This window comes from Daucus carota, chromosome 3 (assembly GCF_001625215.2).
Source record: "Daucus carota subsp. sativus chromosome 3, DH1 v3.0, whole genome shotgun sequence".
NCBI classification, from domain to species: Eukaryota; Viridiplantae; Streptophyta; class Magnoliopsida; order Apiales; family Apiaceae; genus Daucus; species Daucus carota.
Window position 1 is genome coordinate 1006953 of NC_030383.2, and position 119942 is coordinate 1126894.

A 119942-nucleotide genomic window follows, 5' to 3' on the forward strand; every position below is an offset into this window, starting at 1 on the left:
GAGCGTATAAGAGCCATAAATCAACTTAAATATATAAATGGAAAAGAGAATATGAATAGTTATAATGAAAACATTGCCTTAAATTTTATTATATATATTTTTATTACTGCAAATATCAATTTTAAATATTGTATCAGATAAATACTTAAAAAACTTCCGGTCCTTATTTTCGAACGAACCATGCCTTATATCAGAACACAAATAAAAGATGCAGGTCGTGAAGAATAATTGTGTGCTGGGGGATAACGTGGCGCAAAGATACAGGGGTTGGTGACACGTGTCTGATCTTCCCGCGTAAAGTCTCGTTCATGCATGTTCACGTTATTTCTTCTTTTCAAGGAAAAGCAATAGATTCCTTTTGTAAAAGAATTGGGCTACAGCCTACAAGTAATATTGTTTGGACTGGATTGGGCTTTATATATAGTGATATAAAAGCCCATTTGTAAGTGTAATGCCACCTCCTCTCATCTTCCCCTCCTTTTAACCGAAAGTTCTGAATCACAGTTTATATTTTTGTAATACAATTATATCTTGATAAATTAATAATCTCAATTCTCATGCATCGTCGATAAATTTTATTAATTTATCGAGTTGGAATATATATTTTCTCTGATAAATTCATACATATAAAATTTATTATTTTAACATTATTAAATTATCGATATATTCAGATTCTAATCTAGACAGTAAGAATTCAAAACATATTAACTTATCTTATTTCAAAAATATAAGTCTTCGTACTTCCAATTTCCACGTCATGCTCACACCAAACTACTTTCCCTTATCCTTAGTCAAAATAATAACTCCCTCTGTTTTTTTTTTTCATTTTGAAGTTTTAATTTTCGACACACATCTAAAGATGGATTGACGGGATTGTAAAAATTATTATTTTTGATTACTTATTTTGTAAATTAAAATTCTAATTATATACTTTTATTTAGTGATTTTTTTTAAAAAGAATTAATATTTCTAACTACCCGCAAAATATTTAAAAATATGTGTCAAACGCGATAAAAAAAACTCCCTGAACTATAAGATTCGGGTGACAGTAGAAACTGTGAAGAATGATTACAGATAGGGAGCTACGAACCAATTGTGTATCTGTAAAATTGCGGGTCCGTAGAAGCATGCAAGGGTCTCTGTTATTGAAGTGGTCCGTGCCAGCACAGTGCGCTAGCCGCTACAAAATGAAAATCATGAAACTATTATTCATGGTCCATGCAGTTTCTTTATCCATGCCACAAATACAATTCCACGTTTCTAAATGGCACAAGGCGCCACAAGCTTTTAGTAAAAGGATTGCAATTATTAATGACTCTAGTCTCTCGGAGTAGTTCCCTTAAACTTATACTACTTCTTATTAAACCTTATAATTTGTTTTGAGAATCAATTTATCTAAAATTTTAGGATATTAGATAAAGATACAAATTGATATTATTTTCTATTACAACACTCCCTTTATCAAAATCTCATTTTTTTGTTTAAGAATAGATCACCTTCGTGTCATATTATAAGATTAGTGGAGGTGACTGATACTCTCAAGATTTTGATGATCACACTGCCAGCAAGCTAATAACATAAAACTGGTGCTTGTTAGCGAGATATCAATGATATATATGCATGTGCTAACAGCTTGATATGGTTCAGTATTATGTTCAACTGTCAGCAAGCTTACAGGTTGTTATTCAGACTTATCAGCAAGCTCACAGCGTGAACAGAATAACAAATGGATAAGAATCAAAGTCGAAAAGCAAGAAGATTTAATAGGAATCGATTTGTAAGGACTTTAATATTTATATATGACTTATATAAATATTAGAGCCCAGATTTAAATCAGAATTTCAAACAAAAACGATTTCCTAACTTATAGGAGTTTTTATCTCATACTCGATCTTATCTAAAACAACTCCTATATGATTTCAAATTATGGTTTTATACATAAACGTTTTACTGAGATATTTACAACGTCTCTGCACCTTTTACTCAGAAAAATATACATTGTTCAAACGTTCATTATTCTAGCAAATTAAACGTGAGGTTGTTAAGCCAAGAACGTTGGAAAATTTGTTGGATTATGACCGTTGGAATGGTTGTATAAATACTTGAGTGTGGTTTCCGTTTTCAAGAACAAGAACACACTTCAAGCTTCTGAAATACAACACACTTACATTGCAAAATCTTTACTTGAGCTCTAGTACTTATATTTGATTATATATCTATATTGAGTTCATAGTTTCGGTTGTATTACACTCATACATTGTATTGTTCAAAGTGTAAAGGTTTGTTGCTGTGTATCGAGCTTGTGAAACAAGGGAACAAGGGAACAAGGGGACTAGTTAGCTAGAAGAGTATACTTGGGAAGTATAGGTCTTGGAGAGCTTTTGGTTCGTGGTTCAGGGGTTTCAGCAAGCTGATAACAGGAACAAGGGTTAAAGGGAGTTATATTATTGAATCATTGTAATCGTTAACATTATTGATTAATAATATAATCTCTTACCAGTTGGTAGGGGACCAGGACGTAGACCATTAGGGTTAGGGGTCGAACCTGGCTAAAATTCTCTGTGTTGCTAGCTTACTGATTATATCTGTTTTGCATTGCATCTGCATTGTTAGCTAGCTGGCTGTTTACTCTGAAATTAACAGCAAGCTGTCTGTGACAGTTTAACTATTCGGTAACAATTAAATATCGGTCATATTAGCCATAACACCTATTCACCCCCCTTCTAGGTGTGTAATTTCAGTGACTAAAAATTAAAGTTAAAATCCCCGTCAAACATAATTTTAATATCATGTTTGAGAAAAACTCCACGCAAATCTTAGTGGGTGTTTGGCAATCCATTTTAAGTCGGATTTTTCGGTTTATAAGTTAGAAGCACTTATTCGTACTGTTTGGGTAAAAAGTCAAGAAGCACTTATAAAAAGCTAGGAATGCTAGCTTTTGTTTCAGGATTTCTACTTATTTCCCAAACACTTTAATCACTTATAAGTTTTATTTTGCTTCTAACTTCTACTCCACTTATATATTTTAAGCAATAAGCACTTATTTTAAGCTCACCGACTATTTCACTATTTCTCTGGCTCCGGCTCAGAGTTCGAGCCGTGCATTCCTTGAGGGTTCTGAGTTCTGACCAAGTTTGTCCCGACGGAATTAAAACTTTTATAAGATAAGTCAATAAGATAAGTCAAACGTGCCCGATATTATACCAGTAATGGGAAGTGCTTCAATATCTTTTAGCTGCCCTGTACCGACCTTGAGTGCAGGAACTAGCGGCAAGTTGTCCACTACTCCATCTATAAAGTTTTCTTCGTCCTTACTTTATCACGTTATGCATATCTCTACTCTATTAAACGATTTTTCACAGACTTACGGGTGACTCAAAGATTGGGTCATTTTAAGTGATTTCGCAGCAATGTTGGGATATCAAAATGCCCCCATTTTATATGTTTTAATTCGAGGAAATTATAGAGGCGTTGATAATATTCCGGGAAAAAAAAAGTTAAACTCTTTTAACTAGTAAATTTACAAACTTACAAATTATATTTATTTTGATAATAATTCTCGAGATGTGTCATTTTAACCGTATTATTAGTAGTAATTTTCTGAATAAACGAGTATCGAATTAGGGCTGATTATAATCTAAATTTAAAAATATATAGATATTTTTCGACTATTTATATCTTGATTCAGACAGCCTCGTACCGATAATATAGTCCCGTGGCAATCCGGACTTCTGGGATTGGGTGTAAAAAACCACTTGGTCAGGAATATCTAGAATAAACATTCTTATGGTGGAGGTAATATAGTCAGATATAAATAGATTGATAATTCGAAAATAAAATTTTTTATTTTATGTGCCTGATATTTCTGAAGAATCAGATGGGACTGTTCAAAATCGCTTGATCACAAATATGTGTGAATGTGCTTGTAGAATGAAGAAATGGGTGGTGCTAGTGCTCGTAGCATATATGTTTCATCATGCCTCGCTATCACTCCCGTCGTAGTTTTTTTAATATAATTTTTACCAAAATATTTTATACTAATAATTTTAAATTATATATAAATAGACATGATATTACACATCATTTCTTATTATATTAAATAGATATATTTTATTTTAAAATTATAGTCAATATAACCAATATCATTGAAACACAACATCTTCTGGATTCGACAAATTTTATATCATATATCGTATCCAGTTTAATCAACGATTATAACGTGCAGTCAGTGTTGTAAAAAGCGGGAATCGGACTTAATCGGTGAAATCACGGAACAATAATTAATCAGGGATTAATTGAATTGGTCAGAAATTAATCGGATTGCTCGGTGATTAATCGGAAATTTAATCAGTTCGATGAGTTATGGAACAAGGATTAATTGGTGATTAATCAACCGACTTTTAGAACACAGCGTGCAGATGATCTTACTATATATAAATGCTGCATACCAAATTTTATCATATCACCTTGCTCGTCAATATATACTATACCAAATACAATTACTCGTGTGGTACTTATTTACAAAGAGTTGTATTCATATCGATTCCTATTTTTCGAAGAATATACGGTATGTTGCTAAATAATTCATTATTGAAGATCCCCAGACAAAATATAGTAGTACACTTCTTTGGTTTGAAAAATTCTAGTCTTCAACTTTAGGGAAACTTTTGCCTAACGCAGGTAACGTAATCTCTCATTAGAGCAAGTCCAATGCAATTCCCTATTTTCAACCCCTAAAATATTATATAATAATGGTTACCTAAAATATAGGGGACCAAAAAGTTGTTTTGTTCCAATGGTATTCCCTATATTGATCCTCTATATTTCAAATTCACATATGCAATTGAAGTAGAGAGAGAAATTGCAGTGGTAAATGACAGAAAACAAGAGGATATATGAGCTGGTGATGACATGGAGAATACAGGGGTTTGCTTTTTCATCCCTCAAATAAGGGGTTGAACTTTCTCTCACCTAAAATAAATGAAGGATAGGGAGTTGCGTTGGAGTTGTGTTTTCTGTTCTCAATCCTCAAATATTGTCCATGTAGACTAAATATAGGTAAGGAGTGGGTGCATTGGAGTTGCTCTTATGCTGCGATGAGCGATCCTTCATGTTCTTCTAAATCTTTTTAAGGTATAGTATTTAGATAATTTCTATTTCTATTACATCGCATAATTAATGAGACCGGTAACAGTCATCTAAAACTAGAACAATTTCTTTGATACGCCAACTAATTAAGTCAATGATATTTGCTTTATTAGTGAGGGCAGAAAAAAGGTCATCATGGAATATATGGGAATTTAAGGCTAAAATTTAGGAAAATTAAAAAAAACCATCTATGTTCCACTATGTTTGTTTCAACTCTCATTTCCAATTTTCGTTTGAAATACGGTTAACGTTGTATATCCTGTTACAATGATGATCGAAATGTTTTAGTACTTGAGGTTATATAAAGTTGCACCCTTTTTTGAAGAAATTTCGTAACCCGGATAATTTTGAAAAAAATCCAAAAATATAGTGATATTTTTTACTTTTATAAATGAAAATATTAAACCCCCTTTATATATTAGTAAAATTGATATATGATATTAAATTTCTTTTGAAAAATAAATTGTTTTTATAGAGTAAATTATGTTGTTATTTTCACAAAAGCAAAAATTATGTCTTGAATTTTGTTTGAGAGTGCTGTTAAAAATTATTGTATACCTAGGAATAGAAATGCTCTCGGAGAAATTCTTTGAATATTTACATATTTTGTGTTATAATAATAAAAATATATATATTAATAAGATTTGATAGGATAAAAGTTTTAAAAAATTCAAAAATATGAGACCAGTTTTTAGTATAAACTGCGGTAATTTTTTAGTATTAGAACATCTACAATTATGAAGAGGCCCTAACTAAAAAATTTAGTTGTACTAAAAATAAAATTATAGAAAATCACATATTTGCTCCTTGTCTATAATTATAACTCAACTCTCATGAAAAGTTATATTTATCAATCTACTATCCAGAAGAAATCGATAAAAACATTACTCATCATTTATTACCATATTAAAATGATATATTTTTTTTTATAAAAAATTAAAATATTAAGCTTATCCTAATTCCCACCACCGTAAAAATGGTAAAGTATGCATAATGCATGTGGACGCTAAATTAGAAAACATGACAACAATCGCAAATAAACAATTTTGGCTCTCATCATCAAAGGCCCCCGAGAGGGAAGGTATAATTTGTCACCAAGTAATGAATCATCGACTTAAATAACACAAGGATTCTTCTTCGGACACTACTAAAAACACTCTCTCTGTTTCTTCCTCCTTCCCATTTTTACAATAATCCAACTCTCTTTCAACAGAAGTTTCGAGATAAATAAATATCGAGAAGTGTATTCAACTGGGATTTTAATAAGACTTTGATAAGACGGAGGTTTTTTTGTTTTACAGAGAGATATGTGGGATTTCCATAGAAGACGCTTGACTACAATTCTGATTCTGCTGCCATTGGTTTTGATTTCAGTGATTGCTTGTAAATTTTCGTTTTCTTCTCCGTTGGCTTCGGGGAAGAAATCTTCAGTTTCGAGTTTCTTTGATTCTGGCAAATATCAGAGTGAAAAGCCCTTGAATTTAGTTGAAGGAGTTGATGATTTTCATGCCCAAAATCCAGCTTCCTCTCCTAATTCTGTAAGTTAGATATAATAATTTTATATGCATGAGGGAAAATATTATTTTGTTTATAATTTTGGTTTATGCATGTGGAATTCTTTGAACAGCCTTTGGATTCTGCGTACATCTCACCCTCTCCCGAGCCCGTGAGTGAAATATTATACTGGGTATGTTTGGTTTGATTTGGCTTTCCGGTGTTTTCACTCTTTGTATTTGGAAAGCACTGATAGTCAAACTTTTTTTCTTCAACAGGATGACCAGCCTCAAGAAGAAAAAATTTTGCAAGGAAACAACAGTTTTGTGTACATCTCACCATCTCCAGAGCCTGCAAGTGATATCTACCGGGTATGTTTGGTTTGATTTGGGTTTACGGCGTTTTCTTTGCTTTTGGAAAGTACTGGTATTCCAACCTTTTTTTTAACAGGATGATCAGAATGGAAAGGAAGTTATTCTCCAATCAAACAGTAGTTCTATCCCTGTGAATGGAAGTATTGATTCTAATCATGAAACACAAACTATAAGGATATATAGTAGGCTAGAAAAGATCGAGGCCCGATTGGTGAAAGTTCGACAAGCCATAAAAGAAGCTGTTCCCAATCGAAATATGACCTCTTTACATGAAGATCCAGATTATGTGCCCCGTGGTCCTATGTACAGGAACGCCAATGCTTTTCATAGGTACTGGATTTTTATATGCACATATAAAACTTATCGTTGGTAATTAAGCATAATGACTATGATAGAAACGTATTTAGGTGATTATCCGAATTTCTGTAATTGTTGAGAAAAATTAAACATAAGTTCTATAAAAGTTATAACTTATAACGTGATGAGAATTGTCTTGTACACTGTTTTTTTCCCAGCACACAACGTAGTGGCATTTGTATGAGGTGGACATGCCGTCAGGCATGGGGCCAATTTGTGTTGTTTCTGACGGTGTTTTAGACCAGTCGGCTGTTCTGCAGTGGAGTCAATTTAAGTCAGTATATTCTTGCAGGCCGCAGTTGGTTACATGGGGTTGATTTTCTTGTAATATTGTTTAGTGTTAAATTTCAGTGTTGTGTCGTAGCTATAACCCCGGACCTTATTGGACTAAGGCATCCTTACTTTTCATTTGATCTGAGTCGTAGAGTTTGCTTGCCAGGCATATAAGTCAAAAAAGTTCTTCAAAATCTATGTGTACTATCTTTTCTTTTAACCTATAAATGGGCTGCAACTTGCAAATTGGTAAACCAGATCTTGACATTGTTTTTATTTATTCAGGAGCTATCTGGAAATGGAGAAATTATTTAAGATATATGTTTATAAGGAAGGTGACCGACCTCTGTTCCACAACGGGATCTGCAAAAGTATATACTCTACAGAGGGAAGATTGATTAGTGAACTTGAAAAAGGCACTTTGTACAAAACAGAGGATCCAGACGAAGCACTTGTATATTTTTTGCCATTTAGTGTGGTTATGCTGGTTGAATACCTCCATATACCTGGAGCAAGGGAAATACATGCCATTGGAAACACCGTCGCTGATTACATTAAAGTAATATCTCAGAAGCATCGTTTCTGGAACCGAAGCCAGGGTGCAGATCATTTCATGGCTTCTTGTCATGATTGGGTAAGTATATTTTGATAAATATACAAATCTGACTGTATTCGTCATTTACTGCTTTCTAGAAACTAATTTAAATTTAATAGATGGCTGGTTATACATTTCTCAGGCGCCTCGTACAACTTCTTACGTGCCCAACTTATTCAACAATGCCATACGGGTTCTATGTAATGCTAATACCTCAGAAGGATTTAATCCGTCAAAAGATGTATCGTTGCCAGAGATCAATCTGTTGACAGGTGAAATCACAGGCCTTGTTGGCGGTCCCTCTCCTTCAAAACGTCCAATTCTTGCTTTCTTTGCTGGTCGTCTACATGGACACATAAGGTACCTTCTCTTAGAGCAATGGAAAGAAAAGGACAGCGACGTCCAAGTTTATGAAAGTCTCCCAAAAGGAGTATCATATCAAACAATGCTTAGAAGAAGTAGATTTTGCTTGTGTCCAAGTGGATATGAGGTTGCTAGTCCGCGAGTAGTTGAGGCCATATATTCGGAATGCATTCCAGTTCTGATATCTGATGGGTACATTCCACCTTTAAGCGATGTTCTAAATTGGAAGACATTCTCTGTTCAAGTGGATGTCAAGGACATTGCTAATATCAAAACAATATTGATGAGCATATCTCAACGTCAGTACCTGAGAATGCATCGGAGAATAAAGCAAGTTCAAAGGCATTTTGTGATGAATCCAAGTCCAAAGAGATTCGATTTTTTTCATATGATGATTCATTCGATTTGGCTACGGAGGTTGAATGTTCGGATTGAGGACTGATCACAGTTTCGGTATGTATTTAATATAGGCTTGACCTCATTCTTTTTTATCAAAAATAGTCCAGATTAAAACATATTAGTTGTCAGGTTTTGGCTTAATCTCAATCTTTGTAAATCATATTGGATTCTTTAATGATTAAAACTTTATAGTACAATCTATAACAGTAGGGTTTATGTCAAAGACTGATACCTTCAGGCTTCAATGTCTGTTATTGGAGCATCTTCTTGGAAATTCTCTGTAATAGCAAGGTCTTGGAGCATCTTCTTCATTGTTTACAACATGGTTTCGAAAAATTGTATTTGTGTAGTTAATATTGGTAAAAATTGAGTCCGACTGTCGTCATAGCCTAATCAAAATACTTCTTTCATGATTGTAACTTGTTAAGAACTCGAGTCTAGTTTAATACACAAGCTTTCAAGAAATATATACTTCGGTGAGTCTGACATCTTTTATAACCAGCTTTCTGCTTCTTGGCAGACTGTTTAGATCATTAGATGATTCTGCATTGCAGACACTTTCAGCTTTCCTTTTATTTTCCTTCAGAGATTATTTGGCTTCTCTCGGCATCCTGAGCCCCTTGCACTTCTCTTCATTATTCCAGTCATTTTTTGGCTGATGCTATACTAAATCAACCGTTTGGCCTTACTCTTCAGTTGAGACATCGTATATAGGAGCATTTTCTTCATTGTTTCTGATATTGAAAAGAATCATCCCTGCTGTAGTCGTAGTCTAGTCCACAATCTATTTCAGTGGTTGTGACTTGTACAGAACTCGAGTCCAGTCGAATACATGAGCAGTTACAAATTTTTGATTCCAATGTGTTCGACATCTTTTAGTCAGTGTTTTGTGGGTGTGGAATACTGAGTAAACAGATTAATCACACAGTGATCATGGTGATGATAATATGTTTAAGAAGATAATTTGAAAAAAAAACAAGGATGTGAAGTGCTTAGCTGAATTAAGCTGCAGATTCATCCTATTATATACTTGATCTCAATAATCCTTGTTTTTAATTATATTTATGAAGGATTTGATTGCCAGATTGTATTAATCTTCCTCAAATGATAATCATCTCTTACATTCTGATATTGCCTATTGATGATTTTATTAATAATCATTTGCCAGACTGATCTCGTAAATCTTTCTCTTAATTAGCATATGAGAAATTTTTAATGCGAGTTCGACCCCAAATTCTAGCTAGTCGCCTCAAAAATATTCAGATCTACGCCTTTTTTTTCATCAATCAAGCCCTCTCCCTTCTCAAAATTCACTTTCATCTCTTTTTTTCCCCAATCTAATAATCAAAATTTTTATATTTCCTTCTATATTTATCCTTCTTTTGTGCAAAATTCAATTGTGATGCTATTGATTTCGGAGACGGTGTAGGTTGGATTTCTTGAAAGCATCGTAATGTTTTTCAGTTAAAAAAATATTTTTATTCTATATATTAAGCGATCCGGAAACAAAATAGCTATTTATTTATTTGTCAACCTGATTGTATTTCCAGTTTTGAGGATTGTCCGGATTAAATTTTTTCAATGAAATACATAATATTATGGCAAAAAAATAAATACGAAAATGTTACATATACAAAAAATTAATAGGAATATGAAAAAATTCTAAGTGCTCCAAAATTTGTTTCGAAATTTATTTTCTCAAATCCTTATTGGTAATAAATGACTAGTTCCACTTAAATAAATAATAATAAAACCTCTGTATTCACGGGAACCACCAAATTAAAATGAGTCATGTGATTGAAAAAATTTTGGAACAAAACAAGGACTCAAGCATAGGCACCTAATACAAAATCTGCAGCTCCATCTCAGCTTAAATGCTAACAAAAATTTCATGCACAATAAAAAAAAATCTCCACCTTCATTGCTGATCTTCTTGTGAATTCTCAGACAACTTATCACATGATCGAGCAAGGAGCGGAGTCACGTTGATCTACGCGGTCGTAACCATAAACAACAGGGTACTGATTATAGTTATAATAGTAAGGTTGTGATCCATAGGCCAAAGGAACAGCCAGGGATTCACTTGTTTTCTCTTCTTTTTTCTCCTCTTTCTTTTCTTCTTTAGCTGGTCCAACGCTTAACAGATCTGCACATCCTACTTTCTTCCTTAACGAATTCGTGAGCTCGACTGTATCGATTCCTTCTCCGACCACCACGATTTGGTCTCTGTCGTCTCCGGTCAGTGCTACTGACTCAACTCCTGCACCATTTCAGTTTCTTAATTAGCACACAATTAATCAAACAAATGATAGTTATGCGTTTTTCAATTACTTTTTCCTTTGGGGAATCCCGGTTGTTATTTGGACATGCATGCTAGAGGTGCAACGTGACACGATCAAACAACCTGACACGAATTTGACCATGGAAATACGGATATCTGTACGTACCAAAGGCGGTGGCTGCGATCTTCATGGCCTTCTTGCGAGACTTCTTTTGATCTTCCATGACCACTCTGATCACCACCTTTAGCTGTACACCAACAACAAATTCACATAAATCCTAGCATGTCGTAAGGTGATACAATAAAAAGGAAGACGGTCCTGATAAACGATTATATGCAACCATTTATCAATGGTTTTTAATAGACGGAAGACAAATCGGGTGATCAAAGTGAACATAACTCCTTTATTCACTTTAAAAATTTTGCCGATAAAAAAACAACTTAAAGATGATCACATAAATCGCTTGTGAGGCACCGATCTTGATAAGAAACATACCACTGTCATATTCTTGGTTTCGGGAGGATGGAATTGTGGAACTTGTTTATATGTTTGAAAAGATATAACTGAGTGAGTAATGTTATTAGTATTGAGAACGTATATATAGAAGAATTCCGAGTGAGAATACTCGTAAGGGTGTATTGGATTGAGATTTTAAAGATTTTTTTGCATTCATGAAATCCGAGGGTTTTCGATTGGGATGGTTTGAAATCTATTAAAATCTTGAGGTATTCAATTGGGATTTTAAATTATGCTACAAAATCTGGTAGCATTCAATTGAGATTTTAAATTATGCTTTAAAATCTGATGGTATTCAATTGAGATTATTTAAAATTTATTAAAATATGATGGTATTCAAATGCTGATGGATTTTTTTGGATTTCATAAAATAATAGATTTTGTTGCATTCTTCAGTGTATTTTAAGTTTTTTGAAATCCCACCAAACTCAATAAGATTTTGAAGCATTATACTTAAATCCTACCAACTATGCGACATTTTATCAAGATATCAAAATCACGTACAATCTATCAACTAAAAACAATCCATTAAAATTCCAATCAAATCCAGCCCGTCAGTTACATTCACTCACTCGCAATGAATTAGTCGCCAGAGAAGAAAGCGTCAATGCGCGGCAACGACAAAACCAAACTTTTCACCATCATAATTCATAATTACTTGACTTGTCACAACGCAGTCCTGCGCAGTACTCCTATGATTAACATTAGCTTTTATTTATAAAAATCGGCTCACTCTCCTCGGAGAAATTATACAGAAGAGCACTTGATCCTTAAAAATGAGTAATCAAAAACTCGTCCAGAGTCCTCAGATTTGTAATGCGTTGAACCGATTTTCGACTTTTCACATATTTAAGTAATTTTTTCTTAGGCCCCAATACTATTATTTTTAAAAAATGTAGGTTTAATTTGATTTAACATATGTATTTAGATTAAGAAATGTGGAAATTACAGTGAAGCTCACGTAGAACTTAGAAGACTTGGTGTGAAGTCATTAAAGAACGCGAAACTTGTATTATAGTGTCGTGCCGCGTGCGACTCAAATTTCACAGTAGATTTCAGTCTCACGCGTCAAGTGGGAAGCAAAATGCACCAATAAAACTCAAGTAGCAGCTCGCTTGCTGGTCAATCGTCAGCTTGACTTCTGACTTCTCAATATAATAATACACTCATTTCGTTCTCTACTTCTCTGATCGAAAACAATTATTTCTTCCGTTCGTTATTCTTTTTCTCCTCAAAATATCTTTTACTCGGCTATAATCAGTTGTAAAAAATGGGAATCGGACGTAATCGGTGAAGTCACGGAACATGAATTAATCGGTGATTAATTGAATTGATCGGAGATTAATCGGATTAATCAGTAATTAATCGGAGATTTAATCAGTTCGGCGAGCTACGGAACAAGGATTAATTGGTGACTAATCGTGATTAACCACCAACTTTTAGAACAGAGGCTATAATATATTTCCGTCAATTAAATCAATTAATTAACGATTTGAGGTCCTCACCATTTAGGAGACTCAAAACTAATATTTTCTATCGTAAAAATTATTAATGATAATAATTTTAGGGGAAAAATCTCAAATTGGTCACTGAAGTAAGGGTGTAGTATCAAAAATTTTATCAAACTTAACGGGGTCTCACTCATACCACTCTATTAACGAATAATGACAAAAATGTTAGTTTGACTTGTTGACCTAACAGAAAGTGACATGGCAAACAGAGTGACTGACAGAGCGGCTTACGTGGCTTGCGACTCGCATTACAACGGTGTGGGGATGAAAGATAAAAAAACAAATAAGATTAATTATTATAAAAGCTGTCACTGTATAATCCATCTACTCTTTGTTTAATTGTAAAAAGCATTTGTATGTACTATTCCCCGGCTTCAGCTGAATCGTGATCCATCCCACTTCTTTTTGTATTTTTTTCTATAATTTAACATATATTATAATTTTAATATATAATTTTATAATTTATTTCTAAAATTTTGTATTTTTTGAAAAAATTTAAATGTTAAATCTATTTTAAAAAGAAAATCTGAAAAATAAAATACATTTTCATAAAATATATTTTCATAAATGATTTTAATTTTTTTTTCAGAATAAAAATTTAATTATTAATTTTTTAATGTATTTGGAACCTTTGATAGTAATAAATTATCAAATATATAAAATTTATTAATTTAATAATAAAATATTATAAAATATTTTTTAAATTTATCAATTATATTTTTATAAAATCAAATTTCAAAAATAAAACATGTCACTAAAAAAGTTTTCAATAATAAAAAAGTTTTCAATAATTAAAACGTATAAATTTTTTACACAACAGTATAATAAGCTGATTTGAACGTATAAATCTTTGCATTGACTACGATCTATGAATCAAATGAGCAGAATTATTATTTTATTTTAAGTTCGAGTTAAACTTTCAAGGTTTTTCAAACGGTTTCCGCAGTGTAGGTACAGTTGATCAAGGAAGAAGTACTCGTAATTATTATAAAGTAAAAGAAGGTGCAATTGAAAGAATTAAGAAGCAGTTTTAAAGAAAATGACCTGAGGGAGAGGAGTGAAACCGGGATGGGGGTATTTGATTATTTTGTAATATTACAATCCACGCAGATGCAGACTGGGATGTTGTCAGCCACTGTGTCCAAGAAACGTTTGTCATGTCAGCTTTCCGTTTGGTTAAACAGTCAAACTAACGGATATGTCATTATCCGTTACTAAAGTGGTACGGATGAGACCCCGTTGAGTTCGATATAATTTTTGATATTACAGGCTCACTTCGGTGACCAATTTGAGATTTTCCCCATAATTTTAGTGTACAATAACTCAAAAAACTTTATATGTTTTTTACAGATCAGAAATAGTGTAGAATAAAAAAGATCCGTGGAAAATGTGTGAAAATTATATAAATATAAGTGTTGAATGAATTAAAAGAGGTCTTGATATAACTGTACCTACACGCCAGTTCCGGCTTCTTTCCGGCGACAAAGGAAACAAAATTAACGTGGGAATATTTAGCGAGATTGGATGAGTACTTGATCGCTGGAAATGAGTAATCAAATCGCAATTAATTTCCGATTAATTCTTATTCAGTGTATTCGTTGACATGTCCGATTCCCTTACCGAACTGGTTAAAAACTTAACCAACCCCACGTTTCTTTTAGTTGCTTAAAGGGCTAAACAATGCAGATCAAGTGCTAGACTATTACTAAATGATACGGCTGATTCATTACTGAACCATGCCAAAACAGTGTTGCCAAACACCGGATGAGGTTGCTACGAAGGAACTCAGCAAGCAGCCAAACAAGGTGTGTTGGTGTGGTGGTAGAGCTCTTGTACCCCCTTTGCGGGAGTTTGGGAGTCTGATTCCCCACTTGTGCGTGTGTAATCAATTAGCAAAAAAAAAGAAAAAAAACTCAGCAAGCAGCACCAGCACCTCAGTTGCTTCCCTAAGCGAAATCGAGTTTCAAATTGTAAGAAGTCTAGTAACTGAACCAACGAATCAAGCTGAACACAATTTCCGTTACACTTATCCAATTTAATTTCAGAAGCAAAATTTGATATCTGTATATTACATTTCCTTATATTTCGATATTTCATATCATTATTTAGCTAATCGACTCAAATCCTTCTATCTTCGTTTCATTATTTAGCTAATCAACTCAAAGGCAGCGACAGAGATACCATTGAGCGTACACATAACAAATTTCCGCTTAATTTTTCTTATTCAATCAAGCCTAGCCAGGTCCTCCCGCAGAATCCAAAAATTGGAACCATAATTACATGATGCTGCAGTTGGGATCGGAATCTCTGAACTCGTAAACAGGGTAAAGAGGAGGTTGAGGGTACGCCCAGACCTGCATAGGCACCGTGGGAGTCTCGGCTTTTTTAGCAGCAGCTGCTGGTTCCTTAGGCTTCTCTGCTTTAGCTGGTCCTACGCTCAGCAAGTCTGCACCTCCGACTTTCTTTCGTAGCAGCTTCGCAAGCTCAACTGTGTCGATTCCGTCTCCAATGATTTCTAATTGATCCCTGTTATCCCCTTTTAGTGCCACTGATTCAACCCCTGCAACAATTTTAATCAAGATTAGAATATGCAGAGGATTCGAATTTTCGGGTTTGAGCATTGATGTATCAGATTAAATACCTGAAACAGTAGCTGCAATCTGCATGGCCTTTGTGCGAGATTTCTTTTGGTCGACCATTGTGACTCTGATCAACACCTTTTGCTGCAAACACCGAGAAATCAACAAAAAGTTAATTCAAACCATATATAGTTAAAATTGAATAGTTGATGTCCGGGAAATGTTATTTCCAGAGCAATTTGTATCTGAACTGTTTAATGATATACAAATTGCTCTCGAAATAAAAAACCGCTTTGAAATTAAAATTTTCAACAACAGATTGTCAATTTGACCGCAAAAAATCATATAAGTGTAGTAATTTTTGGGATAGAGGAAATGTTAAATATCTCGAACATCTCGAAAATGAAAATTTGTTAGTACTACTAACTTACCATCATTGTTCTGGTTTAGACTGATGAAGCAGAGGTAGGAGACTTTGGTCTGAACTTTGATATTATGAGAGGGAGTTTGTGTATGAAACTTTGAATGAATGAAATGAGCAATGTGTTTGGGAAGTGAAGTGAGGTGTTTATATAGGATAATTTTAATAAAACGAGTGAGTTGGACTTGAAACAGTGACTTGTGGAAAATCTGATAACGTCAAAGGGGATGACCTAATCAAAATTGCATTCTGTGATCAGGGTTCCATTATACTGACTTGTTCTAAACGGATCCCACCATGTTTCTGTCCTTTAAGCTTTTGTAAGAAATTTCGGAATTTCCTAGCAGCAACAGATTTCAACGATTTTGTTTATCCAAATATCCAGCCTCGTGCGCTATCAGCTAAAATGTCTGATTATAATATTTCTTTTCTCTTTAACAACTCATTATAGGTGATATACTTTTTGGGTGATTCACTTTTTACAAGTGACCTTTTATATTTATAAGAGGAAGTTGAATATTCTCGCATCTTTCAGTAATTCAACTTTTTCAGTAATTTGTTTTTTATAAGTAAATTGTAACTAGCATTTTTCAATAATTTATTTTTTATGACTCTAGAGAAAAAAATTAGAATTTTTTATTTTATTATTATATTAATAATTTTATATCTAAACAATTATCTATGTAGTTAAGCAAAAAAATAGTTATCATTTATAAGTAGCTTCTCACTAAAATTTTAAGTACTTCTATTTTAGCTTATAAAGAGATATGTTGAATTAGTGATTTGTATTGATATATTTGAATAATTTGTACAAATTTGTTAATCAATTTGATTTATATCGGTATAGTTGAATAATTTGTACAAATTTGATCTTTGATCAAATCTTATCAAAGATGACGGGTCTCTCTTCATTTTGTAAAAGAATGCCTGCTTTCTGTCAAATTTTATCATACAAAATTTAAACTCACTTAATTTTTCTAAAAGTTTTCCCTCATCCACTCTATTGTTGTGTTAGACTCGTCCAGCTGTGTTTAATTGAGGTGAATAAATGTAGAAGGAATTGAATGAAATTTGAGAGACAATTATTCAAAAAAAAATATCTTAAATATTTAAAAAACAGTTACTCCCTCCGTCTCCCTCATTTGTTTACGGCTTCTGTTTTGGGTGGTCCCCTTCATTCTTTACATTACCCAAAACAGCAACCTTTTAATATAATAAGAATCATGTTTTTATTTCTCCCTCCCCACAAATACTTTCATTAGTGCAAGTTGATCAAGTTTAATTAAGTTAATCAAACAATTACTTTATTCGCGTTTAACCCAGACCACGTATACTCTCTGTTCTTTCTGGCAGCTCATTCATCACTTTCCCTTTTCCTCATAAACCCTAGAAACCATACTTCATCTCTATATTATCGATTCAATGTACTCGATGGAATCCCAAATTATATATGATTCAGCCCCGATTTCCGATTCTGACTCTGAAATTGTATCTTCTCCGTCCTTGTTATCTCTGGTTATAAATAACAAGGATGAAATAATTTCAAAATATAATGCATAAACTTTGAGGGGTCACATGAGATAAAATACTTGTTAGAAACTAATATACACATTGTTACCTCTCAAACAATTATAATTAATGGTAAATTTGGACAGAATAATGACTAGATGTCACAACTCTCACGGGAATGTTAAGTGTAGGGTGCGTATTGCCACGTTTTAAAATTCAGATACTAAATTATGTTTGGAGCAAACCTAAGAGTTACAAAATGTAACTAACGCTGTTACTTTATTTTACTAAACTTTTATCAAAGATATCGCAATCTTTGAAATTTCAACATATCGCTGCCTCTGGTCCGAAATTAAATTCAATATTTGTGTGTTGAGTAAAGAAGTTTGGCAAATTGTGCAACAATAAAGAACGTTGAAAATGACATTTGCGATCGACGGGAGACTTGGGAGGAGACTTCGTAACGCGTCATCCGGGTCCGGGACAGACACACAGTGCTTGTGGGCTCCACACGGCATCAGGACTTTCCCATGCAATTTCTAGAATTCTAGTACTTGACATCCGTGTGATATAAATTATAAATTAATCGTTCGTAATGTCGAGTAATTAAAATAATTATACTAACACCAGGATTTAATTTAATTTAATGATCAAAGAAATTATTTATTAATTAATTAATAATATTAAAAGTTGAATAGCATAATAATATCTTAAAAAGAATTAGTTAGAGAATTTATCGGTTAAATGGTTTTCACAAACACGCTGTTAAATAAAAAGGGTAAATTTTTAGATCATGGGTTTGTGAAATATTCACATCTGAATTTGATTCACGCAAAAAGAAAAAAAGGGGGTCTGATCGAATCAGGTTATCTGAGAATATCTTAATTCTTTTTATCCACGATTGTAGTATCTTACTACTAACAAGCTTCAGTCTAATTTGTAAGAGCATCTCCAACGGCGTTGGCTATAATCGTTGGCTAAATTGGACCTGTAAAACATTATGTAAAATTTGTTGAACCTGTAAGACATTTTGCTTCAATGGTACTGGCTGTATTGGTTGGTTATAATTTAAAAATAGAATGTTATTAATATTTTAAATTGTTAAAATAGAATATATCAGTTCCATATGGTAATAAATTATGTACAATCTTCCTACAGATTTTCTTACAGACCTGTAGAGGTTCGACAAATTTAGCCATCCATAGGAGGTTGGCTAAATTTATAGACAACAGTTGATCATGGTTGGAGTTGAGTTTTTGGAGCTGTTGGCTAAATTTTTTTATTTCAAGTATGCCAACTCACCTTTTAGCCAAGGGTTTTAGATGGTTGGAGATGCTCTAACGGTCCTGGCCTGGACAACTGTTTAGGCTGATTATGATGCAACTGGATTACGTGGCAACATTTGTTTTACAAATTAAGCATATATTTTACGAATTTTCTGTGGTGTGCTCATGAGCACATAATAGTCACTAACTCTCATGAGAATACTAATTTTTGATTGATGGATGGATATTAAATATTGATAGCCCCCTGCATTCACACCAATTCCACCAATCAAATTAAACCATTTTGATGAGAGTTGGTGCTTAGCATGTGCTCATGAGCACACACTAGAAAAACCGTATATTTTATAACTCTTAATGTTTTGACAATATTTGCGGGGTCCAAAATTAGAAATCAAGAATAGATTCGAGTGAACTTTGGTCAAATATGTGCGACCGGACTTAGATTTCTCATAACGTGTGGTATGTTTATATATAAATCTTGAAATTATATTTCATATCGATTATTCGAATGCCATGTAATAATGAAACTCATGTTAAGAAGCTGGGCTATGCATGCACATTATCTCACAGTTGGACTTCCCCTGGGGCCCTTACCATTTCTCACTGTTCATATTCAAGCCCAGTTTTAAGTCGTATGGTATTAGGCCACACTTCTATTCACCGCCCGCGAATAGACAATACATCAGTGCACGTAAGTCGTAACTTAGAGCCCGTTTCTCTGGTGTTATGTTATTTTTTGGATAAGTTGATAGATTAAAATGTTTGTTTGGACAAACTTATTAATAACTTATGAATTATTAAAAATATAATAATAAAAATAAAAAAATATTAATAACTTATGATTTAAGAGTAATTTTTATTAAGAAAAGACTAAAAAATTCTGTCACTGAAAAAAGTACCTCAAACAAACTTTTGGTTTTAAATCAGTTTCTGGATTATTTCTGACTTTAATTCGAATACTGATTTATTATACAAATAGACATTTTTAAGCTTAAAGCCAAAGATGACTTAAAACCAACCCCGGCAAACATGCTCTAAACAGACATTTTATTTCCGTTTGTTTGTCGGGCAATGTGGAATCTCAATAAATAAATGATATCTCATGTGGACTCTCCCCAACATAGGATTTATCAAAAGCAACGTCCATGCTGTGTACTTTGATCCCCCTCCCCCAAATGGCAATACCACTGGTGTAGGAATTGTTATTCGTGATGATGAGGGTTCTATCTTGGCAATGCTCACTGGTTTTCCAGGGCATATCAACCCGAGAGCCAATAAATTTTGGGCCATACAGTTAGGTTTGCAGCTTGCATTCAAGATCAGGGAATCGTCCATAGAACTGGAATCTGAATCGGCTGCAGCCTTTAGAGAATGAGATGATTATCATTGGTTCACTGATCCCAGACACACCAGAATGGTGGAGCGACTGAATCAGAGGCTGAGCATTGGCAGGCTCAGCTTGGTTAAGAGAACCATTATCCCAAGTCTGAATATGCTCGCCAGGTATCTGGCTGAAGATGAAGCTGCGACTAAGTTCAGAGTTGTGAGGATATAGGAGGCAACTTCAGGGTGGTGGATGAAGACGAGTATGAGGCCATGCAGCAACAGGAAGTAATGATGGAGGAGCAAGGACATACTGCTCGACATTTAGATCCGGCTTCCTCGACATTGATTAAGCACAGTACTGCTCTCTCCTCTCCTCTTTGCACTCCTCCGTCTCTCCCACCCCCAGTCTCTAATTATTAAGTTTATTTTCATAAATCATCTTTTATTTTCAGATTGGATTTTTTTGCACTCTCTGCGTAGAGTTTTAGCCCTTTGCTGGGCTGTAATTAAATTAAATATCTAATTGCCAGGGCTGAGCCCTAAATATTGCTTTGCTGGATCTGTTTGTTGTAGAGGGGTGTGGTTGTTTACCCCTTTTCTTTTAATGAAATATTATCTATGTTTATCAAAATTAAAACAGGAATCTTTATCATTGGCGTTTTTTCCTTTAATGAAATACTCTATGCTTATCAAAATTAAAACAGGAATCTTTATCATTGGCGTCTTTTATTCAAATTAAAAAAAATAATATACATTTAGCAAATTTATTTCTCAATCGGAAGGAAAATTAGTAATTTAAATAGCCGCTTGCGTGCAATTGCACAGCCTTCCATTCCAAGAAACCCACCTCGTAAACATGAATTTGATAACTCCGATTTCTCATCTGGATAAGGCTTCTCCATATATTTTTATCATCATCCAAACACGGTCAGACTAAGAAAAAGGGGTCTACTCCCCATATCTCCATCAACACAACCTAATAATTCTAACATTTGAATCTCGTATATTGAATATTTCTCACAAACATACAGGTGTATTTTCCTAGTACATTTTGTTCAAAGTCCACGCACATATTCTTTTTGTGTATATCTTAAAACAGTCAGCTAAAAAGGATTTGGATTCTGCTATTTTTATCATAGATTTTGCAATATTATAAAATTATGAGCATGAAAAACGCATAATATTAATATTAAAAATATAGTCGCAACACAGAAAGTTATTATACTCTGAACTTACATAAATTTAAAGAAATTAAATAGGAGTGCCAGAGCCAATATCAAAATTATCGCATGCGAGCATATATACTTGTTTACACTGAAATATTTGCTTAACTATTCTCCCGTGCAAAACAGGAATGTATATTTTCCATAATAATAAGAAAATCTGCATTTTCATGGTGCGCGTCAAAAACACTACTTAATATATAAATATAATGATTTATTGATGATATTTATTTGACTTGATTTTAGCTCTTGTCTCACTTGGATGCAATAGAAAAGAGGTAGGTATGAAATAAAATTTAGACAATAAATTTTGGGTGATTAACAATTGGTGAATTATTTTCATTTTTTCAATCGTTCTATTTCTTCGATCATTTCATTTCAAACTATTTGGAGTACATAACTCATTCCGCTTGTTTATCATGTTTAACTATAATTTTTATAATAAAAAATTTAAACTTACTCATATTTAATAATCGTTGTTTCATAATTTCATGTATTTTCATAAAATTTATTTATAATTATTCATTTCATTATATACTATCACATAACTTATTTTCGTTAGACAATCTCATAAATATATAAATTCTATAATTTTATCTCCTGCAACAACATTAGTCTAATCCTTATCTTGTTATAAATATGGCAACGAGTTCTCTTTGTCAACACAAAAACTCCTTGCACAAATCATCCTTGCATTATTATTACAAAGAAAATACAGGGATTAGTCCAAAGACTTTACATGGGTCACAAGTCACAAGTGTGAGGTGGGAAAGAATTTCAGGTTAGTATCATTTGTTTTCTTGCTTTATTATATTTTCATTCATGGCCACTAATAAATTTTGATGAAACGGTGAGTTGGATATCAAAAGCTCTTTCTCCAGAGCTTGATAGCAATCTGAGAACCCACCAGCACCTTAAGTTATTTCTTTCTCTTTCTGAAAGCAAGGGTCTCAAAATAATTTTCAACTTATTCTCGATTTCTCAATTCCTTTCCAAATATTTAGGTAGTGAAAGTTGATTAAATATTTATATTAAAAATGAAGAAAGTTTTACTTATACATAGGGGTGAGCATTCGGTTCGGGTATCCATATACCGAATGGATATATCCGAAATATTTTGGTTTGGATATCGAACCGATAAAATATAATTCGGTATATGGAATGTTTTTAGATTATTTCGGAATTTCGGTTTTTAAAACGGAATTTTGGATTTATCCGAATTAATCAAAAAATCCAAAATTTTGTAAAAATATCTTTTATACTATTCTCATCTAGTTACGATGACTACGCATTTTATTTTATGTTTAATCAATTGGTCGTGTGTTTTACCCTCTATCTAAACTCTCAAGTTCTTTTTTGGTTTTGATTTGAAGTTGAACTTAAAGACATGTTGCTGCTTTTCATATTTGCATGATTTGCACTTTGTTTCATTTGAATAAATGGTGCCTCATGTTCCTCTGGTTTGACTAGTTAATATGGTTTACAATGAATATTATAATTTCATTTTAAGAATTTCATTTTCTTTTTATTTTTGCTATACACATACAGTTTGTGTTATGTGCACACCTAAGGTTGTGTTATATGATACTTTCTGTTGTTTGGTTTTTCGGAAAGTTTGGAATCCGATCCGGATCAATATTAATGGTTTGGTTTCCATCCGAAATTAATTCGGTTCGGTATTTGGAAATGAAATTTCATATTTTTGGAAATTTGGATATCCAAAATAATTCCGGTTCGGTAACCAAATTTCCGAATACTCACCCCTACTTATACAAGTCATTGTTGCAAAAATAGGAAATCAAAAATTAATTAATCGACCTACTAATTTTAGATTTACAAAATTATGGAATCTTTGATTAAATCAGAAATTTAATCATGGAGGATTAATCGACCTACTAATTTGGATTTTTTTATATTTTCTTGGAATTAATCCCCGGATTTTAGGAAACTATATTACAAATGAATAATTCAACGAAAATGCATGAAACGAGTACTTGTATTTGTATATATATTTTCTTCAAAATATCGTTTAACTGTATTTTTATGAGAACTGACGATTGCAAATTACTGTTTGTTCGACTCGGTCATTGCTATAGATGACGTATGATTTTTTATTATTAGATTAACATTTTTGTTTAAAAAAAATTAATTCATTTGACATTCAACGCAAATTCGACAACTTTTTCGAGAACATGCTCTTCTTTTACTTCTTGTCACATACATGCATACACTGTACATAGTATTTATTTGTGGCTCCTTATATATAGGAAATAAGGAGATTCAGACCAGCAAAAGTCATCAAGTAGGAGTTTTAAGAGTTTTGGCTGCTTATGTGACACACATGTATTAATATTAATTATCTGATAATTTGATTTTATATTGTCTGTGTTTGCATTAGCTTTTGCATAGTCTCTTTCTTGGTTGAGATTATATATATTGGCAGGCCATTTGGTTCCCATTAGTTTATACTTTAGGTAAAGGCTGAAACTTTGAAGATCTTTGGGTAAAATATAGAGGATATACCTTTTCACCAGTTCTTGGATCCATGGCTCTCTTGTTGTCAACTGTTTGGTAAGTTCTTATCATCTAACTTGAATTCTTGGTTCTTTTTTTCTGTTGATTACTTGTGTGTTTGTGAGAGGGAGGGAGGGAGGGAGAGGGAGAGAGAGAGAGAGAGGGAGGGAGGGAGGGAGGGGGAGAGAGAGAGATCTGATTTGGGCTTAAGCAGAGGCCATTATTTATTAAAGTTTTAAGCTTTTTATGAAATTTGGATATGAGTGATAATGGAACATTGATAGTTTCTTGTAGGTTGTATTTGTAACATATATAATTTTTATGTAGTATGGTTTGATGGGGTGAATTTGTATTTACCTGAAATAGAAGTATACAGGTGGCAAGTACCTTTTCAATCAATCTGATCAGAAAGTTGGATTGGACCATCAAACCTTTCTGTTATAAGATTTTCTTTCTCTCCCTTACATCAAGGATTTCTGTTCCTAACAATATGGTTTCTTAACTGCCTGGCACTCTTCTTTGTTTTGTTGATTTAGACAAAGGGGCTTTCTGCTCAATTGCTTCTTTTATCTCCCTTGTTTTCTTTTACTAGGTTTTTCTGTAGTCTGTAAGTAGTTCTGATCTTTCGATTTTACGCTGGTTTTGAGTGATATTTTGGGTTTTTTACAAGGACTATTCTGCTTACAACATTTGCTGAGATATGATTGTTGATGTGTGATGTGTACAACCAGGTCGGCGTGAAAGAATTAAGAAAGCTTTGAAGATATGGAGAATTCTTATGAAACGTTGAGTAATGGGAAATCAAGAGATCCGAGTCTTCAGATAATTAGACACCCTTCTTACCAATCTTCCAATAAATTGTTGCTACCTTGGCTTGATATAAAAGTGTTTTATGTTAGAATTAGCAATTTCTTGGTGGATGAATCAACCCCAGAGTCTCTGAATGTCAATCATATACCGCTAAGTCCTGACACTATTCTTGAGGTGAATGGTGCAAGATGTAAAATTCATTCAGAAGGTATTTCGTGTGTTCTTAGAAGGGACCGGGTGGATAAGAAAGCTGAAGAAGCTACATTTGTGAGCACAGCTAATGTAAGACTCACAGGAAGTGTGAAATTTGAGGTTTTAGATGGAGACAATTTAGTCTTGTCTGGGATTCTTGAGATGTCGAATAAAAATGGTTTCAGTGGTGAGTCGAAAAACAATGTCAGAACATGGAGCATGAATTGTGAGCCAGTGATGAGTGCTTGCACTGGTTTTTTGAAGGGGAAACAAATTAAGGGTTCTGAATCACTGTCACCAACCATCGAAGTTTATGTAGCAGGTTCCTTCTCCGGAACACCAGTCATCTTAACAAAGACTATACAGCTTGCTTTAAGGAAAAAGAATATCAGGAACGGAATGCTAGGTACAATTCCAGAGTATGAAGCAGCTGAATCTCAGGAACACACAACATCTGAGCTTGATCAGCAGGTATTCTGAACCCTGAATTTTGTTTTCTTTTTTTCGTTTCCTCATCATACCATCTCCTCGTTACAGTTGACACAGTCTGTTACTGCGTTTAGTGTATCTTAAATTCATTAAAAAAACAACACATTAATAATCTTGGAAGTTAATTAATATTTACCTGGCCTGAAAGGCTGTTTTTAGATGTGTTCTTCTGCTAAAAATTTATATAGTAGTTTTAGGATCTAGTGGTGTATAGTTAATTCTTTGTCATCATATATCACATTTCATCCCTCCCCATTTCCCATATAAACTGGGAAACACAGGTACATTGCCCCCGTTTAATGCTAGTTAGGGACAATTAGTCCATTTACCCCTCCCCACTGAGAAGCCAAATTTTCAGAAATCTGAGAAAATTAATTGTGCTTGAAGTACGTTCCACTTAGCATAAGTGTCCTACAGTTGGCATGGAGCAATTTTGTGATCGGTGTGTCAGACTAGCTGATCATCATAATTGTGTAAAATTGGATAACAGCACCAAGATATAGAAAACAAAGGTGCAAGGTGCACGTTTCAAGAATCACCAGAGCGACTCATTACAACCCTATCTTCTGTTGTGGTTTCCAAAATGCTTCCTGTGCTGAGACATATATTCTTTTTCTGAAGGCCCATTATTCTGTCTGACTAGAATAGGGAATCTTATCCTTGAAAGTTATGGGGCATGAAAATTATTATATAGGACGAGTAATACTTAAATTCCTCCCTTTTCTTGAATTATTTTACCATAACTTATATGTGGGCCTCATCCCCTCGAGCCATGTTGGGTTCTGGTTTTTGGTTAGTCTAGCTCTTTGTCGTTTTCAAGAAAAATGACTCCGAAGCATCTGTGTTTTGGTTTAAGAACATTATTCACAAACAGCAACATGTAGTTAATCCTATAAGGTCATCATATCTTGATTAGGCCCTAGCTAAGTATATAAAATAAAACACAGCATGGAAGGAGTAGCCATAATATGATTTTAAACTAATAAAACGCTTACATTTTTTCCTCAAGAATAACAGAATTCTTAATTACACTTCCATGCGTAGCCAACTAAATTGACAAAACAAAAACCAAATATATAATGTCCCACCTAGAAATAGGGTCCAAGTGGGTAAGAAATAGGGTCCAAGTAGCGAAATTGTATCATTAAATTTATTCAGCTATTGGTTGCAGTAGTTACATAGCTTTTTTTAAAAATTACTGATACATGCAAGTAATGCTGCGAACTTTCAGATAGTGGAATACAGAAATTACAAAATGGCAACGGAAGAAGATTACAGCAACAACGCCAGCAGCTTGTACTGGAGGCATGGAGAAGAATATATAGAAGGTGAAGACGGAGAACTCTCTTGGTTTAATGCAGGTGTGAGGGTCGGTGTCGGTCTAGGACTTGGGATTTGTCTGGGAGTAGGAATCGGGGTTGGTCTATTGGTCCGCACATACCAAACTACCTCTCGTACTTTCAAAAGGCGTCTTCTCTGATACTAACTGCGTTGCGATTTTTTTAGTAAACAGTGATTTTGCTCTACTCTACTCTATTTTTCAATGTTTATCGTTTTGGTATGTTTTGTCAAGTGTATCGTTTGCTACAAGTGTGCAGATATCAAAAAACTGCCCGGAACCTGAGAATAGGCTTGATTCGTGTTTTGTACAATTTCCACTCCTGTAAATATATACTATGAAACAGCATCATTGTCTTGTTTACCTATGTTTCAAATTCGATCCCAATAAGCCTCCAAATGTATTTTCGAGTCATACATGAAGTGGAGTCGAGATGCTGCACCAAAAATGCATTTTGGAGTTAATTGGGATCAAATTTGGAACATATATACCATATGTATTGCACTACTGGTATCGTAAAAAAACAGGAATTAAACTTAATCGGTAAAGACACGAAATAAGGATTAAGGATTTCAGACTTGATCGATGAATACACGAAACAAAGATTAATTGAATTAATAAAAGATTTATCAAATTAATTGAAGATTAAGAATTTAATTGAATCAGACTTGATCGATGAACACGCAAAACAAGAATAAGAATTGATTGAATGATTTTCAAAAAAAAAAAAAAAGAATTGATTGAATTGATCAGAAATTTATCAAATTAATTGAAGATTAATCAGATGATTAATTAATGAATAATAGGAGATTTAATTAGTTTGGCGGACTACGGACATGAATTAATCAGTGAGAAATCTCGATTAATCACCAACTTATTGTTGATCATAGCGCAGCTGAACTAAAGACATGATATATAGCAACAGAAATAACAATGCCCTGATGCACAAGCACAAAGATACTGAGGCCAAAATGTTCAGAGTCATTGTGCATTATAGACTTACAGTCAAAGCATTGAAGTAATATGAGATGATGGTGAACAAATTACATTGTTCTGAAAAGGTTCACTAATACTTTCCATAGCTGCTTGCCTGCTAGATAACCTAGGGCACAAGGTTTTTACTCATTTAATTATTTATCCAGAGAACACTAAAGTGAACCGGACCCCAAATCTGTTAAAATTTTCAACTTGTATCTTCACATCGATCAAAAACAGGTTTAGCCAGCAGAAGGAAGGGTTTCTGGTTCTGGAACGACCTCTGCTCCCGAGTAAGCTGGCTTCTGCTTGCCATCAAATCCCCACAATTTAGCTGATTTTACATCATCCTTGGCCATTAACCTCGAGAATTCCTCATGGTCATAGTTCAATGTGGTTTTGCCACCAAACTCAGTTGGAAGATTTTCCATGTCAAAATATGTTTTCATCAGTTCCACGCTATCTTTATTCTTTGGATACACAAATTTTACCTTGTGAAATGTTTTGGTATCCAAGAAGTACTTGACAACCTGCACAAATGACATTGCACTTATATGAGTAATGGTGCTCTGAGGCTTCAAAAAAACCTCTGCATAGTCGGATACAAAGATCCCAAGAGGATATGATAGTGGTATAAGACATTGCTGAAAGATAAATACAGCTGGTCTAACATTGAGCAATTAAACACAATAATCGCATCACACAAGAGAAAAGGTATACCATATACCTCTGGATGCATATGGTACACCTTAAAGGGTTAAATAAGTGTATCGGCCAACTCAAAAACAAGTATGGTTCTGTTTAGTAGATATAAATTATAAAAAGAAGTATACACACCTTCCAGAATGCTTCAAAAATTCTCGGGGGATTGTACAAAAATGCTACAGCAAGTATCTCAGGGTAGTAGTTTTGGAGTATGCTTATAGTATCTTTAGCAGATTTAACCGGCACACTAGTACTGAAAGACCATCCAGTGAAGTCTATTAACCATGCCATTTGTTCTTGACCTTCTGGAAGATTAAGTATAGCATTCTCTATCAGATACACGAGATGTCTCATCTGGTTGTCTATAGATGTTGTATTCTGTAACATGCAAAATTAATACGCATCACTGAAGGTTTCTTGAAACCAATCAGTTAAAATAATGATAACTGCAATTAAATAAAACCATCACCTGCAATCCTGGTTTTAGTATAAGAACAGTTCTCCCATAACGGTCATGGAAATCTGCTCTAAACAATTTTCCTGTTTCGCCTTCACCAGCAACTTCATGCTGCATTGAAAAGCTTACATGGTCAGAGAACAATTATTAATCAAATAATAATTTTATCCGGAGCGTTCGTAGAAATTATGAATGAAATGGAACATATTTAGTGACAGTCATTTAACGAACAATGTTATATTGAAAAAGATATGCTGGTTACAGTGTCATAAATTTAATTAGATTACTTAATAACAATAACCAAACAATAAGAGGCAGGTGCAAGAAACTGTTATCATCTACAAAAAAATTCCCCGATAATGATATTAATTACTATAATCATGTCCTTCAGATGTGAACTATTTTCACATCCGACGGAACATTCCCTACTTACCCAGCGGATTTCTTCAGGCTTGTAGGTTGATCTCCAAATTAGAGTCTCTTCCAGCATCTTCTTTGCTTTTTCTACATTCCAGTTACGAGCTTCCAAGAATCTCCTCAAGCAAGCATCTGTGCAGTATCGTAAACTGCGCCCTGATAGTGGGCCAAGAGCAACTCTCAGCTCATTGATCTGCAGAGAACAGAGGCAAAAGTCAGGAAGTGGTTGCACACAATCATCTTGGTAGCTATTTGTAACAAATGGTAGCACTATATGCCATATCTGGCCACACGTTGGAATATGTGGTCTTCTTTATCAGACTATAGAATATAAACCTCAGACTGTCCTCATAGGATAATCTCCAATGCAACTGCATAATCCTCTTTATGTACTATTTTGATATATTAATTCCTCTAACCAACCATATAAGATTATAACATGCACAAATTTGGTGGTGTAACACCATTCAAAGTAACAGTAGTTCCCCAAATTTGTGCTTAGAATTTGACCAGGGTTGTGACGTTACAGTCAAAACTGGCTTCAACCAAATTATGAATTCTTTAAATTAAAAAAATTGTATTAGTCAAAATATCATTTGGTGACTTTTTACATGCACATTAAAGCAAGTGAAACATTGCAAGGCACCCATCAAATATATATATATAAAGGACAAACTACTTTTATACATGTTAAGTATCATTTCCCTATCCATCAAATAGAAGTCGATGCAGATCTGCATGTTGACCTAATGCTTGATTGATATTACCTTAACCTCAGGCAGCGGCTCTTTATTCTCCTGTGATGGCTGAGAACCACTCCAACGGCGAAACATCTCTGGAAACTGAAAACTGGAAACATACAAACATTACAATAAGAAAAATTACAGATAAAGGTGCACATGATTATCTAATTGAGATTAGAAGAGCTATGTTTAATTAGAGGAGCTTTCAGATGCATTTTTAACAAGGATCAGAAAACTTTGATAGCCTAGCAGCAAGGCTCCCCCCCGCACGATCACCAAAGGTCATGGATTTAAATCTCACTCTAACTCCCCGTACACACTAGAATTGAATTCATAAAAACCTATGCACCATACCCAATATAACATGTATAGGAGGACCCCAAATATCCAAATGAAATTCACCTTGAATGAGGTAGAGTTAGAACACTGCTACTCCAAACATACTTTGATAATGTAGCCAATTAACAAAACTAATCATTTTTCCGAGATATGATCATCCAGATATACGACCAGTAAAATAGCCACCTACGGAACAAACTAATAATATCTAGCAAAGAGGGTTAACTTTCTCCTGTTTTCTTACTCCATCTGCATTCATGGTGAAATAGAATCACACTGCTAAAAAAACAAATTTTATTCTAGCTCCAATATTTAATTCAAAAGTCCAAGACCACATTTCTCAATAAGTGCCATTAACTCATCAAGTGCATGCTTTTTTGCTTTAACTCTTTGTCAATTCATACCACATCTTTAGACCTTAGTATAAAAATTATACAATCATCAAAACCAAATGTGTCTCTTAAATTAAGTTTAAAAAGTGGGTAATTATGCTGATCAAATATTAAATTAATAAGAATTATTAGTAATAATATATAATAATAATTCCCTAATTCAAGAACCATTAAACTAAATCAAGATCCAAACTTTACAAAGAATCCACAGATCTAGGAGCAAATTACAGCTTCCAATCACAACCCCATCTCAAAAATCCAACACAAACATGGACAAACAGTCATATAATATATAGATACAAAAAAATGATACAACAGTAAAGTTTGATAAAAGAGAATAATAGAAAAAGGGTTGTAGTATAAGGGTAAAAATGTACCTTGAGAGAAAAGTCTTGGCGAGAAATGAGAGAGAGAGAGACTGGGGAGAGGGAGATGGAGAGAGAGATGTGTCAAAGTACTTGTGATTATGTTTCAGAGTTCAGACAGCTGAGAATAAATAGACACAGATACATACAAACGATGGGTCAGACCAAACTTAACTAGTTCTCTTTCACGAGGACAGGGGAGCAGCACAGAGAGTGATCGAGAGAGAGAAAAAATATTGATTAAAATGTTAAGCTATGTAATGTAATGGATCCCCAAATCTCACTCTCACGGGTTTTATCACCGGTTATGACCCCGAATGCTTAAAAAGAGTTTCAAATGTTTCATACGACCGAATCTTATTTATTATAATTATAATTATAATTGATAGGAATACACGAGTCAGATATTTATATTTCTTTATCAATAATAATAAAATATAATATTTGGAAAATCCTTAAAATTGGATTCAAATCTGTAATTTTCTTCTTTCTATTTTTTTCATTTTCATGTTGTAATCTCGACAAGATTTCAGATAAAATTATATTTGATCTAGTAAATAAAAATTTAGAACCGGAAGGTCATTTTTATTCTTACGAAGCGAGTATTTAAAAAATAATAATTCTTAGTCATTTTATTTTTTTACACGTATTTTGAGATGAAACACAATTTTTATGTTATTTTTATTATTTTTTCTGAGTAAAAATTTAACATCTATATTTTTATTAGAAAGAAAAATAATATGAAAAATAATATTATTTTATATCTCAAAAAATTTGTAAAAATCAAAACGAATTATTTTGAAATGAAAATATATTTATTTTCTAATAAATAAATTTACATAATAATTTCAACTACATTTTTAAGTATTTAAGTTTCCGTGATAAAATAGTACAGTATGTTGGTAGAAGGAGTTTGGTCCAGCCAAAGCCCACCACCAAAGTCCCACTAAAGCAATAAAGTCAAGTATTGTGTGCTTTAATGAGTCTATCTTTATGTCTTTCTTTTTCGCCTTTTATTTTTGATAATAATGTCAAGTCGAGTAAGGAAATTTTGATGAGAAAGTATCATTTCCAACTGGGGCATGAATTGTTAAAGTTGCACATATTTATAACAACAAAATATATAAATATGTGTTTTTATCTCTGAGTGAGGAAAAAAGGGTCGGTTCAGACTATATTCTAATTTAAATATTAATGAAGTAAATATTATAAATTATTATTTTTAATTAAATTGATAAAATTTGTTTTCTCTTGATTATGTTAGTAAATATGAGTATTCCTTGTTAACTAAAGCTATGTACTTCAAATTTTGTCCCAATTTTTTTTTCTTCAATGACCCTGAGTGAGGATGATCGATTTTAGTTAAATGATTTATGTGTATAGAGAAGATTTTACTATTAGTAGTACGAGTGAGGTTATGATAACTTTTTTCCGAATAAAGTGACAAACGGATGACTATCTTCGTTAGGTGATTTAAGAATTTTATTAATATTAGTATGTGAAATCAATCATATATTATTAACTAAGATTTGATAACAATGTTTAGAATATTTGATATTTTCTTTCGTTATTAGGAGTTTGGTTTAATTTGAAACAAGTGATTTATTGATTAAAATGAAAAAGAAGATTATAAGTGATAACTGAAACTTGACTTATAAATTATTAAAAGTGTTTGAATAATTTTATTTATAAGTTAATTGAGTGTTTGGTAATTTAAATTTATAAATTAAAAAAACAAGTCATTAAAATACAAATAACTTTATATATAAATAAATTTTTATTGCACATTAAAAATATAACAACCTCATGATAAAACGCAAATCATTAAAATGTTTAAAAAATTAGTATTTATGATTTTCAGTTTCTGGTTTCAAAAATCTCAAAAAACACTTTACTTTTTCAGCAAACAGTATACAAAAAGTAGAATAAAAGAAAGCTGTGTTGCTAAAGAGGCCCAATGTGTTAACTTTTGCTAAAAAGGAATGTAACGTGACAAAATGTGTTTGGTAAACATCGTGGATAATCCACCACAACTTTTAGATAATTACAAATCTGCATCAACCAATTTGCGGGTGTCCGCCCAAGAGCATCAGATGCTCGATTACAGATTTACAATACATACACGTATTCATCTTGGTTTTATCGTAAAAAATTACAATCGAACTAATCAGATAATTCATCGATTCTGAATTTATAATTTTTTTAATAGACTCGGATATTTTTAGTTAAATCAATATGTTACCAATAAAATAATTTTTAAGAATCAATTTTTCCGACTTAAATAAGTTTAGTAGACCTGCTTTGGACAAATAAATAAGTTTCCATCAACTTTCATCAAACATCTCCGGAAAATCAAAATCTCTGACTATTTTTTCTGATAAATAAATTTTTATAATCAGTCTAGTAAAAAACACTTGTCTGTTTTTTTAAATATATCGTATTAGAAGGGCTTTTGTCTCCTGTTTGTATGGTTCTGTTTTCGATTCCTCCTTAAAATTTAATTTGACTCCCAGCCTCATCCTGAATTTAATTTTTAACAACGCTAAATTAATTTTTGCCGTATAATTTACTCATGATTTGATCAAAGGCGACGTTTACTCATTAGTCGTTATAGTCGTCCACCATTTGACAATTCTTCTCGTGGTGTTGGACGATTTTAGTCTGCCACTAACTCGAAACCTCCGGCCTAAGAAATTATTGATATTGGAAATTTAGAACCCTCAACTATTTCCATCAATCGACTTGCTGGGGTTAAAAAATGTATTTGTTTCGTACATCGATAATAATAGCGGGTTCTCTGCATTTACATAAGTTATCTAGATTTTCTGAGTATACATAAATTATCTAGTTAAAATTAATTATCTATCTGTCACGTTGTTTAATAATAAATTTAGAAATGAAATTTGAAATACATTACTCTTTATATAATATTTTATAAAAATTTTGTTTGAAGAACTGTTTGATTAATTTTGGAGGCTTCCGTGGTTGTTTCATCATGTGTTTGTTTGTTTATTTATGAAAAATATAATTTTAAGAAAAATGATTTTTAATATTTGAAGATAAGTCACAAAGCGTAACAGATGTTGATTATACTAATTTAATATCATGAAATTTCTTCATAGATGACAACGGATTAAAATAAATCAAGATAGTTAACGCCACATCCAGTTCAATTGTTTTCCCGATTTTTCATTTTTAGGAATAGAAAACCAAAAAACTTGAGATTTCGTGAAAATTGAAAATGACAAAATGACAGGGCTGATAAAAAATATATTCCAAGACTCCATCTAAAATCGTAGCCAAGGCCCAGCATAAGCCCGTTCACTTAAAGCCCAATGAAAGCCCAGATCGCAAACATATACGCACACATTTCCTATCATTTCTTACTGACCCGTTTGATGAGCCAGATGAGTTCAATTTCGAGAACCCACCGGAAAATATGGCTTTTTTGGACGACGCCGGCGATAAGAGACGGTGGGTTGGTGAGAATGTACAGTGGTCATCCAAGAAAAAAAGCGGATTTGAAGAAGTTAAGACCAATGATTGTAGAAAGAATTAAAAATAGAGCTAAAGATTATCCAATTAAAGCAATGATTCCTGTTGCTGAAGATGTGCTTAAAGCTAGAGTTCTTCTCATTCAAGGGGTCTCTACGCTTCTGAATTTTGTTCCTGTCTGGACTTGCAAGTAATCTCTCTCTCTCTCTCTCTCCCTCTCTCCCTCTCCCCTCCCCCCCTCTCTCCCCTGTCTCTCTCTCTTCCCCCTTCCCTCTCTCTGTGTTGTATATTCAAGCTATGGGTTTGATTATGAACTAATACTCTGTTATGGGTTTTGATTATAAAGAGATAATCTTTGTTTAGACTGGAAAGTTAGCTTCATTTATGCTTTTATGATGTGTGAAATGAGCCTTAGGTTGATAGTATTGTTCATGTAAGACCTATAATTTTAGGAACATAGTCCAATATGTAATGGAGCATCAAGAGACGTTCGAATTTGATCTGTTCTTGCAGTGCTTAGTAGTTTTTTTTATATTGTGTGAAATGCGCCTAAAGCTTAGTTGAGTACTTCATATATGAAAGCAGATTGTTGTATTTTTTCAGAAATTAAAATTTTGAGTTAGTATCATAGGAAAGTATAAGTATTATTTTACCCAATTCAAATAGTGCATAATACTTTAACAAGAACAAAAGCAGAAGAAGCTGTAAGAGTGAAAAAATGTCGGAAGAGTGAAAATAATGTGGGAGTGCATATTTGTTCTATGATGAGATTTGCGAAAACAACGAGCAGGGATGAGAATAATTCGTATACATATTTTTTATGAGTAGTAGGTTCGAGCTCTAGTTCACATGGGTAGGAATGGAATGGAGGAGAGGTAGAAAATTTAAACTTTATATATCTAAATTAATCAAACTTCATTCTGTAAGCGTAAGTGAATCTTTATCAAAATATTTTTGTAGTTGGATCAGTATTGTCTGAGTTTTTATTTCTTGGCAGGTTCTGTCCAGAAGTATATATCGGCGAGGAAGGACATTTAATAAAGACTTGTGGTGGTTATAGACACCGTGCCAAGAATCAACATCATGAGTGGGTTAAAGGGAGCTTGAATGATATTATTGTTCCTGTGAAAACATTTCATCTTAAGAACATGTTCCAAAATGTAATTGAGCATCAAGAGAGGTTCGATTTTGACCGTGTTTCTGCAGTAGTTGAATTGTGCTTACAGGCAGGTGCTTTTCTGTATGATGAAAGGTTATATTCAAGGCACTTGAATTTTGATACAGATGTGAATTCGTTTGTTGGAGATGCATACATGTGTGAAGAGGATCAGAGGTTTGTAGCAAGAGGAACATTGAGTGCTTGGGAGACTGTCAAGTCTGGAGTCCAGAAGTTGTTATTGGCTTATCCTACAAAGGTCTGTGAACATTGTTCAGAAGTTCATGTGGGGCCATCTGGTCACAGAGCACGACTTTGTGGTGTGTTTAAATACCAGAGATGGCGGGGGACTCATTTCTGGAAAAAAGCAGAAGTAGATGATTTGGTGCCTCCAAATATCGTGTGGTTTCGTAGACCTCAAGATCCACCTCTCCTCCTTAACACATGTCGAGAGTTTTATGGGCATGCCCCAGCTGTAGTGGATCTATGCGTAAAAGCTGGTGCTATTCCACCATCAAAATACTTGTGTATGATGAAAATGCAAGGGCTAGCAGCACCATTATCAGCACCTGCTGTTGTGGTGGATTAAGGCTTATTTGTATTTGATTATGCTGGGTTGGGTCCAAAGCTCATGATTATAGTGTTCCAGGATTGCAAGTCTTAGAGCGTTTCCTCAAGTATGATATGCCTAACCAGCTGGTTCCTATGTTACTCCGGCCCGGCACTTCCGGCTATTGTACCCGTGTTGACACGACATGGCATGGGACACATACGAGGAATACGTACCGATCTGTCATGTGAAATCCTGACCTGTCGTCGTCGTCACCGGAAAAATTACAGATGCTGCACAATATTCTGTTGCTCGAAAACTCAGTCCAGGGTTGAGCCAATCACTGGTGGTTCAGATGAGATACCGAATGATTCTATCGATGTGCTTAAGTTAAGGGACAAATAAACAGCCGGTTGAAAAGAAAGAGAAGGGGTAATAATAGGGAAGAAGACGATGATGGGCTGTATTACGTTTACATGGTGTATTTCAGTTACCCAAAAAAATTGTTTTTTTTTATATACTGAGCTGTTTGAAATGTAAAACAATTTTTTTACAAAAAAACAGCCATTAAACCATGTGGATGTTACAAATTGCTTCAAAATAGACGTCCATGGAGTGCGAAGAAAATCTTGCAGGCCAGATATAACTGCATATATAAAGCTGTGCAGTTTATAAATTACAGGGTGAGTGTTAGAGACAACACCTCCTTGGTGATCCCTGGATAAAAAACCTCTGGTTTGGAAGCTTGGCCAGAGGATTATTTCCCTTTTTGATTCTACGGCTGAGGCAAAGGTAACTCAATCCTGGTTAATGGTTCTTGGTCTATTGCTCCGTCAAACCATGTCGAAGTTATTGAATTAAGGCATCTGCTCAGCCAGGTTCGTATTCAAACTCATGATGAGGTCTGCTGAAATGACCTCTTGGGAAAGAAAATCTCAATCTTAGTCATGTGTGACACCATCGGTAGTAGAAGTCAAGATTCTCCACAGTATTGTGTTCTCTGGCACCAGACATTCTCAAAATCTTTTTTATTTTGTGGTTGGCGCTGAAGGAGAGACATCTCACCCAAGACAGAATGCTTAAATTCGGTATGAATGTTCAGCCGATTTGCGTATTTTGTAATGTCCAAATGAGATCGCGAGGTCTCTTTCAGGACTGCACTGTCATTGAGGATATTAATGTAGCTATTCTCATCCCCATTAATAAACACTGGAGTGAATGGACCAAGAGCTCGACCAATTTCAGGCTACATATCAATTTTCTGTTCAATGCTGCGGCTGTCTACTATACGTGGAAGAAGAGAAACAACCGAGTGCCCAGCTCTGCCTCTTTTCTTCAAGCTTCTCAAGTCCTTGCAATTATCAGAGGATTGGTTCAAGTAGAAGTCTTCACAAGCAAAAGGTTCAAGAAAATGGCCAGAACAGACCTCTCTCTGCCATACATTTCAATCCAGAAGTCAAGTGGTTGTAGGCTTGAGCTAGTGGAAGTGGAGTATAGCCAGTTTGATGTCTTGTTCTTTTTAAGTTAAATTTTTTCGCTTAGCAAAAAAATATTTCCTGCCCACTTGGTGCTCCATACAAGTCTAATTTATATTTGTAATGCCAAGAAACTTATGAAATTTCATTACTTGCTGCTTGATATTGATGTTTGACCACTTCTTTTTATTCTTTTTCATAGTGCTAGATGTAGCTTTCTTATTAGAAAGTCTCAAAACATCAGCTTCCTTAGCTTGCTATTGCTGAAAACTTGAAAATGATGATCCTTTTTCTTTTGCTGCGAGCCATTGCCATCCAGCTCCAAGGACATTCCTGGTGATTAATGAAAGTGGAAATGTGAAGATAGAAGGGTAATTTATAAAATTCTCTTGCCACTTAAGAACACTTTAAAGAGCAAAGCAAATGCGATAAAACTATCAAAGCAAATAGGTATTAACCGGAAAAATTAAATCAGAAGTGGTGGATTTGAACCACAGAAACTGAAACGGAACCCAGGTGGACTTGAACCACCAACCTCTCGACCATCAAAATGGTTGAGCGCTCTTCCCCTTTAGAGCTTATGGGTTCATCAAAACAAACCTATTTCGGTTATGAAAAATATCAATTGAAGGTGGATCCAACCTCTCGACCACAACAATGATCGAGCGCTCTTCCCCTTGGAAGCTTATGAATTTTGATTCAATTACGAAAAATATTAATTTAACTACAACAATTTAACATTTGTATTATCTTTTAAGAGCAACAAATTCATGGAAAACTTGCCTCTTCATTGCACAACTCAGAATAAACTAAGAAACTATTAACTGATATAATTGCTTAATCTTCAAAAATAGACCTTACACACTAATGTGATACCAATATTTAAAAAGAAGAAGAAGAAGCATAGACATCAGATTTTGGTGTCAAAAGGAATGGAAAGCAGCGATAGCTGGGTCTTTTAAATCTATATTTCTTGATAAATTAAAGATATCTGGAATAACAATCTGTAAATATATTCTGCAGTATGAATATCAGTTGCAAACCAGTTCTCTAAACCCGGTTGTTTCTCGATAATCCACACACTTGATTACTGTGAGCATCTCTACGAGCCTCTCTGTATGGGCTCTTAACTTGAAATTTAAAGAGGACGTGAAAAAAAGTTAGCTCCAAAAAATTCCTAGTGACTCTTTAAATAACCAGGAGCCTATTCTCTCACCTCTCTTATGATGAAAAGCTCTTGAACACTCTTATTTTCTTTCTCTCACTACTTTATTTTTGTACTCTTATGAATGCATGCTATGTTTAATAAAAAAAATGAATAAGTAATGAATATGAAAAGTATTTTTGAAATTGAGTACACGTTAAACTACTAAAAACCAATATTTTATAATATATTCAAGAGTGAGCTAAGAGTCTATTGAAGATGCTCACTAATATAATAACTTGTACAGAACTTGGAAGAAAATTAGTTTACTATGATTTTGAAAAGTAGATTGTGAGATTATGGACTGAGTTGACAGTTAAAGGAAAGTACCTGAAACAAATAACAGCAATCTCTAATATGTAACCAAGTATAACCAAAACATTAACTTACCCAACAACCTTGGCTCCAGCAGAAATCATCAAAAGCACTACACTGAAATCAGCCTCAGAAAGAGTTGCGAAATGGATTTATGACAATAAAGTTTTGACAGTAAATGGAGCACAAACTAGCCAAAGCTGTAACTTAAACCAGTTTCGTACTAAATACCATGAACATTAACAAACATTAACTAGTAACTCAACAATAAAGGGTCAATGAAATACTGGCGCCATTACACCTTCGCTTATACACAGCAGTTGAAGGAATGATACAATTACTAAAAACCTTTGCTAAATATCCAAGTGCAAACGCACCTTTAAAAATATATGGGGAAATGTTCATCGCTTTTAAAAAATATAACAGGTCCTTAATAGCCACCTGCTGCACAATTCTACAGATGTAATCTATCATAACACCTGGTTTCCTATACACCAGTTGTATTAAACACGTTGAAGGTAGAACGGACTGACTTGCTTACAAATCAATCTTCTTCCGTTGCAAGGTTGGCCAAGAGCTCGCTTTGTTAAGAATCCTTCAGCAGCTACAAATCTAAGCCTTGCCACTCCCAATGACCAGTTTAACATCATAATATGAATTTAGCAAGGACAAGTTCAACATCTTCCTTACAGTTTATACTTTCTCATCAAATTACTATTAACAAAATTAAATGCAACACCGGTAAAGAAAGCTAGAATGGAACACAATAATATTTGTGAACTACGATAAATGCAAGGTGGAAAAACTCTTCTAATTAATAATAAATTTAATGAAGACAACTGCAACAAATTATTTTGCTAATTAAGATTACATAACAATGCTACCATAAGCTTAAAGTGGCTGTTGAAAACAAAAATTACAAAGAATTATTCGAGCAGAAGTATATACTTAAGAGTATAGTTTGGTGATTAAAGATGCTGGTACCTTTGCTGAAGAGTCATGTGGTTGTATTCCATGAATATATTTGCTCAATCTTGTTAATCTGTCTAGAACATGGTGAATATGTTCTCATTCATGTTAATATGACAGGTACAATGTTCTGATCTGAATAGATTTTGTCCTCCTCCCATTGCGTTGTCAACCAAATTTTACCAACCATGATTTGATTTGAATGGATCCAGCCAATGTGTTCACAATCGAGTTTTATCGCCATGTCAGAATTTGATTCGAACAGATTTAGCTATTACAGAGTTCTAAATCCATCGAAGATCAATCATCGACTCAAATGCATGTAACTGTGAAGGTGCAAGTTATCATAGGTGTAAGTGTAAGATCGTGGTGCAAGTTATGGTATGTGTAAGTGTAAGATCGTGATGCAAGAAAATAAAAAAGGCGAGACGAGACACACACCAATGAAGGGAGAGCCGGGCAAACCACCCCGTACCATCTCCCCTCAACAACACAAAAAGAGAACTTTTATTAGGTTAGGGTTTGACCTGCCATTCAAGCGCACCCGATATGGCAAAGGCCGTCTAGCTAGACACGACACAACACAATCATCACGACATTCTTCTCATAATTTACTCCCTCATTCTTCTCATAATTCACTCCCTCTCCGCCTCTCTTTTTTTCCCCTCTACAACACATTAGCCTTTCCACAACCAACTATAACAATAATAATAATACAATCATACATATATAATTGTATACCGATTGTATATCATCTCCGACAATCAAAACTGCTCGTTGATCACTTCTTTGTTCAAGAAAGCTTAACCATATCAACAAGCCGGAGGATCTGCAATTGTAAAATTCAATCAATTAGTTATATTCTTGATTTTATAATTGAACAACAACACGTAAATATAATACAAATGAATCTAACAAGGCGAAAAAAATCAAAGAAAGTACCTTTTGATTCCATCGAACACGAATACACGATTGCTGGAATCCGATTAATCTGATAGCACGGATCAAAATTCCTCTCTGCACATAACAAACAAACACATATACACAAAAAGAGATACATATATAGCAAATCAATCAACCGATTAATCTAATATCGCAGACCTTAACAGAGAGAGAGAGGGTGGGGAGAGAAGAAGGGAAAGGGAGCGGGGAGAGAGAGAATGGAGAGAGAAAGAGAGAGAGAGGGAGAGAGGGAGAGAGAGAGGGGGAGAGAGAGAGAGAGAGTACCTCTCCTCTGCTGTTGTGCAGATCCAAAGATCAAAATTCATCCGAACTCCATAAAATCAAGAATTGAAAGCGAAGAAGAGGAAGACATACAAATCCAATTCATGGCGATTGTATACATACAGAGAGAGGGAGAGAGAGACGTGTATATATAGGCGCGGATAATGAAGGAAAGGAGGTTAAAATGGAGAAGAAATAGGAGTTCGAGATGGAGAATATTTTGCGGGAATGAAACTGATCCAACGGCTGAGAATGATGTAGTTGGTTAGGGGATGCTATGGACGGTTGAGATTGGCGTTGGATACGTCGCACAGTTTTGGACTTTTACGTTTTTAACGAACATTCTAGATTTCAGTTCGCGCGTGGAAAGCTGTTAGGCGGCAATTTTATTGCTGGAGTGTTAATGGGATTTTGTAAAAAAATATAAAACGGAATATAGGTTTCAAAATAAATATAAAACGGAATATAGTTTATTAACATTTATATATTATGCAAAGAAATTATTTCTTTATAATTATTATATTAATATGTCTCAAAACGGGCGAGAATTTCAAAGAAAAGGGATTAGGTATAGGAGCTCGGAGTATAGACCGTTTGAATGAGCTTAAAATAAGTGCTTCCGGCTTAAAATAAAAAAGTGGAGTAGAAGTTAGAAGCAAGTTAAGACTTATAAGTGATTAAAGTGTTTGGGAAATAAGCAGAAACCTTGAAACAAAAACTAGCATTCCTATCTTTTTACAAGTGCTTGTTGATTTTTTACACAAACGGTACAAATAAGTGCTTCTAACTTATAAATCAGAAGCCTGCTTTTAAGCCGGAAACAAACACCCATACGATACCTGATCCCTACGGGGCCATATGATAATCCTAGATCGACAAGGCCATAACGTTTGGTAACCCATAACTCTCAGTGTCATTCACATATATGCCGCCACAACTTTACCTTTGTGGACTTGTGGCATCCTATAGGCTACATGTCTTTGCTTAAACTTTGGTGAATCCTTCCATATGTAAATGATTCATTGTCTGACATTACACCTATAAAGGATAAAATGTTCTTGCAAAGAGAATATGTTTTGGTAATATTTTAAAGTAAAGAATTTATACTGCTCTTAGTGATAGATCGATATCGAATAATCGAATACAGTGTTACCAAGCAATGTCTTTGTCAAGTTTCACGCTCGATTTCTTCTCAAATTTCTTTGTTTGTATTCGAGTTTATAACTATAAAATTGAGACACCAATTATCTCTAAAAAATGATGTTAGAATTCGAGTTAATCATTACATGGTATTTTTATTACTATTCGAGATCAAAAGTTCGAATATTTTCAAAAATATCGTGGGCGCGTGAGTATGTTTAATTATAAAAGATAATAGAATGATGCAAAACGATGTCTGAATTTTATCCGTTTTTGCACTCTAATAGGATTTCAATTCACAAATAGGTGGGCGCGTGAGTATGTTTAATTATAAAAGATAATAGAGTGATGCAAAACGATGTCTGAATTTTATCCGTTTTTGCACTCTAATAGGATTTCATTTCACAAATAGGTGGCCAGATTTTGGTTTTATATTTAGAAAAAATGGCTAAGGACCACTTTTCTCAAGAAAAACTATAAAATTTTCTCACAAATATGTTCTTTTCGACAAATAAGACAATATATGATTACCGTATTTCAAATTTGAATTTTGGTATCAAAATAAAAAAAATAAATAAAATTCGGTCACTAACATATATTATCCTCAAGAAAGAACATTTGCCGCCTTCTACTGTATGTCATTATGTCACTAAATCACAGAAATCAGGAAAATAACTACTCCATCAGCTGAGTGCATGTAAATCATCAAAAGCACTAGAAATGAAGACAAAAGTTGGTTGAAGAGCTTGTTTGACAAGTAGTATAAAGCTCTCTGATAACTTGGATTACAATGAAAGTCATAGTAGCACCTAGAGTTGTAAGAGAAACAGAGAGATCTTACATTTAAATCAATGCAATCTTTAATTGCTTTGAAAAACTCTTGCCAACTTACCCAACATTGAAAATGCCCTTCCAACTAAGGAAAGAGACAGACCTGGTGATGATCTAACATTATGATCTAGCATTCATTCATCTGTCGAAAGAGATTATAATTTCTTCGGAGGTCTGAGAACTGTGAATTGCATTGTTACAACATGGCGATGAAGTCGGATTTTGCACAAAAGCTGCTGCATGATCTAAGGCTAAAGAAGGAACGAATGGCTGCATCTCAGAGCTCGGGCACTTCAAGTACCATGGCAAGAGGTAACTTCTGAATTCTGATATGCATATTTTTGAGAAGTGATTGCAATCGACGATGAAAAATTATGATAAATTATATATATAGACACTAGTTAGAACTTAGATAGATAATAGGTAAAATGGCATTTAAGTCACTAGTCAGATACTTGAGTTGGATGACCCAACTGAAAGTTAGTAGCGAGTTGAGTGACCTAAATGTCATTTAACCCGATAGATAACAGCTAATCAGAAGTTTCAACTAATGTAAATCATTGAGCAAACATACCTGGAATTTACACCTCAGTTAGAAATCCAAGGCAGCTTCTGGTGGCAGCCGGCTAGTAGGAAATGCAAATCATAATCGTAAATCTAAAATTTACGATTATGAATTAACAGATCATAGCTGGAACATACATGCACGCGGATATGATTATCTGAAATTCATGATTTACTCCTGGTTATTATTGGAAATCACAGAAACGGTCTCTTTTTTTTTTTTTTTTTGCTTCTCTACTATCGAGTAATGGTGAAGTCCACTGTCCATGATCATCTTACCTTCCCCAAGCCCTGTGCCCGAGTGGGTAATCTCGTGTAGGTTAGACTTCTGTATATCAACAGATATCAAGTCTAATAGACTTCTTTCCCAAAACAGTAACAATTTGTTCATAAACACATGATATTCACAGTTGTTTACTCGCAAAAAATAATTCCTGAGTACTTGGCTGAGTGTGTTTGTGGCCTTAGGTTCGTCTTTGCCCCATTTATTCGGTAAATATTTCTGATTTTTGCGTCTTTTGTTAAGTAGATGGACAAAGAAATTCCGGCCAGACCTACAGAGGAACTCAAAAAACAAAAGGACCAGAACCTGTAAGTTTCGATCTCCAGAACAAAACTGATATACTGTCTAATACTCATTCCATCTACTTGGACAATAGATAAATTGAAATTGCAACCTGAATTTTTTTTATTTTTTTTTGCTTCATTTTTTGTTGTAGGTGAGGCCCAATACAGGAAACTCAAGGAGAAGAGCGAGTGGAAATGCTAGACTACCGACAGATAGTGAAAATTCAAGCCAATTAGTTCAGTACAGAAGTGGCCAGAGCACTGGACAAAGAGTTGATCTGCCTATGGCGATATTGCTTGCCCTTCAGAACAGTGGGAAACACGGAAAGGGCAACTTCTCAGGCGGTAACCCAATGCTACAGTTCCTCCAACAAATTGGAAAGAAATCACTCGACACTGGGAAGATGGCAGGATATGGCAGCCTCAGTAAGCACCATTCTTCGACTAGCCAGTTCCCGACCTTTTCAAATCTTCATGTTAATGAAATATCAAAAGGGGTGCAAAATTTGAATCATATTTTAAGAGCTTGTTCAAATGGCCTTAACATTGACAAGTATTCAATAGAAGTTGGCAAGGAATTGTTAAAAGGGGCTACTGATTTAGAAGAATCCTTGCGGATGCTTGTGAATTTGCAAGAAGCTTCAGAGTACATGATTAAACCTCAGAGAAAGAACAGGATCACTTTACTCGAGGAGGAAGATAGTGACGAAGCTAGCAAGGGGTCAACGATTCAGCAGAAACAACTTGATCTGCCAAGATTCTCATTTGATAAGCCATCAAGGAATTCCCATGGCTTTGTAACAAAGTCTGATTCAAATCAGAGATTGATAGAGCTGACATATCATGCTAGGAGTTCCAGCTTCTCCAACAATCAAGCTTCTAGTTCCAATTCGGAGCCTCATAGACGGTCTTCGAGTTGGAGTTCCAACTTTAAAACTCCTACAGACTCTGAACAAACAAGCCACTCGAATTCATCACGAGCTGCAGCAGAAAAAGGGAGAATGTCAAGCATTATTGCAAAATTGATGGGGTTAGAAGAGATTCCAGAACAAGTACCTTCACAAATCAGACAGAAAGATTCAGGGACGAGAAATGGAGAAGGAATGGGCTTAAAGATCACGTATCTGACAACGAAGAACACTGAGATAAAGACCAAGAAATCTGACAGGCAAGAAAATATAACCAAAAAATACAATGTCTTGAAACAAGACCGCCACGTTTCAGAAACTAAGAACAACAATGTTCCACAGAAAGCTGAAAAGCATCAGGTATTACATCAGCTTAACTCAGTTGTGGCGATTGCTGATGAAAATTTACAAAGGAAGAATCATGAAAGAGCAAAAAGAACTATACATGGTTCAGACCCAGAAAATTCTGCCATCAAATTAGATAAACAACAAAAGAGCATCAACAGGTCAATAGAAGTTTTCGGAAATCAGGTTTTGGAGAAAGAGGCAAGACAGAATTCCATGAAGCACAGGCAACTAAAGACTCCAGAGAAAAGTGAAACCAAGGAACCCATCATTAAAGATGAAATGCATCAGAGATTAAAACTCAAGCATAGAAGTTCAAGTATATTGCAAGAAAAGGCAGAACATAGAAAGGTCACAGCTCAAACAGAAGGCAGAAACTCCGAGAGGCTTACTGCAAGATATCAACCAAAACCCCTGCAGAATAATGAATTGCAGCAGCTTCATATGCTCCGGAAATCTGGTATCCAAGAAGAAAAGCATCAGACCAATAAGAGAGAGGAGCAGAACATAAGAAGTAATTATCAAGCTCCGACACCAAATGGGAGTCCATTAAGATCAGCTACGGCACAAGATGGAAGTCCAGTAAGATCAAAGGTTCCGTTGAAAACAATGCATAATGAAAATAGGTTAACCAAGAAGCATCCACCTATGAACCAAGCTTCAGTCACGAGGAAATATCTTAAAGAAAATAATGATGAAATGCATCAGGAAGAGCAGCCAGATAGCAGACATTAGGAAAATACTGTTGGAGACAAGTCTGCTACTATTGTTTCAATGAACATGGACCACAATGCATCCCCAAGTGAACTAGCCCCACAGATACAGACAGAAAAAGATATGATGCTGCCACTTGAACGAAAGAGGCCTATCCACGTCTTAGCCACTGGAAAGAAGGCCGAAATTACACAGAAGTTTAGAGGACAAATTCCTAGGAAGATGAATGAGAGAATGAACAAGAGAAGTGGAACTTTAACAAACTTGGCAACACCTACAAAACATCAAACTAGTGTTACTCAAGAATCCAGGGAGAGAATTCAGGAGACGGCCACTGAGACAAAGGGATCAGAAGAACATAGTTCTGTCGCATGCAAAGAACCAGAAGAGAGCACGGAAGAAGCTAAATCAGAAGAAATTGTTCAAACCCTGAGTACAGATGAGGAAAAACATTTTGAAACTGCAGCAACCATAGATCCTAGCAGTTCCCAGGATGATGAATGTAGAAGTCTAGAAGTGGTATCGCCTCCAGATGCAAATGACATTGTAAGCTCACTTTTCTTGCTCTCTTTTAGAATAGCAGATAATGATCTTTTAACAAGAAATATTACAAATGAAAACAAACAGGTTATATCTTAAAGTTTGTAGTATCATCACCTTTTACTTCCTTGAATCATGCAGAGCAAAGACACTGCACACCAAGCTCAGCCATCTTCAGAACAGAAGTCCTTGGAAACTTTACCAAGCTCCTTAATTGGTACGTAAATTCCACACACATAATACAATCTCTAAATCTATTCTAATAGTGACAATTCATAGTAAAAGAACTACCTACATAATCTTGCAGGCAGCAATGAAATATCTCACCCTAGATTGCAAGAGCACAAGAAAGCCTTAATATCATGGAAACAAGAGCCACTGACAGAAAACGAAAAGAAACTCAAAGAGACACTGATTACAAGTCCACTATTCTTGAACACAGCAGAAGCACTTTTCAGGCTCAACATACCAGTTGGCATTCTTCATGCAAGTGATCAGATATATCAAGAGAAATCCACAAAGTTCACAATAGACTGTGCTTATGAGGTTATGAATAGGAAAGGAAGAAGACAAGAACTACTTCAACAATGTTTCAAAGTATCCATCTGCAACACAACAGTTAGCTCTTTGGATAATCTGATCAAACAACTATACAAGGACTTCGATAGGCTAAAATACTACGGAGGAAATGAGCATGATGATAATGATGATGCTGAAGCCCTGCTCAAAATGCTCGAGATGGACATCCATAATACACATCCACATCTAAACTGCATGTGGGACTTTGGGTGGAACGAGGTAATGTTTGCATTTGATGGAACCAATGACATTATCAAGGATGTGGAAAGACAAGTGCTGGACGAGCTCATAGATGAGATTACAAGTGAATAGTCACTTGCAGTCGTCTGAAATCGCCTAAAGTTAAAGTTACAGAAAGTAAGTTTTCTTCTAGTATGTTATGTAATGCAAGTTTAACATTTCCCACAGAGTAGAGTTGTAAGAAAGATAATGAAGTTTCATGTTTGTTAATTCGCAATTTTGTTACTATAGTACATGATACATAATACATAGGACATAATTTTCCATCTATCAGAACAGGGCAATAAATGAACAGTACTGAAAAATAGCAAGAATGAAATAATACGAACCGAAACAATTCTAAAAAACATATTAATATGTAATTCAAGTTAAGAAGCATCAAGATAGCTAAGTGAATGAGCATTGACAAAGAAAATGCAACTGTTTCATACCAATTTTATTGTAGCACTGTAATATAAAGTGAAGGGAGTGAGGGAACTGCCTTCAGGTAAATCCTTTGTATGTTCATAGTTCATACACATCTCACAGAATGCACGCGATATGTCTACAAAGGGATTCATTAAATTAACTCGGAGAAAATATTTCTGATAATAAACATAACCTTCATTTTTACAGAGAGCATATTACTTTTCCTTTCCTTGTAAGTACATATGATTCGGGTTAGCTTGTCTAGTTGATATGCGACAAGAGGCTGAAGCCAGGCTGAACCGGAAAAATCAGTTATATTCAGGTGGAATGATGTGCATATATAATATCAAAGAAAATTGAGCATAACCTTCAAGTAAACCTGTGTTTCATCATGCACATCATTGTCATTGATATGAATTGAGATAATTGTGTTTGTAAACATGCGCATTACCTCTAATCTTTTGAGTTCTAAAGGTCTAAAAGAAAATTTTCGTTTTTTCCTTGTAAAAAGAGTAATGCTACATCGACAAAAACGGATACAAGATTGGGTTAAGCATGTGGAAATCTTGTATGTCTTTACTAACGAAGAGTTGGAGCATAAGACCGGAGAAGCTAGAAAGGTCATTTGAAGCCTCTATCAGAAAGCTATACAAATTTCCACCATTCTCTTGCAATCACTAGTCTAAAAAGGAAAAGCTTGTCGACGAACTATTCTCCATCTTTTTTAAAGCTTGCAATCGATTCCTAAAGTCGTCCTTTATCATGCAAGGAAGAAGTTTCTTATACTCATAATATTCTCCAACATTATACATATAAACAAATTTCTTAAAAGTTATCCCCCCTCGTCCCCAGATTGGCGGTTCAATTCTCACTCACCCCGAGATTTATCAGAGCAACTAGTAATTTGTAAGGATACAAAAAGTAATTAAATTTACATAATTTATTGACCTACCAGAAGTTACGACTTTTCTAACACTCTTCTTTCTTTAGATAGCTCTCATAACTACTCTCCTTTTCGCAAAATCTCTGCAAAATAAACACTTAGTTCACTTCTGAACCTCGATAATTAGTAGCTATGGTCTATTTTCTTTCGGTTTCAAGCTTCTTTCTTCTCTTCCTCCAACTTACTTCCCATCTTGCTAGTAAGTGCATCATACAGAAGTTCAAATTACAACTTTTTTATTAATGGAAGAATAAAAAATTTGACATTTTTCGTGTTATGTTCTGCTCAATTTCTGGCAGGACTTATTTCTGCTGCGGGACAGAAAATGTGTTCGTAAAATTTTTCTGAAATGTAAACTTAAATTTTGTAATTACTCTGTTTTGCAGATTCGGAACCATACCTCGGAATAAACTACGGACAAGTCGCTAACAACCTCCCACCGCCATCTGCTGTCGCGAGGCTACTCCAATCCACCTCAATCCAAAAAGTCCGATTATTCGGTGCTGATGCAACCATAATCCAGTCACTAGCCAACACTAACATCGAGATCGCTATCGGAGCATCCAACACCGACATTCCAGCACTTGCAGCAGACTCGAACTTTGTGAAATCATGGATTAATTCAAACATCATTCCATTCTATCCATCCAGCAAAATAACAACAGTTAATGTTGGTAACGAGATCATGAGCTCAACAGACCGTAGTTTAATGTACTTGCTTTTAAAAGCTATGCAAAATGTCCAAAATGCCCTTACTGAGGCCATGCTTGGCGGGAAAATTAAGGTCACAACGGTACATTCACTTGCGATTTTGAAAAGGTCTGATCCACCGTCGAGTGGGAGGTTTGATCCGACGGTGGAGGATTTGTTGAAGGGATTATTGGAGTTTAATAATGCGACTGGGTCGGGTTTCAGTTTTAATCCATATCCGTTTTTTGCGTATCAAAGTGACCCGAGACCTGAAACTCTGGCTTTTTGCTTGTTTCAACCAAATTCAGGCCGACTTGATCCGGGTACTGGCATCAAGTATACTAACATGTTTGATGCTCAGGTACACAGATTTTAACTCATTGTCATTTGTTTTCCAAAAATGAGCAACGGTCAGATGTTTCAAATTATCACATATAATTTATGAATATTAAGACGGTGTATTCAACTGAGATTTTATTGGATTATATGAACATTAAATTATGTGTAGGTGGATGCTGTACGATCTGCGCTGAACGCTATGGGATTCAAAGGCGTAGAAATCGTTATTTCTGAGACAGGATGGCCATACAGAGGAGATAGTAATCAAGTCGGAACAAGCATTGAGAATGCCAAGGCTTACAATGGCAACTTGATTGCGCATTTGAGGTCTATGGTAGGAACTCCGCTGATGCCTGGAAAATCAGTCGATACGTATTTGTTTGCATTGTTCGATGAGGACCTGAAACCCGGACCAGCCTCTGAGCGGTCATTTGGCCTTTTTAAGCCTGATCTCACTGTCACTTATGATGTTATGCTTACTAAGGCTAGCCAGGTGAGTATTACTCTCTCCGTTTTTGAATATCTGTCTTTTGACTTTTTAGCATTATTGACTGTGTTTTCCTTTTGATCTTGTTTATAGTTTGGTATTGTCAATTGAACTCGATTTCTGGTACTCTTTTGGTAATACTGATTGTTCCTATTTTTAGACGTCGCTGACACCAGAGACGCCATCAAGTCCAACAAGGCCTTCGACAATGCCAGCCAGTCCATCAGGCACGCCAAAAAGCGGCGCCTGGTGTGTGCCTAAGACAGGTGTTTCCGATGCCCAACTGCAGGAAAATCTGGATTATGCTTGTGCATTTGGGATCGACTGCACCCCGATCCAACCAGCTGGAGCTTGTTTTGAACCAAACACCCTGGCTGCTCACGCAACATACGCTATGAATCTTCTTTACCAAACTGCAGGGAAGAACCCATGGAACTGTGATTTCTCACAGACAGCCATGCTTTCGTCTATTGATCCTAGTAAGTCTCTCATTATAGTCCGAATAAGTCCATTTCGCAACAAGGTAGTTAAAAAATAATAACAGCCCCTTCATTCCGTAACATTTTCTTAAAATTTCGGATTTTTTAGGTTACAATGGATGCACTTTTCCTGGTGGGAATGCCTAAAGGTAGAGGAGTCCAAGAATCTAATAGTGGTAGTGGCTGCTGAATCTTATTCTGATTCTTGAGCAAGTGGGCTAGGGCTAGAAAGTTCATACTATCATATACTGTATTGTGCTATAAGGGACCAAGAGAAAAATAATTTTGTCATGTTTTCAATGTTTGTAATATTTATCCTAGCCCCCACTAGAGGCGGATCTGATAAATGACACACGGGAACACGTGTTCTCCCTAATACACAATATCGGTTAAATTATAGAATTCCCGCTACAAACTCGTCACCACTTCTTCCATATCATATTTATGTAATGTAATTAGGCCAAACAAATTGAGCAAAAGTATATATGCCTTTATATAATTCTTCAGTTGGTTTCACCCCAAAGTTCAATACTAGATCTTGAATCTTTACCACATTGGTTTCGACTTTCTGGTATAGATAATGTGGGCTATCTACAATACTACTTCGTGTCTGTACATAGTATGCATCACAACTTGGCAACTTGTTACAGAGAGCCAGAGTTGGTTATTCGAGCACTTTGGATTCTTTTTTTTGTAAGAATCAGTACTGAACTTATCATTACAATTTGGAAAACATGATATTCAATCAAATTATTAGAATATGTTAGAATATATATGATCCTGAAAAGCCGTTCTCCTAACACCTCGAGGTTTGAGAAGAATTATTCACTTAACATGATATTAAAGCCCAGGCTCGCGGAAGACTCGGGCTTTGACTCCCTGCGATCTCTAATATTCTCATAATTATACACGAAGGCGAAGTTATGTCTCAAAGATGGGCGCCCATATCCACTCTCGACCCATGATGAGCTTTCGAGTAAGGGGGAATGTTAGAATAATAAACGATTTTGGTAAGACATCCTCCTAATACATTGAGGATTTGGAAGAATTGGTCACTGATTGGTAATAACAAATTTTCTGCAGCAGCCGAAAACTCAAACCTGAGTTTTCAAAAATTAGTTCAAAAAATGAGGAAAATGTACAGGACAAGAAAATTTGCATTGCATCTAACAAATATATTACTTTCAATTGAAACGATTCTTAAGTTTTATACAATTCAGTAACTTCGTATACGGACCCTGCAATTCACCATCTTCGGCTACTGAGCAGGAACTGAGTGATCTTGATAAATGCATTCAAGTATGGAGACCAGTGACAAATAATGTTCATAAACTGACGAATACTATTCTTGAAAATGTAACAAACGTCGTCTGGACTTCTGCAGCTTGCTTGATCTTGTTTCTTTGACGGGTGTTCTGCACATAAGAGGGAGTGCAGCATCTTATCAGATCACTTGTTATATTACAGTACTTCCAAACGCGATTACATTTTGTGCTCAGATTAAACAAGGGATTCAACAAAGTCGTGTATGATGCATGCATTAAGCTTATTATATTGTCAATAAAGAAATATGTACCCTAGAAAAAAAATTCCTTCAAACCAATCAGACCATATTTTATCCCCCCAGAATTTGGCAATAAGATGCAAAGGACAAGAGGATGATAAAAGTTTTGATTAAAAATAATGTGCCCATGCTGAAATGGATAAGATTGTTATGGAGAGGTCAGAGGTCTATATGAAGCAACAAGCAAGTTGATTAAAGATAGACCATAGTCCATAGTTCATACTCCATAGACTGGTTCCATGTTCAGGCTTTCAAAGCCCCCCACCCAGAGGAAGGTCCTAATTTACGCAAACTCCTCTTGGTGTACGCTGTCTTGCCTTATTTCGTGCCCAAAATGTCAATCATGTGGAGAAGCAACCAGATATAAAATTTTGCAACTTATTGTCCAGTTTTAAGACTCTGCGACACAGACAATATATAAACCTAAAAGAGAGATTAATGAGATTTTCTTGATCCAGCCAGCATCATAAAGTTGCTCTTAACAAATAACACATTATTTGCAGGTATAATTCAAAGCATGTGCATATCCTAACCTCGTAAGACCCTACTTACGACTTGGCATACTCCATATGCTTAGTTTGCCGGTATGATTATCATCAAGGCGACATCAACTCATAAATATGCAGGTTCCACAGTTCCCAGTCCCCACCCCCATATATGGTTATATTAAACAAGAACATGCTACATAATTGCAAGTTGCAACCTTTTAACCACTCCTCCCTGTTTATCTCGCTCGAATTAATGGTCCTTCCCATGGTTTTGGAACATCCAAATCATTCATTAAAGCTTAAACAAACATGTAGAACAACACATTTAACATCGGAAACCAATAATTAACACACAAATTCTATCCGAACATTTAAACAGACGTACATGAGGTAGGGGCAGTGGTTACCTATCAGTGTCGGAAGCTGTAGTCGATTGTGCAAGAGATTCAAGAATAAGGTCAAGAGATAGCAAAGACATCTTAGCAATCTCTGAAACAGCAGCATTTCGGACAGAAGGAGCATCACTACTCAAATCCTCATACGCAGCTTCAAACGCGCGTTGCCAGAATTTGGGCAACCGAATTGTCTTGCTATGAGTATACACATCCCACATATGCCTCACCACTTTCTCCCTCTCCTCTACTTCCTGCAATCAATCACACACACAAAAACAATTTCATAAAAATTTCAGACCAATCAAACTTACATTTCAATACTCACGCAAAGTCTAATTCTCGAATCCTAAACATTTTATACCAAAAGAACAAGAATCCATTGTACTACCAAGAATCACAATCACAACTCTAGATACCCATTCTCTCATTACCTAGACTCGAGCCATCGATCATACATATCAATAGACTACCTTAAAATCAAGATCACAATCCATTAGCCTACTATGAATCACAATTGTAACTCCAAAATTCTAAATAACTCATACACTAGCTCCCCAATAAAACTCGAACCTTTGATGACAGACGGGTATCCACTGGACTACAATACCAGAAATCACAAACTACAATTCAAAACCATATAAAAATCATCACACTCCCAAACTCCAATCACAACAAACATCAAACACGAAAAACCCATCAAACACAAATTTTCAAAAAATCACAGTACTTACAAGGATATCAAGATCAGAGTGCAGAGGAGAGTCATACTCATCAGCCAAAGCTCCAGCAGAAGACCAGTTAAGAGTCACAGAGCCAGTAAACATGGACCAAAAAGCAAGAACAAGAATAACAACCAAAGCCCACAATTTATACCTCGTTTTTCCAAACACAGAGGAGTTACTATTGTTGCAAGTATCAGATGAACATGAGCCAGAGGATTCACGTTTGAGGATCAGGCTTGTGGCTGAGGGTTTTTTGTAGGTGAGGTCTTGATCTTCTGTGTAGAAGTCTAGAGCTTTCATTATGAAGATGCAGGGGATTGTTTAGAGTTAAAGGGGTTTAAGTGTAGTTATGGATGTGATGAAGGTGATATGGTGCGGGAGGGAAAGCAGAGTGGTGGTAATCAAGAGTATTTATTATTGGAGGCGGGGGTTGGCGATAGCTACTTTTAAAATAGTGCTGATTTGTATCCTATACTTAGATTTACTGTAATAATACTTGTTCCGTTTCAAATTATATGTCAGACTTTAAAAAATCACACACTTTAGGGAAAATAAATATTCACAGATTAATTGTATTAAATTATTATAATATCTGAAATGAGATTAATTTAGAAAATATAAATAAGAATTATGTGGAGTAAAATTGATTTTGAAAATATGATTTTACATTAAAAGTTAAATTGGGACAACTAATTTGAAATAAATTTTCCTGTTAAAAGTGGATATGTAAATTAAATTGAAACGGAGAAGTACTATGACCCTGTTTGGGGTCAATTTTTTTTTAAAATTTTAAGGGCTTATTTTTTCAAATATATGTATATATTTTTATAATTTTTTATATATACATATCAATTATTTGTTTTTATATACGTTATTCAAAAAAAAAAAGAATAAGGATTTATTTCAGAAAAGAATAAAAGGTATACATTTTTTTCCAGAAATAAACATTTGTTTTAAAAAAATAAATTTACCTAAACGACTATATATTTAATTACAGAAGACGGGGGATAAATTCTTATTAGTGGACTATATCGGGAAGTTAGTTAAATAATGATGGGACGAAAAATCTTAATATTTTATAAACAAATTCAAAAATTCTAACAATAAATCTAAACGTTATCGTTGCTGAGAATATTGATTTCGACCTTATCATGAAAAAGAGATTCATAGAGAGTCATTGACTCGTAATTTTATAGACTGTTCTAAAGGATTTTGCGTCCTTTTTAATCTGGCTGACTCAGTCCGTATTTCAATTTTGCTTATGACGTGACAAAAGATAATTTAATAATTTTGTCTCATGATCTTTTAAAAATTGAAGCCACGATTGTTGTAGGCATATGTTGAGAAAAACAATAATTTTAAATTTTGATATATTTGAGTTGCTCGAAATTCTGATCTTGTTTACAATCATGATCTGTACGTTCATAATAAATTTTCTTGTTTACATTTTCTTAGTAAATTTTCTTGAATGAAAATCTGATATATAACTGACAAAAAAAGTTCTGTTATACTTCCTCCGTCCCATAACTCTGGGTTTGTTTGACTTTTGATAGTCAAATTGACCAAATTTTAACAACAAATTACATATATAATATGATTAAAAATAATCATAAAAATTATATCATTAAAAAATATATTTTATGTACTTTATTATGCATATTTATATTTTTAAAATTACAAGAGAATTACATGTAATTTATAGTCAAAATTCGGCCAATTTAATTATAAGAAATCAAATAAGTCAAAATTATGAGATGAAGGAAGTATAAATTATTATTAAAATAAATTAAAAAACTCTATATTTTAGAAAAATCTCAAAATACGCCCGTGAACTAAACAAACCGGCAGGAAGGAATGACCAAGGAGTAAACAACTGTGGTTTTATTCTTCCCCGACAATCGACCTTCGTGATAAGTAGCGGACCCCATGTAGGTCATGATTTGGATGAAGTTTATGATTTGGATGAAATTTGTATATAACTTTTTTTTTTTTTTTGTCAATTAAGTTTATGTATAAGTTATGTTTTTTTTTAAATAAACTAGTCAATTCAATAATAAAAAACCATACGGCATCTACATATAAAATTTTATAAAAAATTTGATTTTCTCATCATATTTTATAAGTATGATTTAGTCATTTTTTGTCAGATTAATACACATGAGCTTCAAAGTATCTTCAAATCTTTTTCATAGCTTTTATGGCATTTTTGGTCCAACAAAAAGGAAGGTAGGTATATTCATAACACGAGTCAGCTGAAATAAACATGCCAAAACTTAGGATTAATTTGCAAAGATGATAGTAATCTCTAAATTCTATTGACCAAAGTTTTAGTATCCGTGTACGAAGTACGGGCATAAAGCTAGTTTTAATAATCTTCCAATAATTCTTATATATATATGTCAAATTAATATTTTAATCAAACACCCTCGTTCCCAATTTCACTTCTTCCAATAATTTACATTTGACCAATACTTGTATAATAAAAAAAGTGGGAATATGACAATAAACTAATACAACAAATATTGTTAAATTTATTTTTTTTCAGTTTAATAATATGATTAGTATTTTTTATAATAAATAAATTTAAATTTTAAGATTAGCTATAACATAACACTCGAAAAATGGGGACGATTGAATATATTACGTGCCTGGTTGGATGACACTATTTATGACTTTTTTTTTTATAAGAAGTCGTCTTCTATTTTTTTTGATCTGTTTGTACAAAAGTCAGAAACACTTATAAAAAGTTGATAATACTAATTTTTGTTCCGTGACTTCTATTTTTCTTCAAACAGTTTAATCATTTATAAATGTTAATCACTTCTCAATTTTAATTCATTTTTTTATTTTAAATAAGAAGCACTTTTTTAAATTTATCAAAACGGTCCCTAAATCTTACATATGAGATCACAGTTAGACACTTCATAATAATACGAGAAAATGAGATAATAAAACAAATAATATGCGTGCCAGTGGGGTTGGTTGGTTCAATTAAACTATAAATCTGACCAGACACAAGTTATAAAAATGACGTCGATTGTTGTCAATCAAATTCAACACCGCGTAGTTGAATTGTACCACGAATCCACGATGTCATAAGTCGTCTATAGACTCTCCGTTTATTATTGCTTTCGTAACCTCTCCAATACCGACCTATTTTTTATTATTCTATTTTATTTTTAAAATGGAGCTTCCCAAGTCCCAACTATACTAATCTAGGTAAAGACCTTGAAAATGATTCTAGCAAGTACTGAATTGATCGATCAATTATATGATCTAGAACATTTCCAGTATAGTAGGCTAAGATAATTGATTAAAAAGGTATATATTATTAATTACGTGAAATTTGTTAAATTTGTAAGTTATATTTCAATGATAGTCTCTTTTAATTGTTATATATTAAAAATAAAATTACATTACATATAAAATTATATCATTTTAATATGATATTAGATTAGAGGTTCGGCAAATATAAACAAAATTAATACTCCCGTTAAAAATAGTAAACACTAAAAATGTTATAAAATTAAACCATAACCAACTTTTACTAATATCATTTTATTAAATAGTAAAAAAATAAATAAAGAGAGTCGGGGAACTATTGGCTAAGAGATCCTTAGATATCCCCCGTTAACTTGCTCGGTATTGTTAAAAATATATAAATAAATTAATAAATATTCATGACCTAACAACTTACACATGACTTGAGCTTCTCAATAATTGAAAATACTTTTGTCAAAGGCGAAAAAAATAATTCCTTTAGTATGTTTAAAAACCTTATAACTCCCAACTTGGAGGGTATTTTCTTATATATTATCTTGGTCAAAAGTATTTTCATAAAAAAATATAATCTTAGGTAGCAAAAAGTCAGCTCAATTGGTGAAGTACTGAAATCCAAAATATATATAATTTTATAAGAAAAATATTAAAAGCGTCGAATTTAGACGAAATACATGTGGTTAAGATGTATCATGATTCATGCGGAACGAAATGCATGCATAATGCGCGTCCAATCTTTAAAAATTACTCCCTCCGTCCCTCTGGATTATATACATATGGAATGGGTACGGAGATTAAGAAAAATGTATAAAGTAGTGTAAAGTAATGAAAAAGAGAAGATAAACTGGGTAAAGTGGTGGTACCTATTAATATTTAAGAAATAAATTTGAAAAAGTAGATGAAAGTAGTGGGTGGGTGGGATTTTTATATTATAAAAATATACTATTTTGTGAAAGTTTTAAAATGTATAGAATTAAGTGGGACATCCCGAAAAGGAAAGTGTATAAAAATCAGTGAGACGGAGGGAGTAATACATAATGGCTTGAGAATTAAAATTTTAAAAATAACTATAATACCGCTGTCCGAAACAAAATCTGGCCTCATGTTTCATGTCACATTTGGCTCAAATTGTTTATAATAATAAACATGTGATTTCATTTATTCATGCTTATAAAGGAGAACCATATAATATTATTAATTTGTCCTTTGCTTTTACTAAAAAGAAGTAGTAGTTTACTTCTTACCTTTTCAGGTGCTTATCTTTTATTTGCCGGTTTGTACTACTATTTACTTCATAAAATAACTTTAACTACCTTCAGGATTCGAAGATTTTTGCTTACTGTTGTTGTAGAAATAACAATTCTTAACCGAAAGATAAATATCTACCCTTTATATAACAGTAACATACACAGATTAGATAGTTAGATATAAGTATTTGCGATGCTAGTATAAATAAACAGTTGAATTGAATAGCAGGCTCAACTCCTCAATATTTCACGTCGGTTAAATAATAAGTATAAAAAGTTTTCGTAAAAACAAATAAACAATTAATGTATGTTAATTTATAGATATTTTTGGACTGATTTTCAGTGGGTCGTTGGATCCATCATGCATTCATCAATTTTCAAATTTGCTATCCAATCTGTTGTTAGTTTTGGATATCGGCCCTGTTTGAGGATTAGCTGTTAGCGGATTGAATTAGATGTTTTGACTAGCGGATTGAAATAGATGTTTTGACTAGCGAATTGAATTAGCTGTTTATCGTAAAACTGTTTGAGTAATAGCTGATTGATTAGCTTTTTTTGACACAAACCAAAACCTCTAACCCAAAAAACTCCTCAAAGTAGCTTTTTCAAAATTAGATTTTTGGGTCTAAACCTCTATTTCAATCCGCTAAGAGCAAGTCCAACAATGTCATAACAATTGCCTTATAAATATAATAAAAAATAGTGTCCTAGTGATTTAGGACATCATTTTAATATACCAACTCCAACAACATGCCTTATTAATGTGCCTTATAATTAAAATAGTAATATATTTGAATTATTGTTGGAGGGAAATGAAAAAGAGAGAGGAGAGAGATGTGTTAAAATGAGTGAAAGCTAATTTTTTATTGGTACAAATGATTTAGGACATGCATACTTGTGCCTCAAAAATAAGGCATTTGAGAGATGTCCTAGTGTTTTAAGGCACCACTAGGACATTGTTGGAGCACTCATTTGCTTCAAATGCCTTAAATTTTGATTTAGGACATCAATTTGAGGCACTCTTGGACTTGCTCTAACTACCAAACACTTATATTAGCGGATTCTAGTGGTCAAACCTCTAAATCACTTAAACCTCTAATTTTGCCTCAAACCTCTAACTTCCAAACATGACCATTATATAATTTAAATTAATTGATATAATTATCTAATTTCTACTATACTCTTTTGCGATAATTTAAAAGAGATCAAAATCCTTCCAAACAAGAACGAAATTCTAATACATTTTCAGATACAAATCTCCATCTCATTTTTACTATTATAAAAGTATTTTGAAATCTCGTGATCCAAACGATAGATCCATCAGACCGCTTGAAACCACAAGCTCTCGCAGCTTCGGTGGGGATAGCCGGAAGGATATGAACAAAGAAAAGGTACAGTAGAGGGATCAAAATCACCCCTCAAGTCATTGTCCAAGAAGCACAAATGAATAATTGTGACAAATCCATTGGCGTATGAACAAGATGGGTTTTATTCATCAGTTGAATGGTCACTTTCAGCTAGAATTTGCAGAGGAGTTGTAAAGCACAAAAATAGTGAAAGAGCAGTTCCACTAAACAACAGTGGTTGGTTTAGTACAAATTGATGGACTGGGAATGAGATTATTGGGAATTAATGCATGTGGTTTTTTTGACGTTTGATATAACGTGACAGTGACGCCATTCTACTTTTTCAGACAAGTCAATTGCTGTAGAACAAAATGTAAAAAAGGTGAAAAATAAGAGGAAATGTGGCTGGAGAATTCCATATGATTTATGAAATAAAATGGCCTTGTGACAGGCTTTTTTGCAGATCTAACTTGGCTGAGTTTGGGCTTGGAGGCCCGTATCGTAGTTTTGATTTTTAGTCCAACTTATCAAGACTTACGATCTACGAATACGGTGAAACCTCTAAATTCTAATATTATTTTATCGTGAATCCTTAATTAGTAAGTGGCGAGATTGTATTGAGATCAGGGGAGAGCCGGTACGGCGAATAAAATCGGAATAACGTGGGTTTTAATAATTGAAAATGTCAATCGCAATTTTATAATTTGGTTTCGGTTTCGACTTCAAAACTTCAGATGGATTTTATTTGTTCGGTTTTGGATAAAAAATTGTATAAACAGAAGAAAGAATTATTATACATGAATAATCAAAACTTGCGGAAGGGTATGAAATTTCAGGCCTTTAGATGAAGAAGACAACAGTTAATATTAGTTTATATTACAAGAATAGCTCATGACAGAAACACGTCTCACAAATAAAAGCACATCTCTCATGAATCTGCAAAATGCAAAACAAGATGGAAATGTTACAAATGTTACATGCATTATGAAAGGCAAACAAAGAGAGAATTTTTAAATGCTAAACTATGCAGAGAACGCTTATCTTGCATCTAAATAAGCGATCAAAAAAGGAACATTTATACACAGATACACGTGCAAATTCTTAATTTAAAAATTAACCTTTCATATAAATTCGAAATAATATATAATATTTATTTTATAAATTGGTCAGTTTTTTTTGGATCGATTCCTATTTTCTAAATATAACATGAACCGAATAATCGATTCAAGTTTGATTTCTAAATTTTCAGTTTTGATTTCAGTTGGACGTCATATACTATTTCAGATTTTAGCAGTTTAGCAATTTTTAGTTTCAGTTTTATTCAATTTTTTTTTCATTTTCAAGCAGGTTGTTAAGGGTTAATTTTACATTCAGAATTATAGATTATACATTTTCCGAATGGCAGAGTTTAAACAAACAAAATTTGAATTTCTTTATTTAATCTAAATTTTTATTCTCATAATTTTCTAAAACTTGCTTCATTTTCTTTTACAGATGTAAATTACCAGTTAGTCAGCTAGTCTACGATTGTATTACTTCATTTAAATTCCGGCTAATAATATTCAATTTCATTCTATTTAATCTGTAATAAGATTTCCAAAAAAAAAAAATCTGTAATAATTTTAAAGTCTCTGCATTCCCTTAAAACATCGGCTAATCATGTATTATGCTTTTAATTAACTGTTATTTAAATCCCTTTTAATCTCACATTAACACTGCTCAATGCTCATAACCAAATTAGAATAACACAATCTCCTATACCGTCAATATACAACAATATAAAGATAATTTCTTAATTTAGCCAGCACCATAAAATCCATAGGATATAGCTGCTTCAACTTGAATTTTAGACCTCAACACGAGTACAAACTGATCTGATCATATCCGATTCATCAGCACATTGCTGTGTAAATCATATCGCAAACTAAAACCGAAAATATTTATTGGAATACCACTTTTTATTTTCGCAAAACCAACCTATCCCAGATCAATACTCACAAGAATAAAAATAGAAAAACAATCATCAAATAAATAAAACCAACATATCCACATCGCGGACAAAAAACAATTATTTAAATAAATAATAGAAAACGAATTCACACAATACTTGTGAAGCATTCAGAATGAGTAGGAGGTGTTGATCATCACTTTAAAAATCGGAATATTTATAGTTCATCATCACTATGCTCACAGTTGCTCCATAACAAGCAATATACTATTTATAAAAAATAACAAGAACTGAAAATCGCTGAAGATAAAATCATCAGAAAGGATATAAATCTCAATCAGCAGACACTACAAAAGTGCCTCTTCAGACGACCGTCGTGAGAATTTGACATCCATATCATCAACTGAATCATGTCACACACTCTCCGCTCCGTCTCATTCATTTATATTTTATTCGGAAACTAATTTCGACATCAATATATCAAATTTTACAAACTAAAGATACAAGCTCAGATAATTGCACCAGCATTTCACTGACAAAGTCTCATAAGTCCAGACATAAATTAAGAGCAAAATCATCATCGCTAATCACAACTTAATCCTTAATTAACACCAAGCAATCAAATTAATCTCAGATAAGCTCCACATTGTGGATTTTATACAGACAATCAACATGGCATCAGTTCAGACCGCCCGTCTGCTTTTTATCCTCATCGAAATAATCAACAAATACACAAAATTAAATCAATAAATAAATTATTAACGGGAAAGCATCAGATAATAAGCGGAGTTTTGTTCCACATAATATTTCAGTGGTTAAGCATAAAAACAATTTTAACATCACTTGCTTTCCCCTTAAGAAAATAATTCAAAAATTGAAAATTATTAAAATGAATAGGCATCAGAGAATAATTTGAGAATAGTTATCAACACAAACAATCAGTGTGTAGGATAAGATTAAACATCATATGCCATAAAAAAATATAATAATTAAACACGCTCACGCACCCAAACAATTTAAACCACCCGAACTCTCGACTTCCGATAAGCGGAGAGAATATATGTTATGCATATATAGGAAGGTCCATTTGACTCCAGTGCTAAACTAATAGAAGCAAAGGGTTGGTAAGCCATCCTGAAGATCGATATATGCACCAGTTATATCTCCTTGTGTATACATACAGATTTTTCACAAAGAGAGGGTAAACCAGATGCAAATACATAACAATATATGTTATTCATTTTAGAAAAAATAAGGCTGATTTCTAATAATCATATTCATACCTCAGAGGCGGAGGGATGAATAAGAAAAGGCAAGGGAAGGTGATATATATAGGGATTGATTTGGAGCTAGCCAACTAGGGTTTAGTAAGCCCATGGATTGGGTTTTGGGCTTGGCATATAAATCTGTTCATGAGCCCACTTCACAGGCCCACGGTTCTACAACCCAACACTAGCACTCTATCATTACACTATTATTAAAATTAAAATATTAAAAAAATTATTATTAAGCGGAAACATTAAAAATTTAAGTCGTTTAGCTGGTATTTGGTCTACAACCAAATTTCAGAAAGAGTAAAGAAAATTGAAAGATAAAATTTTTTGAAATTGTATATTTATTATTAATTAATTAATTAAAAAAGATGTTATGCACATAAAATCTAATTAGACCCAATACAAATTAATTTTAAAATTCTAGTCAAGTATCAGACATATTTTAGGATAACTTAAAACCACAGTCTAAGAGCATCTTCAACGGTGTTGGCTATAATAGTTGGCTAAATTGGACCTGTGAGACATTATGTAAAATTTGCTGAACCTGTAAAACATTTTGCTACAATGGTACTGGCTATATTGGTTGGTTATAATTTAAAAATAGTATGTTATTAATATTTTAAATTGTAAAAATAGAATATATCAGTTCAATATGGTAATAAATGATGTACAATCTTCCTACAGATTTTCTTACAGACCTGTAGAGGTTCGATAAATTTAGCCATCCATAGGAGGTTGGCTCATGGTTGGAGTTGAAATCTTTTTATTTTAAGTATGCCAACTCATCTTTAGCCAAGTGCTTTAGATGGTTGAAGATGCTCTAAATAGTCTAAAATTTCAATACATTTTTCATATATCTGGATTTAAGGAAAGGAAAGTATTAGCTATGCAAAAACCTTTCTCAAAATTTTCCCAAATTACATATTATATTTTATTATCGGATATATTATCAATTAACAGACATACACATACTCCCTGCATAGTGCATACCATATTAACATTACCTATTTGGAAAAAAAAAAATGGGAAAAATTGGATACCTTTCCCGAAAGAAAAAAAAAAAAGAGATCCTTAAAAGAAACAACTGAATACACCCACAAATTCTTAACCCTACGTGACAAAAAAAATAATTCTTAACCCTACGAAACTCCTGCCCAGAAGATCTTAAAGTTTTTTCGATGAAGAATGTGAACTTTTACATACCAGATGAAGTATGGGAACAGATTTTTTTACGCGAGCCAGTGGAGACACTTATACGATGGAAGTGTGTTTGTAAAAAATGGAACCGAATCATCAGCGACAAGTCCTTCATCAAAGACTATGGTCTCCATCAAAAAACATCCCAAAACACACGTAAATATTTACTCCTCAACTACTGTGATCGCAAAATAGATTCAGCCCTTCCGAGCCCTTTTAATTATCGGGATCATCCACGACTCCATCGACTTAGGATCGGGCACTATGATTCCTGCTACTCAGCAGGCCTCATCGATAGAAATTCATCATATAATGTTCTCGAATATTACAATGACATATTTTGCAGAGATCTCACTAGATGTTGTCTAGAGGTTTACGGTATTTGTGATGGTTTATTATGTTTGGCTGTTCATGCCAATTATTTACGCGATGATTTTCCTATATTTTTATATAATCCGTTCATCAGAAAGGGGAAGAAACTAATTCCTCCTAGGCGTGCAGGTGCAGATAACTTCACATTGTTTGTTTCGTTGTGTTTCGGGTTTCACGATGATGATTACAAAGTACTCAGGGTTCTTGCATTTCAGAATAGGTACGAGATTTATGTTTATAGTCTGAACACCGATAGTTGGAAGTTTGTGAAAGCTGAGGTTAATATTGAAGATGGAGGGAGCTTGGAAAAATTTAATGTTCTGCCGTACCCTAAGGCCAGATTAGTAAAAGGTGTCGCGTATTTCATACAAGGTAACAGAATTATATCATATGATCTCGATGATGAGAAAATCAGGAAAATACAATTGCCGGGAGATATGAGTTCTGCTACCCATGTTATCATGGAAGAATACGGAGAATCAATAGCTCTAATCGGATCTAATGCTCAATTTTACAATACCTATAATGTCTGGGCTATTGGCTATGGTGTGGTGATGTGGGTACTGAAACAGAGTGACAACTCTAATATATGGGAAAAAAAGTTCGATATCAGAGGGGGAGGAATTAATAAGCATCGGTGGATCCTTTATCCTGTTGTGCAAGCTATGGGAGGCTTCGTTAATAACAATGAACTTGTGATGAGGAAGTGGAAGATTTACGGTGATAAATATCTGCATCGTGAGTATTTTCTGTTCAACGTAGAAACTGGATTTCAAAAACAAATTTCAAGACCACGCGAACAAGCAAGAGGAGAATTTTAACAGAGAATAAATATTTTGACGGAAAGCCTGGTTCTACTCACTGAAACTACCATGCCTCCTTTTCCGTCCCTTGAAGTTGCAGCGACGCTGCTGGGCTGTAACAACAGCAGATGAATGCATATCAGTTAACACAAGCTGTGTGATTCATATGAATTTTATTTCAATCTGCATAGATATGCTTCTTATATAATTTTTTTCGGATCTTGTTAGAGATCGTATATTTACATAAGTAGTTTACATCTTCCTGCACAACTTTAGAATCTCGTCATAAAACTTGTTTAATTTCTTCTCTCTTTTTCTTGGAATCCAAAAATGGTCAGCTCTATTTCTGCCTCAAAACGAAGGTGAGATTTCGCTCCATTAGTGCTGCAAAAACTTTGAAAATTTGTACAACACATTAGCTTTTATCTATCATTTTCTCATCTGCTCTGCACTTAAACAAGTTTGCTTTAAGACTTCTTCTACAAACAGCTAATCCTGAACTAGGATTAGAAAACAACTGAAATTAATTATGGATATCACTAACGATTATATTAATCGGGCCTTAGATATTTTCTTACTCATTCTTAACTAAAAGTTAGGATTTGAAATAAATTCTTTTTCTATTAATTGAATTCAGTCGCGACCAGGACCTTGGCTAGTCAGTCTTGGTTCCGCCACCGTTTAGAGAACATAATTGCTTAAAAAGACCTACTTAAAATCAACAGGCTCGCGCTTGACTTCGGCAAAAATTGGTTCACGAGAACAATCAGATTCGTTTTTAAAGTAATTTTGCTGCTGGGTTTAGAAGCGACTGTCGCATGGCCTGTTAAGTTCAGAAAGTTATAACAAAATAAAATTTGAGAAGTAGCAGAATACAATAACCTGTAACATTTGGTTCCATCAAGTTGCATGTGAGTCTGTGACGGCAGGGACGGAATTCCCGCGGAGAGGGGGGGGAGGGTCCTCCACAAACTAGGGTGGCGGGGGATGGTCCTCCACAAACTAATGATTTTGATGGTCCTTTCAAATATATATAGAAATCTCATGTAAATTTAAATTTTGTACATACAAATTCATGCATTGTCAATAAAATCTAGATTGTCCAAATATATTTTTTGCATAGAAATTTCCACCCCTCTAATTTTATTTTTTTGTGGTTTCGTCTATGTGTGATGGATTGAGCAATTTCTCCCCTTTTCAATTGTCATGAACATGAGTGGTGATCAGCACTGTAGCTTCTCTACAGCTCATTCACTGGAATTTAAAAGAGATCATGAAGAGGGTAATTAGTGTCGTCATAGTTAGATAATTAAGTACTACGTCACCTAGACGTCTTCCCTATTTTTCTCGGGAGATACTTCCGTCTTTCGTATTACAAATTGTATTGAAATATAGGCCCTGTTTGGAAAATTGAGCTTTGAAGCAAAATTAGTGGTTTGAGATGTTTTAGAAGTTTGATCACTAAAATAAGCTAATATTAGTGTTTGGTAGTTAGTAGATTGAAATAGAATTTTGGATCCAAAAAGCTAATTTTGGAAAAGCTACTTTGAGGAGTTTTTTGGATTAGCGGTTTTGGTTTGTGTCAGAAAAAACTAATCAATCAGCTATTTACCAAACAGTTTTACGAAAAACAGCTAATTCGATCCGCTAGTCAAAACATTTAATTCAATCAGCTAGTCAAAAGTTAACTTGATCCGCTAACAACTAACCGCTAATTCCCAAACAGGGCCATAATATTTTCGTGTATTTATAATCTAAATTATTAACACATCCTCAACTCCCCTCCCCCACACAAATATATTATAGGATGGACATCTGGGTGTTGACCACATAACAAAAACTAATATTTTTATAATTTATTAAATTAAAATGTAGCATAAATATTTTTATTTCGATTTTTTTTTTAAAAAGTAACTATTTTAGATATGTGGTCAAATCTCCTAAAAATGCGTGTAAAAAGTCAAATGACTTATATAGCGGATGAGAAAAAATATTTGTTAAGGAAGTAGAAAAGAATTGATTAACATATAATTATGCCTAAAATTTGTTCGATTTAAATAGAAACTAACACTATTATTTGAGTCCCGAATATACACGACCAGGGCATGCTTATAAGACAATATCCTGATAAAACCCTACCAGAAGTTTTTGAGGTGTACTTAAACCCTAGGAAACTCCTGCCAAGAAAATCTTTGAATCTTTTCAATGACGAATGCGAATTATTACATACCAGATGAATTGTGGGAAAAGATTTTGTTACGGCAGCCAGTGGAGTCACTTATACGATGGAAGTGTGTTTGTAAATCATGGAATCGAATTGTAAATCATGGAATCGAATCATCAGCGACAAGTCCTTCATCAAATACTATGGTCTCTATCAAAAAACATCCGAAAACACGCGTAAATATTTACTACTCGACTACGATTATTCCTACTACTTAGCAGCCCTAATTGATAGAAAATCATATAATGTTCTCAGATATTACAATGACATATGTGGCAGAGATCGCAGTAGATATTGTTTAGAGGTTTATGGTATTTGTGATGGTTTATTATGTTTGGCTCGTCGTCTCTATAATTTATGCAGTAATTTTCCTATATTTTTATATAATCCGTTCATCAGAAAAGGGAAGAAACTGATTCCTCCTTGGTATGCAGATTACTCCACATTGTCTGTTTCTTTGTGTTTCGGGTTTCACGATGATGATTACAAACTACTCAGGGTTCAATCTTTTCAGAATATGTACGAGATTTATATTTATAGTTTGAATACCGATAGTTGGAAGTCTGTGAAAGTTGAGGTTAATATTGAAGATAGAGGGAACTTGGGTTATTCTGATGTTTTGCCGTACCCTAAGGCCAAATTAGTAAACGGTGTCGCGTATTTCATACAAGGTAACAGAATTATATCATATGATCTGGATAATGAGAAAATCCGAGAAATGCAATTGCCTACAGATATTGGTTTCGTTCCCAATGTTATCATGGAAGAATACGGAGAATCAATAGCTCTAATCGGATCTTCTCCACAAAATATCAATAATGGCGTGGCTATTACCTATGGTGTGGCGATGTGGGTACTGAAACAGAGTAACAACTCTTATTTATGGGAAAAGAAGTTTGATATGAAAGTTGAAGGAAATGTTGAGGCTCGGCGGATTTTTAATCCTGCTGTGAAAGCTATAGGAGGCTTCTTTAATAACAATGAACTTGTGATGAGGAAGTGGAAGATTGACTGTTATCAAAAACGACATCACGAGTATTTTCTGTTCAACATAGAAACTGGATTACAAAAACAATTTCCAGGACCACGCGGACAAGCAGCAGGATTTATACGGAGAATAAATATTTTGACAGAAAGCCTGGTTCTACTCACTTAATCTACCATGCCTCATTTTCCATCCCTTGAAGTTGGCGGCACTGCTTGGCTGTAATAACAGCAGATGAATGCATATCGTTAATACAAGCTGTGATTCATATAGATGTTATTTCAATATTCATAGATATGCTTCTTTTATAATAATTTTTTCGGATCTTGTTAAACGTCTTGCATTTACCATGCTTCGTTTTCCTTTCCTTGAATTCGCAGCGGCGTTGTTGGGCTGTAATCTAAGTGGCGATTCATATAAATGTTACTTCAATCTGCATAAGCATCGTATTTAATTGTTTCGGATCTTGCTGGACAACATGGTACATTTATTAGAGTAATTTATCTTCCTGCACAACTCTACTCCCTCCATCCAGCCAATAAGCCAATAGTATACATTGAGGACGGGGAATACGGCACGGATGTTATATATTACTTCAATATAATATAATTCTACAACTTATTTTTAAAAAAAAATTCTGTATAAAAATATTATGTTTATATTTTCACCAAAAAGGAAAATTTTAAAGATAAGTTATGAAATCATATTTTATAAGTGTTTTAAAAAACGTGTCGAGCAGCGAAAAACAAACGTATAGTATAGAATTGAACCGAACGGAGGGAGTGTATGATTTGATAATTGACTTGCACAAAAGTTGGTTCACAACATAAATATTCTGGGATTTCATCTCTGAGTGCAGTGGAAGTTTTGTGCCTTATGCTTTCGAGCTGACTCTGCGCAAATGTGAAGAGCTACAAGTCTAGATAGATTTTTAAAATTTGAACAAGAAATTTATATTTGAATGTTGAAGATCAGTCGGAACTTAAATAAAAAGAATTATAAAATCAAGAATAAAATCTGATAATTATTAAAAAAATAATATTATTATATTTTTATATATATGTAGCCCGTGTTAATGGTAGAACATCCGTTTTTTTAGTTAGAATACATTAAAAAGATAATGTATTTTAGTTAAAAAAGTAATTACTATCTTCCTCGATGTTATTTTAAATAATGGAGTTTTTTTAGTTAGAAAGTTTAAAAAATGATAACATATTTTAGTTAAAAAGAATAATTGGTAAACCAATAGCCGTATTTTGGCCCAGGTACCGACCGACCAAAATTTCAATGTTTCGGTTTTAATAGTATAAATGTGTATATATTTTTCAAGGTTTGATTTTAGTTTTTGGTATAATCAAATAGGCCTTATATCTGTTTTATGTTTTGATCTTATATTTGTTTTATATATTGATTTGTTTATATTATGTTTGAAACTCACTAATTTTTTTTGAAGCCCACTGATTATAAAAGTTCGTATAAAAGCCCGCATACCGACCGACCAAACTTTTAATGTTTCGGCTTTAATAGTATAGTATAGTATTTTTTTTAAGGTTTGACTTTAGTTTTGGTATAGCCAAACAGGTCTTATATTTGTTTTATATTTTGATCGTATATTTGTTTGATGTCTTGATTTGTTTATATATTATTTGAAACCCACTAATTTTGTTTGAAGTCCGCTAATTTGAAAAATCCGTCTAAAAGCCCGCGTACCGACCGACCAAATTTTTAATATTTCGGCCTTTGTTTGAAGCCCGGTAATTTGAAAAGTCCGTCCAAAAGCCCGCGTACCGACCGACCTAACTTTTAATGCCTTTGTTTGGAGCCCGGTAATTTGAAAAGTCCGTCCAAAAGCCCGCGTACCGACCGACCTAACTTTTAATGTTTCGGCTTTAATAGTACTAGCTTATAACCCGTGCAACGCACGGGCGGTTATAATATTTGTTTTTTTACTGTATATATTTTAAAATTTAACTAATTTTATTTTGAAAATAAAATTATGATTGAATAGTATGATTAAATCAATTTTTTATGTAACAGTTGAATAAATTCTTAGTAGTTAAGTTTGTCAAATAGCTAATTAAAAAATTACGTCGAACATATATATTTTAATGAGTATGTTAACTTTTTTTTTGTATGTTATAATTTAAGAAGACCTGTAAACCCAGATATATATCAATCAATCAATCAATATTACGTTATTAATGATTAATAATATCATATAAAATATATTATAAGTTAAACAGACGCGTAAATCCAAATATCGACCCATCATACTGATCTAATTTATAATATTTTAGTCTAATTGGAAAATAAAAAATAAATTATAATATGTTATAAATTAAAAAGGTCCGGGGGTCGAATACCAACAACCTCGCCAAACTCGACCTACCGACCAACAACTTTTCCTATTTCGGCTTTAGTGATATAATGATATAAGTATAATATAGATTTATAATATTACTTTTAAATTGAGATCATTAGAGTATTTAAATATAATGTTAATGTATTTTAATTGAAAAATATCACCGGTTATTTATTAATAATTATATATAATAATATTATAGTTTTATGTATGTGTCGCCCGTGTTAATCGTAAAGCATCTGTCTTTTTAAGTTAGAAAATCTAAATAAAACAATGTGTTTTAGTTAGAAAGGAAATTACTATGTTGCTCTATGTTATTTTAGAAGATTAAGTTATTTTAGTTAGAAAATATAAAGAAGATAATCTTTATTAATTAAAAAGAATAATTGATTAAATAAATAGGTCGTATTTCGGGCCATGTATCGACTAATGTTTTACCTTTAATAATACGGTTTTTCTAGTTGGCCCATGGGCACATGCTAAGCACCAACTCTCATGAAAATGGCTTAATTTGATTGGTGGAATTGGTGTGAATGCAGGGGGGCCATCAACATTTATTATTCATCCACCAATCAAAAGTTAGTATTCTCATGGGAGTTAGTGACTATTGTGTGCCCATGGGCACACCATAGAAAATTCGTTAATAATATAGTGTGGATATATAATAATAATGTATTTTTTATACGTATGTTCCATGTGTTATGTTTAGAAAAAACCGTTTTTAGTTAGGATTGTGAAAAAGATAATGTATTTTAGTTAGAAAGGGTAATTGCCATGTTGAACAATATTATTTTTAAAAAATTGAGTTTTTTTAGTTAGAAAATATAAAAAAGATAATAGTTTTAGTTAAAAAGGATGCTTGATTATATGAATAGGCCCATAACTCGGCACAAGTACCGACCGATCAAATTTTTAATGTTTCAGTTTTAATAATACTAGCTTATAGCCTGTGCAAGGCACGGGAGCTTTTTAATTATTTATAAATTTTTTAAATATATTTTAAATGGTGTGAAAAAATTTAATTTATAGATAATAAATTAAAATTGTATGTATCATGTCAATGTATTAAATTCTTTCTATCAAATTTTAAATTATTTTAAGTAGAATATGTGACGCCAACTCCTATTAGATTATATTTATAAATTTATTTTATATTAGAATTATTATAATGTGATTTAGATAATTTTCTAAAAAATTTTATGGTTCGAGATTAAAATTGATAAATACAATTTGTTTTGAATTAAGAAGATGAATCATAAACATGCAATAAGATGGTAGAATTTGCTTTGGATTAAGAAAAAGTTTTTGTATTCGTTCCTCACATAAATCGGGCTTATTAATTTTGAAATATATTAGATAAAAATAATTTTGTGACGGTGCGATTTATATGATTCTACAAATAAAATTGGTAGAAATTATTTATTTTGGATTAAAAAAAATCATAAACACGTGAAGTACAAAATTTGTTTTGGATTTAGAAAAGGAATTATAAACATGTAAGTAGATATCAGTTGTCTTATGGAACAGAAGTTAATTTTGTTATAATCTACCGGTGCTTATTTGTTCAATATAGGATCCGATGGATAAAAATAATTTTTTGACGGTGTGATTTATACGATTCTATAATTAAAATTTGTAGGAAATATTTATTTTGGATTAAAAAAACCAAAAACACATCATAATTTGTTTTGGATTCGGAAAAAGAATTATAAACATGCAAATAGATGTCAGTTTCCTTATATAACAGAATTTAATTTTGTTCTAATCTAACGGTGTTTATTTGTTCAATATACGATCCACCGAATGATAAGCTTTTGGACCATAGGACCATGCGACCAAATTATCTCCCTTACGCTTATTATATATAAGTATATAATATAATATAATAGTATAGATAGATAGTATAGATAGATAAGTATAGATTAATATAATTATGAGTTAATTTGCTCAATTTAAATAAAAACTAACAGTATTATTTGAGTCCCGAGTATACACGATCAGGGAATGCTTAGAAGACGGTATCCTGATAAAACCCTACCACTAACTCGGAATTTTTTGAGAGAAGAAAATACTTAAACCCCACGAAACTCCTGCCAAGAAATTTTTCTGAATCTTTTCGATGAAGACTGCGAACTATTACATACCAGATGAATTGTGGGAACAGATCCTTTTACGGCAGCCAGTGGAGACACTTATACGATGGAAGTGTGTTTGTAAATCATGGAATCGAATCATTAGCGACAAGTCCTTCGTCAAAGCCTATGGTCTCCATCAAAAAACATCCGAAAACACGCGTAAGTATTTACTACTCGACTACGATTATTCCTACTACTCAGCAGGCCTCATTGATAGAAAATCATATAATGTTCTCGGATATTACAATGACATATGTTGCAGAGATCGCAGTAGATATGGTTTAGAGGTTTACGGTATTTGTGATGGTTTATTATGTTTGGCTGGTCGTTTCTATGATATATGCAATGATTTTCCTATTTTTTTATATAATCCGTTCATCAGAAAAGGGAAGAAACTGGTTCCTCCTAGGCGTGCAGCTAACTACTTATGTCCTGTTTCTTTGTGTTTCGGGTTTCACGATGATGATTACAAACTAGTCAGGGTTCAATCATTTTGGAATCTGTGCGAAATTTGTATTTACAGTTTGAATACCGATAGTTGGAAGTCTGTGAAAATTGAGGTTAATATTGAAGATGAAGGTAACTTCAGATGTATTGGTATTTTGCCGTACCCCAAGGCCAGATTAGTAAACGGTGTCGCGTATTTCATACAACATGACATACAAGGTGACAGAATTATATCATATGATCTTGATAATGAGAAAACCCGAAAAATGCAATTGCCTACAGATATTGGTTCCGTTGCCCATGTTATCATGGAAGAATACGGAGAATCAATAGCTCTAATCGGATCTACTTCTCAAAATATCAATAATGGCGTGGATATTGGATATGACGTGGCTATTGACTATGGTGTGGCGATGTGGGTACTGAAACAGAGTGACAACTCTAATGTTGTGTTTGGTTGGGGTGAATGATTCCGGAAGGAATGGAATGAAAAATGAACTATATTATGAACTATTTTTAAGAAATTTCATTCCTTCCTCCATTCCATTCTCTACCTCATGTGCTAGATATCACTCCTTCAATTTGAGATGGAATGCTCCATTCTCTCCTATCCTCAATTTCTTCTCAATTTCATCATAACAATTTTGCACTCTATCAAATTTTTTCCAAAACTTTCTTCTTATCTCTATTAGTTTCAAGTATTTTTACTCATTTCATTCCATTCCATTCCAATCTCCCCTACCAAACACAACATAATTTATGGGAAAAAAAGTTCGATGTGAAAGTGGGAGGAATTAATGAGCATCGGGGGATCCTTTATCCTACTGTGCCATTTATGGGAGGCTTCGTTAATAACAATGAACTTGTGATGAGGAAGTGGATCAAGATTAACTGTGATCAAAAACTACATCCTGAGTATTTTCTGTTCAACATAGAAACTGGATTTCAAAAACAATTTCCAAGACCACGCGAACAAGCAAGAGGAGGATTTTTACAGAGAATACATATTTTGACGGAAAGCCTGGTTCTACTCACTGAATCTACCATGCCTCCTTTTCCCGTCCCTTGAATTTGAAGCAGCACCGCTTGGCTGTAATAACAGCAGATGAATGCATATCGGTTAACACAAGCTGTGATTCATATAGATGTTATTTCAATCTTCATAGATATGCTTCTTTTATAATTTGTTTCGGATCTTGTTAAACATCTTACACTTACCATGCTTCATTTTCCTTTCAATTTGCAAATAACAGCATACGATATATTTCTTCTAATCTAAGTTGCGATTCATATAAATGTTACTTCAATCTGCATAGATAGATTATCTGTAAGCATCTGATGTAATTTTTTCGGATCTTGTTGGACATCATGGTACATTTAGATAAGTAATTTATCTTCCTTCACTCCTCAGGATTTCGTTCCAAAAATTTGTTTAATTTGTTTGCTCTGTAAAAAGTGCAATGACACAGTACATACGAAAAGTTCATAGGGCGTTTGGTTCGCGCAAAAGAAACAGAATAGAAAGCGACCTGAATTGATTTGCAGTCTGGTGTCTGCCCCGACTGGCAGCGGCTGGGTCTCGCCATCTCTCCTGTTTGTTTCGAATCTTGTTGGGAAAATGGTACATCTAGATAAGTTGTAGTTTATATTTTGATGCACGACCTTGTGACTGTTTGGTCCAATCAAACTAGAGAATCAACTTACAACTCTACTCCCTCCGTCCCTGCCAATAGTATACGTGTCGAGCAGTGAAAAATAAACATATAGAATTGAATGGGACGGAGGGAGTATATGATTTGATAATTGACTTGCACAAAAGTTGGTTCACAACATAAATATTCTGGGATTATCTCTGAATGTGAGAGTGCAGTGGAAGTTTTGTGCCTTATGTTTGAGCTGACTCTGCGCAAATGTGAAGAGCTACAAGTTTAGATATATTTTTAAATTTTGAACAAGAAATTTATATTTGAATGTTCAAGATCAGTGGGAACTTAAATATATAAAAGAATTATAAAATCTGATTATTATTAAGAAAATAATTAAATTTTTAACTTAACAAGGGTTTAGTTTTAATTAGTTTTTTCCTACATCTGCGAATTCATAGAAAATAATGAATTTTGGAAACAAAATTATTTGATCTGCGTAAAGATTTCTTTGTGAGCAATTTACATATTTAATCTGCGTAAGGATGTAGTATATATATAAGTAGGCTCATAATTCGGTCTAAGTACCAACCGACCAAACTTTTAATATTTCGGTTTTAATCAACACGACAGTAAGTATAGACAAATATAATTATGAGTAAAATTTGGTGAATTTAAATAAAAACTAACACTATTATTTGAGTCCCGAGTATACACGATCAGGGCATGCTTAGAGCATCTCCAACGGTGTTGGCTATAATCGTTGGCTAAATTGGACCTGTAAGAAATTATGTAAAATTTGCTGAACCTGTAAGATATTTTGCTTCAATGGTATTAGCTATACTGGTTGGCTATAATTTAAAAATAGTATGTTATTAATATTTTAGATTGTTAAAATAGAATATATCAGTTTAATACGGTAATAAATGATGTGTAATCTTCCTACAGATTTCTTACAGACCTGTAGAGGTTCGACAAATATAGTCATCCATAGGAGGTTGGCTAAAATTATAGACAACAGATTAGTGTGGTTGGAGTGCTATTTTTTCAGGACGTTGGCTATATTTTTTAAATTTGGAATGCCAACTCATTTTTTAGCCAAAGGTTTTGCATGGTTGGAGATGCTCTTATAAGACGGTATCCTGATAAAACCCTACCAATAACTAAGAATTTTTTGAGAGAAGAAAATACTTAAACCCTACGAAGCTCCTGCCAAGAAATTTTTCTGAATCTTTTCAATGAAGACTGCGAACTATTACATACCAGATGAATTGTGGGAACAGATCCTTTTACGGCAGCCAGTGGAGACACTTATACGATGCAAGTGTGTTTGCAAATCATGGAATCGAATCATCAGCAACAAGTCCTTCATCAAAGCCTATGGTCTCCATCAAAAAACATCCCAAAACACACGTAAATATTTACTACTCGACTACGATTATTCCTACTACTCAGCAGCCCTAATTGATAGAAAATCATATAATGTTCTCAGATATTACAATGACATATGTGGCAGAGATCGCAGTACATATGGTTTAGAGGTTTACGGTATTTGTGATGGTTTATTATGTTTGGCTGTTCGTCCCAATAATTTATGCTATGATTTTCCTGTTTTTTTATATAATCCGTTCATCAGAAAAGGGAAGAAACTGATTCCTCCTTGGTGTGCAGATTACTCCACATTGTCTGTTTCTTTGTGTTTCGGGTTTCACGATGATGATTACAAACTACTCAGGGTTCAATCTTTTTGGAATATGTACGACATTTATATTTATAGTTTGAATACCGATAGTTGGAAGTCTGTGAAAGCTGAGATTAATATTGAAGATAGAGGGAACTTCAGATGTTTTGATATTTTGCCGTACCCTAAGGCCAGATTAGTAAAGGGGGTCGCGTATTTCATAGAAGGTGACAGAATTATATCATATGATCTGGATAATGAGAAAATCCGAAAAATGCAATTCCCTGCAGATATTTTTGTCACCCGTGTTATCATGGAAGAATACGGATCAGAATCACTAGCTCTAATCGGATATACTTCTCAAAATATCAATAATGGTGTGGCTAATGGATATAATGTGGCTATTTACCATGGTGTGGCAATGTGGGTACTGAAACAGAGTGACAACTCTAATATATGGGAAAAGAAGTTCGATATCAAAGGGGGAGGGAATATTGAGGATTGGCGGTTTTCTAATTCTGCTGTTCAAGCTGTGGGAGGCTTCGTTAATAACAATGAACTTGTGATGAGGAAGTGGAAGATTAACTGTGATAAAAAACGACATCATGAGTATTTTCTGTTAAACATAGAAACTGGATTACAAAAACAATTTCCAAGACCACGCGAACAGGCAGGAGGAGAATTTTTAAAGAGAATAAATATTTTGACGGAAAGCCTGGTTCTACTCACTGAATCTACCATGCCTCATTTTCAGTCCCTTGAATTTGAAACTGTTAGGCTGTAATAACAGCAGGTGAATGCATATTGGTTAACACAAGCTGTGATTCATATAGATGTTATTTTAACCTTCATAGATATGCTTCTTTTATAATTTTTTCGGATCTTGTTAAACGTCTTACATTTACCAAGCTTCGTTTTCCTTTCCTTGAATTTGCAGCGGCGTTGTTGGGCTGTAATAACAGCATACGACATATTTCTTCTAATCTAAGTTGCGAAGTTACTTCAATCTGCATAGATATCTATTTGTAAGCATTTGATGTAATTTTTTCGGATCTTGTTGGACATCATGGTACATTTAGATAATTAATTTATCTTCCTGCACAAACTGTAGAATTTTGTTCCAAAAATTCGTTTAATTTGTTTGCTCTGTAAGAAGTGCAATGACACAGTACATACAACTCAGGAGGTTCATACTTCTCACTCCTAATACATAGCGATGTCAATATGTGATGACACGGTACATACATTACAACTCAGAAGTTCATAGGGCGTTTGGTTCGCGCAAAAGAAACAGAATAAAGAGCAAAATGAGCAGAGAGGAAATGAATGACTCTGAATGATTTACCTGTTTGGTTTTGTTTCAGAAATGTGTTGAACACGAACAATTGTGTGATCCTTTTTGACTGTGTAGTTTGAATTCAGCCGGGACCATGACCTTGGCTAGCTGGTCTTGGTTCCCCCTTTACAAAAGGTAATTTTTTTCTAAAGACCTGCTTAAATCAACAGGCCCTTTAGTTTGACAAAGAGCACTCGACTTTGACAAAAATTGGTTCACAGGAACATAAAAATCCTGCTTTCTTCCTGAATATGAATGTGCAGCAGTGATAAAGAAACGCCATACTGCCATACATGATCGGGGGCGGATCTAAAAATGTTTTTTTAGGAGGGTACCAAGCAAATTTTTGAAAAATATCTATATATTTTCAAATATTTAGAGAGGCATTTATATAAATTTGTAAAATTTAGAATGATGAAAAAATGTTAAAAAGATAATTCTCTCATATATTTGTAATTTAATATTTTCTCATAAACTTATCTTAAAATAAAACATAACTTCTAATGAGTGCATTAGTCTACAAGTTTTAATTTTCTTTTTCCCTTCTAATATATTGATGAATTAATAAATTATAAATATACGAGTTAGATGAAAAACGAACATGACTATTCATGTCATCATCTATCTAGGTCTCTCAATAATTAAAAAAATATTATAATTATAATACATGTAATTATAGAATATAAATGTGGATCAAAATTTGGTTAATTGGGCCGAGTAAAATAAAAATATTAGGCTCATGTTTATATAAGACAATATCCTGGTAAAACCCTACCATACACCATCAGGCTCATGCTTATATAAGACGATGTCCCGGTAAAACCCTACCAAGAACCCCACAATTTGATCAATGACAGGTAGAAGTTATTTGATACCAGATGAATTGTGGGAGAAGGTTTTTTTACCGCAACCAGTCAAGTCACTGATCCAATGGAAGTCTGTTTGTAAATCATGGAATCGAATCATTACCAGCAAGTCCTTCATCAAAGCCTACGGTGCCCATCAAAAAATATCCGAAAACACGCGCAGATATCTTCTACTCAATCACTGTGATCACTATTTAGATTTAGGCCGTTCGAACCCATTTAATTATAAAAATTTCTTTCAATGCCATGACTTTGGAATGGGGCACTATGATTCCTACTATTCAGTAGGTCTCATTGATAGAAATTCATATAATGTTCTCGAATATTACGATGACATATGTTGCAGAGATCGGAATGGATGTTGTTTAGAGGTTTACGGTATCTGTGATGGTTTACTATGTCTCTCAGTTCATGACGATTTTTTATATTTAAATTATCCGGTATTTTTATATAATCCGTTTATCAGAAAAGGGAAGAAGCTGACTTCTCCTAGGCTTGGATACGAGAACGATTATGGTAAACGGTGTGTTTCTTTGTGTTTCGGGTATCACGATGATGATTATAAAGTAATTAAGGTTCGTGCTTTTCCCGATTTCTATGAGATTTATATTTATAGTTTGAGCACCGATACTTGGAAGTTTATAAAAGTTGAGCCTACTTTTGAAGGTACGAGTACTGAAAGTTTTAATATTTGGCCGTACCCTAAGGCCAGATTAGTTAACGGTGTGGCATATTTCATTCAACGTAATGAAATGATATTGTTTGATTTGGGCCGTGAGAAATTCCAAAAAAAGCAATTGCCTGAAGATATGAGTTCAGCTGCCCATGTCATCATGGAAGAATACGAAGAATCAATAGCTCTAATCGGATCCACTTCTCACAGTGTCAGGACTGTCTATAATGGTGTGGCTATCGGATGTGGTGTGGCGATGTGGGTACTGAGACAGAGTGACAAGTCTTATATTTGGGAAAAAAAGTTCGATGTGAAAAGGGAGGAAAATGATGAGATGATCACGTATTTGCCCCCGGTCGTTTATCCTTCTGTGCAAGCTATGGGAGGCTTCGTTAAAAAAAATGAAATTGTGATGAGGAGGTGGAACACTTTCAAGCTGGGTAATTTTATAGATCGTGATTATTTTCTGTACAACATAGAAACTGGAATTGAAAAACAATTTCAAAGACCACATGAACGCGCAAGAGGAGGGTTTTTACAGAGAATAAATATTTTGACGGAAAGCCTGGTTCTCCTCACTGAAACTACCATGCCTCCTTTTCAGTCCCTTGAAGCTCCAGTGGCGCTGATGGGCTGTAATAACAACGTACGAATGCATATCAGTTAATCCAAGCTGCGATTCATATAAAGGTTATTTCAGTCTGCATAAATCTCTCTCTGAAAGCATCTTATATAATTTTAGAACATTGTTCCTAATAAAGCTTGTTTAGTTTGTTCCTCTCTTGTTTGTTTCAAATCTTGTTTGATGCACGAACTTAGAATCTGTTTTCTAAAACTTGTTTAGTTTGTTTGCTCTGGACAAGTGAATTGATTTTCATGTTTGGCTTTGTTCCAGAAACATAATGAACAGTTGTGATTACCTTTGTGACTGCTTAGTTCGATCAAACGAGAGAATCAACTTACTACTCTATGATTTGATGCTTGATTTGTTCAAATATTGGTTCACAACAGCATAAAAATTCTGGGATTTTATCACTGATGAATATGAAAGTGCAGTTAAAGTATGTGATTTTGTGCATTACACTTTCGAGCTGACACTACGCAAATGTGAAGAGATACAAGTTTGAATAAATTTTTAAAATTTGAATTTATATTTGAATGTTCAGGATCAGTTGGGACTTAAATAAAAAAAGTTATTAATTCAGGATTAAAATCTGATTAAAACTAAAAAAGTCACTAATATTTTTGACTTAACCATATTTCCGTTTGGATTAGTTTCCTCCTAGTTTCGCCGATTCATTGAAACAATGTCATTAAAGGACAACATAAACTATATTAAAAAAAAAACTTAAATAGATTGTGACGGCGATACATGAAATCACTAGGACATTGTTGGATAACTCTGTTTATTAGATATCTAGTATACACATCATATAAGACATATTTTGGATTTGCACTAATAATATAGACAATTAGGAATAGTAAAATTTTCTCATAATTTCTAAAAATATCGTTTAAATATCAGACAAATGCCATTTTGATAATTTTAGTTAAAGATGACTACATGATGCTAAGAGTGCATTATCACAAGTATTTAACACGATTTTGATACCCTGCAGGAAATGCTCTTGCTTCTGGATTTTCTCAGCAACTTAAGCATCATTCAACGAATTAAAATCCAAAAAATGGTCGGCACTAATTTTACCTCAAAAACAAAGGAGAGATTTTGCCTCACTGGTACTGCAAAACTGAACAATTTGTACTTCGGTGGTATATGAAGGATGTCTACTTCTTTGTATTGTTGAGTTCGTCTTTTTACGTAAAAAAAGAATCTGTAATTTTCATGAAAAATACAAATATTAACGAACAACAAGAACCTTCAGGATTTTCAGATTTTGGCCATGAAAGCAGTCGTTTGATAAACTTGTAATAATTAATATTTCATAAAAATATTTTTTTAAGATTAATTAGACCTTTGGTTAGAATTTAAAAACAAGCCGACAAATGATTGTTAGAATTTAGAAGAGTTTAGAGATTGTAATTGACATTTGATTATTAAGACTGGGTTGCTTATATATTCAGTCTGTCGTCTGTACACAGGCTAGTCATATACTCCCTCTGTCCCGGTCAATTCCATATGTTTCTTTTTCACTGCTCGACACGCACTTTAAGGTTCTTATAAAACATAGTTCTGTAATTTATTTTTTTAATTTTTTTCTGTATAAAATTATAAATGTTGTATTTTTATAAAAAAAAAAATCTTAAAAATAAGTTGTAGAACTATGTTTTATTAAAACATTAAAGTTCGTGCCGCGACCCCGTCCCCCAATGTATATTTTTGACCGGGACGGAGGGAGTACTCCGTTTTAAAACGGTGATTGTTTGACTTTTTGGCACAATCTTCAAAGTTTTTTGACCGTATAACTAAAATTTTTATTTTTAAATTTTTATTTTGAATTCTAATATTAATCATATATTTTTGTCTAATTTTTTTTTAAAAATAATGATTTTAACTACGCCGTCAAAATATTTAGAAGTGTGTGCCAAAAGGTCAAACGATTTATATTTCAAAATAGACAGAGTATGAAAGACTTCGGGCTCACCAAAAATTAAAAGAGCATTTATTTTCAAAAAAAAAATTTTAACAGAGCATTTAATTAATTTACTGAGTCATAAATTTTTTATTGAAAAAATAAAAAAATTATTTTAAAACTCGTTTAACTTCCGAAATTCAACCGTCTGTTATTTTAGTCCAAATTTGTAAATTCTAATTATTTCTCTGCATAATAGATAATGCAATTACCTACGTGGATCAGAAAAGTGATCATACTCCATGTATCCGTGATGAGTTATATATATACATTTGAGATAGAGAATTTGATACATAGTCTTAAATTTCTTTTTCCTCTGAATGAAAATTTTTAATGTTCAAAATTTTAAAATTTTAAAAAAAATTATTATAAAGTTGTATTTTATACAATTTTTATAATACAAGCTAAATAATGAAATAAATTATATAAAATAGATGGGAGGAAGAGAATAAGATATATAATATCCTGGTCAAAAGCTCGGCAGCATTTTTGTCATGTAATACATGGTTCTAGTGCAAGTGTATAGCAGATTGGGATTTTGCATGTCAATTCTCAAATTCTGCTGAGACTGGGCAGAATCAACTGTAGAGAGACTAGGGGAGTATAATATAGTCCTAATTATGCGTGTTAAATGGATGAATGTGTATAAATATATGAGCAAGATAGTTGGCAAAGAAAATAAAATGAAGAAAGAAAACGAGTTAAAATTTAAAAACCAGTCCAGTGAGAATATTTCAGCGTACGGCAGAATTTCACACACATTACTTGATATTATTATGTTTAATTTTGTTGACGGGAATGAGATTTCTATTCGAAGGTTACCGGTATTCATATAATCATGTCGTCGTATAATGGGTCACAATTCATTTATGAGAAAATATTATGCGAAATTATGTAAGGTTTTCATACATTACTATTTACATTGGTAACTGTAGAAGAATTATTATTAGCTTTAATTTTATACAAAATTTAATTTTTCTTCTAGATTTGACAGATTTCAAACATCACACAAATATAAATTCAAATATTATTATTTATAAACCTTACATATATAGCTTCCACAAAGAGTTGGCAAATTCTTTGACATAATTTGATCAATATGCTTTGCTCCTCGTTCTCTGAGCAACCTAAGCATCATTCAAAGAATCAAAATCCATAAAATGGTCGGCTCTAGACTCTAGTTCTACCTAAAAACAAAGAAGAGATTTTGCTCACTAGTGCTGCAAAAACTGAGTTTCTAGTTTCTAACTATAATATATAATTATTAAGCTACTTGTACTTTGTAGTATATGATTATATGAAGGATGCTTACTCCTTTGTACTGTTGAGTTCGTCTTTTTACGTAAAAAAAAGAATCCGTAATTTTCATGAAAAATACAAATATTAACGAACAACAAGAACCTTCAGGATTTTCCAAATTTTGGCCATGAAAGCAGTTTTTTCATTAAACTGACATAATTTAATATTTCAGAACTCCTCCCAGGAGTCAATATATTCATAAAATGATATGCTTTTTTTAGATTAATTAGACCTTCGGTTAGAATTTGAAAACAAGCCGACAAATAATTACTATTTGGAAGAGTTTAGAAATGGTACTAATAGACATGTGATGACTAAGACTGGGTTAATTATCTTTCATCCTCTTAACAGTGAAAATTGACTGTTGTTTTTTTATTACATGCACAAGGTTATGAGAAATGATAAGAGGAAAAATGTTGGAGACTATCGGCCTATTGGGTATAAATTTTGTATTTTAAATTTAATATATATATATATATATATATATAATAAATTAAATCGCATCATTTAATATTAAAATGAATTTAAAAATCACTTCAAAAACTTCCATAAACTTTTTTAGGAAAAAACCTTACAATAAACTTGAAATGTAGTATATAAACTTTTTTATAGTGGATTAAGATATTAACTTTAATACATATATTGGGCCTGTTTGTATCGAAGAAGCTTCTGCTTTTCTGCTTCTTTTTCAAACAATTTATTAACTTATTTATTTCTCACTTCTAACCCACTTCTATACTTTAAGCAAATAATCATTTTTTAAAATTTGCCCAAACGGCCCCATTGTAACAGCCCGAGATTGGTTCAGTTTATAAGTATAAATATTATTATCAATTGCACCAACAAATCATAATTTTCTGGGACTGTTGTTGTTTTTGAGCTAGTGTATTTCAGCTTATTTTCGGATTGGGAGTTCGGATATTGACCCAGTTTTCAAAAAAAATTGAAATTTGACCCGAAATATCACATATATATATCGATAAAAATATATGTAATATAATATTATAGAGTACATAATTAGTCCTAAACCCGTGGACAACACGGTCACGGATGACGAGATTATAATTCAAAATTTCATGTTTATGATTCAAATTTTAACGTTGTTCATGTTCATATTTTTAATATGAGGAATTCTATATTAATATGTTGAATTTTAATTAAATATTATTTATCAAATAATTATATTTTTAAAAAAAATATATTTTATAATAATTCTTATATGATATGAATGGATATTAAAAATAAATTATATATTTTTTACACATATCAATAAATATTTTTAATATTAGTATATATTATTGATAATATACAAGTTGAATTGGGTCAGCTAATAGAAATATTAGTTTGACATATTCATTTGTCAAAAATTAACAGAAAATATGTGACTTAAATTTCAAACTATATATCTAAACATCAATCCATCCATTATATATTGTCACTTTCTTTTAATATATCGAAACCGAACGTTTCGCACAGATTTAAATATTTTCAGGGTATATTCCAAGTCTCTCACTCTCAGGTTGCGCCAGCTTATAGCTGAATTAGTAGGCTGCAGAACTAAGAGATTTCTAGAGACACAAGGAATGTGACTATTTCTTATAATCGAGTCAAATGAATTATTTGATTAATCAAAATTTCATATTCTCGTTTTGGATTCTTCCCATTAATTTAACACAGGCGCCAACTGTGTTTAAAAATATACTGTACGATATACCATTCTACACACTTGCTCAACTCAACTGCCGGCTTCATTCTCCTTCCATGCACCTCCCTCTCTTCTCTTCTCTGTGTACGTTGAATTGTCGTGACAATTTTCGAGTTCCGTATAGTATTTTATAAATATTTTTATTTTTTACGTTATATAAAAATTATGATGAAATGTGATATATTAACACAAAGGGACAATTTAATCGTTAATAAGTTTAAGTTTTATTTCACTGTCATAAATAAAATTATGATAAAAGAATACATAAACATAAAATAAAAAGATGGGTTTTGACCCTATTATCACAATACCAATCATTAATGCTTAGAATATCATAATCCGAAAAACTGATCCCAAAATACCAATTATTAACATTACATCGTCTTGCGTTTTGGATATTATTAAGGGTTAAAGAACAGAAAACTATTTCGTGTAGCATTTTGTTGGAGTTAAAAAGAACAATACAATACATGGTATGAGGTTTTGTTGAGGTAAAAGAACAAAACAGTACACCTAATGTTTTTTTCCAAAATTGAAAATACTAGATTATTCGACGTGAATAAATGATATTTAGGATTTTTTTTCAAATCTTATTACTTTGGACATTATTTATGTAGATCTTGGACCTTTTCTCGATAAATTTAACTTCTACAATATATTTGAATTTTAACAGCGTAAAATAACACCGTAGATTGGATTCAAATTGTAGGGTCGTTGTCAGCCATAAGGCAGGAGTGTGTTATATATACTTTCATTGCTGGCTAGAGAAGCTACAAGCATATTACAGTCTGGACTTGAAACTTCATGGCTACAAGCAAACGTTTCAGACTCAAATTATCTCTTCCAACATTTCAATTCTGTCGCACCAAAGTAACCCCTTCTCTCCCAAAGCTACCTTCAGAGTCCACTACATTATTCTCTCCGATAAATCCTAAATCGTTAGAAATATCTTATCCCTCCTTCTCCAATCCATCCAATCCCCCTCCAACCCCGGCTCATCCGCTCAAGATCATGCCGGTTAGCTTTAACACTCAGCATTGTCCATCACCATCACAGAAGATTTATAACTCGCCAGTGGCATTTGGTTCCGATGACAGCTTTGCATGGCCAATTACACCACCTCCAAAAGGTGGAAACAGTAAGCCACAGAGGATAAACAACAAGAATAAATCAAAAGTTAGCAGTGTTTCATCAGGAGAGAGTGGCTGGTTTAGCAGCGATGAAGATGGGAAGGAGAGCTTGGTTTCGTCGTCTGAGAATTTTGACACGTCTTGTGATTTTGGCAATGTTTCTATTTCTAGTAAATTTGGCACAAGCAAGAAAAAGAATAATGACAGAAATGGTGGTAATGAGTCTGTAGTGAAGAAGTCTTCGACATCAGTGTTCAAGAGGTTGATGACTAGTTGTGCAGTGAATGATGAGAGTTTTGCAGTGGTGAAGAATTCTCAGAACCCATACGAAGATTTCAAGAGCTCGATGATGGAGATGATAATGGAGAAACAGATGTATGAGGCTAAGGATTTGGAGCAGCTGTTGCAGTGTTTTCTGTCACTTAATTCTAGGCACCACCATGGAGCCATTATTCAGGCCTTTTCTGAGATTTGGCACCTCTTGTTTATGTAAATCTTATGCCGGCAGATAGAATTACACAGATTCTGTCTCTAAAATACTCTATGTGTTCATTCCTTTGTTTATGTCCATAAAAATTGTTATAAATATTATTGATCCTGAACCCCTTACTAAATATTCCCAAACTTTCATCCTATTTCTACCCTCTTCCACCTCTTCTGCACCGAATGAACATTAAGGTACCGCATTCATCAAGCCTTCTATGATGTCCTAGAAGCAATAGTTCTTGTTTAAGCACTAATATTTACAGTATCAACTAAACAACACTAAATACAGGACAAACAATGTTAACTTAATGAAAAGGGGTGAAACCGGAATTTCAAAGAAATTAAATCCAACAAAGTTATACATAAAGAAAACTGATTATTTGTATAATTTATGAAGAGAACCAGCTTATCAGGACAAAGGATGCAATCATAGTCCAAACTGACTAATCTACTGGGGTACAAACTAAATCTTCATGACATTACCGCAATGAAATGAACTTTAGTACAACATTCACCGGACAACAGCAGATTGAAAAATTATTGTAACAATAATTTATCACCTTCTAAACCATACGGGAGATTCCTATGAAGAGCATACCTTCTTTATCATCCTCATCAGCTTAAAATTGCAAATAATGAATTGTACAAGAAGCAAGTGCTTCAGAGTTCAGCATTCCTTTAGCTTGCGAGATTTGTATTGTTTTCACCATATTCAAAATATTTCACATGGCATAGCACCCCACCAGCTTCATCTGCAAATGATATTTTCTTTTTCTCCCTATGCATCATGGTTTCTTTAGCAGCAGAGGCATCCAGGGTCGATTTCTGTGGTTGAGACTTCAGAGATTGAAAACAAAACAAAGTAGGAAGTGAGGAAAATACTACAATCTTCTCAACAGTATTTATAACTTGCTAAATTGTTATTACTTTAGTTCAGATATATATTTACTATATAGAAAAGTTAAAGACTGAGACGCAAACCATAATTTTACAGAAACGGTTGCAATCTCTTGCCATCATAGACAGCCACTTTTTTGTTGTTTCCTCGACTTTAGTTGCACTCTTGATAGCTGATTTCACCTGTTAAGAGAGATTTCAACAGGTTAAGAAAATAAATCATTGCACGTGAACAAACACCATATACGTCTGAGCACAAACACATATGAGAAGCTGTGAGAATATATTGATGACATAAAAATTACAGTGTGTACTACTAATGACATCCGCATAACACACAAGAGTTGACAGAAAGGAGGGGACAGTAAGAACCTCATAATACAGGCTATGGGCTATTAAATCACTATAGAGTCATCATGACAGCCCAAAATAAGTACAAGGTTCATTGACTAGAGCATAGCACAATCATGTTCACAGATAACTATTAAAAGAAGCATCCAGCAGGCAGAAATCATTTAGATGAAACAGCTAAAGATTACTAAGCAGCAGAGATGTTTCTAGCCTTATATACCTCATCAGCATCATTTTTCATAGATGTACTGCGGTATGCTTCATAGAGCAATTTTTCTTCTACCATGTCTTTCATTGACTTCAACTCTGTCATAAGCTTCGCCGCTACAGACTCTATGTCCTGCATCTGTCGCTGGGAAAATGAAATTGCCCTTTCATGACAAGCTTCAATAGAGCTTCTTCCTTTGTACATACCAGGAAGCAAACGAGTAGGTTGTGAACCTACAAGACGGCCTATAGGTGAACATTTTTCAGGCAAGGAACCTTTCTTATTGTGCTTTGATTTCTTGAGGATTTTCTTGGGGGATAAAATTGCTTTTCTGAGAATCCTCTGTTCAGTCAATTCACCTTTCGCGCATGATTCTACACCTGTAGTGTCGGATACCTCTGATAAAGCATTGTCCTCAGTTTGGTTACCAACGAAACGCTTTCCCTTGCATTCTAAAACGCAAATAGAAAGGAGAAGTCAATTACAGAAAGAAAAGGCCTCTTGACATTTCTTCAACCTATAAAATAATAAAATGAATCTACTAATACTTATAAGGGATGCAATAAAAATTTCAAATTCACCCTTTTGCAGTATATCGTATGTGTGTGTGCAGGGTAAGTGAGAGAGCGATGCAGAAGCATATCAGTATATGCCTAAACCATTTATACAGTAGTAAAGACACAATTGAATCTGCAACAATTCCAGGACTTTACTCAGCCATCTCAAATTGCTGTAAAGGTTTATGCAGAACAATCTAAATGAAGATGGCCTGATTACTATTAAAAGTTTTTGAGAGAATGTTACATTATATCTTGTTTACATTCTTCTAAACAGGTTATGTGTTGCAAAGGATTTAGTATCTGAATCCTTGTAAAATATCTGCTATAAACAACTTACTATGATCCCCAATGTCGTCGGTCAGCTCCCTGTAGTTCGTTGTCAGACACACCTTCTCCTGGAAAGTTGGAGAAATAACCTGAGAGTATATAAAATGACAATCAGCAACTTTCAAGAATCGAAAGGAAAAAAGTCTGGCTTGTAATTTTTAAGACAAAAAGTAAAGTCAACTTCATATGACATAGAATACCTTTTTCGTCGAGGGAAATCTCTCAGGAGGTTGCCACAGCACTATATCACCCTGATTGCAAGTCTCTGGACTTGAAAGCTCGTTATCATCACAGCCGGAGAGACTAATTTCGGCATCAGTGTTTATAGGTAATAGCAACTGTTTCTCATTTGCAAAGGCAGCATCCTCCAAGTCAGTAGGATAAATATTAGGCTCTACACAATATCCTGATGTGTTTGAATTGTAGGTTGTCAAAGACCAGTCATTCTCAATTGTCCGTGAGTATATTTCCTCGGCGACCAAATCACTGTCGGAAGCTGAGCATGGATAAAAATTCCAAGGTGAAATATAATAAGAGAATGGACTTCTCGGGGAAACATTTGGCAGGTGATGTGGCAAATTAGTTTCATTGACATCATCAAAAATTGATAATGTAATACCTCGACCACTTTTAATGAGACAAAGACCATCACTGGTTGCCACATTAGAATCTCTATATTCAGACTCATTCCAAAGAATCTCTGGCATATTCAAACAACTCTGGGGAGCACTTAACATATCTAACCGATTCCTGGCATCATCCTCAAAAACGCACAACTCACTGCCATTTACAAAATTGGTAGAAGAAATACCGTTATCAAGAGGCATCTCAGAAACTTCATCTTTAGTTTTGTGGATAACTAAACTTTTATCATTGATGTTTTTATCTGTCAGCAGAAAGCTTTGACTAGATGGCGACTGCAAAATATCAGACTCTTTGTGCAATTCTGATGCACGGGAAGCAGGATGTCGACACGACTCCTGAGTACCTGATCCCACAGTCTTCTCACTAGGTGGAGGAATAAAAGACAGAGGCATATAATCAACCTCTGGTTGACTGAGAGAAAATGTGTTAACACGTGCTTCACATTGTCCTGCTGATGATATGGTTTCCTTGTTTTCTAGGAAACCAGATATGTTAACACATGTTTCCTGTTGTCCTGCTAATGATATGGTTTCCTTGTTCTCTAGGATAGTATCAGAAGTCTGGAGGATCTGAGAGGAGTCCATGTCATATACGCTAACTTGCTCACCAGAACTGGAGGGACCATCAGTTGTTTCAGCAGCAAAATTCAGAGCCTGGAGTTCAGAGAGGCAAAATGTAGAAGCCTCAATTTTTATGGTCATAGGCACAAAATTAGCATTGCTTGATTGTTGAGGATATGTACAATCATGAGCTAAAATTGCAGAGGCACTTCTCCTGGCATGCTTCTTTGTGGACTTTGCAATTTTTGAAAGTGTTGTATTCCAACTGCTGAGTGGTATCATGAGATCACAATCATCTCCATCTTCCTGAAATTCAGGACTTGAACAAACAGAATCTGACATCTTCCTTTTCTTTAATTTGCACGTCTTCCTTAGTTCCTTCAACGTCATTTCCCCGAATGAAAGATCGTCTGATTCACTTGCCATTTCTTCATAGTCACTGCATTCAAAATCAGTGGATACTTGATCTCTTTCCATTGTTATTCTTTCTGCCTTCGGCAGGCATAAATTCTTAGTTATATCCTTAACTTCCCCATTTTCACAACCATTTTGTGATTCAGCTTCTGATGGCTCATTAAGATGTCTCGGATGTTTATCCTCATAAATTTCTTCCAAACTCTTAAACACGAGAGCTGGTTTTCGACGAGAATTTACATTTAAAACCTTACTTACTGAATCACCCTTGATAGCATTAATGTAATGCAAAGCACTACAATGTTGCAACCTCATTATCTTGATTTGAACTTGTATACCTCTGTGTATATCTCCAGCGGCTTACTGTGACAAAAGAAGTGCACCACATATGTCAAGGTTATTTCTTTTAGAATATAGTTAGCTAAGTATACAATTAATTTTAGCATAATGTTACTAAACTGCAGCATAAACCAATATCATCGAGTACAGCAAATAGACTATAAGCACAAAATAAATCTGTCATCTTCTACCGTTTAATATTTGTTATAAACATAGCATTATGCATTATTGACTTCTGCTTTTGTAAAACCAACTAATACAGGATAGAATACCAACGAACAGCATAACGAAATGCTTGCTACCCTTAGCTTACTGGAGCGAGAAAACATCTCCCAACTATGTATGCATAAAAAAGCCTTCAAGGCAGGTAAGCTTAATTGGGGGAGAAAACAGAAACTAATCTAGACCATGATTCTGACTCCGACAAGCATAATCCACTTCAGGGGAGTTTCAAAGCAATCTAATCAAATCAAATTTTGCTCAAGTTTCTAGCTACAACTCCACAATTGATACTAATTTACTAACAATCAATACATTCACCAAGATAATTTGTGCTTAAGATTGCCATTACATTTCCACCCCAGATACAGTAACTAAATAAGCTTCTCCATAGCACGCCCTCGAAATTATAAATCAACAAAAACCCGAGCCACATCAACCACAACAAAACCAAATGCAAGCTCCAAACCCCAATCAATATAATCAGAACTACAATTAATGTCTATAAACTTTCCATCCATTCACACTCTCAAACACACAAATTAAAATTAACAAAAAAAAAAAACTCGATGAAATCCCCCAAAATCATGAACAACAAAACCCAAACCGCAACCCCCAAATCGAATAATAAACAACCAAATCCCCCCTCCAACCCCAAATTAACACAATCAGAGCTACATTTAACTGAATTTCAAAACATACATACTCGCATAGAAGCAATTCAGATGTACAACACTTACCCTAAACCCTAAATCCAGCTAATCTGATACATCAATTGCTTCAATTTCAAAACAACAATTACATACATACACGTGTGTGGTGTGTGTGTGTGTGTGTGTGTGTGTGTGTGTGTGTGTGTGTGAAGTTGAATTGAAATAGTACTAACCTCTTGTGAAGCTCTGGATCTGCTTGCTAGAAAGTACAGAGAAGAAATGTATAGTATATGAGAGTGTGTGTATAAAAAGCTAAATTTTCGCGGCTCGCGCGCAATTCAGGTTGGCGGGAACTAGGGTTTAGTATTTTAATATTTCGTGCGACGAAATTATGAGTTTTTTCTTTTTAAAAGTAACTAGCTTCTTAACCCGTGCAAAGCACGGGTTGCTTTAAATCACTTTCTTCAATATATGTTATATCTCGTTATTTATCTTTTTTTTTATATTTATTTGTATTTTAAATCATAATATGTTGATGTCTGTATATACACATATCCTCACTTTTATGATATTTATTAAAAATATAAATACAAAAAATATATTAAAATTCGGTTAAATCGATGACTAATTGGTCGAAAATTGGATTAATAGGGTCGAAAATCGGGTAGAATATTAAAAATTTACAAAAATTTTGGGGAAAATTTAAAATTTTAAAAATGATTATATATATATATATATATATATTATTTTTACATATATAATATTAAATTAATTCTGAATAATGATCCTATTAATCATTCTGATTAATCGTTGATTTTCTGATTCCCGCTTTTTACAACACTAAATATTTATTTATTTATTATTAAATCATAATTTTATATGTTATATCCAAAAAATTATAAAATATACATTTTTATAAAAACAAATAAACATTAAGGCTTAACTTTCGTAGCCAAACATAGCCCCATAGATACTTAATTCCTACATTATACATCAAGCCAGTCCATTGACTGCAATATCAAAATACATATTTTTATATATAGAGAGGTCATTATTGACTTTTAAAACTAACGTATTTTATTAGACATTAATGTCCAATCATTAATATACATTAATTATAACATGATTTTGGAATTAATTTAATATTATACATATAAATAATATATATCTAATCATTTTTAAAATTTTTTATTTTCCCAATCTTTTCTTTTTTTAATAGACGTACGTTCAAATTTTGTGAATGAAAAATATCTTCTTTTTTTTTAAACAAAAGTGTTAATCTAATAATAGAAAGCCATACGGCATCTACACCAATGATCGAGTCGAACAAACTGAATGTATTTTGAGTAAAGGATAGTTTAGTCATTTTGGATTAAATTGATCAAGATTCGATTTTAGTGCTACAAGTATGTGTCAGATACTTAGATATATAGAATAAAAAAAAATAGTTACTGGCTAATTATTGTTTCAGACTTCTGGTCATTAGCCTCTGTACCGGGATGCTTGGCCAAACTGCTTCTTTTATCATCAACTACGGTATATATTACATGATGTTTAAACACAATTAGAAATATAACATCTCATTATGTCAGCAGCCAAACTGCTTCTTTTATCATCAACTACAGTATATATACATGATGTTTAAACACAATTGGAAATATAACATCTCATTATGTAGCAGCCAAACTGCTTCTTTTATCATCAACTACAGTATATATTACATGATGTTTAAACACAATTGGAAATATAACATCTCATTATGTCAGCAGCCGCGCAGCAATCGTCAGCTTAGAGTTTTGACTATGACAAAAGAGTATACCTTCATCTACGATCGAACATTAAACTGCTCAGAAAGAATACCATCATTTTGATTGTTTTACATGATTTAAGGGTCTATTTTATGTAACTTTTCGCAAGTATTTCAAATATACAATTTGTTTTAAGTTTGTAATCAATAGAGCGTAAATAAAAAGTACACGAGTGTACCATAGAGAGTAAATTAAAAGTACGAACATACCATCGGTAGAAGTCAAAAATGCGATGGTACCATTGAAAAAAACCACTTCTACGAGGGTACCATCAAGAATTTCCCTGTATATAATTTAAATTTATATTTACTTGTATTTTAATTCTTATTATCTTGATGTCTAAATGTACATATATCCTTACTATGATGATATTTATTAAAATGTAAATATAAAAAATATACACTATTTAAAATTTTATTTTATAATTAAATTATCATTCACCTAAAATTATTGAAAATTTGATAAAAACAAATAAGATTCTTGTCGAATCAGAGTCTTTGTCGTATAGTTAAAAAATCATATATATGATTTTATTAAATCATATATATAATTTTATTAAATCACAATAATTAAATATTCTAAAAATCGGCCGATTAACCGAATAATCGATAACAGACGAATTTTTAATACGATTTGGTAAAATTCGATTAAATCGATGATTAATTGGTCAAAATTGGATTAATCAGTCAAAAATCAGGTAGAATATTAAAATTTACAAAATTTGTGGAGAAAATTTAAAATTTTAAAAATAATTAGATATATATTATTTATATGTATAATATTAAAATAATTTCAAATAATGATCATGTTATAATTAATGTGTATAATAAATACATTGCTTAGACATTAATGTATAATAAATGCGTTAGAATTAAAAGTCAATAATAACTTTTATATATATTAAAATATGTGTATTAAGAGAAGAGTATATTAGTCATATCGAATTAATTTACAATGATTAGACATTAATATCTAATAAATACATTAGTGTTAAAAGTCAATAATAACCTTTATATATATAAATATTGTATAATGAGCAAAGGGTAAATTGGTCGTTTTGAATTAAATTAATGTATCTCATATTTTTTTTTGTTCATCTTTTTTAAGTTGAGATTATTTGTAAATTTAATTTCTATTTAATATTTATTTGTATTTTAAGTCATATTATGTGTATATCTGTCCTTGCTTCTGGCTTTTTTTTCTAAAATAGTCGCATATGTTTTTTTTGACCTGTTTGTGTAAAAAGTCACAAGCACGCATAGGAACTTGAAATTCTAACTTTTTTTTAGGACTTCAATTTTTTTTCAAACACTTTAATCACTTATAAGTATTGACCCACTTCTCACAAATAGTCCACTTTTTTTATTTTAAGAAGGAAGTCACTTTTCATAAGATTTACCCAAATACACTCTATATTGATGTATATATGTACACATATCCTCACTATTATGATATTTATTAAAATATAAATACAAAAAATATAGTACACTATATAAAATTATATAATTAAATTACCACTCACCTAAAATTATTGAAAATTTAATACGAAAACTGAGATTCTTGCCGAATTAGAGTTTTGTCATATAGTTATATATATTATTTATAGTTATTCTAATACATATGTATATATTTTTATTAAATAATAACAATTAAACATTCTAAAAATTGGCCGAGTTAACCTATTAATCAATAGTCGGAAGGATTTTAATCTGATTTGGTAAAATCCGTTTAATCGATGTCTAATTGGTCAGAAATTTGAATAATGGGTCGAAAATCATGCAAAATATAAAAATTTACAAAATTTGTGAAGAGAAATTAAAATTTTAAAAATGATTATATATATTATTTTTACATATATAATATTAAATTAATCAAATAATGACCATGTTAACCATTTCGATTAATCGTCGATATTTTTATTCTCGCTTTTTATAATACTGGATATTTATTTATTTATTAAATCATAACTATAAATGTTATATACTTATATGTATTAGAGTTTTAATTATAAAGTAATTAATGCATATTAATGAAGAGACATTAATGTCTAATAAATAGGTTGGTATTAAAAGTAAATATTAATAGTGAGTAAGGGTAGTCTGGTCTTTTTGAATTAAATTATGTATAATGAGCAAGGGTAGTTTAGTCATTTTGATTTAAATTACTCATAGTTGGTCTATTAGATATATAATAGATGTGAGGGTATTTTTAGAGGAAAAGCGGTGTTTGAATGATTTTTTATATATATTTAAATGAATTAAGACAAATGATGATATGTTTTTATTCTTATTTTTATTAATTATAAATATAAGAGGGTACATATTATAAAATATTATAAATATATGTGGATTATTTATTTATACCCAAATGTTGATCAGATTTTTGAAAAAATGTAAACATTGGAAAAATCTATAATCTTTTTACGAGAATCTCGAACACATTTATTTTCAAAAACTTCATTGATGATATTCTAATAGTTGATAGAAGCATAAATTTTCAAAAATTTCATTTATTTTGAGCAAAAACCAAAAATATAAGATAAATATAAAAAAATAAAGTCGAAGTTAAGGTTATACTGATCTAAAATGTTTCATTTTCTCGTAATAAAGTCACTTAAAGTCAGTGTTCTAAAAATCGGCAATTAATTGAGATTAATTGATGTTCGGTCAGCCACCGTCTTAATTAAGCGTTAATTGGTGGAAAAAGCGTTTTTCCTCGAAAATCGGTCAAAGACGGGATTAATCGGGTTTAATCGATCAAAAGATGGTATAATCGGCAAAAATCTAGTAAATTTAAAAAAATTAAAAATCATGATAAAAAAATTTAAAATTTAAAATTTAATTCTAAGACACATTGTACTATGGCCGTATGGGATGAATTGACCTAAATATCTAGAAAATAGATATTTTGTGAACAAAATCATTAATTTTTTAATTTATAAAATTATATGATTATAAATCTATCGTAAATATAAATATATTTATACTTATATTTATCTAGTTTAAAAATAATATTAAATTGATTCCGATTAATGATCCGATTAATCCCCGATTATTCGATTAATCGCTGGACGATGCCTTTACCGATTGAGTCCGATTCCCGCTTTTTACAATATTGACTAAAATACGTAATAGATTGACAAAAGCACCTGTTACGTATTATATGCACCTAAACAGATTTATAAAATATGGAATTTTGATAATTCAAATTTTATGATTACTTTTCGTGAATCGATAGGTCTGAAATCATAACTATAACACAATTACTTCAAAAAAAAAAAACTATAACACAATTAATATATGAATTACATAGTATAAAATCACACACCCATATATTTGTCGAATAAATTTGTTATTTTTTTTTTTTTTTTTTTTTTGACGAAAAGCTAAGAATTTAATAAATAACTAAAAACCAGCCGAGACAAATCCTCGAACTGTCAATTACAACCTGATTAAGAAACAAAAAACGAGTCCAAAACCCAATTACAAGATTTCAGACGGATCACACTTCCGAGCCCAAGGCCCGGAGAAATTCGCGGCCGTCACCAAAACCCAAAATCTCTCCCGCCCAAACTCCCCGCGCTCCATCTAAATCAAAAACACACATACATAACCCCAGATCTCATCCCCTCATTTCCCTAACCAATCCCCCAATCTCACCAATGGAAAGCGACGACGATTATCAATCATTTTCACCCCCCTCTAATTCCCCCTCACACATCCCCAAATTCAAACGCCTCAAAAAGAAATCACTCGCTTCCTCACCTAACTCGAAACCGAAACCGACTCGTTCGCGTAACGAGTCGGTTTCGGTTAGTAGTAAACAGGTTCTGTTTACGAATGTCGATTTCGCGGAAATAGAAGCCCTGGAGGCTTCTGAACGCGTCGAGTTAGGTGAGGAGGCGAAACCGATTGCAGAATCGGTTTTGTTTACGAATGTTGATTTTGCGGAAATAGAAGCGCTGGAAGGATCTAGAAGCGTGGGGTTAGATGAGAAGGCGAAGGCGAAGGTGAAACCGATTAGGAATGTTGATTTTGTGGAAATAGAAGGTTTAGAGGGTTTTAGAAAAAGAGAGGTAGATGAGAGGGCGAAATTTTCGGAGAAGGATGAAGTGGATTTGTTTAATTCGGTTGATTTTAAGAGATTAGAAGATTTAGAGGATTCGAGAAGTGAGGAGTTAGATGATTCGGAGGATGTGTTGGTTCGAGATCCGCTTACTTCGGTTGATTTTAAGAAATTAGAGGCTTTGGAAGGTTCTCAGAGTGTTGATTTCGATGATTCGGAGGATTTGTCAGTGTCACAGTCTTCGTATCGGGATGAGAAGGATGGTGAGGATTTGGGGGCAAAGATTGCGGAGTTTAAGAGTGAGGTGAGGAGGAAGAAGCGGAGTGCTAGAGGTGGATCGAGGGAGAAGAAGAGGAAAATTGATAGTGTTTTGTCGTTGCCTCGTGTTGATTTTGCGAAATTGGAGGAGTTGGAAGCTTCGAAAGGTGTATCTTCTGATGATAAGTCGCGTGAGAGTTTTGATAGTATAGAGGAAAGGAGTAATGTGGATGGAGAAGTGAGGAAAGTGACCAAAAGAATTTTAGATTTTGATGAAATTGGGGGAGATGCAGAGAAGAGAGATGGAAAGGAGGAGAAGATGAAGGTTAGGAAGGCGGAGAAGAAGCGGACTAGTGAAGGAGAAGGTAGTGAGAAGAAAGAGAAGAAGAAGAGAGTTAAGGGTACTTCCGAGGAAATGAAGTTAAAGGAAAAGGCTTCAAACAAGCGGAAGGAAGAGAAGGTATTATTTGATGTCGATTTGTTTAGTTATTAGTTAAATTGACTGATCTGGTTTAGTTTGTTGATTATTACTGTTTTTAATTGTAGGAGAGGAAAGCTCATCTAGAGCAACTCCATGCTGAATCTCAAAGACTCCTGCGAGGTTCTTATTTATTCAGTGTACTTGACAATATTGTGTGTGTTTCGGTAGGTTGCATAACATGTACTGATAATTTGAGTATGAAAAGAGGCTAATGTAGTTTTGAATTCCTGATCTCTGTTCATGAGGGTATACAGAAGGGGTGGTAAGTCAGTGACATTGTCATAATAATGTCATTAGGCTATCAGCTAAAGCTTGATATTTTATGTTTGGTAAATAATAGTTGATGTCTTGCTATCAGAGTATTGTCATTTTGGGTACATGTCTTAAACTGGCGAAGTCTATACATAATTTTGTATGATTACTGTGTTTCAGCATATTAGATATTTATGTTAACTGGGACGGATAAAGGAGCCTTGTCACTAATATTAGTGTATCTTTGATTGGTTATGACAGAAACCAGTGGGGCTGGATTTAAACCTGTTCCTGTTGTGCAAAAACCCATATCTTCACTTTTAGAGAAGATTAGACAAAGGAAGCTTGAGGTTTCAAAGAAGTAAGTTCTGTTTTTCTGCTGTTTATCTTTGTATACTGGCTTGGGATTGTTGTATGATTGTTATATTGTTCTGGGATGCAGAATGTCTCTTTTAAACAATAGTGGTTATGCTACTGAAAATGTTGATTCCTTAGTGGAGACTGTGGATGTTGCTGATATGGATACGGTTTCTACTAGAGGTGGAGGGGAAGATAACTTATCAGCCAAGGTCGAAGTGGAGGCCAAAATAGATGCAACTTCTGGAAATATAAAGAGTAGTTTAGACACTTCTTTAACGGATGATATTAACAGATTAAGGACAAACTCGAGTCCTGAAAATGAGAAGTCGCCAGTGGTAAATAAATTTTAATATCTGGTCTTTAATACGTGGATATACAATCCCTTGGATGCATTTTGGAAATCTTATATACTTATTGTTAAATTTGTGTTTATATAGAATGTTAGTTATAACTTTATTTTCTATGCAATTATATAGAAATGTTACTTGAGTATTTTAATTTTCATATTGTCACTTGAACTTGATGTCTTTAGTCAGCATGAAGTGATTTTCAATCTTAATGTAGGCTGTAGCGGAAGAGCCTACCCCTACATTTCGAGCTCCAGTTGATGATACCCAGGTTACTTTTTAAATTTGCAGGAAGACGGTTGGTATTTACATTTTGTTCTATTGCTACAAGTTCTCATACTTAAATGCAAATGATAGGATCTTTTTGGCGATTCTGAAACTAGTGGCAATAAAGATGATCAGCTAGACAATCAGCAAAGTAGTCCAATAGAAGAAGTTCTAGCTCCATCGTTACTTACAATGAATTTAAAGATTGACTCTGTGCCTCTTGATGATGACATGTAAGTCCATTATAAAGAATCTTGATTCGTCTCCAAAACATGAGTTCTTTAGGTGGAGAAGTTGAGTTCATGTCTCATAATATATCTCTTATGTTTGTTCGGAATATCTATGAAAGTGTTGACAACTAAAGTTGTAGCTGTAGTGCTTAATACTGCCAGAAATTATCCCATATTAAAGAGTGTCATACAATTAGTTGCTGTTTTGTTTATGTAGTTCTTCTGATGAAGAGGATGATGATAAGGAGAATCTTGAACCAATTATCTTCAAACCTGGTAATGCATGCTCTTCTCCTAAAGGAGATCCAGTAAAGGCTTTTGTTGATGATGAAGCTGAGGAAGAGGATGACAGTGACCATGACATCCGCTTCCAAGAAAATGATGAAGATGATGCTAATGAAGATTTTGGTGAACTAAATGATCTTATAGTCACTGGGTACGAAGAAAAGTCAATTGATAAAGAAAGGCGCAATGAACTTCATCAAAAGTGGCTTGAGCAACAAGATGCTGCTGGAACAGACAATCTTATGCAGAGGCTGGGATGTGGTCCAAAAGTGAAGGAGAACACACTTTTTGATGTTGAAGTAGAAAGTGATGAGGATGATGAAGGGTCTAGCGATGAGGAAGAGGACATTGGACCAGCTAAAACTGCTCGAATAAATGCAAGAAAAGCAAAACAAATGATCCCGCAGATGTTTGCTGATAAAGAAGATCCTTTTGTATCATCTGATGATGAGGAGACTGAAAAGATGCTTGTCAAACAGCGAGTGCTTGAAAAAGTTGTGAGTTTGCTTCTTCATACTGGATCTGTTCTAATTTCTGGTTATCTGTTATGCTTAGTTAGAAAGTGCTACTGTATTTGTATAAGTTGATCTGCACTTGTCTCCACAATTTAAATCTTCTTGTCGTGATTGTCTTATTGTTGTATTCCCAGGAAGATCAGGCAACCTTAATTTCACCAGCTGAGGATGAGAATTCCAGAGAGGTTTTTGGTCTTATAAAGCAGATCAATAATGCCCCCATAGCCAAAAAGAAGCAACAAGTGCCATGTAAGACTTTTTTGACGTTCTTTAAGTCATTTTTATTCTGAAGTCATGCTTTTATCATATTTAACATTTTCATGTTTTACAGCATTCTTTGAGACCCTCATTACTGGAGGAAGTAGCAGCAGCAGCAGCAGCTCCTCAAAGGTGAGTTATTACTTGATAATAGCCAAAAAAGTCCATTTGTTTTGCTATCTGGATCCAGTCTAAGTGTCTAATAGTCTTTGATTTTTTTTATGTATGCATGTATATCAATGGTCATAGAACCATCTGAAGTAAGCATCTTGCTTTTTCTTTAGCTGTGCAGATTTTTATTATGTTTCGCTTGTCTCCTAGAGTCATGGTAGCCTGTTCTAGTCTACCCGCAGCCCTTGCTACCATCCCGAGGCGCCTCTCCTAGTTTAGTATTAAATCTCCCACTACTGTCATCTTGGTAAAGTAACTAGTCTAAATTGCGAGCTAAGTACAAGGTCACATGCATTATCACTGTTTCTTTCTCTCAACGTAAGCTCATAAGAGGTTCTGTACCATTAATGGCCAGGAATTCCAAGCCTGGCTGTCCCACACAAATTGCCCTTTTCATTTCATTGGAAAAATAAAAAAAACTTGAGCTACAGAATACCCACCAACTTTTGCTTTAATTTTCCTTAATTTCCAATTCCCAAGTTTACATGTTAATCAATGCCATTATACGTACAGAATTGACCTCTAATTATTGTGTGGCAACCTGCAAGTTACAGAGTCATGCTTGCATTTAGGTATTAAATTATCTAAAATTTGTCAATTTAAAATTGCAGTCATCTTTCCTTGGACGGGTATCTAGTCATTCTCTTCCATCCAAGAAAAGAAGCAGCACAGCCAAATCATTTATTTTTGGACGAGATGACAGTAATAGTCGGAGTTCCATTTTGATATTGGAAGACTCTTCTGACGCAGTAAGTTATATCAGTACTTAGTTCAGATTAAAGTGTTGCTTTCTATGTTTCCTGCTTTACAGTCTGCTGCTATCACCCTTTTACTGTGCATTGAAATTTATTGCAATTTTTTGGTTGCTGCACTATTACTAGCCAGGCTCTTATCAGTATTTATCTCAAATGTAGGTTGCAAAAGAAATTAGACCAACACAAAAGTCTACAGCCAAATTCACTAGCTCACAAGCCAAGTCTGTTACTCGAAGTTCCCAGATTGTTGCTGAAACAAATTCCGGAACTTCACTAATTGAGATACTGAAGCGATCAACAATGCAGTCTACTTCCTGTAACCAGGATAATATGGTTGGCATGACTCAGACTATATTTTCTGCATTCAAAATCCCTAAAAAACCAGTAAAAGTAGAAGGAAGAGCCAAATATTAGTGTACCAATTAATATTGGTTGATATTGAGGTGGTATCAATCGGCTGGACATTCAACGATGAGCTGCAACAGAGGCCACAACATCTGCAATTCTGCATGACTCCAAACTTGCAAAGATACCGAGAATTTTCTGGAAAAATCTGTAATCTTTTTCCTTTAAGCTTCTGTTCTACTTTTTAAGTTAAATAAATCTGCCAATGCTGTTAAATTTGTGTAAGTGTGCTATTGTACCATAGAAATTAAACTGCCATTGGAAAGATCAGGACTGAGGCTGATACATCTCATGTATGATGAGGCAAGCCTTCAAGTCAAAAAACTTGCCATGCAATGCCATGAAGAAAGATGGTACAAGAAAATTTCCTAATTCATGTTAGCTGGATCCTATAAGTTTGGTCCAGTCCAAATGTCCAATCCAATAAGAATGCCCAAAATAAGTTTGGGCTTTAAAAGAAACTAGTATTCTTGCCCGCTACGCTTGGCAATTTTTATTTTTATATAATAAAATGTTTGAAGACATAACATTATTGTTAAATATTTTATGTAGGATGAAGGTGATATAAAATTATTGTTCCTTTCTTTTTCTCCCAAAATATACAAACATGGCATAATATACGTCGCTCGACTTTTTTGCATATTAAAAAAATTTTTAATATGAGTATCTAAGATTTCATATTAAAAAAATTTTGTTTACAAAAATTGATCGGGACGGAGCTCACGCTTATCTCCCTTGGAGCAAGTCCGTGCGCGTTTCTCAATCCTGTTTGACCTATCTTAATTTTTTTTAAAAATAAATATGTCTTTTTACTGAATTTAAGATAAATAACACCCTCCTAATATCTATTTTCAAAAATCTATATGATAGTATGTATTTTATTTTGACCAATAAACATAAGCCTGACAAACTTATTTGGTTAAGTAAACACCCTTTTTCAGTTTTGTTATGTTGTGTTTGGTTAGAATATAATAATTTCATTCGTTCTACTATTCCATTCTTATTGGAGCTCAAAACCTTCATTTGTGAAGAAATGGTTTATTTTTTATTATATCTATTTTCTATCCAAATTTTTTTATACAAAATTTGCTTTCATTCATCTTTTTTCAAAGTTTTCCCACTTATACTCTATTATTATCTTCTCAATATTTACTTATTTTATTCAATTTCATTCACCGCAACCAAACACAACATTGTAAAATTGAAGATCAAGAAGGTAGGCTTGAATTTGAGATGAAACCGTAAAACTGAACAATTTAAAAATGGTATACTAATCTGAATTGCAGCTCTTGACAAAAATTGTTAGTATTAAATTTACCAAATACTTTTTACTTGAGAAAAAAGCTGGTCTTTCTCTTTGCCAAATCAAACACGAATGTATATTAAATTTGTGAGTACGATGTTTGAGTAGAAAATCTCAGCAAGTCAGTTAGGTGCGTATAAAAATATGAAAGACCTGTTCTTCATGATTCATGAATATAAAATCGGACTGATTTATTAGTTCGGTTGAATATAGTTTGATTTTCAATTAAATATATTCGGTGCCTGTGTCTGGAGTCTTTGGACTGGGGAGTTGGGGGAGAGCACGAAAAGTAGAGGACAACCAGAGCAAGAGCCAAGATGCAACTTCGTAACACCTCCTGTTTTTTATTTGATGTTTTCAGTTTATTTTCAATTTTGATTTATTATAGTTAAATAGTAAATATTATTATCATGGGTAATTTTTTTTTTTTGAGAACCAATCATGGGTTATTTTTGGAAACTAAAAAGTTACTGTGACGACCCGAATTTTCTGAAATTATTTTATTATTTTATTCCTCATTTTTCATGAAATTATTTTATTATTTTATTCCTCATTTTTCATGAAAAATCATGAAAAATGAGGAATAAAATAATAAAATAATTTCGGAAAATTCGGATCGTCAAATTACTCTGTTTATATATTCCTTTTCCATTTTTATAGAAAAATTATTGTGAAAACACATTATTTTTATTCTTTCCAGCGTAAAAACTGAAGGAAGGTTAAAATGAAATACTACGATCTAGATTATGGTAGTAATAAAATCATTAATTAACGTTGATAATCAAAGTGGTGATAATTATTGGCAATTCTTTTTTTTTTTTTTTATTTAAATTTTATTATTGGCAATTCTTCTACAACTCCTCCGTATCTTTTTCTTGACATATACTGTAGTAGTACTACATCCACCTCCATCCAGCTGTCTGCCTTTTTAGCTCTACGGTCGTTTCTTGTTTGACTCTTCCGGAATAAATCATTATTCTACTTTTTATGAGTACCACTAATTACACAATTATCTATTGCACAATCATACTTTTCCATGAAAAAGTAATTATTAACATCCGTGACATTTTTCCCACTATTCAAAATTTATCTTTAATTTGATTTAGTTAAATAAATTAATAATTTCTAAGTTTACTCTTCGACAAATTATCAACTTAAATTTTAGTTAAACTTTTAGAAATATAGGAGTGACAAAATTATCAATTTATCATAGTTATCGTATTTGACATTATTATTGATTTTTTTTGGAAATGAATATAATAAGAATCAGACGGAAACTGTGCTATGGGGCCCTTTTAAAAAAAGTGCTTCTTGCTTAAAGGAGTGGATTATAAGTGAGAAGTAAATTAAGACTAAGGGATTGTATTCGATTGGGATTTTAAATGATTTTTTTCACTAATGAAATTTGAGAATATTCAATTGTGATTGTTTAAAAACCATTAAATCCTGGGTGTTCAATTGAGATTTTAAATTATGCTACAATTTTTGGTGATATTTAATTGAAATTGTTTAAAATCCATCAAAATATGATGGTACTCAAATGATGGATTTTTTTTGGAATTTTATAAAATTATGAATTTATGGGATTTCTCAGTTTATTCTAATTTTTTTTTTGAAATCCCACCAAAATCGATGAGATTTTGAAACATTGTGTTTAAATCTGAAAGAATTATCAACTCTACGACATTTTATCAAGAATTCGCGCAAATCAAAATCACATACAATTCATTAAAATTCATAATCGAATACAACCCCAAGATTTATGAGTGATTATACTATTTAGGAAAAAAAATAGAAGTTTTGAAACGAAATCTAATATTCCAAATTTTTTATAAATGTTTTTTGTTATTTACATAAACGGGTAAAAGAAATTGAAATAAAAATCAGAAACTCTTTTTGTCAAACAGGCGCAATATTTCACGTCGATTCCAAAACTAAAAATTTCTGGATGTAAATAGTAAACATGTTTTTAACTTTACATCGAAAGTTTAAAAACACACATGTTTATAGTATTTTATATATTCTGTACACACATAAAATCTAGAGTTCTCAGATCCGGAGACTTTGACTTCATATATTGGAAATTAAACACAATTTCTACACCGTCTGGCTGGTTTCAGCTGGTTCCCACGTGCTCTGATGCGTTGTACAAGTATGTGAGTATGTGGTTTCATGGAATTATATTTATAGAGACACTGGCGTGTCGGATAGTTAAAAAAAAATTATATAAAATTAAATGAGATTAAGAGATCTCTTATCATGCAAAATATATACACAGCTCATATTTATTAATTTTTTTAGATATTTGAATTTTTATTGAATATTAATAAGTAAATTTCGTATCAAATTTGTTCATAGCTCGTTAGTGATTCAAATCTATTTAAGATAACTAAATATCAATTTTGAATAAAAAATCTATCTAAAATATTAGTAAATGTATGCAGACTTCCGCAATTAAATATCTGAACCATGATTTTAAACTTAACAAATTATTTTATATATTTGAAAATTAAAAATATACGCAGTATATTGTTGACTTTTGACAAACCGAAATTCTCAAGTTATGTTCAACCCGTGCTTTCTAGTTTCTAATACGGTAACTTTGACGTGGCAAAAAAAATATACAGTAACTTGATTGGAATTTATTTTCTTAATATTGGGTGCTTTCTAGTAATTTGTTTTAAAATTAATTTCTTAACAAAACAGGGAGCCCAACATTTTTAAGAATGTATATACTGAGAAAAGTAAAACCCTAATTTTCTCTCTGACCTTGAGATAGCCGCCGTCTCTTTTATCTGAGGGGCTTCCACCGGTGAAAATTCACCGGTGGAATCTTGTCTTCTTTTATTACTATTAGTTAATCTTTTGTTTTCTTCAACAAGTTCCCAATTTATTTGGGTTTTGTTTGGTCTCTCCTTCTGTGAGAGTTTGGTTTTTGTTTGGGTTTTGTGTGTTCATCATGTCCGGGATTACAGATGTGCGGGTTTTTGATGGTGTTGATTCAGTGATAAAGGTTTGTATGGTGATGTATTTATGGTCGATTGCTCAAAACAATATTGGGAGTATTACAGCATGTACATATCTTTTCAAAAAATCGATTGGTTGCCTACCGAAGAAGGAAGGATTCAACGACGACATGATTATGCGTTTGTTCAATTTCGATTATATCTGTAGATGCCGTAGGGCTTTTCATTATTGAATTATTTTCCTTTTCAAAAAAAAATTAATTTCTTAACAACATTTTTATTCCAATCCGGGTCGAGATATAAATTAATTGGGTGAAGAACCCCAACGCAAATTAATTTGTCCCAACTGATTTATTTATTTTTACCAAAATAAGAATGTGATTTACACTTCTTCAACACAACTAAAAAACGAAAGTGTGCTCAACAAGATTTGTACTCATCCAAGTAAACGCCACCAAACGACACCGCACCGCGCCTTCAGACATACCACACCCCAAAAACCAACACGTGTACGGCAGATCTTCTGTAATAACTCCCCTTATCCTCAAACCTCATCAACAGTAAATAACTAACCATAGTTAACTCCTCTTCACTGTAATAACACAAACCATAGTTTAACTGCCGCCGCATTTCAACATTATTTTATTCATCATCAACTTCTCATCTTCAACTCCTCCTCCTCTCTCTCCTTTTTCTCGCTCCGAACAGCCCACCGTCGCTGACCCGACCCGCTTTCCGTTGTTTCAAGTTTCAACTCCCCGTTCACATTTGCTCCCTCGCAGTTTCTTATCTAAATTATAAAAATAAATATTTAAAAGTTTGATGTTGTTTATTTGATCTTAGAAAAATGGAGAACTCGGTTTCAGCTGAAGCTAGTGTGTGTTCTTCACCTACTCAGACGCCAGTTCCGGCCGTTAAGAAAAAACGCAATCTCCCCGGAATGCCAGGTAATATATCGTATTTTAACGAATATATACATATTCGTTAAGATACATATTCGTTAAGATACGAGCAAGTTTTTTGTATTTGAATGAATATATAAAGTTATTATATATTCATTCAAATACAAGCTACAAACAGTTCAGGTTTTGTGAATCGTTTGTAGCTGTTAATATAACTATTTGTAGTATGTACTAAGTGATTGAAGCTGTTAATATCACTATTTGTAGTATGTAATAAGTTATTGATAAGTTATTGAGGATATGAACTTTTTGATGTTATTGTAGATCCAGAAGCAGAAGTGATAGCGTTATCGCCGAAAACATTACAAGCGACAAACAGATTTATTTGCGAGATTTGTAATAAAGGATTTCAGAGAGATCAAAATCTGCAGCTCCATAGGCGAGGTCATAACTTGCCATGGAAGCTAAAGCAGAGAACAAGCAAGGAGATTAAGAAGCGAGTTTATGTTTGTCCGGAGTTGAATTGTGTGCATCACGATCCGGCTCGAGCTCTAGGAGATCTTACTGGAATTAAGAAGCATTTTAGCCGAAAACACGGGGAGAAGAAATGGAAGTGTGAGAGGTGTTCGAAGAATTACGCTGTGCAGTCCGATTGGAAGGCGCATAGTAAGACTTGTGGTACTCGGGAGTATAGATGTGATTGCGGAACTTTGTTTTCTAGGTTTGTTTTACATTTCTTATGTTTTGGTATTGTTGCGATATCAATATTGATGCAATCATAGAACTTTAATTTTTGGAGCCTCTTTCATATTGCTACTTAATAATATGCGCTGGCTTGGAATTGTAGATTGATCAGGATTAGAATTTGATGATTAGATCAATACGGGTATACAAGTCTGAGACTATGTTACTCTTCTGTTTGGAGGATGACTTGATAGTTATAATACATATCTTAATTGATTGTTAAATAGTATTTGAAAAAAAAAATTGAGTTCAGTTTGCATGAATTGATTTGTAGGAGAGACAGCTTCATCACACATAGAGCATTTTGCGATGCTTTAGCTCAGGAAACTGCAAAAGCTCAGCCATCAGTAATTGATGAAGATGCTACTGCCGTCAAAGCTGAGGAGGTTCCTCCACCACCTCCGCTGCAGTCTAGTCCTCAGCCACCTCATACTCCGTCTACCTCAGTACTATCTCCAGTTCTTTCGATTCAGAGCTCAGGTAATAAAACACGATAATCCTCTTAAGTTGTCCACATTGTAGATGTTGAACTTTTGGAAGCTATCTATGGTTTTGTTTTGTTTAGTTCAGTTGCAAGTGTTATTTTATTGTTATGATTTGTCTATATGCCATGCTAGTTTGGTTCTCATGTGAAAAAAGATATTCATTTTAGTGGTTCTTTGTTTATTGGCAACTTTCTGAGAGGAGTAATTTACGAGTTAAATAGAGCAAAAGGAACAAAAAAGCAATTAAGAAAGGGGGATTTTGAGTGTTGGGAGAGAGAAAAGGAAGCCATAATAGCCTGAAAGCTTTTTAACTCCAATTCAATAAGTTCAAACTTTTTAAAAGGGAACACCATATTATTTTTTCGATTTTGCTGAATCTGATCTTCAGTTCATCATTGTTTATTTACCAGAGATACATGAGAATCCAAGCGGGTTTTTGCAACCAGCACAGTCCCCTGCCACCACAAGTGCAAGTGGTTCCTCCACCTCTAGAAGTGGCAAAGTAAGTAACAGTGTTGACAAAGTAAGTGATACCAGTGCTGTATTTGCGAGTATATTTGCATCATCATCGGCAGCTCCACCTGTAGTCTCACAACCACCTTCTTCGTACTTGTGTGACGTGTCTTGCTCTGACCGAACTCCTATAGAACCCATGTCATTGTCGCTCTCATCATCCTTATATTATTCAAGCACCCCCTCATCTTTATTCCCAGCTTCAGACCAGTGTCAGTACAAGGCGTCATCACAGGCAGCACTATCAGCAACTGCGTTGCTACAAAAGGCAGCTCAAATGGGCCCAACTTCTTCGGGTTCTTTCCTCCGTGGCCTTGGCTTATCAATGTCATCAGGTCCAACTGATCCTCGCGATGACGTGACGACCTCACCTACAATGCAATGGAAGGGAGGCAACACATCGAATAAGAGCAACAATCATCCAATGGCAGCTGACCTTGGACTCGGATTTTCTAACGATGCCAGAGGATCACACTTGACAAATCTGATGTTGAGTGGCTCACCATCTTTGTATGGAAACAGACCCACAACTCTTGATCTACTCGGGCTTGGACTTGGAGGAGGTGGTGCAGCTTCCTCGAACAGGTACTCAGCATTTCTCGGCTCGATTGGAGGTGGGCTTGACGCTGCGTATGGTGGTGTAAACTCTACCAGAGAAACTTGGGATGATCCTGCAGAAAGAAAGCCAACACTCATGTAAAATGTACAAGGACTCTACTCCTTGCTTTTCTATGCTTCCTTTTCGATGGTAAAGACATTTTCTTAGATCTTAAGCTTTTCTCTACCAGTAAATTTTTAAGCATGTGAATTATAGAATAGTTAAAAATCTAAAAATTACCGAGAATATTATTTCGACCGTTCGTTACACCTCAATTTGCCAGTATCATTATAATCTAACAGTAACAGATATGCAGTGAAAATTATTCTTCAAATGTTTGTTTGTTTGTTGTTTGGTACACAAAAATGAAATATTTAACCCAATTTTAGATACTATCTTTATCTTAATCTACAAGTTAAAAGGCAAACATGCCCTTTGGATGGTGACCATGATTTATTGATTTGATAGAAAGAGAATATGTGTGTGTGTAAAGAGGAAAATGATGGTGCTCAGGACCTTAAAACTCAGCAATATCTAGTTGAAGCCAAGGAAGTCTAAAGTCGACTGTTGAGGAATCATTTAGTTGCCAATTTGGTATGGACCATGTCTTGCACTTTCCACCATAGATATCAAACTACATCATTATCCCAAACAGTCACTCTTTGATGATGAAGAAGATAGAATTTTTCTCTCATTTGGTATAATATCGATTAATAAGTTTATTAGTTTCCGTCTCGAGCTAGGTTAATATATTTGATCAATTTATCGGTTGCACTTCGTTCGATTTGACAAAAATTCCTGATCTATTGAAAAAATCTTTGATAAATTCTGAATCGGTAAATGAATCGATTAGGTCAGATTCTTGATTTTGACTATAAATTACTCATCTAAAATGATTGTCGAACTTTGGAAAATATTTAATATCAGATAAATTATTCATCAGAAATGAATCCCGAACTTTGGGAAATATTTGTTTCAAAGTATTTCACTCACGTCTCACTAACTTGTTACAAATCGGGTTAAGAATATCCTAGAGGACACACAAATATGGGATGAATTTGTGGCGTGTGGAGTTTTATGTGTACTGCTCTTCTGCTATGTTCAGCTTGTTAGCCCACAACTAGCAATGACAATGAATCAGTGCTACACATGTTGTCATAGAGCAGCACTAGTCAAAGTAAGTACACAAGTCCAAATCTACCTACCGCTACCAGTGTGGCAGTTTCCTCATGGCCTCATTTATTGTTGCTCTTAAATCTTACTCTAATTAAAGCCAAATTTGTTGCTTGTTTCTTTAGGATATCGTATGCTATTTGATTTAATTTATTGACTGAAATTTTTGAAATTGCTTATTTGAATATTTACGAGTCGAACTCTAAGTTGATCTAAAAATATCTTAATTATGTCACGTGTATATTATTATCTAAATAATAGATTTCTTGTGAATGAAGTGAAAAAGTGCACTTCTGAGTTTTTGTGACAAGTTGGAACCTAATATTTCTTATGTTAATATATAATTTGAAAATTATTTGATCGAACTCGAGCTCAAACAAAAATTTAAAATTACTTAATCAAGTTTAAACTTGAATTTGATACTATTTAACCTGAATGGTTTACATTTATAATAAACATTTTCTATTTTGAATTTTAAATAAGAATCTCCAAGATTTAGTCGATCTGTAGTCAAGTTTATGAGTTGGATGATTTCACAGAGAACCTAATCCATTAGACAGACATGCACATTTATAAAGGAGGCAGATTGAAGTTGGCTCCTTCAAATTTCTGACCACCCACAACACATTCTTTACAAAACTAACCACCTTTTTTTTCACTTCACAAAACTAACCACCCTAATTCGTTTACACCAAGGGCGAACACCACAGAAAGTTAATTTGCTGCAGGCCCCCACCAGGGGCGAACAACAAAAATGAGAACATATATGTTCGCCCCCCACAGGGGCGAACATAGAAGGGGAATTTGACTTCTGCAATCTTCACTTCACTTCAGTTCAATTCGAGGGAAATTGTGATATATTATTTATATTATTATATTTTATAATATTATATTATATATTACAAAATTATTTTATATAAAAATGTAATATTATTGTATATTGTAGTATTTTAATACTTAAGGTCATATTTAAGCTCATAAAAGATAAATAATATTATTATTGTTTTGTTTTTGTTAATCCGAAAACGTCCTGTAATATCTTGTCCCGAATGCATTTGATCAAACACAACAATTTTATTCATAGAAGATATTAAAACAAACAACGATAACACAACTTAAATTGAAAAGCAGAAAACAAATCACGACGAAACTACAGACCACTTAATCGTCCTCGGACGACATTACACTATCAGAATAATAATCCGGAGTGGTGACCAATGCAAGGTATTGTTGTTCCTTAAACCGGTCCCCTTCTTCCCGAAACATCTTAGCATCATCGTATAGACTCTGACGATGCAGTCGCAGATTCATGCGATTCTCCTCTTCTCTCGCTCTGAAGAGGGCGGCCTCCAGCTGCTGCGGCGTTTCTCGAGGCATAGTACGAGCCCTTTGTTTAGGAATCGGAATCCCAGCTAGTGCACAACGTTCCATGCACACTTCATGCCTACGCACACGCCACTCCCACTCATTCAACATGGTGGTAATCGACTGAGGGGAGTATCGTAAATTAGGGTTTAAAGAGTAGGTAAAGTCATCATCACACCACCATTTTCTACCCATGGCAACAAACAGATCACCTGGTGTGTAACTCATGATTTATGATGAACTATATCTTCTGTGAGGTCTATGGTTGTGTGTGCATTGTGCATATTGTATGTGAACCTATTTATAGGCACAGCATAACATTGCAACGAAATAATGCTGATATTCACATGATCAACAGTTGTATCCCATAATGCTGATATTCACATGATCAACAGTAGTATCTCATAATGCAGAGGTTCACATGATGAACAGTATGTCATAAAGTAAAGGTTCTGCAGAAAGTAAGGCTGCATTAGACTTAAAGCCAAAGGACTTGTAAAATCCAAAATTATTATCAGATCCGGAAAGATTTTTAGCCACTTGTAAATGCATTATTTTGTAGGGGAATAACTGCATCCTTCAATAACATATCAAACTGCAAGGACTTGTCATATCAAACTTTAATTATGAGTTGTCTACTCACCCCTTTAAATTGCAGCTACTGTTCTACTGCATTACAAGTTTGACTCAAGAAGATACAAGAACTGCAGAGACTTGTCATTTCAAATATTTTAATTATTTTAATCAAATGTAATTTTATTTTCACTTTATGTAATGCTTGTGTTTCCTTTAATTTTATGTAATGCTTGTGTTCTTTTAATTTTATGTAATGCTTTTGTTTCCTTTAAATTACACATCCCTCAGTTTATGTAATGCTTGGATTAACAATAATAAAAAATAAGCACTAAAATATGTGGTTTTTTCGGTAATATGAATAATTTTGTTTAGGTTAATATAAATAGATATTGCTCATATCATTCCGATTTGCAAAAATAAAAACTGCAAATAAAAGTACATTTGATAAGTTCGAGGTCTTTAATATTCTCAATCCTGAGTTATGTCGACATAATAGTCGGAATCATAATCTTCATCATCATCTTCAGCATCAGCGGCCACCGAGGTATGCTTTTCATTGCAATCATAAAGAAAATTTGGCACATCTCCCCATACTTCCCAAAATTCAGCTTCTTCACGTGCATCAAGTTTCTTCTGCAGTGCATCACATTCTTTCGTAATTCCAGCCATGTATCGATTGTAGCGAGCATCAGAAAATGGGATACCCAACCGACGAAGTCTGTCAAAATAAAGTTGTTGAACTTCAGGATAACGTTCGGACTCGTCTAATACTAATGTCGGCACCCAATCTTTGCCCTTTCTGATTCTCCTAGTAGTAAACTTCGGCAAGAGTTGTTGAATTTCATCTGGGCCAGCTCTCGAGCGTGCTCTTTTCGGCCTGGCGACGTTCTCCTGTAAGATCTCCTCTTTAAGGCTCATTGGAGCCCCCCCTGGATGCTGATTCGTCGCCATCCGTCCCATTGGTGGGCGACGCTTTTGTTGCACGACCGTTTGTTGGTTGTTCTGGTGCTGCGCATTCCTCCAACAATAGCTCCGGTTGTCTTCTCTCTTGTTTTTTTAGGCGTTTTTCATAGCCGGGGGTCATTGGTGCCTTGCCCTTATCCATTTTGGGGTGATTGAAGCGATTAAAAGAATAAGTGTTGCAATGACAAACAATAAAATGAGTGAAGTGTATGTGTTGAATGTATGGGGGAGAACATATTTATAGGACAGCTCCACATTGAATTATTGTTGTAATATTATGTATATTCAAAAGTAGTTGCAGTTATGACATAATTCAAAATTTGTATTATGGCAACTCCCTGCACTGCTCTTCTTGCATGTTTAAAATTTCGAAATGACAAGTCTCTGCTGCTTTTTTGTCTAGGGTATCTTGAAATTTTCTTCAGCTTTCTTTTGCAGGTACTTTATACAAAGCATGCATATTACTGTAGAGTTGGAGTGTGTTGTCAAGCTATCATGTCATGCTTATTGCTGTACACATGTGAACCATGTCTTCTTGCAGAACCTCTTGTATCTTTTTCAGTAAAACTTGTAATGCATGCAGAGAAGAACAGTAACTGCAATTTAAAGGGGCGAGTAGAGTACTCATATTTAAAGTTTGATATGACAAGTCCTTGCAGTTTGATATGTTATTGAAGGATTCATTGATTCCCCTTGAAAATTTTGAAAATATTATATATTGAGTTTCACACATTTTTTATGAATGGTATTACATCCAAAATGAAAGATTCCGAGTCCTACTATTTTTGCTAATATTTTTAGATTTTTAAAATTTTATCAACTATTTATTTTTAATTTTTTGATTGTTTTATTTGATTTAAATAAAAATAAATAGGAGAAGTTTTTATTCCGTTTATTTATCCCGTTTATTTATTGCTTTAACACCATAAGCAATAAGTTTATGTAAATGCTTCTGTTTCGTACTCTAGTGCTTGAAACCCCTTTTATCAAAGGAGCAATTATAACTCCTCCTGCTCATGCACAGTATACGTATAGTCACCTCCTATGCATTATTACACTTGTGAAGCACCAATTATTCAACTAGTTAGCCTACTATTCATGCACAGTATGTTTCTCTTTATATGTTGCAGCTCTCCATGCACCAATTACTAAGATTTTTTGCCTAACATTAATTCCTTGGCCAGTTGCCTTATAAATTGAACTCAATTTCAACATTTCAACTACGAAAATACATCGAAAACAATATTTCTTTCATTACTTCAACTGCACCAAGATGGAAAAGGGTAAAAGGCCAATGTCCCCCGGATACGAAAAACGCCTGCAACGGCAACAACAGAGAAGACAACAACCGGAGCTATTGTTGGGAGGGATGCGCAGCAACCTAAACAACCAACGACCTGCATTACCTCCTAAAAGCAAACCACCACAGACGTTGGAGATCAAGCGGGATCATGCGTACTATTTGCAACGTAAGTTTTCTACTAGGAGAGCTCGAAACGGCAAAGATTGGGTGCCGACAGAGCAGGAGGTTGAGGATGAGGGCAGACGTTATCCTGAAGTTGATAAACTTTTAGAAGACAGACTTCGTCCGTTGGGTGTTGCATTTTCTGATGATCGCTACAATCGATACATGGCTGGAATTGAGCAAGAATGCGATGCATTGCAGGCTAAACTTGATGCACGTGATGAAGCTGATTATTGGGCAATTTGGGGAGATGTTGACGCTGAGGACGATGATGATGAAACCGAAGAATATGGTTCCGACTATATTGTGGACATCACCAAGGATTGAGAACTTATGTCATGTTCTCATTTGAAAACAATATGTAATTTTCTTTAAGTTTATGTAAATTTAGTTTATGTAATGCTTTTGTTTCGTTTAAGTTTATGTAATGCTTCTGTTTCCTTTAAGTTTATTTATGGGATAAATATCACGTTGGTGACTCGTTTCGTCCAAATGTATCAATTGAGTGACTCATTTCCAAATTGACTCAAATTGAGTGAAGTGTATGTGTTGAATGTATGGGGGAGAACATATTTATAGGACAGCTCCACATTGAATTATTGTTGTAATATTATGTATATTCAAAAGTAGTTGCAGTTATGACATAATTCAAAATTTGTATTATGGCAACTCCCTGCACTGCTCTTCTTGCATGTTTAAAATTTCGAAATGACAAGTCTCTGCTGCTTTTTTGCTGTACACATGTGAACCATGTCTTTTTGCAGAACCTCTTGTATCTTTTTCAGTCAAACTTGTAATGCATGCACAGAAGAACAGTAACTGCATTTTAAAGGGGCGAGTAGAGTACTCATATTTAAAGTTTGATATGACAAGTCCTTGCAGTTTGATATGTTATTGAAGGATTCATTGATTCCCCTTGAAAATAATGCATTACTAGTGAACTGCAGCTTTTCTTTTTGCAGAACCTTTAATTTATGCCCTACTGTTGATCATGTGAACCTCTGCATTATCAGATACGACTGTTCTCATTAGAAAAATTTTTGCTACTATTTTTAGATTTTTAAAATTTTATCAACTATTTATTTTTAATTTTTTGATTGTTTTATTTGATTTAAATAAAAATAAATAGGAGAAGTTTTTATTCCGTTTATTTATCCCGTTTATTTATTGCTTTAACACCATAAGCAATAAGTTTATGTAAATGCTTCTGTTTCGTACGAGTGCTTGAAACCCCTTTTATCAAAGGAGCAATTATAACTCCTCCTGCTCATGCACAGTATACTTATAGTCACCTCCTATGCATTATTACACTTGTGAAGCACCAATTATTCAACTAACTAGCCTACTATTCATGCACAGTATGTTTCTCTTTATATGTTGCAGCTCTCCATGCATATTGAATCACATCTAAACACAACAAACCCAGTTTGAAACTCTTAAAAAATTAGAGAAGCACACAAACACCCAAAAACACACAACCACAAAAATGGCAAGCTACGTAAACGTGAACATCTTCTGGGGCGGTGAAATCGTGAAGCAAGATAACGATGTTATCTATACGGCTGATCCAAAAGAGATGAGGTTTATCCAATTCGGCACTACATTGGAAGAGTTACACGATATTGTGTATGAGGTTATGAACATAAGTAGGCATCACTGGAATTTGAAACTCAGTTTCAAATATCCTAGACTTGGTGTCGGTAACCTCGTAACAGGATATTTTGTAAAGTCCATTAGGTCGGACGACGATGTGAGGAGGATGCTAAGCATCCCCGGACGATTTTTGTATGGGATGGGAGACGTATGGATGTTTGTTGAAGCTGAGAGTGTTGCTCAGCAAAGCCAACCCTATGAAGCCCCATGGACCCAACAATCTGGGCAGTCGCATACATTTCTTGATAGCCAACAATATGATGGGAACTATGCAGGAAACTGTGGTGGGGGTTACGGTGGCGACTATGGAGGAAGCGAGTTGGGGTCTATGGCCGGATGGTCAAATAGCGTATTCCAAAGTGGCTACAACTACGGGACCGTAGGGCATACAGAAGTTGCTGAGGAGGACATACAATTGTCGCAGCCTCGTCAAACGCGAGACAGAAGTGCAGCTGTGAATCTTGCACTTCACGGGGACGAAGAAGATGAAGAAAATGCCACGGAAAGAGCATTAACTACAAGTGACGATTCGGATTGGAATCTGTCAGACGAAGAGGTTGAGGAAGAATCTGAAGACTTTTCAGAAGCCGACTCGGATGAAGTCCGAGAGGGGAATACCTCGTTGCAGACGCGCGATATGTCTGTTTATGTACCAAGGGCTGCATGGTTTGGATCTCAGCAGTACGAGACTGAGATAGTGTCCAATGTGGACACTATCATGTCCCACGGGTTCAATCCATCCGTTGATGAGTTAGGCGTCGGAGCTATGTTTCGTAACAAAGAGGTTCTAATCTCGGCGGTTAAGGAGGCACATATTAAAATGAATCGGAACTTTGTTGTGCAAAAAAGCACTACGCAAAAATACAAAGTCAAGTGTACAGTCTATGATTGTAAGTGGAAGTTAAGGGCGGCGAAGAAAAAGCAGCACGGTATGTTTGAAATCACAGAATGTCCTGAGACACACACGTGCTTGTTGGATAGGCCGACACAGGATCATAAGAAGATTTCAGCAAAAATGATAGGGTCATTGGTTGCTCCACACGTAAGTCGCACAACCTATTGTCTCTTATTGACACTGATTTTTTGTCCTTTTGATTGTTAATACTTGTTCGTTTCAACAGATTTCACAAACCCCAAATCTTAGGGTAACAAACATAATAACAATGGTGAACGATGAGTTCCAGCACATTGTTAGTTACAGCAAAGCGTGGAGGGGGAAGATGGCTGCAATGGAGACCCTTTATGGCAATTGGCAGACTACCTATAATGAGTTACCACGGTTCCTCTCTGTCATGGCAAGTACAAATCCAGGGAGCGTAATGGAGATTGATGCGGTTCCACATCAAACTGAGATTGGCAAATCTGTATTTGTTCGCGCATTCTGGTGTCTGAAGGCGATCATTGATGGCTGGCAGCACGCTCGCCCAGTCATTTCAATTGATGGTACATTCCTCAAGGGAAAGTACAATGGAAAGTTGCTGGTTGCGGTGGGAGTGGACGCTAACAACCACCAATATCCAATCTGTTTTGCCCTCGTGGATGAGGAGACTACGGAGAACTGGTCCTGGTTCCTACGTCTTCTACGAATACATGTATGCCGAGAGAGACTTGGCGTTTGTATTATATCGGACCGTGCCCCCGGGATCCTCGCTGCAGTGAATGACGAGCGCAACGGCTTCACTGAACCTTTTGGTGTTCACAGATACTGCCTCCACCATGTGAGAAGCAACTTCTCCAAACATCACCCGGGAAATGACTTGAAGATGTTCATGTGGCTAGCAGGCCGAACACCACAAATAAGAAAGCACGAGGCTTACATGAAACATATTGCCCGCATTTCTCCCCAAGCGGCG

General features: G+C 33.8%; 15 protein-coding genes, 1 long non-coding RNA gene and 4 other non-coding genes across 22 annotated transcripts; 10 read left to right on the forward strand and 10 right to left on the reverse strand.

Annotated features, from left to right (window-relative positions):
• The first annotated feature begins 6238 nt into the window (after positions 1 to 6238).
• Positions 6239 to 9226, forward strand: LOC108211897 (probable glycosyltransferase At5g03795). 2 transcript variants are annotated; one of them, XM_017383611.2, is made up of 6 exons: positions 6239 to 6686; positions 6776 to 6835; positions 6921 to 7013; positions 7093 to 7346; positions 7932 to 8280; positions 8384 to 9226. In XM_017383611.2, exons 1-6 carry the CDS (start codon positions 6456 to 6458, stop codon positions 9044 to 9046), a joined length of 1650 nt encoding a protein of 549 aa, XP_017239100.1. In that variant the 5' UTR covers positions 6239 to 6455; the 3' UTR covers positions 9047 to 9226. The 2 variants fall into 2 exon arrangements, with proteins under 2 accessions (XP_017239100.1, XP_017239101.1); XM_017383612.2 differs by having other exon boundaries at positions 6311 to 6686; positions 8361 to 8656.
• A 1556-nt stretch (positions 9227 to 10782) lies between these two features.
• On the reverse strand, positions 10783 to 11841 carry LOC108213753 (heavy metal-associated isoprenylated plant protein 16). Its single transcript, XM_017385540.2, has 3 exons — positions 11781 to 11841; positions 11451 to 11532; positions 10783 to 11263 (listed from the first exon to the last, which is right to left on the reverse strand). Exons 1-3 carry the CDS (start codon positions 11787 to 11789, stop codon positions 10959 to 10961), a joined length of 396 nt encoding a protein of 131 aa, XP_017241029.1. The 5' UTR covers positions 11790 to 11841; the 3' UTR covers positions 10783 to 10958.
• Positions 11842 to 15311: 3470 nt separating this feature from the next.
• On the reverse strand, positions 15312 to 16599 carry LOC108211501 (heavy metal-associated isoprenylated plant protein 47). The gene is made up of 3 exons (XM_017383112.2): positions 16323 to 16599; positions 15954 to 16035; positions 15312 to 15872 (listed from the first exon to the last, which is right to left on the reverse strand). The coding sequence occupies exons 1-3, from the start codon at positions 16326 to 16328 to the stop codon at positions 15589 to 15591; spliced, it is 372 nt and encodes a 123-aa protein (XP_017238601.1). The 5' UTR covers positions 16329 to 16599; the 3' UTR covers positions 15312 to 15588.
• A 7290-nt stretch (positions 16600 to 23889) lies between these two features.
• LOC108215413 (uncharacterized protein At1g01500) lies at positions 23890 to 27348 on the forward strand. Its single transcript, XM_017387916.2, has 3 exons — positions 23890 to 24227; positions 24902 to 25643; positions 26893 to 27348. The coding sequence occupies exons 2-3, from the start codon at positions 24936 to 24938 to the stop codon at positions 27139 to 27141; spliced, it is 957 nt and encodes a 318-aa protein (XP_017243405.1). The 5' UTR covers positions 23890 to 24227; positions 24902 to 24935; the 3' UTR covers positions 27142 to 27348.
• A 548-nt stretch (positions 27349 to 27896) lies between these two features.
• LOC108210547 (uncharacterized) lies at positions 27897 to 31727 on the reverse strand. Of its 2 annotated transcripts, none has more exons than XM_017381877.2 (6): positions 31406 to 31727; positions 30322 to 30403; positions 29571 to 29747; positions 29150 to 29248; positions 28813 to 29058; positions 27897 to 28505 (listed from the first exon to the last, which is right to left on the reverse strand). In XM_017381877.2, exons 2-6 carry the CDS (start codon positions 30385 to 30387, stop codon positions 28218 to 28220), a joined length of 876 nt encoding a protein of 291 aa, XP_017237366.1. In that variant the 5' UTR covers positions 30388 to 30403; positions 31406 to 31727; the 3' UTR covers positions 27897 to 28217. The 2 variants fall into 2 exon arrangements, with proteins under 2 accessions (XP_017237366.1, XP_063944957.1); XM_064088887.1 differs by having other exon boundaries at positions 30322 to 30396; positions 31406 to 31548.
• A 3020-nt stretch (positions 31728 to 34747) lies between these two features.
• LOC108214454 (APO protein 4, mitochondrial) lies at positions 34748 to 38232 on the forward strand. The gene is made up of 2 exons (XM_017386453.2): positions 34748 to 35078; positions 35886 to 38232. The coding sequence occupies exons 1-2, from the start codon at positions 34792 to 34794 to the stop codon at positions 36631 to 36633; spliced, it is 1035 nt and encodes a 344-aa protein (XP_017241942.1). The 5' UTR covers positions 34748 to 34791; the 3' UTR covers positions 36634 to 38232.
• A 1624-nt stretch (positions 38233 to 39856) lies between these two features.
• LOC108214456 (uncharacterized) lies at positions 39857 to 41961 on the reverse strand. Its single transcript, XR_001805628.2, has 3 exons — positions 41785 to 41961; positions 41500 to 41574; positions 39857 to 41386 (listed from the first exon to the last, which is right to left on the reverse strand). It is a non-coding gene; the product is annotated as an uncharacterized LOC108214456 (long non-coding RNA).
• Positions 41962 to 43634: 1673 nt separating this feature from the next.
• Positions 43635 to 48426, forward strand: LOC108211814 (uncharacterized). Its single transcript, XM_017383508.2, is given in 5 exon segments — positions 43635 to 44064; positions 44846 to 44907; positions 45036 to 47396; positions 47532 to 47607; positions 47698 to 48426. Coding segments are annotated over 5 exon segments (3192 nt in total). The 5' UTR covers positions 43635 to 43955; the 3' UTR covers positions 48282 to 48426.
• A 1124-nt stretch (positions 48427 to 49550) lies between these two features.
• Positions 49551 to 52053, forward strand: LOC108211969 (glucan endo-1,3-beta-glucosidase 7). Its single transcript, XM_017383703.2, has 5 exons — positions 49551 to 49759; positions 49947 to 50611; positions 50759 to 51082; positions 51237 to 51555; positions 51665 to 52053. Exons 1-5 carry the CDS (start codon positions 49693 to 49695, stop codon positions 51700 to 51702), a joined length of 1413 nt encoding a protein of 470 aa, XP_017239192.1. The 5' UTR covers positions 49551 to 49692; the 3' UTR covers positions 51703 to 52053.
• A 540-nt stretch (positions 52054 to 52593) lies between these two features.
• LOC108211407 (uncharacterized) lies at positions 52594 to 55138 on the reverse strand. The gene is made up of 3 exons (XM_017383002.2): positions 54734 to 55138; positions 54015 to 54253; positions 52594 to 52970 (listed from the first exon to the last, which is right to left on the reverse strand). Exons 1-3 carry the CDS (start codon positions 55022 to 55024, stop codon positions 52898 to 52900), a joined length of 603 nt encoding a protein of 200 aa, XP_017238491.1. The 5' UTR covers positions 55025 to 55138; the 3' UTR covers positions 52594 to 52897.
• A 7576-nt stretch (positions 55139 to 62714) lies between these two features.
• On the reverse strand, positions 62715 to 62783 carry LOC135151824 (small nucleolar RNA Z105). The gene has a single exon (XR_010290735.1). It is a non-coding gene; the product is annotated as a small nucleolar RNA Z105 (small nucleolar RNA).
• Positions 62784 to 62854: 71 nt separating this feature from the next.
• Positions 62855 to 62954, reverse strand: LOC135151839 (small nucleolar RNA Z161/Z228). The gene has a single exon (XR_010290750.1). It is a non-coding gene; the product is annotated as a small nucleolar RNA Z161/Z228 (small nucleolar RNA).
• A 355-nt stretch (positions 62955 to 63309) lies between these two features.
• LOC135151833 (small nucleolar RNA R16) lies at positions 63310 to 63395 on the reverse strand. Its single transcript, XR_010290744.1, has one exon. It is a non-coding gene; the product is annotated as a small nucleolar RNA R16 (small nucleolar RNA).
• Positions 63396 to 63437: 42 nt separating this feature from the next.
• LOC135151834 (small nucleolar RNA R16) lies at positions 63438 to 63519 on the reverse strand. Its single transcript, XR_010290745.1, has one exon. It is a non-coding gene; the product is annotated as a small nucleolar RNA R16 (small nucleolar RNA).
• Positions 63520 to 64996: 1477 nt separating this feature from the next.
• On the forward strand, positions 64997 to 66208 carry LOC108211996 (F-box/kelch-repeat protein At3g23880). The gene has a single exon (XM_017383730.1). The coding sequence runs from the start codon at positions 64997 to 64999 to the stop codon at positions 66206 to 66208; it is 1212 nt and encodes a 403-aa protein (XP_017239219.1).
• A 7672-nt stretch (positions 66209 to 73880) lies between these two features.
• Positions 73881 to 74813, forward strand: LOC135151753 (F-box/kelch-repeat protein At3g23880-like). The gene has a single exon (XM_064090945.1). It carries the CDS (start codon positions 73881 to 73883, stop codon positions 74811 to 74813), a length of 933 nt encoding a protein of 310 aa, XP_063947015.1.
• Positions 74814 to 86922: 12109 nt separating this feature from the next.
• LOC108211997 (transcription repressor OFP7) lies at positions 86923 to 87869 on the forward strand. Its single transcript, XM_017383731.2, has one exon. It carries the CDS (start codon positions 86942 to 86944, stop codon positions 87758 to 87760), a length of 819 nt encoding a protein of 272 aa, XP_017239220.2. The 5' UTR covers positions 86923 to 86941; the 3' UTR covers positions 87761 to 87869.
• Positions 87870 to 88072: 203 nt separating this feature from the next.
• On the reverse strand, positions 88073 to 93293 carry LOC108211409 (uncharacterized). The gene is made up of 6 exons (XM_017383004.2): positions 93160 to 93293; positions 90297 to 92078; positions 90107 to 90185; positions 89222 to 89661; positions 88735 to 88833; positions 88073 to 88590 (listed from the first exon to the last, which is right to left on the reverse strand). Exons 2-6 carry the CDS (start codon positions 92028 to 92030, stop codon positions 88432 to 88434), a joined length of 2511 nt encoding a protein of 836 aa, XP_017238493.1. The 5' UTR covers positions 92031 to 92078; positions 93160 to 93293; the 3' UTR covers positions 88073 to 88431.
• A 4939-nt stretch (positions 93294 to 98232) lies between these two features.
• On the forward strand, positions 98233 to 103599 carry LOC108211169 (uncharacterized). The gene is made up of 11 exons (XM_017382692.2): positions 98233 to 99517; positions 99604 to 99658; positions 100052 to 100151; positions 100233 to 100485; positions 100715 to 100768; positions 100855 to 100997; positions 101212 to 101776; positions 101929 to 102043; positions 102126 to 102184; positions 102835 to 102972; positions 103138 to 103599. The coding sequence occupies exons 1-11, from the start codon at positions 98396 to 98398 to the stop codon at positions 103390 to 103392; spliced, it is 2859 nt and encodes a 952-aa protein (XP_017238181.2). The 5' UTR covers positions 98233 to 98395; the 3' UTR covers positions 103393 to 103599.
• Positions 103600 to 108276: 4677 nt separating this feature from the next.
• Positions 108277 to 111163, forward strand: LOC108210434 (zinc finger protein GAI-ASSOCIATED FACTOR 1). The gene is made up of 4 exons (XM_017381716.2): positions 108277 to 108599; positions 108879 to 109275; positions 109573 to 109778; positions 110194 to 111163. The coding sequence occupies exons 1-4, from the start codon at positions 108500 to 108502 to the stop codon at positions 110994 to 110996; spliced, it is 1506 nt and encodes a 501-aa protein (XP_017237205.1). The 5' UTR covers positions 108277 to 108499; the 3' UTR covers positions 110997 to 111163.
• Positions 111164 to 119942: the final 8779 nt, after the last annotated feature.

Bases quoted from the DNA above. Each gene is read 5' to 3' on its own strand.
- LOC108211897 (XM_017383611.2), top strand. From the start codon at position 6,456: ATGTGGGATTTCCATAGAAGACGCTTGACTACAATTCTGATTCTGCTG. The intron at 6,836-6,920 runs GTATGTTTGGTT...TTTCTTCAACAG, and splicing joins TGAGTGAAATATTATACTGG to GATGACCAGCCTCAAGAAGA. The intron at 8,281-8,383 runs GTAAGTATATTT...TACATTTCTCAG, and splicing joins TGGCTTCTTGTCATGATTGG to GCGCCTCGTACAACTTCTTA.
- LOC108213753 (XM_017385540.2), bottom strand. The intron at 11,264-11,450 runs GTACGTACAGAT...GAAATGGTGCAG, and splicing joins GATCGCAGCCACCGCCTTTG to GAGTTGAGTCAGTAGCACTG.
- LOC108211501 (XM_017383112.2), bottom strand. The intron at 15,873-15,953 runs GTATTTAATCTG...AAATTGTTGCAG, and splicing joins GATTGCAGCTACTGTTTCAG to GGGTTGAATCAGTGGCACTA.
- LOC108215413 (XM_017387916.2), top strand. From the start codon at position 24,936: ATGGAGAATTCTTATGAAACGTTGAGTAATGGGAAATCAAGAGATCCG. The intron at 25,644-26,892 runs GTATTCTGAACC...GCGAACTTTCAG, and splicing joins CATCTGAGCTTGATCAGCAG to ATAGTGGAATACAGAAATTA.
- LOC108210547 (XM_017381877.2), bottom strand. From the start codon at position 30,387: ATGTTTCGCCGTTGGAGTGGTTCTCAGCCATCACAGGAGAATAAAGAG. The intron at 29,748-30,321 runs GTAATATCAATC...TGTTCTCTGCAG, and splicing joins AGCCGCTGCCTGAGGTTAAG to ATCAATGAGCTGAGAGTTGC. The intron at 29,059-29,149 runs GTGATGGTTTTA...TGCATGTTACAG, and splicing joins TACTAAAACCAGGATTGCAG to AATACAACATCTATAGACAA.
- LOC108214454 (XM_017386453.2), top strand. From the start codon at position 34,792: ATGAGCCAGATGAGTTCAATTTCGAGAACCCACCGGAAAATATGGCTT. The intron at 35,079-35,885 runs GTAATCTCTCTC...ATTTCTTGGCAG, and splicing joins GTTCCTGTCTGGACTTGCAA to GTTCTGTCCAGAAGTATATA.
- LOC108211969 (XM_017383703.2), top strand. From the start codon at position 49,693: ATGGTCTATTTTCTTTCGGTTTCAAGCTTCTTTCTTCTCTTCCTCCAA. The intron at 49,760-49,946 runs GTAAGTGCATCA...TCTGTTTTGCAG, and splicing joins ACTTACTTCCCATCTTGCTA to ATTCGGAACCATACCTCGGA. The intron at 51,083-51,236 runs GTGAGTATTACT...TCCTATTTTTAG, and splicing joins TGCTTACTAAGGCTAGCCAG to ACGTCGCTGACACCAGAGAC.
- LOC108211407 (XM_017383002.2), bottom strand. From the start codon at position 55,024: ATGAAAGCTCTAGACTTCTACACAGAAGATCAAGACCTCACCTACAAA. The intron at 54,254-54,733 runs GTAAGTACTGTG...GATTGATTGCAG, and splicing joins ACTCTGATCTTGATATCCTT to GAAGTAGAGGAGAGGGAGAA. The intron at 52,971-54,014 runs GTAACCACTGCC...TCTTATGTGCAG, and splicing joins ACAGCTTCCGACACTGATAG to AACACCCGTCAAAGAAACAA.
- LOC108211996 (XM_017383730.1), top strand. From the start codon at position 64,997: ATGAAGAATGTGAACTTTTACATACCAGATGAAGTATGGGAACAGATT.
- LOC135151753 (XM_064090945.1), top strand. From the start codon at position 73,881: ATGAAGACTGCGAACTATTACATACCAGATGAATTGTGGGAACAGATC.
- LOC108211997 (XM_017383731.2), top strand. From the start codon at position 86,942: ATGGCTACAAGCAAACGTTTCAGACTCAAATTATCTCTTCCAACATTT.
- LOC108211409 (XM_017383004.2), bottom strand. From the start codon at position 92,030: ATGAGGTTGCAACATTGTAGTGCTTTGCATTACATTAATGCTATCAAG. The intron at 89,662-90,106 runs GTAAGTTGTTTA...TTTGCGTTTTAG, and splicing joins CGACGACATTGGGGATCATA to AATGCAAGGGAAAGCGTTTC. The intron at 88,591-88,734 runs GTTTGCGTCTCA...CAATCTCTGAAG, and splicing joins ACCGTTTCTGTAAAATTATG to TCTCAACCACAGAAATCGAC.
- LOC108211169 (XM_017382692.2), top strand. From the start codon at position 98,396: ATGGAAAGCGACGACGATTATCAATCATTTTCACCCCCCTCTAATTCC. The intron at 100,152-100,232 runs GTAAGTTCTGTT...TCTGGGATGCAG, and splicing joins AAGCTTGAGGTTTCAAAGAA to AATGTCTCTTTTAAACAATA. The intron at 101,777-101,928 runs GTGAGTTTGCTT...TTGTATTCCCAG, and splicing joins AGCGAGTGCTTGAAAAAGTT to GAAGATCAGGCAACCTTAAT.
- LOC108210434 (XM_017381716.2), top strand. From the start codon at position 108,500: ATGGAGAACTCGGTTTCAGCTGAAGCTAGTGTGTGTTCTTCACCTACT. The intron at 109,276-109,572 runs GTTTGTTTTACA...ATTGATTTGTAG, and splicing joins TGCGGAACTTTGTTTTCTAG to GAGAGACAGCTTCATCACAC. The intron at 109,779-110,193 runs GTAATAAAACAC...TTTATTTACCAG, and splicing joins TCTTTCGATTCAGAGCTCAG to AGATACATGAGAATCCAAGC.